We start from the raw sequence: 144,179 nt of genomic DNA, 5'->3' as shown, positions 1-144,179 counted from the left end.
ACCTGCTGACGTTTGGGGAGGTTTGGGCACCTCCCCAAACCTCCCCAAACGTCGGCAGGTCTCCGGATCTCCGTGCCTTGCCTGCCTGCTTCTTTCCGCTGCGGAACGAAGCAGCCTGCCTGCTTCTTTCCGCTGCGGAACGAAGCAGCCTGAACGAAGCAGGCTGCTTCTTTCCACTGCGGAAAGAAGCAGCCTTCTTTTCGCAGCGGAAAGAAGCAGCCTGCCTGCTTCTTTCCGCTGCGGAACAAAGCAGCCTGAACGAAGCAGGCTGCTTCTTTCCACTGCGGAACGAAGCAGCCTTCTTTCCGCAGCGGAAAGAAGCAGCCTGCCTGCTTCTTTCCGCTGCGGAACGAAGCAGCCTGAACGAAGCAGGCTGCTTCTTTCCGCTGCGGAAAGAAGCAGCCTTTTTTCCGCAGCAGAAAGAAGCAGCCTGCCTGCTTCTTTCCGCTGCGGAACGAAGCAGCCTGCCTGCTTCTTTCCGCTGCGGAACGAAGCAGCCTGAACAAAGCAGGCTGCTTCTTTCCACTGCGGAAAGAAGCAGCCTTCTTTCCGCAGCGGAAAGAAGCAGCCTGCCTGCTTCTTTCCGCTGCGGAACGAAGCAGCCTGAACGAAGCAGGCTGCTTCTTTCCGCTGCGGAACGAAGCAGCCTGCCTGCTTCTTTCCGCTGCGGAACGAAGCAGCTGGCGGCGGAGGCTTGCAGAACGGCGGATCGGCTTATACTCAAGTCACCAACTTTTTCCAGTTTTTGGGGGTGAAATTGGGGGTCTCGGCTTATACTCGAGTCGGCTTATACTCAAGTATATACGGTAATTTAATTGTTAGCAGTCTTCTTTGGGGTAGTGTGTGTTTGGGATCCAGAAAACTGCAGATATGTGCACATGCCTGTATTTGACTTAAATTATATTTATGTATAATTGGAGCCTTGGTGGAGCAGTGGGCTAATGCCTCCTTAAGTAACACAAGCTGCCTGCAGTTAGTGCAGGTTCGCATCCCACCAGGCTCAAGGTTGACTCAGCCTTCCATCCTTCTGAGGTAGGTAAAATGAGGACCCAGATTGTTGGGGGCAATTAAGCTGACTTTGTAATAATGCCGCTTGGGGTGTGTGAAAGCCCTAATAAGCAGGCATATACATAGAATGAAGGCTACTGCTAAGCTTGTAAGCCGCCCTGAGTCTTTGGAGAAGGGCGGGATATAAATGGAATTAAAATAAATAAATAAATAAATAAATAAATAAAAATGTGCATGCCTGTATTAAAGGACTTGAAGTGGTTGGCAGTCCATTGGAAGAGAGAAAAGTCTCAGAAGCTTGTCTCAATCTTTTAATATGCATACCTAGTTATCTCTTTACTTATCAATAACCTCTGCACTTTAATAACAAAATGATAAACTTGGACTTTGTTTCGCAGATTATTTTAAATTGCTTATTTTAGCTGAATGCAACATTGGCCTGTTAAACTTATCTTATGTGTCAGCAGTCCAATGTTGACTGTTTTTGAACTATGATTATTCTCTGACATAGACCTATTTTAGAGATAATGGGGCGAATCTAGAGTTCTCATGAATAGAGTCTTCAAAGGAGGATATTTTTTTTTCCTCTGCAGTCCTTTGGAAATGGCCTGCTGGGGGTTGGGGCCCTCCAAAACATAGTGAGAGATGGTTCATGTCAAGTGTTCATTAGTGAAAATAATTTTTCCTTTTTCAACTTTTCTCTGGAAGGTTTTGTTGGCTCTGAACCCATTCCCCCCAGAAAGTCTCCTCCTTATCAATAGTACCATAGTAGAAAGATATCAAATAATGAATATATAAAGCATAATTTATTATAAAAAATGAAATAACAGAAAAACAAATTTAAACAAGTTTACATTATCTATGATTACGCTAATTATGTGAAATAACATTAAAGGGATGGAAAGGAAACAAGGCATCAAAAACTATGTCATTCACATAATTCCTAAAAGTTTGGTAAAATTGCTCAAAATTTCCTTCCTTGTCCTTTGTTGGAAAAAAAAGTTTATAAATAACACATGCTGTAATGTTCCTGTTGGAAATCAGGTGTAGGTGTGTTGTTTTTTTCTTTAGACGTTTTAAATGATCGTTGTAGCTATTTATCATGGACAAAAATCCGCAACTTTGAGGTCTTAATAGATTCCAAACACTAAGTAGAGCCAAGAAGCATATACATATCTCTATCATGCAGTAGATAGCTGGCTTGGGCTAGCAGTTAGAGCACCAGGCTAGATACTGGGACACTGGGAATTGTAGTACCACATTAGGCATAAAGCCACTTGGATGATCTTGGGCCAGTCACCTTGTCTCGGCCCCAGGAAGAAAGCAAGGGCAAACCATTTCTGAAAATCTTGCCAAGAAAACTTCAGGGGCTTAACCAGCCTGTTGCCAGGAGTCAAAAACAGATTCAAAGCACACAGATCATACAATAAGCAGTCTAAAGTCAGGTTAATACTCTAGATTGCAGGCCATAAGGAGGCCTTATGAGATAATGTTCCAACGTAATGCTTCTTGGTCGTGTTCTGTACATCTTGAAAAGATGGGATGGAATAATGAATGTGGAGCGAATTTCCTGTGATCCTTTGACCTGGTTGATGCTGTTCAGTTACAAGCAATGTTACCAAGTTCTGAGCATTGTTTTAAGGCCAACATCACAATAGCTGGAAAACAAGTTGCCTTTTAATTTACATACATTTACCCAAGGAATTTATTTTGTGTGCATGCATTTGTGAAATCTTTAATGTGCCTAACATTCACTTGGCTGTGGGGTAGGTAATGATGAAGTGAAGCGAGGGATTTTACTCATGCTGTTCGGTGGAGTTCCTAAGACAACGGCAGAGGGTACTTCACTGCGTGGCGACATCAATGTTTGCATCGTTGGTGATCCAAGTACTGCCAAAAGTCAGTTTTTAAAGTAAGTTTTTCCAACACTGTGGCGGGGTTAGCTGCGCAATCTGCACGGCTTACGCATCTCTGCATACATGTGAAGTAATTTTTAGATAAAGTTGAAAAAAAATATTTAGGAAAAAATCATGGATTGCTAACTTTTTTAAACAACTACTGTAATTGCAACCTTTTGCGCTAAATACTTGTATCAAACTAGAGCAGACATGTCAAACACAAGGCCCGGGGGCCAGATCCGGCCCGCGAAGTGGTTTCATGCAGCCCGCAAAGCCATCCTGGAAACAGTGAGGGAACGGACCCCATAGGCACCCTTTATGCAAATGAGGTAGAGCTGGCCATGCCCATCCAGTAGGCCATACGCACTCTAGCCACGCCCACCCAGTAGGCCACGCCCACCCAGGCCATACCCACCTGGCCCCCTGAGGGCAACTGCAATGCTGATGCGGCCCTCAATTAAATTGAGTTTGACACCCCTGAACTAGAGGAAAAAATATAAGGAAAACAATAATTTTGGGAACTGCAGGCTTAAGTTTTGCTATTTTAGGTGTAAAAATCACAATTCTGAGGGGGAAAAAACCCATTTTCTTAAGAAACGCAAAGCATCCTATTTTCTTTCAGACTGCATTCCAAGGGATTATCTGGTGGTTTTTCAGAAATAAATTTTCCAATACATGAAATGGTTTCTGTTGTTCTAGAATGCTCTGGCCCCAAAATATTTTGGGAACAGCGAATTTTGTTTATCCCTAATTTTATCAGTCATTTGAATTCAGATGCAGCCAAGTTAATTCTTTTCTTAATGTATCACAATTCCTCTATCTCTTGCATAATGGAGTACAATTGTTCCAACATTCTTTCACACATGAATGAAAAGATATAATGAAATCTTCTTGCAAATGTTTGTGTATCTGATTGACCCAAATATGATTTACTTTGCTGTTTTATAGGAAACATGTGCCTGAGTAGAATTAGTACAATTGTGCAAAGTTTTGAAGGGATGATTAAACTCAAAAATAAAATTTCATCAGGGAGTTGCCTCACCTAATGCAGTGAAATTCAGTTAATACTCACAACCAGGACTCTATAGAGATTGCCATCATTAAGTGATGCATTTATGCTTTACAACCTCATCACTTAGTAATGGAAAATCTGGTCCTAATTGCTGTTGTAAGTTGGATACCTTGAATTGCTTCAGAAAAACAGACATGGCTGGCTCGTACAAGTTGCACATAAGTATTGTATTTTAAGTCATGCAAGCTTCAAAGTGATACTTCTGATCTGAATCCAAAGCAGCAGGCAAATCTATCAAAGGTTATTATTCTTTGCTGCTGGCAAGTGTTTATTGAGACTCTAGTCCAGGGGTAGGCAACCTTGGCTCTTTTATGACTCATGGACTTAAACTCCCAGAATTCCTGAGTCAGCATGGCTGGTTGAGGAATTCTGGGTATTGAAGTCCACAAGTCATAAAAGAGCCAAGGTTGCCTACCCCTGCTCTAGTCCAATGCCTTCTTGTTATGACACCATAGCAGTGGTGGCGCGGTGGTTAAAATGCAATAGTGCAGACATACTCAGCCCACAGTCTGGAGTTCGATCCTGGCTGGTTCACCATTTATTCAGCCTTCCATCCTTCCAAGATCAGTAAAATGAGGCCTCGGGTTGTTGTAAAGCACTATGGGATAGTATTTAAGTCTAAATGCTGTTGCTGTTGCTCTATTTTGTAAAGTTGCTGATCATTAAGTCACCAATTTGTGATCCAACAGGCATGTGGAAGAATTCAGCCCCCGAGCTGTCTACACCAGTGGAAAGGCCTCGAGTGCTGCTGGCTTAACTGCTGCTGTGGTCAAAGATGAAGAGTCCTATGAATTCGTTATTGAAGCCGGAGCACTAATGTTGGCAGATAATGTATGTTATCCAAATTATGATACCTTCCACTTAAAAAAAAAAAAAGGATTACCATTCATTTTATTTATCTCAGTAATGGAAGAGGGAATTGACAAGCTTCCTGTTGCATTCTTCCCAGGGAGTATGTTGTATTGATGAATTTGACAAAATGGATCTGAGAGACCAAGTTGCCATTCACGAAGCAATGGAGCAGCAAACTATATCCATTACCAAAGCTGGAGTTAAGGTAAACATTCACTGCTGGAATTACTAGTTGTTATTATTAGTCTTTAGGATTAGTATAGATTATTTGCCAGGCTTCTGTAGTTGGATTTGCTCCAGTCATTTCTTTTCAGAATGTTATTCTGTGACTAAATTGTTTAAAGTGGTTATGCTCTAGAAAAGAATCAGTCTTTACATAACTATAAGCCATCCAAAGTCACTTGGAATCGGGCTACATTTAATTTTTTATTATTATTATTATTAAATTTGTATGTTGCTCCAGTGCCAGGTAAAAAACATGTAAAAAATGCAAGAAGCAGGAAAATGAATATACAGTAGCAAAGATGACACACAAAATAATTAAAGGAGAAAAGCCAGATCTTCCAGCCTCTTTGAAACAATAGGATTTGGGCGATCCAAATTTCAAGAATCTGGAACCTCATTCCAGATTCCAGGAGCTGCTACAGAAAAATCATGTTTATGGAGTCCCAATAGATACTCTTCTTTAATTCAAGGAATCTGGAACACACCCTGCCAGATCAAATTGGTCTAGTGCAGACATGTCAAACACAAGGCCCGGGGGCTGGATCCGGCCCACGAAGTGGTTTCATGTGGCCCGCAAAGCCATCCTGGAAACAGTGAGGGAACAGCCCCCACTGCCTTGGCCCTGGCCCAGAGACCCTCAAATCTGTCCCACTCCTGCCCAGGCCCCCATAGGCACCCTTGATGCGAACGATGTGGAGCTGGCCATGCCCACCCAGTAGGCCATACGCACTCTAGCCACGCCCACCCAGTAGGCCACGCCCACCCTGGCCATACCCACCTGGCCCCTTGAGGGCAACCGCAATGCTGATGTGGCCCTCAATGAAATTGAGTTTGACACCCCTGATATTTTGGGACATAAGTGATCTTATGTCTTGGTGGAGCCTTGGTGGAGCAGTGGGCTAATGCCTCCGTAAGTAACATCAGCTGCCTGCAATTAGTGCAGGTTCGCATCCCACCAGGCTCAAGGTTGACTCAGCCTTCCATCCTTTCGAGGTAGGTAAAATGAGGACCCAGATTGTTGGGGGCAATTAAGCTGACTTTGTAATAATGCCGCTTGGGGGTGTGTGAAAGCCCTAATAAACAGGCATATACATAGAATGAAGGCTACTGCTAAGCTTGTAAGCCGCCCTGAGTCTTTGGAGAAGGGCGGGATATAAATGGAATTTTTTAAAAAAAATCTCTTAGGTAACCAGATTCTAGCCAATATTTCCCATATATTAAAATTTATGTTATGGAAGAAGTAATTTTGGGGGACAAGAGTCATCTTTGGGTAGATACGGAACTGTTCATTTCAAGCATAAAACTTCATTTAACATCCTGTTTTCAATGCAAAATGAGGAGTTTGGTGCTCCAAATTACTTAGAAAAGCAATCTGCTCCAAGATGGTTAGGCAACAGATCTACCTTAATTGCTCTGAACTAAAAACAACTTGTTTTCTTTAGGCTGCAGTCTTTGTTTCAGGCAGATATGCATAGTCTGGATGGAGCTAGCTATGTAGGTTTAACTGGGACAAGGTTGAAGGCTTAAACAGAAGCCTCTACAACCTATCAACAAAATTCATCAAAAAAAGTCTGCTTGACCCAGTAATATTGTCTTTGAAGATAGATAAGAGAGGAAAAGAAAGTAATTTGTTGTTCTTGCTTTTTAATATTCGTTCCCAGTTAGATCAGCTTTATGAAATAACTGTGTGCATATTAGCTATTTTTTCAGGAATTATTTTTGGAAGAGGGGGGGTTACATCTTTTTATTTACTTTGTTTGTTTTTAACAGGCCACTTTAAATGCCAGGACATCAATTTTGGCAGCAGCAAATCCAGTCGGTGGATGTTATGATAGAGCCAAGTCTTTGAAGCAGAATATAAACTTATCAGCCCCTCTCATGTCTAGATTTGATCTCTTCTTTATTCTTGTGGATGAATGCAATGAGGTAAAGCAGAATTTGCAAGTTCGTGTAAATCCTGGTAGATTAAATTACGTGCAACCCATAAAATACAGCTCTGTGTCTTTTGAATCCATCCTTTCATATTTTAGCTGGGTAAGGGGGATTTTGTACTTATTAATTGCATTATATTTTAACATTCTGAGCATATTGGTAGCTCTTAAGGATGTGCAGATTTTACCAAGTTAGAAAGTAGTATGTTATTTAATATACCTGGGAGTAAGAATAATCTTGTCAGAGTGATACTTGGTTAAATGCTGATCGTGGGACATATGGAATGGCTTAGATCCATCAGAAGCCAAGTTGAGGACGTTTTTAACCTTTTACCTAGGTTAGTACACGGAAGTGATCAGTGAAACTTCTCTCTTCATTACATTCATCTTTCTTTTCTCCCTTTAAAAACCACTTGAAGAGTCTTCCTGGAAAATGAATGAAATGACCCAAAGGGATGTTAATACCAGTGATAAGGATATTCTGCAGGAATAGGAAAAATAAAATGTTTGTGAAACTGATGATTGTAGAGTTAGTGTTATGTAAACGTTATTAAAGATACAGCTTGGTCATGATATTGATCAATATTTATTTTGAGAGCCACTTTGATTTAGCAGTTAGAAAGCTGGCTTTTCACACACTCTCCATCCAGCCCTCCTCATACAAATATTGTTGGGATATTAAGAGGCAGAAGAATTATGTGTTCCACCATGAATGTTGCAAAGCAGAAGCAGAGTATAAACCTAATATAATCACATAATCATTTTAAAACAGAATGTCACAAAATCCAAATGAACTAACTCATTGTCTGAATAAAGATGTTATGCAGTCATGTCACAGATGATCCCCTTTTAGAGTTTCTGTTAAAATTATTTAGCAGAGTAAGATGAACAGTATTTCTATTGGCAGATCTGGACATATCAAAGTTTTTTTCTATTATATTGCTCCTTATATCTTTAGTAATGGTGCCTAATGTTTCCCTAGGTTACAGATTATGCTATTGCAAGGCGCATTGTGGATCTTCATTCTAGGATAGATGAATCAATTGATCGTATGTATACGCTTGATGACATACGAAGATACCTTCTCTTTGCCAGGCAATTTAAACCAAAGGTAATGAGAATCTTCAAACCTCCTCATCATTTAAAAATAGTATATTTTTAATATGGGCTCTTTAGCACTTCCTTCCAATTTGCTGAAATGACTCCTTGTATTTCTCTAAAGGTTAGGGCTTCTATTGCTTGATCCATGATGTCATTTTGCAATAATTTTACATGGAAATTCTACTGAATTCCACTGCAGCAGAGTGGACTATTATTTTTATCATTTTCATCACTTCTGATAGATCTCCAAAGAGTCAGAGGATTTTATTGTCGAGCAGTATAAGCGCTTACGCCAACGGGATGGCTCTGGTGTCACAAAATCATCATGGAGAATCACAGTACGACAACTGGAAAGCATGATACGACTGTCGGAAGCCATGGCACGGATGCATTGCAGTGATGAGGTAGCTACATTCAATGGAGTGTACAGGGGAGTAGAGATCATTCCTTGCTTTGTTTAGGACTATTTGTTTGTCCCTGTGTGTGGCATATACCAGGGGTCCCCAACTCCCTATCTGTGGCCCGTTAGAAACCGAGCCGCAGAAGAGGTGGGTAAGCACACACGCGCGAAGCTGCATTTGTGAAAGCAATATGCACATGTGAAACCATTCCCTCTCACCCTCCATTGCCGCCATCTCCACCAGTCCGCGGAGACAGAAAGCTTGGGGATCAATGGCATATACCATGTTTACCCATAAGGCAGTTGCTGAAAAATTTTATGATTAGTTAAGATACCCTTGAGTTAAACTCCGTTGAGTATCTGGATATATCTGTGCAGATTTTTTGGTAGTAGAACGGAGGTGCTTTGCCACCTGCATTCTTTGGATGTGTTTTTCAACTCTGCAATCTGATCTACAGCCATGGATTTCCACCATGTTTTCCTATCAGTAAGCACCTCCATTCTGCTACCAGTGTCAACTGACCATTTCCTGCTTTTATTTGGATCCCAAACTAGATGCTGCCCCTTGTTTAAACCCCAAATGTTCACCAGCTAATCATACGATCTACCTAATATTTACATAGGTATCGCAGGATTGAAAGAACGCAAGTTGAAAAATCTAAAGTTTTCAGTTTTAAATGGCCTGGTGCTTTCTTATCTATTTCTAATTTTGGTAAGAATAAAGCACAGGATAAGTATTCAAAAAGGACAATTTAAACAACAATCTGCACGTTTGTGTTCATGCATACTCTTAATTAGGTTAGCTAGAAAGCTAACAGCTGCTTTTATTCAATATGCTAACCATGGTTAACTTTATCTTGAGTTTGCTTTGTGTGGATTAGCATATGCAACTTGATGTGTTCAGTTAGTTTGTTATATTGTGCAAACTCAGAAAATGGATTCATTCAGTAATTGGATTCTGAATTTAGTAATCCTGAATTCTGGACTTAAAACCACTTTTAGTGACATAGTTACAATAGCACTGGAAAACGTGATTTACAATCGGTCCTCACACGCACAGTGTCTCCATGGTCACACCATCAGGTGGTTGTCAACCAGCATGTATTTTTACAACATGTGCAGTGAGGTCACCATTTGTGACCTTCCCAGCCAACTTCCAACAAGAAAAGCCAATGGAGGAAGTAGTATTTGCTTAATGGCCAAATGATTTACTTAACAACTGTGGCAAAAAGGTCGTAAAATTAAGCAGACTCACATAACCACCTTGCCTAGCAATCTAAATTCTGGTTCCAGTTGTGGTCATGTCAAGGCCTACCTGTAAGGGGATGTGTATACCAAGGAAGTCTTTAATACTGTATATACTCTTGAATAATTTCATAATTCAAGCCTGTGCAGTGCTGTACCAACTTCATTAAAAGTACCATATTGAGTAGTTTTATGTGCCTCCCTTCGAGTATATATAGAAAACTTTGGCTTTGGCAGTAAATCTAGTGTAATTTATTCCTTCTGTTCCTTGCCAAAAAGAGGGAATAATCAGTCCCAGAGAAGGAAGATGCATGTCTCTTCTACTGTTGTTTGATTCCAGTTCCCAGCAGCCTTGGCCAGTCCAGCTAATAGGGGACACTGCTGGAAGCTGTCCATCAACCCCTGGTTAGCCACAGACTCCCATCTGCGGTAGCAGTTGTGTTCTTCCATGCTTTAGGTGTAAAACTTGTGCAGAAATGTTACGTGATAGTACAGTACATGAAGCAGAATCCTTTCATCTGAATCTCCCTGAATGCTCTTACAAGGTTCATCCAAAACATGTGAAGGAAGCTTTCAGATTACTGAACAAGTCAATCATCCGAGTTGAAACTCCAGATATCAATCTAGACCAAGATGAAGAACAATCCGTTGAAGAGCCTGAGGACCAGGATGGAGTTGCCGGTGAGTGATTGCCAGATACGTCTTAGCCAGGGTGCTTCTCAGTTTCAAGTGAGGAGATACACACACACACACCAAGAAAAAAAGGCAAAAGGAGAAAAGCCACCCAAGTGTTGCTTCTTAGGGTCTGCTTGTGTCCAATCCAGTTTGAGTGATGTTGGGCCTCTTTAAGTCAATCTTGCTTAATTATTGCTACTTGTTAAGTTTAATAACACCTTGGCAATAAGCATGCTTAGTACCACTTTAACTAACTTTAAGTTAGTTAATTTAGGAAGGGTTTTATTTTCAAAAAGCTTTTAGTTGAATACACACTTCATTCAGCTTTTTTTCCATGTTTCTTCATTATTTCATAACACCAGTTGTGAAATGCCAAGAGAGATTTATTGCAGAGCTTTGTATGAGCTTTACTCATTTACCTCATTGAGCGTTGGGCTAATTTCTGAGAAAACTGTCCCAAAAACAAAAAGGAAGCTAGCTAACTTAATTTTTAGTTTAGAGATAGGACAATGTCTCCAAACCTGTATGGTTGCAGAAAGGAGTGAGTGAATATTTCTGTTGGAAGGTCTCCAACCTTTTTGGTTTGGCGGCCCAGAAAGGGAGGCAGGCACCATTAACGTGCGCATGCATGTGAACAAAGGAGCCGTGAGTGCACACACAAATGGGCCGCGCATGCGCACATGCAAACGGGGCCACGCGAGCTCAAGTGCTGCAAATGGGGCGGTGCTAGCGCAAGTGTGAGGGGTGAATGCATGTACACAAGTGCGTGCACTGGCCATCCCTTCACATGGCCCGTTAGTGGGCCGTGGCCCACAGGTTGAGGACTCCTGCATTACATGAAAGAAAACAATGCTCCAACAATGTTTTCCAACAGCTCTGGTAAAGATGCCTTTTTGTGCCCAAGGGGCAAAAAAATACATTTATTGAATACAAAAAAGTACAATACAATGTTGAAGAGACTGAAGCGCACACAAAATAAATGGAGTCATATCACCTATGTGAAATCATTGGGGAAGGAGAGGTCTTTATTTATTTATTTAGCTATTTAGGATTTCCACCACAGATTTCATCTTTTTCCCATCTCAGAAAAGAAACTGCCATCAATTTTCAACAGTCATGGTTAGGAGGGATTCCAAGATCACAAAAAAAGGCCCATAAGCCACATGGTTACAACTTACGGGGTAAATTATCCTGAAGGACAAAAGATTCTTCTGATCTCGGAGGGTGTAACTCATATTACTTTGCTAGAGTCCTGCCCTTTGAAGCAGGCAAGGTAAAGGAAGAGGAATAGCAAGGATTTTAGGAATGTGCTTCATTGTGATAGGGTATAATAACAGTATCTTGGAAAACCTGTCAGAGTTTCATTCATATCTTAATGAAATAAAACCAGGGTTAGTTTAAGTTTCTTTCTCATCCTTTCTTCTTTCCCAGAACTGAATAGTTTTTTTTTCATTATTATTTTTTATAACTGTTCGTTTTACAGCTCATTCATCCCTCCTGCATTCCCAGGACCAGGTTTACATCCTTCTATAGCCAGCTTCCCAAAGGGGTTTGGGAGGATTGAACCAGAACAAGTTTGGAATCCTCAACTTCTCAAGATCAGTTTCCCAAACAAATACCATAGGCCCGTGGTGGCGAACCTATGGCACGCGTGCCACAGGGGACACACAGAGCCCTCTCTGGGCATGCGCACCATTGCCCCAATCTTAGGCCTTCAGCTGGGTTTTATAAAACCTTTTTGCTTTAGGCCTCCAACGCCATGTGCCAAAAAAAAAAAGTTTCGATCAATTTCAACTTCTCGTGGGAAAAAAAAGATCTCGCAAAGTTGGAATTGATTGACTGAACTTTTTAGTCCCACCCCGCCTGCCGTTACCCCTGCAGCCACACCCACCCGGCACCTGATGATACATAAGTGGGTTTTGGGTTGCAGTTTGGGCATTTGATCTCTAAAAGGTTTGCCATCACTGCTATAGGCATTGTTCCTTCCTATTGCAAGGAATGAGAAGAGAGGAGCTTTGGAGAAAGTGGCTTGACAAATAGACAGTCATTATGTTTGTTAGTGTTTATTTTGAATGAATAAAGCAGGAAACACATTAATTCAATTTATTTCTTGATAAAGTTTCACTGTGGTTTATCAGTTCCAGCCTAATGCATAAAAAATGTTTATGCTTTCAAGGAGATGAAGACAACGTACTTACTAATGGCTTAATAAATGGTACCAGTGACCCTGCAGATGATTCAAATAAAGATGTGGCACCAAAAGCTTCTCTGAGACTTAGTTTTCTTGAATATCGAAGAATCTCTAACCTCATTGTAATGCATCTAAGGAGATCTGAAGAAGGTAAGGACAGATAACCCTCAGGGGAAGCAAGGATCCCCCATTTCTAAGATCTGTCCCTCATTGGACAAATGATGTTAGAACATTATTTAAGAGACTTCACCTCTACATCCTACGTCTGGGTGCCTACGATATTTCAAACAACCCCGTTGCTACTAAGGTAGAGGAAAAGGAATTGAATTCTACATGAATAGCATTCAAAATGCAGATGACTTAAAAGTTCCAGATCGTTATACAAAAGCTTTATTTCCAATGCACTTTTTCTGAGTGTTCTGTCTTATGATTTATGATGAATGTTTTTTATGATTGTAATCATGATTTATCACATTGCTTGTATGTACACTGAGAGCTTATGCACTGGAGACAAATTCCTTATGTGTCCAATCACACTTGGCCAATAAAGAATTCTATTCTATTCTAGTCCTAGTCCTTAGTCTGTCCTGTCCTATTCCATTTCTGTTCTGTTCTGTTCTGTTCTTTTGTGATATGTATCTGTTTGGTCATAGCTGAGAGGTCATAGCTGAGAGTTCTGACAAAACGTGATCCACTGGAGAAGGAAATGGCAACCCACTCCAGTATCTTTGCCATGAAAACCCTATGGACAGTACCAAAAGGCAAAACGATATGATGCTGGAAGATGAGCCCCTCAGGTCGGAAGGCGTCCAATATGCTACTGGGGAAGAGCAGAGGGCTAGTACTAGTAGCGCCAGAAAGAATGAAGCGACTGGGCCAAAGCCGAAAGGACGCTCAACTGTGGATGTGTCTGGTGGTGAAAGGAAAGTCCGATGCTGTAAAGATTTTTTCTCCATAGGAACCTGGAATGTAAGATCCATGAATCAAGGCAAGCTGGACGTGGTCAAACAAGAGATGACAAGACTGAACATCGACATCTTAGGTATCAGCGAACTAAAATGGACAGGAATGGGTGAATTTAATTCAGATGACCATCAGGTATACTACTGCGGACAAGAATCCCTCAGAAGAAATGGAGTAGCCTTCATAGTCAATAAAAGAGTAGGAAAAGCAATACTGGGATACAATCCTCAAAATGACAGAATGATCTCAGTTCGAATCCAAGGCAAACCATTCAATATCACAGTAGTCCAAGTCTATGCCCCAACCACCAGTGCTGAAGAGGATGAAATTGACCAGTTCTATGAAGCCCTACAGCACCTTATAGAACTAACACCAAAAAATGATGTCCTTATCATCATGGGGGATTGGAATGCTAAAGTAGGAAGCCAAAAGATAACTGGAATAACAGGCAAGTTTGGCCTTGGAGTACAAAATGAAGCAGGGCACAGGCTGATAGAATTTTGTCAAGAGAATACGATGGTCATAGCAAACACTCTTTTCCAACAACCCAAGAGACGGCTCTACACATGGACATCACCAGACGGTCAACACAGAAATCAGATTGACTATATGCTCTGCAGCCAAAGATGGAGAAGCTCTATACAGTCGGTAAAAACAAGACCAGGAGCTGACTGTGGCTCAGACCATGAGCTTCTCCTTGCAAAGTTTAGGCTTAAACTGAAGAAAGTAGGGAAAAGCACTAGGCCACTCAGGTATGAATTAAATCATATCCCTATTGAATATACAGTAGAGGTGACAAATAGATTTAAGGAATTAGATCTGATAGACAGAGTGCCTGAAGAACTATGGACAGAGGTTCGCGACATTGTACAACAGGTAGCAACCAAAACCATCCCAAAGAAAAAGAAATGCAAGAAAGCAAAATGGCTGTCTGAGGAAGCTTTGCAAATAGCTGAGGAAAGGAGGAAAGCGAAAGGCAAGGGAGAAAAACATAGATATGCCCAATTGAATGCAGAATTCCAGAGAATAGCTAGAAGAGATAAGAATGCCTTCTTAAATGAACAGTGCAAAGAAATAGAAGAAAACAATAGAATAGGGAGGACCAGAGATCTTTTCAAGAAAATTGGAGAGATGAAGGGAACATTCCATGCAAAAATGGGCATGATAAAGGACCAAAATGGCAGGGACCTAACAGAGGCAGAAGAGATTAAGAAGAGGTGGCAAAATTACACAGAAGAACTATACAAGAATGAGCTTAACGTCCCTGATAATCACAATGAGGTGGTCACTGACCTCGAGCCAGACATCCTAGAATGTGAAGTGAAGTGGGCCTTAGAAAAGCTGAGCAACAACAAAGCTAGTGGAGGTGACAGTATTCCAGCTGAGCTATTCAAAATCTTAAAAGACAGTGCAGTAAAAGTGCTACACTCAATTTGCCAGCAAATTTGGAAAACTCAGCAGTGGCCACAGGATTGGAAAAGATCAGTTTACATTCCAATTCCAAAGAAAGGCAGTGCCAAAGAATGTTCAAACTATCGCACCATTGCACTCATTTCTCATGCTAGTAAAGTCATGCTTAAAATCCTACAAGCTAGACTTCAGCAGTATGTGGATCGAGAACTACCAGAAGTACAGGCAGGATTTCGAAGAGGCAGAGGAACTAGAGATCAAATTGCCAACATACGCTGGATCATGGAGAAAGCTAGGGAGTTCCAGAAAAACATCTACTTCTGCTTCATTGACTATGCTAAAGCCTTTGATTGTGTGGATCATAACAAACTGTGGCAAGTTCTTAAAGAGATGGGAGTACCAGACCATCTTATTTGTCTCTTGAGAAACCTATATGCGGGTCAAGAAGCAACAGTGAGAACTGGACACGGAGCCACTGATTGGTTCAAAATTGGGAAAGGAGTCCGGCAAGGCTGTATACTGTCGCCCTGCCTATTTAACTTATATGCAGAGCACATCATGAGAAAGGCAGGGCTAGATGAATCAATAGTTGGAATTAAGATTGCTGGAAGAAATATCAACAACCTAAGATACGCAGATGATACCACTCTAATGGCAGAAAGTGAAGAAGAACTAAAGAGCCTCTTGTTGCGGGTGAAAAAGGAGAGTGCAAAAGTTGGGTTGAAACTTAACATTAAGAAAACCAAGATCATGGCATCTGGCCCTCTCAATTCCTGGCGAATAGATGGGGAAGAAATGGAGGTAGTGACAGATTTTGTTTTCCTGGGCTCCAAGATCACTGCAGATGGGGACTGTAGCCAAGAAATTAAAAGACGCTTGCTCCTGGGAAGGAAAGCCATGGCAAATCTAGACAGCACACTAAAAAGCAGAGACATCACCCTGTCGACAAAAGTGCGTATAGTCAAGGCTATGGTCTTCCCAGTTGCAATGTATGGCAGTGAAAGTTGGACCATAAGAAAGGCTGAGCACCAAAGAATTGAGGCCTTTGAACTCTGGTGCTGGAGAAGACTCCTGCGAGTCCCTTGGACTGCAAGGCGATCAAACCGGTCAGTCCTAGAGGAGATCAATCCTGACTGCTCTTTAGAAGGCCAGATCTTGAAGCTAAAACTCAAATACTTTGGCCACCTAATGAGAAAGAAGGACTCACTGGAGAAGAGCCTAATGCTGGGAAAGATCGAGGGCAATAGAAGAAGGGGACGACAGAGAATGAGGTGGCTGGATGGAGTCACTGAAGCAGTAGGCGTGAGCTTAAATGGACTCCAGAAGATGGTGGAAGACAGGAAGGCCTGGAGGAACGTTGTCCATAGGGTCGCGATGAGTCGGACACGACTTCGCAGCTAACAACAACAATCTGTTTGGTTCCTGTGCAGGCAGAAACCTTGTACAAAATGCTGCGGTCTTCATGTCATCTATAAACTTGCTTAACCAGGGAGGGGCACCAATTTTTATCAGACCTTACAAGGATATAAAGATAATTGAGATACGAATATAAAGTATGCTAAAATTATATAAACTGTCAAATGTATTATTAACAAATGTTTATAAAATTATTTTCTCCTGATTGCAGAAAACGATGATGCCGCCTTAAAAAAGAGTGAGCTTATCAACTGGTATTTAAAGGAAATTGAATCTGAAATAGATTCTGAAGAAGAACTCATCAATAAAAAGAAAGTAATAGAAAGAGTGATTCATCGTCTTACCCACTATGTACGTATACATATACTCGAAGGCCCAGGGCTGCATTTGAACACAAATGTTAAGCAGAGCTCCTTATATACAGTCTGATAACAATTATGGGTAGCCCTCAATTTGAAACTGTTTAAGGACCATTCAAAGTTATAACGGCATTGAAAAAAGCGATTTATGACCAGTCCTTGCGCTTATGACTCTGACAACATCCCCATGGTCATGTGATCAAAATTAGGGTGCATAGCTACCAGCATGTATCTTATGACATTGCAGCATCCTGAGGTCCTGTGTTTCACCATTTGCAACCTTCCCAGCTGGCTTCCTACAAGCAGTCAATGGGGAAGCTGGATTTGCTTAGCAACTGTGTGATTCATTTAACAACTGCAGTGGTTCACCGTGCTGGTCTATGACCAAATAAAGATTTGATGATGAAGATGATGCAATGGTTCACTTAACAGTGGCAGAAAAGGTCGTAAAATAGGGCGTGACTCACTTAACAATTGTCTTACTCAGCAACAGAAATTTTGGACCCAGTTGTGACTGTTAAGTAAAGAACTACCTGTAATAACCAATAAACTTCCTCACATTTATTGGTTATTACAGGTAGTCCTTGACTTATAGTCACAATTGGGACCAAAATTTCTGGTGCTAAGCAAGGCAATTGTTAAGTGAGTTTGTATTTAAAAATGTAAAGAACCATGTAAAGAGTTAACAGGATCAAATTTGTGAGTTCTGGTCTAAAGCAGAGGTCACCAACCTTCTCTGTTGGCGGACTGGAGGAAAAGGGATGGGGGAGCATTTTACATGCGCATGCACGGGGCCACGATCATGCGCACGATGCAAACGGGGCAGGGCTAACACCCATGTGATACTAGCCCTGCCCCCTTCTTGCACGGTGTCTTGCCCTGTGTCCACACCCTGTGGTGCAGTGGTATCTGTTTTTGCACCTTGCGGCACAGCGGCCACCCGTTTTTGTGCCCCGAGGTGCAGTGGTGTCCCATTTTCACACCCCAAGGTTTTTGCACCCTGTGGCACTAGCATGAGTGTGTGGGGGTGTGCAGTAGCCAGTCTGTCCCACAGCTTGGTGGTCAGCAGGACATGGCCCACTACCGGGCCCCAGCCCACAGGTTGGGGACTCCTGGTCTAAAGGTTGATGTTTACTCCTAGATAGACATTAGAATTCTGTGCATACTTAGAAAATGGAAAGTCTTTAATTTCTGAACAGAAATATATAAAAATGCAACGTTACCCTTTCTGTTAGAATGTATGCAAATTACACCTTTCTCTTTCTGACTTAAAACTGCAACATTGTAAAAAAGGATGTATTTGTCATAATACAGTAAGCAAGTAAGATAGCAAAATATTTGCTGCTTGGAAATCCGTCTAAGTGAAACTGATTGCACTTAATCTATGATTGCGCTTCAGATCTTTTATAAACATAATCTGACCAAAAATTCTCTGTTTCAGGATCACATTCTAATTGAACTCACGCATTCAGGATTAAAAGATTCCGTGGATGAACAGACTTTTGACGAAGACCCCTATCTTGTAGTTAATCCTAACTACTTGCTAGAAGATTAGAGACTGAGCAAGCAATGCTACGAAATCCATTGCATACCAGTGAGATAATAGCTCATTAGCTGATACGCATCAATTGTAGATAGCTGACTAATCCGAGATTTATCTTGGAACTCGCTTACCTTGCCTTTTTAAATAATCTTTTATGGAGATAAAAGGAGGAGTTATATAACCGGGTAAAGGAAGCTATTTTTTTTTTAAGTTGCCATCTGCTTCTTCTGTATTTTACGTTTTAAAAAATCTTATGCAGTAGTTCAGTTGTACAATCTTACTCTGTAAATCTCTTCTTATTTGTGTCCAATAAATTAAAAAAAAGTTCACTATATATGTCTTCAGTTTCAAAATGAATTGTTTATGCATGAAACGGAAAATACGTACCTTCGTACTTGGAATAACATTTTCAGGTTGGAATTGCTAAGATAAAACATTGTTTCTTATGTTTGGGGAGACAAACTTCTCAGAGCATGTGTGTTGTTCGTCCAATCTCAGAATGCTGAAAAAGGGCCCTCTAACTAAGTTCAGGGGTTTCATGGTCAAAGCCTTATATTCATTTTTTATTTTATTTATTCAATTTTTATAGACCTTTGCACATCCCTGCATGTTGATCTTGCTGGATCATTGGTCTTAAACATCAATTTAAAATTGAATTTCACAGTTGCGATGCTCCAATATTATTACAACAATTTAGGAATAGGCTAATTTTGTTATTTAGCCTTGATCAAATGGAAAGAAATTCACACAGAGACACACTAAGATGTAAATGGAATCCATTTTTTTTTAAAAAAGGTACATGTTCCTGATAATCCAGGTTGGCCCATGCTACATGGTTAGTTTTGGTTCTCACACATGGCACAATTTTTTTCTCCAGAAAATCGTAAGGTGGTGGGGTTTGTTTTTTGTCAAAGGGGATTTTTAGTGTTGAAAATACCATGTGGGAAAAGTTATAGTTTTGTGTGTGTTTTAGAATCCAGATGAGATAAACAGATGTTGAAGAATCCTCTGTATTGATTCTTAGCCCTCTCCTGACTGGAGATTCTCAGTCATCCAGGTCAGTTATCCCAAAGGTGCTTTTTCACGAGGCAACTGGACTTGTTTTTGTTTTGTGTGTGTGTGTTTTTTGACAACCACTTCATAAATGCATGGCACAACATAGGAGAAAAAACCCATCAGGACAAGCAATCCATCTGCATTTAAAAGACAAAGGCCACTCTTTCAAAGACAGCAAAGTCCACATTTTGGACAGAGACTGCTGGTTTGAAAGGGGTCAAAGAGGCCATCTATGTAGAAGTTGGAACAGCCCTCTCAACAGAAGGGGAGGGATACAGCATCATCTATCTCCAGTCTACAACACAGTCCTTTCAGCAGTTCCAAGAAGGCTCCACACCCATTTGCACTACTCAGGTGACCCTGAGGACACAGCTAAGCCTCCAGGTGGCCTCAATGACTCTAAAATGCAAATGACCAGCTGTTTGCAAGGAGTATAAATCCTTCCATTTCCTCACCATCCAGTCAGAGCTGAAGAAGTTTCTTGGATGAGAAGTGAAAGGTCTTCAAAGAAAAAAACAGTCCAGTTACCTAGTGAAAAAGCACCTTTGGGATAGTCGTCTTCTGATTCTTTGAAGCACAATTTGGATAAAATACTTAGGGATGCTACTACGAATGTACCAAGTATCCCACAAAAGTTACACTGCATTGTTGGCTTTATCTTTGCAACATCTGCCTTGACTCCATTCAGATAGATGGCTGGTGACCTGTGGACTTGCAGTACATTAATAAGTCATAAGTTCTGCAAACTAAGCTGCATTCTTAATGCTTGCTTCCTATCTTTAATAAAAGATATTCAGAGAATTAAACGTTTCATGGTGTTACTGTAGTACACCACAGGCACCTTTGTATCTTAGCAGTTATAAAAGTTAAATGTTAAATTTTATTATCTCTGATCTAATATAAAGGCGGCATGAGTCCTTGTGCTATAGCATCAAAAGACATGGAGCTAGTTTATAAAATATGTTTAGTTTTTCTCTTTCCTTTTTCTTGCTCTGGAGAAGCCTGGAAATTCGGCCATGGTCAAGGGCATATTTATATAGCAGGGCCTCTTTCTGTTGAGTTAATGAATACATTAAATTTCCAAAGATGTATGGGAGAATCTACCTTTCATTCTGTAGTAGAGGCTCAGCTAGATTGTCTTTGCCATCAACAGTCACTCACTTCTTTGTCATTGCATTTTGCCAAACTCCGTGCAAATGGTGTGACGCATTTTAAGGTGGCCTTGCCATGGTCTCGTATCCTGCCAGAAATGAAGGCCCAAAAGCCCAACAAGACAAATGTGGAATGCTACCGACAACTTCTCATAACTCTCAGATCTGCGGATCTTAAACCAATTTTGATTCTGCATCAACATGGTTTACCGAAATCTTTAGGCACCCAGCCTGGATTTACCACTTTTGTCAATCTTTTTGCTGAATATGCAGACTTTTCATTTAGGACTTTTGGTGAATTAGTGGACACCTGGATCACTTTCAGCCATTTGCCTGAAGTTATCAAAGAATTGTCTCCTGAGGATCCGAAAGTCTTTCCTCTACAAATACTGGTTTCAGCACATCAAAAAGCTTATAAAATCTACCGTGAAAAACATTCATTTGAAGGTAAAGGAATGAATGAATGAATATGAGTGAATGAATTGCAATTTTAGACAACATGAATTTTAGAGATTGGAGCATATAGAATAAGAGTGCAGTGCTCTCGTAAGTTAATAGCACATATTCTAGGAAGTATCACAGGATGATGTCTTTGAAGACTAGCAGAGTAAAAAGTAAAGGGTGAGCATTTCAAAGAGAATCCTATCAATCTCAGCTCAGTTGAATCCCTGCCTTATCTGCATTCTTATTCCCACAACAGACCACATTTTATTTTGCCTAGCATTTGTCTTTAGTGAAACTGACCACTCTTCTTGATGTATTCTTCCTGCCTGCTTTAGATTTCTGGGAGATAATTTATATCGTGATATTGGCATGAATGCAAGATTTTTCATTTGCAAATAGGGGTGGGGGAAATGAATTGAGTTAGGGAACATGGAAAATTGCCTTGGCTACCGGTTGCTCTCCGGGTGAGGTTCAAGGTGTTAGTGATGACTTACAAAGCCCTTCATGGCATGGGTCCGGATTACCTACGGCAACACCTGCGGCCGGCGTCAACTTCCCTCTGTGCAGTGCGCTCCCACAGAGAGGGCCTCCTCAGGGTGCCGCTGATCAAAGAATGCCGATTTGTGACCCCCAGGGGGAGGGCGTTCTCTGTGGGCGCGCCAGACCTCTGGAACCGCTTACCGGTTGAGCTCCGGATGGCCCCCGACCTTCGCTCCTTCCGGCGCGATCTCAAAACTTTCTTTTTCGAACAAGCTGGCCTGGTCTGACGGGATGGGGTTGGGTTTTTATAAATAGTTTTAATTTTAATATGTATTAATTTTATGGGCATAATGTTTAATGGCTTTTTAATTTTTGTATTCTATTTTTTATTGTGTATTGCCCTGTTCACCGCCCTGAGTCCTTCGGGAGAAGGGCGGTATACAAATTAAATTATTAAATTATTAAATTAAATCATTATTCCTTCCATTAACTCAATTATATTAAAGTTTTAACATGTATTTTATATGGAGGGGAGGGGGCCATAACTCCAACTGGAGTAAACAGCAGTTCCCTTACTCCCAAATGCAGAAAGTCAAGGAAATGCTCATTTGGATTGCCAAAATGGGGGGGAACCTATCCTCAGAAATTTTGTCTGTGTGTGTGTGTGTGTGTGTGTGTGTTCCTATGGCCTAGAGATTAAAACAACTGCCTAACATGCAAAGCAGCCCAGGTTTGAATCTCAGAAGGGTGTGGCTGATTGATGAGAGCAAAGAAGCTTGAAATAGCTATATCAATCTCCCTTTAATTCTTTGTCAGCAATCCAAATTTACACACACACACACACACACACACACACACACCACCTAGTGGCCATCTAGTCAATCAGGTGTGAAGCTTTGGTTCCTTTGCCAGCTCCCTCATTTTTCTTTCTCCTTTGCTCTTTTACCAAGTCAATTTTGCTATGTGAAAATGTAAGCCTTCCATTCGATGAGATTGCTGGCCCAGGTTTCTCACCACTGTACACGGTTGTGGGTGAAATCTCCTTCCATTTTACCCAAGCTAGTGCCTCCAAAATAATTCGTTCCTCCTTTGCTATTTAACGTCTTGTCTTTCTTAAATATAAGCTGTTTTCTCCCATCATTATCTCAAGTCTATCAAAGCCACATGGGTATTCCCATTTCCTATCCCACTCCCTACGCACCACGGGCACAGACGCAAGCACACATCCTGCTAGTTTTTGAATAATTCACTAGTTCTGTAATCATTCATTCATCCATTCATTCATCCTCTAGTGCTGCCCAATCCTCAAGACTATCTGAAGACTCCCAACTGCTTAAATACTGGTTCTTTCCATATATTTTTCTCCTTGGATTCTGATAACTGTATTTTTTTTCCTAATTTTCAGGTGGAAAAGTATCCATTTCCTTGGACTTTAGTGATAATCAGCTGGTTCTTCCAAAATCATTCATATCTTCAGTTTGGGTAATGTGTTTAATTTTCTTGGAATCAGATTATCTCTAACCTATAGCTGGGGGGGGGGAAAAGAATTCTAACTTACAAAACATATGACACAGAATTGGCGAAAGCAAACACCACCCATTAGCAGTTCTTGTAGCCTGTTTGAGATTGTCCAACATCTGCCAAGCTGAAGACCCTGTTGAAAAAGAATATGGCACAACACATTTTGTTCTGTACCTGTTGTCTTTATGGAATTCACAGCAATTAGTTACAATGGCCAGTAGCCTAAAGGTAAAGGTAAAAGTAAAGGTTCCGCCGCACATGCATGCTAGTCGTTTCCGACTCTAGGGGCCGGTGCTCATCTCCGTTTGAAAGCTGAAGAGCCAGCGCTTGTCCAAGGACATCTCCGTGGTCATGTGGCCGGCATGACTAGACGCCAAAGGCGCACGGAACACTGTTACCTTCCCACCGTAGTGGTCCCTATTTTTCTACTTGCATTTTTACGTGCTTTTGAACTGCTAGGTTGGCAGAAGCTGGGACGAGTAACAGGCACTCACTCTGTTACGTGGCACTCGGGATTCGACCCGCCAAGCTGCCAACCTTCTGATCGACAAGCTCAGTAGCCAGTAGCCTACCTAATCTCAAAAGGCAATATGACACATTTATAGAAATAATCCCATTAGTTATAATGACACTATGGGAATTCCAACCTTTGAAGTCTGGCCTTTGGGGAACAGAAGAGGACTTTTCCAAAAAATCAGGTTAGCTGAGCAATCTTCCTAAATCTGCAAGTATGCTATTTTAGAAAGCAAGATGCTGGATTAGATGAATCCAACAAGACTTTAATATTCTCAGAATATTCAGAATATCTTCAGAACTGATCTTTCAATTTTTTTTCTAACTGTTGTCTCCCATGTAAGAAAACGTGGAAATTATCAATAAGTCATCTAACTGAATGCATGTGACTTTTTTTGCCTTTAGGGGGAACTGCAACTGTTCACTGTCTTCACAGCTGAAAATTATATCCCAAGGCCTATATCTAGATTCAGCATAGCCACACCATAGTGCAACTACAGTGTACCTTCATAGCAAAGATACCTCCCCCCCTTCAAATGGAACTTGACTGCTGGGGGTATAATATTTATGTCCATGTACTTCTCTCACTTGTTCTGTGATGTCTTCTCTACTTCCTACTGGGAAATGTTTGTGTTCTTGTCACTAAATATTAAATATTATTAAATAATAAAGCTTCTGCTGTTTTTAAAAAAATGGCAAGTCTTCAAGTTAATAAATAAAATAAAGTTAATATCCTATGCTTTAGAAGAAAATGAATCAGTTTGCTACTGTACTTTGCATGCATACATAATTTTTTTATATATTTTAATCAAGATTTGCAAATGGTGATTTCTCTGCTTTTACAGTATTTTTTTCACCTTTACATTTGGTGAATGTAAAGTGGGAATAGATCTTTTAAATTTTGTGTTTTATGTAATTTTAGGGATAATGGTTTTGTGTTTTTCCCCCTTAGATTTGCATTAGCATGCAAGAGTAGATAATGCATCTTTAAAATCTGAAAATCAGGCATCACCACACTAAAATAATTCTGCTTCATAATTTATACTTTTTGTACAATGCTGTCATTTGCCTTCAGACCAGCCATCAAGCATAAATGGGTATTTTAAAAATAAACCTAGTTCCAAAGTATAATATAAAAGGAGCATTGAGGCGGGAATGTGTGGATCAACAGTCAACAGCATCAGAATCTATGTGTGTCAAACACATCACGCATGTAGTCATGCCTCCCATTTTGATCCTGTGGGCGCCTCCCTTGGCTGATACCCCTGATTATCCTGATGAATGTTCTTCCAGAGGTATAGCTGCAGAAATGATTGCAGATATTGATGGCCTCTTCATAACAAGGTTCTGTTTCATTTTAGGCCTCCATAGATTTTCTGTCTCTCAGCTTATGGTACAACTGTAAGATGGAAGCAAATATTGGAAAGTTGCTAAGTGAAATCAAGGTAATTCAGATCAACTGCACGAATTTACTTTGTGGTATTTTGCGAACCATCTCTTGAATGGCCTCGGTGATATCAATGGAAACTTTTTGCATGCCTCTGAATCAGCTTTCCTCAATTTAGCACTTTTCAGATGTGTTGAACTATCAACCTCTCTCCTAAGGCAGGGCTTTTCAACCTTTTCACCCACTGTACAAATTTTAGGATATGGAAACATCTGAGTACCACCAGTCACCTAGCAAGGTGTCAAAAATTTGATGACCAAAAAAAAAAAAGGAAAAAAGTGATAAAATACAGGGAGTCCTCTACTTACAACAGTTCGGTTAGTGACTGCTTGAAGTTACAATGGCACTGAAAATAGTGCCTCCCAAGCCACAGCTGAGCAAGACACCTGCCTGCCCACTCGGCGGCGCTCTTCCTCCTGTCCGAGGTTTTTATTGTTGTGAGGGGGGGAGTTTGGTTTTTATTCCCCCCCCCCCATCTGCTGGGTGGTTGCAGCAGGTTTTGGTCACTTCACATGACCCTGGGACACTGACTGTCATAAATATGAATCAGTTGCCAAGCATCTGAATGTAAATCACAAGACCCTGGAGATGCTGCAACATTCCAGCTGATTGGTGCTTCTTCTGGGCTCAGCAGAAGTGCCAAGATCAGCGCCGAGCTCCAGCTGGAGCCTGGCGCTGATCCTGGCGCTTCCACTGAGCCCTGACAGTCCTGCAGCTCCAGCCATCTCTCGCTCAGGCTTGTGTGGTGTTGCCACCAGTTCAGCTCATTCCCCTCCCCCGTTACCACTTTTTTAGGATGGTCACGTACCACCTGCCAGATGCCAATGTACCACAGGTGGGTACCCGTACCACTGGTTGAAAAGCCCTGTCCTAAGGTTCTATAAGCAAACACATCTGGGTGTGATACGTTGCCTGTCTGGGGAAACCCTAACTAAGTTCCCCTGAATAAATGTGAGTGCAATTTGGTGCTAAGCTGGCTGTTCATCTCCAAAGCAGATACACTATAATTAATTGTACACAATGTTCACTCAGAAACAAGCCAAGAAATTTGCCTGAATCTTGCACACCCGTCAGTGTATTTATTTGCAAATAAGATCTATGTTTATTGGGTCTGCTCAATTGAATAGAAAACTGTAGCCTTCATCTAAGTAGGTAATAAATCCAGTATGTATATTCTGATATTCTAGCCTCCAAATCTTTCCTTTTGATCAATATTCATTTCAGTTTAGACTCCCTTTTTTAAGCATGCATGAGAATGAGTGTTTAATATTGCCCTTGGTCTAAATTAAGGGCCATTCTAATGTGCTGTCTGAGGATTTTGATCAAACATAGCAGGAAAACTCAGGGTGAGGAAGGATGCTGATGGAGAGTTTTATTCATACATCATTAATCACCATCATTTACCAAATCTTTCTACATCTCTCAGGAGAAGCAATGTTGCTTTTTTTTACAGGGACTAATTCTCCCTCACATAAGATTTGATCGATCGATTGATTGATTGTCAAGTCATTCAATTCCTAGCAACCACACAGATTTTCTCCAGGATGAACTTGACTCTCACTCAAGGCTAACACAGGTCGTAACTTAATATGTTTTGGTTTCAGCATCTCATACATGATAAGGAGGTTCTACTCTTCACTCTACACTTCTCTGAATGTTCTTCTGTTCGAGAAAACCTACCTACAACAATGGCTTCCATTTTCACTGGTATGTTTCTTGTGTGGAAAAGACAAGCGGTGCTTTTGTGTGGCTTAGCTGCATGTGGATTGGGCAGCAAGGAAAATACAGCAGTTTTCCTCCTGCTCTACTGTAAATGGGAATGCTATTTATTTCAGTTGGAAGGGGGAAATTAAATGGATGCTTGTGGTTGAAAGCAATAACATCCTATTAGAGGATAACCTTTTTTAAGAGCTGCAAATTAAGCAATTTCTCTTGAGTGTGATGGAGGATATTGCACATAGCAGAATTTTTAGACCTCGCTTGCTAAAGAGCTGATGTGCTTAAGAAGGACCAGTAGCCAAACTAAAAGTTCTTACTTATTCTCGCTTATCTATTTATTGCATTGATTCTGTTCTCTGTTTACCAACCATATATGAAGCCGAAGCACAGGTGAAAGGCTATGATGTGAATTCCTTCTTAGAGAACTTAGTCATTCCAAAAGCAAGGTATGAAATATTAAATTTTATCCTTATGTGTGATTAAATAAAGTGCATGTTTTTTCCAGCAGTCTTTGTATGCCTCTTATAATAAATAGTGCAGTAAATCAAAAACCATATTTCGTATTATCTTGAGAAATCCCGTGCTTGACAGAAGCTGTGTTTGTGACTTTAGGAGTGCTATATAAGTGGACATTGTAGTTTTAGCCCAACTGTTCTAAATTTTAAATGTTTTGGAAGAGCAATCTGGCAGTTCAAGAGATGGCAAACGCCACGTTGCCTAAATGTGTTACAGCTATTCTTAACTTCATACAAAATATTGTGAGGATAGTCTGGCTGCTTTATAAATGAGGAACCCTGGGATTCTGTCAGGAATTGGGAAGGGGATAACCCTACTCTTAAAGCCATAGCTCTTTCCCCAAAGTTTTGACTACAGCCCTCTACTTTCCTCCTAAAGTACCCCTGGGTTATCAGATCATGAGAAGTCAGTCTTACCACTCATTGCTGTGTATTGTTTGACTATCTGATAACCGTCTGTCTGCTAAACACTATCCGCTCTCAGAACCCTTGTGAGCTGTTGTTCGTACTGCTCTCATAAAATGGCTTCCCTATATTAACCAGATCAAGAAAAGAGATTGCTGACATTTTCCCCAGTTCTGAAATAGCTACTTTCGTCAAGAGCATGTTGGTGGTGTATATGCTCTCCTTCCCAATCTGGTGTACTGTATGCAACATGGACATTGTTACTTTCCAGATGGGCTGTATCAACTCTCTGGAAGCCCTGGAGCTGAAGATCAAAGTCTTTGGAGGTCTTCAGATTCAGATTCAGATGTGGGTTTCATTTTATTATGTGTCTGTGTCTGTGCGTTTGTTTATCTGTGCACATACATACACGTACATGTGCACTTGAACGCATTCCCATGTGGAGACAAAATATAAGCCAATACGGTTTGAATTTTATAATATAAACATCTCTCTTACCAATCAAGAGGTATTTTATTGGGCCAGCAGACTTTCTACATGTTAGTCTGATTTATAGAGAGACTAGTCATTCAGACTAGTCATCTGAATGACCAACATGCATCATACTGTGGGGGACAAATTCCACCCCTTGCATACATGGGTGTGATGTCATGATGCATGTACAAAAGGGCAGAGTTTGCACTGAGGTATCACAGCAACAATTCAACATTTCCTTTGGATTTCTTTATTTCTGGTATGTTTTATGAAAGTCTATATACTAAAGATTGTTCTTGTCCTAAACCAGGGGTAGGTAACCTTGGCTCTTTTATGACTCATGGACTTCAACTCCCAGAATTCCTGAGTCCATGAGTCATAAAAGAGCTGAGGTTGCCTACCCCTGTCCTAAACCCTGGATGATTCTCACAACAATTTCACCACAATTTTGCATAACATAATCTATATTTTGAAATTACTTTCCCAAACTTGAATGATTTGAATGAATTCATTTGAATGAGTCATTATAAAAACGCAGTTATTGATATAGCCGTGTTTCTTTTAAAGCCCCCACAAGGATCCAGCTATTCCATCCAAGCAGAAGGAAGACTCCACACGTGCTGTGACTCCGCTTTCAAACTATCAAAAGATCTGGGAAAAATTTGCTAACCAAACTGAGCTGGAAAGAGACTCTTTTTTGACAGATACTTTTCCTAGTGGTTTCCTCTGGGGTACCTCAACAGCCTCCTTTCAGGTTGAAGGGGCCTGGGCAGAAGACGGGAAAGGAGAGAGCATCTGGGATCGATCTGGATATCAAGGCCAAATCCATAAGAATCAAACAGCCAATGTAGCTTCTGATAGTTACCGCAAGGTGGAATATGATGTTTATCTGCTTAGAGGCCTTTATCCCAAGATCTACAAATTTTCTATATCGTGGCCTAGGATTTTTGCCAATGGAGACAGCAGCAACCTGAACCCTCAAGGAGTGAGTTACTACAACAAGCTCATTGACAGTTTGCTGGATTCTGGCATTGAACCTATGGTGACCTTGTTCCACTGGGACCTTCCTCAAGTGCTGCAGGACTTTGGCGGCTGGCAGAATGAAAGCATCATTGATGCTTTTGCAAACTACGCAGCTTTCTGCTTTGCCACTTTTGGAGATCGCGTCAAACTCTGGATTACCTTCCATGAACCCTGGGTCGTTAGCTATGCTGGCTATGGTACAGGACAGCATCCTCCAGGAATCGTCAGTCCAGGCAAAGCATCCTATCAGGTATGAGAAGCAATAATACTTGCTCTAACTTAAAGGTTGAAGATGAACATGAGGTCGATGTTAATTGCTACTTAATCTGAGGCTTGAATTAATTTACATCACCTATTTAAAAATTTGAAGAACAAGAAATCCAAGTCTTGAAGATGAAGATCAAACCGCTAGGCATTTAAGAAAGAATTGGGCAACCAGTGGGTTGCACATGGTGCCAATTTCCCCTTCATGGTCCCCAAACACCCTCAGAACCTTCCAAATGTATCTGGAATGGAAAGAGCCAAACTCTTAAACGCCGTTTGGTCTATTTTAACCCATCTGCTTGCTATGGAGGGTCCTCTATCTGTGCTGAAGCCCTAAAAAAAATGGGCTGAGAAAATCTTTAGATTCTCCTCCTCAGAATATGGTTAGTGAAAGCTAAATCATGAGCCTCAGTAGATGAACAATAAGAACCCGCTGATATAATATCACCTGGATTGACATTTTTTCGTATCCCTTCTTGCCAGAGACACTAGCACCTGAATTTGTAACTTCTAATAAAATACTCAGCGGAGTAATGTCTACTGAATTTATTGTGTGTTTTCTTTTCCAACAGGTGGCTCACATCATCCTCAAGGCACATGCTCGAACTTGGCATGTTTACAACATGCAGTATCGTCCCCAACAGCAAGGGAAGGTTGGCATAGTGTTGAACTCTGACTGGGCTGAACCCCGAAGTCCTGGATCTCCCCAGGATTTGAAAGCAGCCGAGCGCTACTTGCAATTTATGTTGGGTTGGTTTGCTCACCCAATATTTATTAATGGTGATTATCCAGAGATCCTGAAATCCCAGATCGAGGAGATAAATAAGCAGTGCTCTGCCAACATTGCCAACCTCCCCACCTTCACCAATGAGGAGAAGAAGATGGTGCAAGGAACAGCTGACTTCTTTGGCCTTTCTCATTATACTTCTAGGCTTGTTGGTCCTTTGGATAACCAAACCTGTACTTCAGATTATGAGACTATTGGAGGCTTTTCCCGAGATGTGGATCCTTCTTGGCCAACGACAGCTGCACCTTGGCTGTATGTTGTGCCCTGGGGGTTAAGGAGATTGCTGCAATTTGTGTCTGAAGAATATACAAAGACCAATATCCCCATTTACATCGCGGCAAACGGTGCACCTATTGATGATGGAGCCGATTTGATTAATGATACTGCCAGGGTGGATTACTATCGTCTCTATATCAATGAGGCCTTAAAAGGTACAGAAGGTTTTCACATTGAACGCCCGGGAACTTGGTGAATATTTGGCTCTTTCACCAGATGCTAGTTGTTAGCGTCCCGCATATTGCTTATCTGATTAGGTAAGATTTGCACGTCTTCTTGAGTAACCCAAAGATCAGAGAAGACATGCAGTCCCTACAGCTTCAAAGATCATTCTGCTGAAACCCGTTGGCAATGTAACCGTTTTAGGTGGCATGATTTTTTTCCCTCTTCTTAATAAATGCATTAAATGTCTGCTAGGTTTAACCCACCTATTCTGTCTTAATCAATTTCACATACCCTCAAAAGAGATATAAAAATTATCGAATGTTACTTCATATCTCCCATGCTTTCAGGAGCCAAAGCATTAAAACATATACAGAGTATGGTTCCAGTTACAAAGGCTTTTCCTATAAAACTTCCAAGGGGTATTACTTCACTTTTTAGAGCAGGGGTCCCCAACCCCTGGTCTGTGGACCAGTACCGGTCCACAGCATGCCAGCAACCAGTCTGCACAAACAAGCAAAGCCCCATGCAGGCAGCATACAAAACCACTCCCCCTCTGGTCTGTGGAAAAACCTCTCTCCATGGAACCGGTCCCTGGTGCCCAAAAGGTTGAGGACCTCTGTTCTAGAATGACTTGTTTTCAATCACTGCTCTGGCCTTCTTCAAGAGAATGCCTCATTTCCTCCAACTGAAAGCATCAAGGCTGGGCACCTTACTTGATTTTTACACTTTGGTGGAAATGCCTTCTGCTCAGAACATTGTTCCAGGCTAGTGAAATAACCAGTGTGATCAAGTTCTAAACCCATTGTCCTAAAATGGAGAGCTACTTCACTTGCTAGAGCTGTCCCAGAGAGAAGCATTCCTTCAAAGCTTCATTTTGGCCTGTTATTTATCCTGTTTGCCTTCTCTACTGTTTGCCTTCTAATACCAAACCATGAAAGATGGGTGGAACTGGTGCTTCAGGTAGCACGAAGGATTGTCAGCCATCACTGGGAAAGCCAATCAATTGATACAATAAAAGGCCATTTCTCATGCATAGTCTTATGGGTGACAGAAGGGTCAGTGATGTTTGATGGGTAATGCTGGCCCCTTGCAATGAAATCCTTGATAAGAGAAGAATCTCTGTCATCTGGTCACTACCACATTAATGGATATTTATGCATCCAGGTGAATCAGAGACTGTCGATGTAACTATCAAAAGGCTTTATTGATCATGAAGCTTTTTAAAATGTTAGTTCACTTGTCCAGCTGTGAGTTATATATGATACAATCAATTATAATGTTTTTAGCTTTGCTTGTTGAATTAAGAGGTTTACTACCATATCACCTTTTTATGTCTTGTATATCAAAGATATACAACAAAAGGGGTTGGCTGCAGTTCCCCAAAGTCTTGTGCACAATCCCAGAACTTTTCCAAAACCTGATACCGAAGTATAATTTTTAACAGAGGAGTAATTGCATTTCAAAACTAAATAAAATTGAATATAGTTTTGGTTCTGAAGGGAAAGGAGTGGCAGAACCTGGGAGCAGAGTTAAAAGAGGGATCAGTCTAAAATCCCTATGTAGCCACAAGTGAACTAAGACCAACCCTCCTTGAATTCCATGGACCTTATGTAACTCCAAGCAGGTGCTGTTATTTGAAAAGATTTCTGTGCATAGGCTGTTTAGCAATAAATCAGTTGAATTGGACCTTCGTATGTGGACCTGATCTTCCATGACTGATAGGTTCTGATCCTACTGAGAGTATGGCCTGTACATATTCACATCACTTTGTACAGTGTAGATGAAAGCAGAATAAATTTGTAGTTATTCTGTGTATTTTACAGGACTGAATGAAAATCTAAATAAATTCTTTGTTCTTTGCTCAACAGCTGTAAAGGAAGATGCTGTGGATGTTCGGGCATATATTGCCCGATCACTGATTGATGGCTTCGAAGGCATGTCAGGTTATAGTCAAAGATTTGGCCTCCATAATGTGAATTTTGAAGATGCCAATAGACAAAGGACACCAAGAAAATCTGCACATTTCTTCTCTTCTGTGATTGAAAATAATGGATTTCCCAATGCAAGCATGATAAAACCTATCCAGCCATTCAGAAAGGATTTTTCCATGTTCTCAAGGTTGCCTAATTTGCCAGCCTCTGAAGTCCCATCAAAAGCAAAGATAGTTTGGGAAAAGTTTTCTGGTCAGACTAATTTTGAAAGAGACATGTATTTTTATGACACTTTCCCAAAAGATTTTCTGTGGGGTGTTTCCACTTCTGCCTATCAGATTGAAGGAGGCTGGAATGCAGATGGAAAAGGTCCTAGCATATGGGATAACTTTACTCATACGTCAGGAAAAATTAAGAACAATAACACTGGAGATGTAGCTTGTGACAGCTACAATAAAGTAGATGAAGATCTTTATTTATTGAGAGCTTTAAAGGTGAACAGTTACCACTTCTCCTTCTCGTGGTCTCGAATTTTTCCAGATGGCAGAATCCAGTCTATAAATAGTCATGGTGTTGATTATTACAACCGATTGATTAATGGTTTACTGGCTGCAAATATTACACCAATGGTCACTTTATACCATTGGGATCTGCCTCAAGCTCTTCAAGATATTGGTGGGTGGGAAAACGCTGATCTGATTGAACTGTTTAATAGTTATACTGACTTCTGTTTTCAGACTTTTGGAGATAGGGTTAAGTTCTGGATTACTTTCAATGAACCTGTCACAATTTCATGGTCTGGCTATGACACAGGAGTCCATCCTCCAAATGTAGAAGACAGTCCAGGTGATGCCCTCTATAAGGTTGGTCATACAATATTGAAGGCTCATGCCACGGTATATCATACATATGACCAGAAGTATAGGAAAAGCCAGAAAGGTGTAATTTCCATAAGTCTCAACATTGACTGGGTGGAACCGAAGGCACGGAAAAATTCCCTCAATGTAAAAGCAGCGGATCGTTTCCTCCAGTTCACTGCAGGATGGTTTGCACATCCAATTTTTAAAAATGGCGATTATCCAAATGCCATGAAATGGACAGTGGGAAATAGGACTGACTTACAGAAACTGCCAATCTCCCGGCTTCCGGTTCTCACTGAAGAAGAGAAACAGTTTATCCGGGGTACAGCAGATGTCTTCTGCTTAAATTATTATACTGCCAGCTTTATAGAGCACAAAACCACCAAGTTGAAAGCATCTTCTTATGAAACTGACCAAGAAAGAGTCCTGAAGAGAGATCTTTCGTGGCCAGGCACAGCCCTGGCCAATACACCAGCTGTGCCGTGGGGGCTTCGGAGGCTCCTCAACTGGATCAAGGAGGAATATGGCAATCTACCTATTTACATTACCAAAAATGGAATTGGAATAAAAGCTAAGTCAGATGTGGATGATACCAAAAGGATATTTTATTATAAAACCTACATCGATGAAGCTTTGAAAGGTAATGAAAATAATAATTTATTAAATGTATATGCTGTCCAACTTCCAAGGACTCTTGATGAAGCTTAATAATAGCAATTTAATATCTGCTTGCATGATGGATATATATTTTGGGTTCAGTGGTTATTGGACGTCCTTGGAAAATTTAGACTTATCATGGGCATTTTGACCATCTGGTTGACAAGATGGAACATCTAAGTTCTAGGAGGGAATCTTGAGCACTAATTGCACTAATTCAGCTCAACTTTGCCCTTTTCCGAGGAATGAACAGAAGCCCAGAGGCATTCTTGTAAATAATCTAGAGACTGCTTTGCTTTGCTTTAGGCTAAGTATTGATTTAATTTTGTTTTATTAGAAAAACCTAAAGAAAAAAAGAGTAGAGTTAAATTTGACCCATTGCTTATAGTCATCTTATTACTCAACTAAATTAATCCAAGCTTTAAATAATGTTGAAAGGGAGCAAAGCAGATAAGGCTCAATGGAATTTACCACTGAAAAAATATCCTTAGTATTGCACTGTTAGATAAAAAATATAAATTAATAATGACTACATTTAAAGTTAATGAAATCAAGCATGCAAACCTAAGCTTACATTCCTGACAGTAAATGCTGTTCAGAATAAAATTATGCAGGATTGTACCAGTCATCATTTTTAAATGCACTAAGTCTTAATTAACTTTTCAGTTACTTTTACATCTGAAAAATCATTGTTTTCTGGGATGACCACTAAGTTTTAGTAATGATTTCTTAGAGGAAATTTCTCATGTATTCTATGAGATTTTGCCTCCTGCAAATGCGGTTGTTTCTTCAGAGTTCAAAGGGATTTCCTCCCAGAGAAAAATATGTAGGATTGTAGCCTGGTTCAATAAAAGTTCTGGCCTCCAGTTCTGAGCTTTGTAGGTCCAGCATGTCTGAAGCACCAAGTTCAGAACTGCTGCATTTGTGTGTGCTGAAATTTGTATTCTTAAGGTCATGGGTCTTGAAATCTGGGAGTAAATCCCTTGAAATTGCAGGTAAATGTACATAAGACTGTGGGGTGAAGGACAATTTATTTCTAGCTATTCCCAAGAGCACTACGTACTCTTACACATAAGTCAACAGGAGTGAAGCATCAACTCCTTTTCTCGTTTCCTAAGTTTATTTTCTTTTTTAACATTATAGTAAACATATCCAATACGAAATCAGTCTTTTGATTTTCTATATTTTTTTAGCCTACAAACTGGATGGAGTAAATCTTCGTGGGTTTTTTGCTTGGTCACTTATGGATAATTTTGAATGGCTACAAGGTTACGAGCCAAGATTTGGCCTACACCAGGTTGACTTTGAAGATCCACACAGGCCTAGAACCCCAAAGGAGTCTGCTATATATTATTCAGAAATCATACGTAACAACGGATTCCCGCTGTCAAAAGAAGATGAGTTCCTTTATGGAGAATTTCCCAAGAATTTCTATTGGAGTGTGGCCACGGCAGCATATCAGGTTAAAAGAAAAAACATGCCTTGATATAGAACTTTATTAAGAACATTGTGAAATTTGTTGGGAGATTTGTTAGATCTGGCCCGAATAGCCACTGACTAGATAGCTAGAATGCCTGTATGTAGTAGTGGTAGTGGAAAATTAGGGGATTCACCAACCAGACTACCATGGAGAAGGCTTGGAGTGGGAGAAGCATGGGAGATTACAGCCTGGGGTTGGAAGGGTGAAGAGGAACTGGAGTGTACGGCAAAGGAAAGACTGGCGGAAGGCAATATAGTCAGTGGTGGGATTCAGCCAGTTCGCACCAGTTTGGCAGAACCGGTAGCTAATTTTTTGTTGCCCAGGCCCAGAAGGACTTCCGGAAGCGGCATCCACACAGAGAAACAGTTGTTCACATATTTGAATCCCACCACTGGATATAGTCACTTTCAAGACTTACTTGAATTTTTGGATGCCAGATTGCTGGGAGACTTGGGCTCAGGCTGCTATTACTAAATGTCAAATCTTGTTATAATAAAATCGTAATCCTCTGCTATGTGGAAAGGAAGTGCAAACAGACTTGTACATACAACTGTAGCCCAATTTGGAGATATTCCTGTTTCAGAAGCTATAAATCTAAGGAAGGGCCAGAATAGAGCAATGTTGGCTATGATCAGATGCTCCACTTTGGTAGCGGTAGTGCTTGTTTACCACCTAACATGCTGACCAGCAGTGTCCTTATCTGAGCTGCTGGATTTGATAACTTGACAGAGATTGGATTCCCCATCTGGTCATGCGGGGGAATTTCAGTATCGACTCATTCTTGAGAGTGGGACTGGTTGAGAAATTCATGGACTACGTGGCAGAAAGCAGTTTCTCCCAGACGGTAATTGGTCTAACTCATGCACGTGACCTGATGCTGGTTCTAGAATGGCTCGATAATTCTTTTTTCTAAATTAGCATTTATCTTGATGATGGTGAATTACCACTTTAATGATAATTCAAATCCCATACTAAAGAAACATGCTTATTAGACCAAATGAAGCTTATAAGATTAACAGGAATTCTTCTTTTGACAAATTTACTCAAACACCAGAAAAAAAGTGGGAGGAAGGGAGACATGCAAGATTGCCAGTTCTTAAACTCTCTCTTTTTTTTTACACTTATAGTCAGGGCTTTTTTTGTTATAGAACCCTCAGAACGGAGTTCTGGCACCTTTTTTGGATGGAATCTTGTAGGGTAGGCAAGGTGGGTTGTATGACATGTGTGAGTTCCGGCACCTTTTTCTTTTACAAAAAAAGCACTGCTTAGAGTCAATATAATCGTACCGCTAATTTTGTACTTAGCGGTGAGTCATTGAAGTGAGAACCAGCATGATCTTCTAAGTATTAGTCTAGGTGTTGTGTAGTGGGTTCTGGAGAGTAGGAAGGACGCCAGGCCGATAAGTACAGCATAACAGCTCTTTATTAGGTGGAAGTGACCGTACTGGGGAATAGGGGCTACCTGCACTCTTTATATACCTGGCCAGTACACAGCCAACCAATCGGATTGAACCTCTGTTTCCCGCCAAAACTGCTTCCCGCCAGAACAGTTACAGTTCAGCGCCTCCTGGTGGTGACTCTTATACAAGTGCTTTAGGTGTTCCTAAAAAGCCTAATACATAACACTAGGGTTGGCCAAAGCTGGGTTCAAATTCCTAGTCAACCCTAAAGAGTCTCTGTCTTTCTCATTCTCTCCATCTAAATTTACACTCTTTTGATGAGGATCAAATTGGATGCAAATGTATGATTATTGCCTTGCAAGGAAGATATAATCAACCTAAGATAAATAACTTCCCTTTCTTTAAAGATTGAAGGAGCTTGGAGAGAAGATGGAAAAGGCCTCAGTGTTTGGGACCAGTTTGCTCACACGCCTTTGAAAATTGACAGCGATGATAATGGAGATGTAGCTTGTGACAGCTACCACAAAATAGAGGCAGATGTGGCTGCTCTGAAAGATATCAAGGTGACCCATTATCGTTTTTCAATCTCCTGGCCTCGCATTCTCCCAGATGGGACCACCAAGCACATCAATGAAGCTGGCCTGAAATACTATGAAAGACTTGTGGATGCACTGCTTGCAGCAAATATCCAACCTCAGGTAAAAACAGCACGAGATTCCTTACCATCTGCAGCATATATTTGGAAGGGGGGGAATATAAGATGGTATCTTTCAGGTTGATAATTTGTTATATGCAGGTAGTTCTTGACTTACACCACAATTGGGACCAGACTCTCAATTGCTAAGGAAGGGGGCTATTAAGTAAATTGTGCCCAATTTTATGACCTTTTTTTGGCCACGGTTGTCACTGAACCACTGCAGTTGTAAGATGAATCACATGGTCATTAAATGAATCTGGCTTCCCCCATTGACTTTGGTTGTTGGAAGCCAGCTGGGAAGGTCAAAAGTGGTGATCACATGATTGTAGGATGCTGGAATCATTGTAAATATATGCCAATTACCAAGCACCCAATTTAGATCATGTGACCATGGAGATGCTGCCAACAATTGTAAGTGGGAGGACCAGTTGTAGGTCATTTTTTCAGTGTTATTATAACATCAGTGAAGGACTATCTATGGTCAAGGTTGGGTATGCAATAGTCAGAAGAACTAGGTAGTGTCCACTGATTTCCAATACTCCAAAAAATTAAAATAGACAAAATCTCACAAGAACATACTGTTCTGTTCCAGCCTACGACCAGCCCTGTTTGAATGTCAGGGACAACCCCTTTTTATAGTCAACAGGCTGGAAAAACCCAACCAAATTTATTTACAAAGAAATCAAAAATTCAAACAAGAGTTAAATCAAAAGTTGAAACTAGTTAAAAATGAACGACAGACCAGGACACTAGCAGAAGATCTTCAAACGGCTGCCTTCAGCAACCAGCACCTCCCACACCTTCCCGTTTTATCAGCAGTCCCAAGGCGTGGCTTCTCATTGCCTTCTCCTCCTCTCACCGAGTTGCCTCATTGCCTTTCTCTGTTCTACTCTGCTGGATTGCCTCCTGCTCATAGCCTCCCTGAATAGATCCAGCTGTGAATCATCTATGTCCAATACCTCGTGCTCACACGGCTGAGTCTGTTGAGGAACATGACAAGAGGGGCCAGGCTGAGAGTCCTGCAGTGCATCAGAGCCTCCCTCCGACACCAAAGGCTCTCCAAACCCCTCCTCCTCCTCCTCTTCAGAATCATCAGACTCAGCTGCCAGTATCACAGGCTGACGCTGAATCACAGCACATACATGTTTGTAAGATTTGCACTAATGTTTCTTTATTTCCACCCAAATATGTGCTAAGAAGCCAAATACAGTATAATGGCATGCACAATGTCTCTTAATTGATAGTACAAAGGTTTCAGCCTGGAAGCATTTCACATTTGTTGACTCAAGCGTTATATATTTGTACCCCATGACTTGGCTGTGGTTTTGTAGAACAGTTTAATAAACCATTTCTCCCAAAGTAATAAATTTACCGCTTGCCATTGCACAGATAACTGGCTAATTGAACAAAAATGATAGACTTCTGTAAATGCATGTCTTAAACTCTAGATAACCCTGTACCACTGGGATCTCCCTCAGGCCCTCCAAAACATTGGAGGGTGGGAAAATGACACTATCGTTCAGAAGTTTAAAGACTATGCAAACCTCATTTTTCAAAGATTGGGAGACAAGGTGAAATTTTGGATAACTTTAAATGAGCCTTATGTCATTGCCAACCTTGGTCATGGTTATGGAGTGTCTGCACCAGGTAAGACCTTTCGCCAATTCTTCTTGTTTATGGGAGGAATACTTTAGGAAATGAGAGGATATTGTTAAGATCTCCATTGACCCAGGAGTGGGTAGTTTTGCAGTTGACAGAGAACCTAAAATTCCAGGTTTAGTCTAATGCAGGGGTAGGCAACCTCAGCTCTTTTATGACTCGTGGACTTCAACTCCCAGAATTCCTGAGTCAGCATAGTTGAAGTCCACGAGTCATAAAAGAGCCGAGGTTTCCTACCCCTGGTCTAATGTAAAGATAGGGAACCTTTAAAGCCTTTCAAGTGTTGCTGGATTATACATTTTGTCCACTTCAATCATCAGGATCAATTGTGAGGGATTCACGGATTCCTTACCCTTAACCCAGTATTCCTGACTCTTCTGAGTAGAGTATTAGGAACAGGAGTGATTAGAGGAAGAAATTAATGGAGCTAAGAGCTTTGAAAAAACTGAGTAGCAAATCTGTTCTTAGATGAACAAGTTCTGAATTGTCTCTTGGGTTTGTTAATCAATCTTGTTAGAATGTCTGAGAAAGTCACAGAAAACATTATCCAATAGATTTCTACAGAAAGAGCAAAGTCTGCAAGAGATCATTATAAGCCACATATAAGCCTTTCCTTGGCCTTGTTATCTTAGGCCAGGTGTATGGCTATGCTGCCAAGCCTATTCAGATTTTCCTAGTTCTTCCTCTTAAGCCAATGGGCCATGATCAACTTCAACTGCATGTATTTTGGAAGTCTGCTGTTCTTTAAGCAACACAAGCTATTCTCAGCAACTTCTATTGGAGCATAGGGAAGGATGACTTTAGGAGTTTAAGGCAAACATGGAAATGAGTTGCGGGAAAACTTCAGCTTAGAGTTTTTAGTTAACCATGGGGGTGGGGGGGGTGGGGATTCACATCGGCCAGAAACTGATGTACGTGTCAGAAATAAAACATGATATAATATGTATAATATTTAATTGTGATTCAATTCATTTATATTTTTGAACAAGGGGATTATTTCTTTAGAATCACCTTTAAATGTTATGATCTTTATCTCAGTGCTACAATAATCAAAGCAATAAAATGGACATCTGTCACCACTTTAGTCTAATATACTGAAAGAAGGGGTGGAGAAATGCAGGTTTTAAGAGGATATCTCCTTTGAGAAATGCAAATAGATTAAAAGCTATGATTAAAATATAGCTATTGGTACTCCTGTAGCTGCAGGGTATCCCATTCCCATGTCACTATTTTCTCAGGCATATCTGGAAGACCAGGCCACGCTCCTTACATTGTGGGGCACAATTTGATCAAGGCACATGCAGAAGTGTGGCACCTCTACAATGGGACCTACCGTCCCAGACAAAAAGGATTGATCTCACTGTCCATCAGTATTGAGTGGGCTGAACCAAAGAACCCTCACAAGCAGGAGGATTATGAGGCTGCTGAGAGATACATTCAGGTAATATGGTATCTGTAACAATGAGACACTCCCCCCCTCGCCCCAGTCTTGGACCCTCAGTTGTGGCTGGACCCCAGATTCCATCTGGTTTGATCACAAATTATATTAGCTAAGGAGGAGATGAGATACAAGCTATCGGTAATCAGGACACGATGTTGAGAAGGTCCACCATTTCATAAATTAAATAATGTTATAAACCAGGGGGGGTCCAATCTTGGCAACTTTAAGACTTGTGGACTTCAACTCCCAGAATTCCCCAGCCAGGTCTTAAAGTTGCCAAGTTGGACGCCCCTGATGTAAACTCTATCATGCAATCCCAGTCAGGCCTATAGTAGTAATCTGCTTGGTTTTAAAGCCAAAAAGGAGGTGTTCTTCTAGTTAAACAAAATCAACAGAAAAAAAATAGTGTGGGTATTCAGTAGGTCTTAGTATCTAATCTGCGCTTGGATTATGAAATGTACTTGGATTGTGAACCTTTGAGTCACAGTATAATGACTCAATGGGCATCTGGAAAGAGATGGTTTGAGGAGCTGTTCTTTTGCAAATACGTTGGCTAATGTGTGTGTCACCCTTGATTTCTTGTGATGTCCTGCCACAGTTTTTTGCTGGTTGGTTTGCTCATCCCATTTTCAAAACCGGTGATTATAGCGATCTGATGAAAAAGAGGATACAAGAAAGAAGCACTGGCAAATCACGGTAAGTGATTCAGAATTCACAGCCTATTTTTCAGCTGAAGAAGTTCTCAGGGTAGCCTATAAAAAAAAATCAAATAAGCCATCACTCTCCACTGCCTTACCTCATAAAAGGAAAAGGAATGGGAGAGGGAAGGAAAAGGAAATCCAAGTGTCAGCTGTTAAAAATGAAAGTCATTCTTACGATGACCAATCGTATCAACTACAGTATGGGAATGGGTGGGCCGAAGAGCTTTCTGAATGTTTCTGAATGGCGGTGAGGAGTCTCCTTGGAACAACCAAGCTGGCTTCGTCAACCAACTATCACAGTATCCTCTTTTCTGGTGACCTCTAAAAGCTACAATGGACAAGAGAGTGGGAGAAAGATGCTGGGAGTGGGGGGTAAGGTGGGATGAGGTGAAATGAAATGATGTGAGGAGATGATTCTTGCTAGCAGAAACAGTAAACATTCATCTCAAAGGTGCTTTTTCAAAAGGCAGCTGGACTATGGGTTTTTTTTTCCCCTTAAGGAAAAAAAAAAGAAATAAGAAAAAAATGTCATAGTCCAGTTGCCTTTTGAAAAAGTACCTTTGAGACAACCATGACCTGGATCAGGGGTCCCCCAACTCATACCAGGCTGCGGCATGCTAGAAAATGAGCCATGCAAACAAGTGAAGCCCCATCCGTGGGATGCAGGCGGTACGTGAAATCGGGACCCTTCCGGTCTGTAGAAAAACCTCTCTCCACTGAACCGGTCCCTGGTGCCCAAAAGGTTGGGGGCCGCTGACCTGGATGACTGAGAATCTCCTTAGATACTAAATGCTCATGAAATTTATGAAGCCACAGTACTTCAAGAGAAAGGTAGTATTGCTGCCGCTTCATTTCTACTACGGCAGGGGTTTTTATCATGGACCTTTTATGACTTGTGGACTTCAACTCCCAGAATTCCTCAGCCAGGCATGCTGGCTGAGGAATTCTGGGAGTTGAAGTCCACAAGTCATAAAAAGCCCAAGTTTGAAGATCCCTGTAGTACAGCAAAACCAGCAGTAAACCAACTCAGTTCCTGGTTCTGTTCATGAAACTGGGCATGTTCAGACCAGATTCTGAATTACCTAAGAACATCCTCTGTGGAAATGCTCTTGATATAAGATCAGTTTTCAGTGCCCTCCTTTTAACCCTTTTGAGACCACAAAGTGCCTACATCAGAATTTATGCTACATTATAAATCACAGAGTCCAGCTGATATAGTAATATATAACCTTGTCAGTCCTTTGTAATAAATGTATCATGTAAAAACCTATTTTTCTATTTCCATGTATGTTTGTGTTATATGTGATGCAGGCTCCCTGAATTTACTGAAAGTGAAAAGCAAAGAATTAAAGGCACATATGACTATTTTGGCTTGAATCATTATACCACAATCCTGGCATCCAATTTAAATCTTTCTCCTCTTATGCCATCCTACGATGGTGATAGGTAAGCTGCAAGCATGATTTTCTATTGCATTAAATTATTCACCGTCTAAGTAATCCTAATAAAAACGAAATACAAAGCCATTCTTGAGGATGAAATTACTGGATTTTATTATTGCACAGTAACATTTACCATTATGTTATTTGATAAAATGAGAATCTTCCCATGTTTTGAGAGCCCTGGTGGCACAATGGTTAGATGCAGTATTGCAGGCAAATTCTGCCCACAGCCAGGAGTTTGATCCTGATGGAAGCTCAAGATTGATTCAGCCTTGCATTCTTCCAAGGTCGGTAAAATGAGGACCCAGATTGTGGGTGGCAATATGCTGGCATTGTAAACTGCCTAGAGAGTCCTGTGAAGCACTATAGGGTGGTATACAAGCCTAAATGCTATACTATTGCTATTTTGAAGCAACTTATGCATCACGTGTTACAGGCACAAAGCTAATATGCTAGTCCCTGTTGCAGAAAAAGCTAACTTTTCCATAAGACTATGTAGATGGCTGGTTCTCAAGGAGCTGGAAACTGTTACGTATTGATCTTTGGTACACACATGTATTGTTTGTCTAGTATAAAATAAATTTTGTGGATACCTCTAATACTACCAGCATGTCTGTAAATGGGTATCATTTCTATCAAATAGGTCCCTAAATGAAATCCTAGTGCATGAGTGGCCCAACTCCTTATAGTTACAGTTGTCTGCGTCCTCACTTTAGCACTATGCACCTCACTGCCTAAGTGATCAATACACAGTTCCTGTTACTTGGGAAATCACTGGAATGTTAACTTTAAAAAGAAGTGCAAATACATAAAAGTTCTTAACACTGTAAATTCAAACTAAGCATACTAGTGAAACATCTGGATTTACGCTTTGAACTGTTAGCAATTCTAAACTTTTCTTATTACAGGGACACCAGTATTTTTGCAGATCACAGTGAATGCCAAAATCTCTTAAGATTTTATGAGAATGTCAAAATCTCATGACATCTCATAAGATTTTGGCCAATTATTTTTTTGTTACTTTCATTTTTACTTGGTGCTGCTCCGTGGACCATTTATAGTATCCTTACAGACCACCAGTAATCATTGGAGCATAAAATTAAAAGCCAGTGTTTTGAAACTATGGACTATTTCAACAATAATTCTTGAAAAACCTAGTCTTATATATAACGCTAAGTTGTAAATCATTTTAGAAGCCATAAAGTCTGGGTTCAAAACCAAACAACTTGTTTATCTCCACATGGTTTATCTCATAGCGATAAACAACTTCTACATACTATTCAAAAAAGACAATCAAAAAGCCAAAAAAGAAATAAAAAGACTAAAACACTTCCTCCCTAGCAATCAAAAACCAGATGAGCAGAGATTAACACCAAGATTAACATTAGATGAACAATGAAGAAGGAAACAATACCCCAGTCAAGGAATTAACCAACTCAGCCAAACAAGCTAACAGTAAATAGCCCAATCAAGGAATCACCAAGACCCCTTCCGCCAACACTGACAGAGCAAGCCACTTGCATATAAAAAGAGAGTAAACCCATGCCCTTCTAGCACTGATGATGTTACCTAGGTGGGTAATGAGATGTCTACAAGAAAGCAACCAAGCACAGATAGCACCAAAGAGCCCATATATTTATGTTTGCTTTGACAGAGGTGTTGCTTCCATAGTAGACCACAGCTGGCTGGGTTCCGGCTCCTTTTGGTTGAAAGTGACTCCATTTGGCTTCAGAAGGCTCTTAAAATGGATCAAAGAAGAATACAATAATCCACCTATTTATGTGACTGAGAACGGAGTTTCTGAACGTATAGATGAAAGCTTGAATGATACCTGGCGCATACATTATTTAAAGAGCTACATCGATGAAGCATTAAAAGGTATGTGGTATTCCTTCCACAAGCAGTCTCCAAATCCAATTAATCGTTCTTCCTTATCTCTATTTTCCCTGAAAGAGTGAACATTTAACTAATTTTCCAATGAATGTGCGTAATGGAGAAAGAACCTTTGCTGGCATGGAGATGGGTTTTGAGTACAAAAGTGAAAAATTACATTCTAAACCCTGTGAATGACTACGGGGAATGATATGGTGCAGAATTTCCACACTGCTTTTGAAAATTTCATCCCTATTGCAGATTTAGTTATTCTGCTAATTGTTTAGCATCGGAACAAGCTAGCTTAGTAATTGCTATTTATTATTTTTTAAATGCTGTATGAGTGTGTTAAATGCTGCGTATGGTGTGTAGAGAAAAAAAAACAACTGCAAATTTTTTTAGCAAGAACAAGTTAGCATTTGTAACGTTAACAATATTAACAATAACAATTTAAAATATATTACGTAAGAAGGCTAAGATTACTTTATCAGGACTACTATAATGGAGATTTTTTCCTGGAAAGGGAGCTAATTGAAACTAGTTGATCATTTGAAGTTATTTCCAGCTTGATTGCTTTGTTTTACTAAAGGAAGGAAGAGGCTAATGATCAACTACCTGTTCTGTACCAGCCTGCTACCGGCCCTGCAGAAAAGGCAACCCCTTTACAAACGGCAAGAGGCTGGAATTACGCCTGCCAAATTTATTACTACAAAAACAAACAAGACATGAACCAAGAAACAGGAGCTTTGAAACACTATCCGAGCGGTTGCCTTCAGCAAACCAGCCCTCCCCACACATTCCCCTTATATAGAGTTCAGGGTGTGGCTTCTCTCTGCCTCCTTCCGAGAAGCCCCATTGCCTTCCTCTGTTTACTCCTAATTGACTGCCTCCTGCGTCGGGCGTCCTTGAACAGGGCCAGCTGTGGGTCATCTTCATCCACACTGTCAGGCTCACACAGCTGGGTCTCCGTGGTGACCAAGTGGGAGGGGCCTGGCTGAGGGCTATCATCAGCAAGATCTTCAACCCCCTCAGCAAGGTCTTCAACACCCCCCTCCTCCTCTGAGTCGTCCGACCCAACTGCCGAACCCACAGGCTGACCCTGAATCACAACACTACCTCTAATATATAATCAATCTCTCCCTGATGAAAACATGAAAACAGCAAAATAGTAACCATCTATTCACTGCCTATATTCAGCTATCCTTACTGGAAATATTGGAAGTATTGAGAGGCGCTTTGGTTAAGGTGCGGGCCAAGAAACCAGGAGACTGTGAGTTCTAGTCTCATTTTAGGAATGAGAACCAACTGATTGACTTTGGGCCAGTCATTCTCTCAGCTTAACTCACCTCACAGGGTTGTTGTTATGGGGAAAACAGGCGGGGAAAGGCATGTTCACATGTGTGTGTGTGTGTGTTTATAGTAATAAAAAGGGCACAGTGTTTAACTTATACTGGGTTATCTTTTAAGAGCTATTTTTTCAACACACTTTGCATTAAGCTGACTCCCTCTGTATAACTGGCTTTAGGTTTTTCTTCTGTGCTCACTCCCTCAAGCTGAAGTTTTGAAAGCAGACCAGATGCTTAGAGAGGCTGCAACCCAAATTATTCAGGAGTCTGCATTGTGTATGAGTTTGTAATTAAACCTGTATAAAACCACACTGTAAAAATCTTTCCCCATCCCTGTTTTATATATAACAGGAGTTGTATTTGATGGTGTTGATCTCCGAGGTTATACAGTTTGGACTTTGATGGACAATTTTGAATGGGCAGTGGGCTTCTCTGAAAAATTTGGCCTGTATTACACCAACTACACAGACCCCAATCTAACTAGAATTCCAAAAGAGTCTTCAAAATATTACTCGTCTATTATTCGCTGTAACGGCTTCCCAGATCCAGCTAATGGACCTCATTTGTGTCTTGAACCACAGCCTGGAGGTAGGTATATTAGAAGCAGAAAAGGACTAGCTTTAAAAGGTATGCTAAGATAATTTTAAAAATATTACTATTTTTTAACTATAATAATTGTACCACTCTGGACAGTTCTATATGGCAGGGGGGAAAAATGAGAGATTGAGATTCCCAGGAGGAATGGTCAGCTAGTATTGATAGGAAATACTGTCATATCTGATGCTAAAAGAACAACTTAATGGATATCCCTCTAACAATGCCAAAGCAAATTAGTCCACATCTATTTGTCTTTGATTCTGGAGCATCCGCAAGAGGAATACTCAAGAGAATAGCCTCAGGGATTGAAGCTAGAATACAGGAATTTTCATTTTTACAACTATGAATCAAACCCAATAGGTCTTGTTCCTTATACATGCCACTGACAATAATGATCTTCTCTATTTGAGGTTGGTTTGAGGTCTGTTTTAAAATTATTAGGGCAATTTTTTATCAGCTTATTTGGATGTATCAGTTTACAAATCTTATGATTACCTTTGTAGGTACTACTAAACCACCAGCTACAGATGTTACTCGGCCAACAGTTACTACTAGTAGTCTGCCACTTACAAGCCCAACAGGACTGGAAGATATCAAGAAAGTGCCATTTTTGGGACTGGACTTGACTTCATCTGAGGCTGAAATAGCTCTTTACGTTCTATTTGTCTTATGCTTGCTGGCTATACTAGGATTCGCTGGTTCCCTCTGTGCATGTAAAAAGGCCAAAAATATTTTGAAAAGAACAACATTTTAACAATCAGGAATATGTTTTGCTTTATCATCTGAAGACTCTGAACCATGCATTTTTGAAGTGCTCTATTCATCTATGAACTTTAAAGTACATTATTGTAACAACATGCATCAATTAGCAATATCATTTTTTGCACCCAAGATAAAATCGCTTAAGAATTACACAATTTTGGGATATTGTTTTGCTGTGACTATGAAGTTAAAACTAGCACTCTCAATGGAATGGAAAACATACATATGCACCTATGTGTGTGAGCAGCATAAAGCACATAGACATGGCAGGTTGTTTTTCAGGATTTCAAGTTAACTCCAAATCTCATATTACAAATGTTGGAGCGTCAGTATTTAAGTGCATTTCAGAAAAAGAGGGCCATTTGTTCAGAATTTTTTTCATAACAAATGAATGAAAACAGGTCCTTGTATGCAAATGTAATAAAGAATATTACAGAAAAATAGTTAAGAATGACTTCAGTACATTTGCCAAGTTTCGGAATTACTTCTGAAAATCAAATAATCATACTAAGTACCAGTTGGAGACCTTTTGGCTTTCCTGTTCATTTACTGTGACACTAACGCAACTTTAATTCCACAGAAATTATAGCTTCAAGTTAACACATTCACAATGTCAGTATTTGCTGTGATGAAGACATAGCCAGATAGGTGGTTAGTGAACTTTGCTTATACTTCAATGTGAAAGGGAAAGGGGCAGAATTGTATTGTTTTTCTGTGAAATCTGTCCACTCATAAATCAGCCTCAATCCAATCAATGAAAAGTCCCTTCACTGCCCCCCAAAAAACATACCTGGAGCAATTGTAGTCAAAGACTATATAAAACTAAGAGTTTTAGAGCTAATGGCTAGTGTTAATCCAGTCTTTGCCTATGACAGCTCTGCATTTTCAGCGAAGGCATAAAAAGCACCTTTTCTGTGCTACGGGTAGTTTGCCTGCTATAGCCAATTCCGCAGTTTCCATGCCTTTTCTCTCAATTGTTCTACTGCACTACACTGCATGAAATAAATATATAACGTGACTCTCAGGTATTTTAGCACAAATTATTAATAGCTAGGGTTGACTAAAAGAATCATTAATTACTTTTCAAGCAGCTGCACAATTTATTGGGACACATGAGTTGGACTGAAACTGCAAGCATGTCTCTTTAAAGCGATAATGTCAAGCATTTAAGGACTTTAAAATCTCTTCTGAACACCAGTGGATCACATCAAGTCAAATAAGAGGCAAAAAAGAAGGGAAAAGCGGGACGTCTATTTTTGTATGTTAACCCCCCTCCCTGTCTTTCTGTGAGAGTCGAAAGCAATGGAGAGTGGGGCACATCTTACTTTTTATTTGTAAAAAGACTGTGAACTAGATTGAACTGTTAATCTGAATGTGTTTTTCATTTTTCTGTTGTACTCTACATTGCCCTTTGATTTTTTTTCAAAGGTCTTGTCGAGGCAAGAAACATTAAAAATTAATCTGACTCTTCCTGTATTTCTGTTGCTACGTACAAATAAATAGTTGAACCAGAGCCAATGTGATATAATTAGCATTCACCACAGCAGCCATGTTGAATCACCAGACCCTGTCCCCAACTAGGATATGTTTCCTTTCCAAATCCCATTTATCCAAGTCAGGAAGACAAGTCGTCACGGGGATCATTCCATGGCTCTCTTTATAAGAAGTACGACACGTCAAAAGAATGATCATGTGATGCACCAAGGACTTGGGGGGAAAAACTTTATTGAATGCTGTGAGATAAAAACTAGGAATATTGGACTGTTGTTACAGAAGCGTTACAGGAAAAAAAAAACCCTTATCCAATTTATTAGGATTACACTCTTCTAGGCTGAGTGACTTGTTTGGTATTTGGAGATGCGTACTTGCTCAAAGATTTATATAGGTAAAAAGTGTCTTTAGAGGACTGCATAAGTAGTAAATATAAAATTCTAAACGCTGATGGGACATGGAGGATTTTTGTATTCTTTGTTTTTGGCAGTAGTTACATTTGCAGAATCCAGCTGCAGAAGTGGGTTAGCATTTATTCCACGTGCTAAGATGAGGAAAAAGGTATGATCCAGGCAGAATACCCATCCAAGCCCACTTATGCAGCAGAATGTTTTAACTGAAGCTAAATCAAATAGGGGAAAAAATCAGTGATTTCTATGTACAGTTTACTCAAACTACATTTGTTGGGTTGAATTTCCATTCCAAGTATTATTGTCATCCTCTCCATCATCCTGAGTTCTCAGTCGGTAGATCTTGCCTTCTTTCTTAAATTCTTCATTCCGTTTTTCCAATACTCGTTTCCTAACTGCTTGTCTGAAGAAGAAAGAAATAGAGACTGAGTACAAATTCCAATAGTGGCAGAATTCATATCAGTATTAACTCTTGATCTAATTTTTGTCTTTTTCATTCCAAATTTAAGGAAGTGTTTATGAGAGCCAGAAGACTTAACTTGTTCATAAAGCATGGATTCACGTCACAATGTATAGACAATGCCCGACATAGGACCATTTGTTCAGCGACCATTCAAAATTATAATGCTGAAAAATATGTACTTACAACCCAAGCCCCAAGTCATGGCTGTTGCAGCGTCCCTTAAAGTCATGTGATCAACATTTGGGTGCTTGGAGTCCCACCTACACTTGTGACTGCGGGGGGTAGTGCAACTCCTCCCCACCCATCACCCCCCATCTATGATTTTTTTGACTGCCCTGCCCAGTGGCACACAGCAGCAGGACTGGGGCTGAAGTAGAAGAGCCGAGCCACACTTCTTCCCACTGCCTCATGTTCCACAGGTCCTGCTCTGCCAACTTTTGTTGTTTGATTCTCAGTTAATGACAACAACCAGGATGCAGGGATTGCAGTTGCCTAAGTGATGCTGCCATGTAAATCTTGCCTTATGACCGCTTCGCTTAGTTCTGGAAATTCCGGTTCCAATTTGTGGTCATAAATTGAGGACTAATATGGTGGATTGCTGACTTACTTTCAAGGCACAAATGAACAGCTAGAATATGGAAATTACAAGCACCTATTTACAAATGGCACTGTTATCATCAGAGACCATTTCCTGAGAATGGCTTAACTTCACTAGTGAAGATGCAACAAACTAGGACATCACAATGCCAACTGTTTCAGGCCATCCCATGAAATCAGACAGCATAGACATACTTCAGGGCTTTACATGAAACAACTAGATAACCCATAATCTCTTGAATCAGAGATATTTCTTTACCAGATTCTTCAATGCCTTTATCAATGGCAGAGCTAACATACTGCCTACACTAGAAAGTTTGGGATACATTCAGAGATGTATCTCCCTTGAAAATAGCCCAAGTTGAACTGTACAGTACAAACATCAGCACAGGAAATGTTTTATGACATTTTATATTATGTCATACAACATTTTATAAAATTTACCATATTTCAATTCCATGGAAGTCATGGGTCCAGGATTTTGGATGCATTCTGCAAGTTAGCCCAATTTAGTTACCTTAGTTCAGAAATTGCCAAATGAAGCACAGTTTTGCCTAGTTACTGGCTACAGGAATGAGATTTTTAATACTATGTAAAACACTGCCACCTAGTGGGCTCCAGGGGATATGATTTATTTTGTTGAAGTGCATGCTCTTTCCAACATCATATGCCTGAAATTCAGATGCCCCCCCCCCCTAACCCTATTGGGTTAAGATAAAGTTTCCTCTTTCCAGTCAACTATGAATCTAGGGGGCAGCGCTCATCTCTGTTTCTTAACTGAGGCAGCCAGCATTGTCTCAAGATGCTTCCGTGGTCATGTGGCCAACATGAATATATGCCGAGGTACATGGAAAACTGTTACCTTTCCACGGAAGTGGTACCTATTTATCTACTTGCATTTATAAGGTTTTGAACTGCTAAGTGGGCAGGAGTTGGGGAATGTAATGGGAGCTCGCTCCATTGCACAGTGCTCAGGTCTTAAACCTGGATTGTCAACATTCCAGTTGACAAGTTCAGCGTCTTTAGCCGCTGAGCCATGGCGGCTCCCTTGGCCTTCCCTAAGGCCTTAAAAACAGGCCTTTTTCACTCAAGCATTGTATTTCCCAGCTTGAATTGGCTTTCTGAAAATGCCTGTGGCTTGGCCTGATTGAAAACTAAAAACAAAACCAAAAAAACCCCCATAAAAACACAATGCATTGATTTCTGTTCTTTATTTTTAATCCTATGCGGACTGCCCAGAACCAGAGTTTGTGAGATGGGCAGCCCAGATCAATTAAATAAATAAATAAATAAATACTGGTTTGTTTGTTTTTTTAGTCCCCTGCTATATTTACAGTTGGATTTTACAGTTCATGGAAAAAAACTAAACTAAACTTAAGAATAACATGAAGAGTCAAAAGTAACTTCTACATGAAGGGACTTTAAAGCCTGTCTACCTTCACTCTTGTTTGTTCTTAAACTCTTCATAACTGGGAGATGATTTTTTTTTTGGGGGGGGGGAGAGAATCACTAGCAGCAACACACTGCTTCTTTTTCTACTTCATGAGTGGATCAGATTCTTTCCCTAATTTTACATCCTCGGGCTCCAAGTCCATTTCCAAGGACTGCCCTACTGATTAGAAAATATTTGGAGTTTGTGCAGAAGAGAGGAATCAATACTCTATTCTTGTCAGTTTCTTCAACTGAGAAAAATCTTGAAAACTTGATGGGTTTAGTACAGGGGTAGGCAACCTTGGCTCTTTTATGACTCATGGACTTCAACTCCCAGAATTCCTGAGCCAGCACAGCTGGCTCAGGAATTCTGGGAGTTGAAGTCCACGAGTCATAAAAGAGCCAAGGTTGCCTACCCGTGGTTTAGTAGGAAGTGCTTGTACCTGTTTGGCTCTGCAGTGCTAGGTGCTGAAGGATTTGAGTGCTGCTGTTGATGTCTTGCAGGAGGTTGGGAGGAAGGAGGGCTGGTAAACAAGAAATTGCTAATAAATCGCCAAACAGCTATCAGCGGGTAAAGGATAGTGCCAAGGAACTTCCATAAATCTCCACTGGAAGACTGTATGACTGCTGTACCTGGTCTTCCTGCCTATTTATGGGGAAACAAGCAAATACCATTTAGAAATTATTATTTTTTCAAAAAAAGAAAATTCTCACTGTATGATGTACGCGTTTACTAAAAATGTAAATTTATATTTATTTGAGTCCTGCGTATTTTTGTTTCCCCTTTTTTACACACTTACAGGCAGCAATACTATCGAAGCACTTGGAGCAAGTCCCAGGTCCAATAATTTTTTCTCGTAATCGTCTTTGGTAAATTCTCTTCTGGGGAACATTGTTGCCAGGGAGAAGTTGCCATATGTGTTGCCAACAATCTGTAACAACAGAACAAGCCAAGTTAATTTCTATTCTTTAGAAACATGAGGAAATATAAAGGACATGCCATTTCCAAGACAAATAGATTTTCATCCCAAAACTGTTTTCATAAGGAACTGAAAAAATTCTTCACTGACAGTAAGAATATTTGGATGCTCACTTGCAGTGATCGCTCAACTTGTGTTAGTTTGGTTCTGTATTACTGATATGTGCGACAGTAGACAATGTGCCTTACTAATGTCCAATGATTTAAATAAATGATCCTTGAAGGCAGAAATTAAGTAGGAGTATTAAAAAGGTTGATGTGGTGGCTCAGTGGGTTAGGATGATGAGCTTGTCGATCAGAAGGTCGACAGTTTGGCGGGTCGAATCCCGAGTGCCACGTAACAGAGTGAGCGCCTGTTACTCGTCCCAGCTTCTGCCAACCTAGCAGTTCGAAAGCACATAAAAATGCAAGTAGAAAAATAGGGACCACTACGGTAGGAAGGTAACAGCATTCCGTGCGCCTTTGGCGTCTAGTCATGCTGGCCACATGACCACAGAGACGTCCTCAGACAAGCGCTGGCTCTTCGGCTTTGAAACGGAGATGAGCACCGGCCCCTAGAGTTGGAAACGACTAGCAGGCATGTGCGGGGGAACCTTTACCTTTATTAAAAAGGTTAATAGGTCCTGAATGTACTTTGAAAGGAATGTACGTTCTTTGATATGTTTACCCAGTTTTTATGTTAAGCAACAATGCTTTTCTTATTACAGAACAATCTTTTGAGAGAGAGAGAGAGAGAGAGAGAGAGAGAGAGAGAGAGAGCAATCGATGGGGTGAGTAGGTAGACAGGCTGTAATCACGTAAATATCATAAACACGGACTGGGATGCTTATGGGTTGCTCACTTCTATGTTTGTAGTATGTAATTCAATTTTTAAAACCCTCCTTATTAAACCTATTTCCTTAAAAAATTTTAAAGGCAATAATTTGGTTCAACAATAAAGCTCCCATTTAATTAACTTTTGGAAAAAGAAGAGATGCTTGTTCACCTGTGCAGCAAACCGGTGAGCTTCTTCCAAGGGGGCGTCTGAAGAGAAACTATTAGTGAAAGAAGATCCATCTGGAAGGCGAAATTGGATTCTTGCTATAGCACTAGGGAAGATATTTTACATTAAAAGTCCGGATTTTTAAACACTTCGTTTTACAAAGAACACCTTCCTAGCATTTAAATAATAGAAACACAGGTGGTTCTACAGAAAAAAGAGCTCATTACTTAATCAACTGTAGAAGAGTGGTAGAATCCGGGATGCAGTCAAAAGAGGAATCCACCTAGACTCACTTGTAGCTATGTAGCAACTCTAGGCTGACTCCTCTTTGGATTCCACCCCCAGGTTCTGCCATTCTTTCTCTTACAACAATGAAGAAAGAAATCTGTGAACTCAGAAGAAACAAATTTTCTGCCAAGAAGCTTTATAGCCCTAAAGTAGGAGAAGGAAAGGAGATAAGGACTGAAATGAGAACTGGGATGAGATTAGAATGACTGGCACTTGCATCCAAAAGTTATAGGTTCTTGAAAAATGCAAAGGGTGGTTTTGTGCAAGTTGAGAATATAGGGACTTGTAACAGGGCCTGAAAAATCTAATTACCTTTTTTCCTTTTGAGATGTTTCCTTCCTAGCTTCCATTTCAGCTTGCTTAGCCTGAAGAGCGGCAGCTTTGGCAGCTTCTGCCTCTTCTTTTGACCTTGCAAAACGAGCTGCTCTTTCAGCACGATCCTTCAGAAGACAAAAAAGTAGCCTATTACCATAACTTTTTAATACCAGCTGCAAACATCAAACATCATTGTGTTTTTGATGTACCATATTTTCTGGCGTATAAGACAACTTTTTAACCCATGAAAATCTTCTCAAAAGTTGGGGGGTCGTCTTATACGCCCAGTCGTCTTATACGCCGGAAAATAGTACATAAATCAATCGAGCGTCCCTGTTCTTGCAAAGCAACTTCAAGCCTCCTTAGTCCAGTCCCCCCTCCAACGTGACTCTCCCTTCCCTCCCAAGAGCCCCTAAGCCCCTTCCCCTTGCAAACGCCAGACCCCGGGAGCGGCAGGAAGCCCCTCCCCCAAGCAGCATCTGAGCATAAGCAGATTGCGCTCGGCCGTGCAGGCTGCCGAAAGGTGGGGACTCGGAGTTCCCCGGTTGTTTGCTGCTTCTGGCGTGCCGTTTGCAGAGTCTGGCCTGGAAGAACGCGTCGTGTAAACGCAGCTCTTGTGTTTATTCCAAAGGGTGGGTGGAAGGAAAAGCACCTTTTGGCTCCGGCGTGGCTGCAAGTCAGCAAGCCCAGGAAGGCACGCCCTCCCCTCTCACTGTGGAGGAAGCAGGGCAGGCTGGCATCGGGCAGGAGCCGGCAAGGCAGTCCTGCGCATGCATGCGCTCCCCGGCTGCTAAGGAGTCCGCGGGGAGCCGTGGGAGGCGCATCATGCCCTTCCCTCTTGAGGCGGCACCGGCGGAGCCGTCCGGCATCAGGCAGGAGCCGGCAGGGCAGTCCTGCACACGCGCGCACTCCCCGGCTGCTAAGGAGTCCTCGGGGAGCTGTGGCAGGCACCTCATGTCCTGCCCTCTCGAGGCGGCACCGGCGGAGCCGTCTGGTGTCGGGTGGGAACCGGCAGGGCTTTGCACCATCTGCATCAGATGGTCGGACACTTGGCAACTGGCATGTAAGTATTTTCCGGTGTATAAGACAAAAAATCTTGAAAATCTTCTCAAAAGTCGGGGGTCGTCTTATACGCCCAGTCGTCTTATACGCCGGAAAATACGGTAAAAGGAATTGTATTTGAGTTAGATCCAGATCAAACTATATTTGAATGTTGTTGTTAGCTGCGAAGTCGTGTCCAACCCATCGCAACCCTATGGACAACGTTCCTCCAGGCCTTCCTGTCCTCTACCATCTGCTGGAGTCCATTTAAGCTCACGCCTACTGCTTCAGTGACTCCATCCAGCCACCTCATTCTCTGTCGTCCCCTTCTTCTATTGCCCTCAATCTTTCCCAGCATTAGGCTCTTCTCCAGTGAGTCTTTCCTTCTCATTAGGTGGCCAAAGTATTTGAGTTTTAGTTTTAGGATCTGGCCTTCTAAAGAGCAGTCAGGGTTGATCTCCTCTAGGACTGACCGGTTTTATCGCCTTGCAGTCCAAGGGACTCGCAGGAGTCTTCTCCAGCACCATAGTTCAAAGGCCTCAATTCTTTGGCGCTCAGCCTTTCTTATGGTCCAGCTTTCACTGCCATACATTGCAACTGGGAAGATCATAGCCTTGACTATATGCACTTTTGTTGACAGGGTGATGTCTCTGCTTTTTAGTGTGCTGTCTAGATTTGCCACGGCTTTCCTCCCGAGGAGCAAGCGTCTTTTAATTTCTTGGCTACAGTCCCCATCTGTAGTGATCTTGGAGCCCAGGAAAATAAAATCTGTCACTATTTGGATAGATCCACTGAAATCAGTAATGAGCAAGTATATACTATTCTTAAATCAATTAAATATAACTGTACTCAAAGCACCCATGATCCATGTCAATCATCAAGGAACTACATTTAGGATCTACGGGCTGAAGTTTTCCTCGTTCAAGTAAACCACATGCTTGAATAATTACCATTGCAATTTGCTGCCTAATACGGTCCCTAGCAGCTTTCTCTTCAGCTTTTTCTCGGTTCCTTTCTTCCAACATTCGTTTTGTAAGTTCGTCTTCCTGTTTCCTTTTATATTCCAACATTTCTTTCCCAGTTTTTCTTCTTTCTATTTCTTTTTTTATTTCTTTCTGAATAAAAGAAACAAAAGTAGTACTTTAGTTACTTGACTTTACCTCACCATTCTATTTGTTTAATAACCAAGAGAGCAATAAAAATGCAAAATAGAAACAAATAGTGGAGTTAAAACAGCTAAAAATCTAATGTTTACATGAAAAAAATGCATTTCACAATCAAAAGCATGGTGGAAGTGATGTAACTAACCTCCAGGACACAGGGGAATTAGGAGACAAGCGCATCTCCCTAGGAAGCACATTCCATAGCCTTAGAGCTACACAAAAGACAATGTGACAAAGATGAGCCTCTGGTAGTGGAAGTGTCTTCAAAACAGCCTGTTTTACTAATCTGAGTATTTACTGATTTTGTATGGTGAGTAATGCTGCCTGCTTCTTGCTGGGAAATCCTTGTGAGGTCCATTCTGATTATTAGTCTGAGTGACTGGACAGTTTACAACAGTACAGGTCACCATTTGGACCTTTAAAGATTATTACCAATATTGTGAATAGTGGCTAGTAAGCCACAATAGGCAGTACTAATAGGCATTACAGATCTTTTAGTACAGGAATCTGCTTACATTTTGTAGTAATTAATTTAAATCTAAAAAGTTCTAGCCCAATGCTGGGCCACATTCATAGCAGGGTTATTTCCAACCAACAAGTCATTCTGTGTGCATGTCTTGTGCCAGGGGGCACTGTAAAAGATGGAGAGTTGTTTAAATAGTACATTAACAATAAATATCCTTGTTCTCTGGGAGAAACCCAATTTTTCCATGCGATCTTTAGTTCTAGCTAAACCAATGCACAGTCTGTTTAAACGTCTCCAAACCATCCATTCCTCCTCCGAACCTCCAGGCCACTTCTCAAGTGGTTCTATCCAATTATGAAGAGGTTGGCTTAGAAGTTTCCATCTTTTTAATTGTTTTTTTAAAGTGAAGTAACAATTTCCTTGGTGCAATCTAAAAAGCTCCTTCATTTTAATCTTTTTGTAGGGGGTACTTGGCCAAATAACGGGTCTGTGGGATCATACAACACCTTTCCATATTCCACATCTTGTGCCATACTCCTTCTACCGCCAGGCGGAGCTATTCCCATTAAGATACACAGTTTGTCAAGTAGAGTGGGGTACAGACATCCAGTAATAATTCAGCATGTACCATTAAGCAACCTATATGCACCTGTGTATAATCTGCAGCCCAGCCCCAAATGGGGCAGCCATACTCTCCTGCCGAGTAACACAATACAGGGGCAGCCATTCGTAGAATAATGGGATGGGCACTCCAAGTAGATTCAGCCAGTTTATTAGTGTAATTGCACAAGTTTGGGGGCATGTCCTAACAGGAAAGAAGGGAACCATTGCAAAACAATGCCCCCAAAGCTCAATACTGTCAAAGGGTCTGTGGGTTGAAAATATTGAAAACCACTGTAAGTCCCCAAAGAACTAGCAAAATTGCATTTCCCCTATTTATGCGACCCATGTCTAAGAGAAACAAGTGGCCTTAGTACCCTATTCTAAACTAATTCCAAATTAACACAAGTCCAAAAAATTGTTGCAAGCAACAATTTTTGAACCACCTTGCCTGGGAATGAAGTATCTAAATCTTGCCTAAAATTAGAAACCAGAAATGATACTCGGGTTAAGGGAGGGATTTTTCTTAAAAAAATATAAAATTATAACTATCTCCTTTCATATACTAGAATATAATTTGGTGCTCAAAGAGACATTTAAGTATCTTTCAGAATCAAGGGCCCAGTCCCAGCCTGGCTGAATTAATCATCAGCAAAGTCAAGGGTCAAATAAGCAATGTAGCAGGCCTCATTTCTCCACCTCTCCACACATTTCAGAGATATTAAAATAAATCTGTGTTCTGCCAACTAGAGCATTCCTAGAGGGAGGCTGGCAATGATAAAAATCAAATTATATTCTACCTGTTCTTCTTCTTTTTTCTTTTCTTCTCTTCTCTCTTCAAGTTTTTGTGTCACTCTGTATTTTGAAGGAAAATAATAAGCTCATACTGAAACTTAATTTCCAATTAATGAAATCTCATATCAAGGTCACATCCAAATTTCACAATTCACCAGTGATAACTATGCTACAATAACTTAATTCCATATGTTTAGGATGCAACATACTGACAAAAAATGTATATTTAGGAAATAATGTAAAAATTTCCAACAAATTTTGTTCCCATGAACAGAAGCAATTCCAAATGCTATCATATGCTATACGTATTTCTATTTTGTTTTCCAAGCTTTGTACATACATCCACCCTTGTTTTTCCTTATAAAATATATTTTCCAAAACTTGGCTTCCTTCTTAAGTATGACAATTCTGGAAAAAGCGTTGATACAAGTTTCTTTTTCTTTCTGATTTCATTATTATTTTTTTAAAAAAGTACAAATACAAAATGTCCTAATCAAAACTCTAAGACACACCAAACTTTCACTAAATACTTGCATTAAATAGTATTTTTTTAAAAAACGTACCTTTCTACTCTAGTAGCAAGATCATCCGTAGTCTGTTCTACCCGTCTGTCATCTTTCTCATTTGTCTGGACCAAATTTACTTCACCTTCTCATAAATGAGAAGTCCCATATTTAAAAAAAAGACAAAAATTGAGACTTTCGTTATAACAATTATGCAATTATATCTGTTAATATAATTGTATATATCAATCCTTTCTGGTAATAAAAATAACACAACACTTTTGTCTGATTGTGTTTTTTTAAAGAAATGTTTTATTGCATTATAAAATGTAGTAAAAGGAGGCATAGTTCTTTACTACCATTTGCAAACGAGGAAAGGTGTGAGGGACATACAGAAGGTTCGAAGGACACACAAAGCAATTAAAGGATACTAACACAAGGAGGCAGATCCAGTTATTACTAGGCTAAATATTAAACTTCATGGGATTGAACGGCAACATCTCAGAGGAAAAGTTATCTATAAAGAAAGAGCTAGTAATACTTACCATCTGGAGTTAAACGCAACCTTTCTAGCTCTGTTTCAGAAGTTTCAGCGGTTTGTGATTGAGAATCTTCTGGGTTGCTACATAAAGAGGAGGAACATGAAGCAGAACTTTCTAGCCCTTCGGTTTTTATTAAGTGCATCTAGGGAAGAAGGAAGTGTTGACATACATATGTGTTGCACTTATTTTATACTCCACTTATTACATTTAAAAATGTGCACTCGTTACATTTTAAAGAACAAAATAGAATTCTTTTTCGCCTAGTATGCACACACTATGTCAGGCTGTATTTCAAAAATTATTTCTAGTCTATGCAACATGATCTCTGCTAAATGTCTCAACTACAACTTCTATAATGCTTGCTATGAACTTGCTGCCTGGAGCTGACGGCAACTGATACCCAAAATAATGTGGAGGCACCAGATTGCCTCCCCATGGTCTACTGCATTTACTAGACCAGGTGGCATTTGTATCAACAGTTTCTTTTCTAGTAGGTTATCAGCCCACTTTTCCAAGAAAGACCTGGCCATGTAGACAATGGGGGATTATCTTAGGAAATCTGACCCTGGTTAAGTAACTAATTTCAGAAAGGCATATAGAAAAAAAATATGTTTCAATATCACCTCACTATGCATTCAAGAAGTACCGTATTTTTCGGACCATAAGACGCACCGGACCATAAGACGCACCCAGTTTTTAGAGCAGGAAAAGAAGAAAAAAAATTCTTTCTCCTCCTCTCTCTTTCTCTCCCTCCCTCTCCCATTGTCCCTTCCTTCCTTCCTTCCTTCCTTCCTTCCTTCCTTCCTTCCTTCCTTCCTTCCTTCCTTCCTTCCTTCCCTCTTTGTCCTTCCCTCTCTGCATTAGAGCAGTACCCGCGGAGGCGGCCCTGCAGCCCGGCTTTCTCTTGCAGAAAGCAAGCTGAAACGGAGTGAGGGAGATTGCCAGAAATGCGAATCGGCCGATCTCGCGCTCCTGCAATCTCCCTCGCTTGGTTTCAGCTTCCCTTGCTACAAGAGAAAGCAGGCTGAAATGAGGCAGATTGCAGCAGCGCGAGATCAGCCGATTTGCATTCCTGGCAATCTCCCTCACTCCGTTTCAGCCTTTCTCTTGTAGCAAGGGAAGCTGAAACCGAGCGAGGGAGAGTGCAGGAGCGTGTGATCGGCGTTTCTCAGCACGTGCCGATTCGTGCTCCTGGCAATCTCCCTTGCTTTCCACTTGCGGAGGTTGGGGCTGGCCATACAGATCACCTTTGGACCATAAGATGCACCCTCGTCCCCCCCCTTTTTGGGGAAAAAAGTGCGTCTTATGGTCCGAAAAATACGGTAACTGCAGGCAGTCCTTGTTTAACGACAATAATTGGGACCAGAATTTCTGTCACTGTGACATGGGCATAAAGCGCAACAATGCCACCTAACAGCAGTCCCTAGTTGCCCAAGTGAATAACCACAGGTCATTAAGTGAGAACCTCGTATGACCATGACTTCCAACTTCCTGCCGACTTCCCTATTGACCCTGCTGCAAATCACAATCGTGTAACACACAGCAATGCACCAGATCACGACTGTAGGCCCATGAACAGTGGTTGTTGACCAAGAGCCTTCTGTAACACTAAATGATAAGTAAATAAAAGATTATTTCTGACAACAAAAGCCAAGTGTGGAATAATTTATAGACAACACTGCTGCAACTAGCATGCATTGTGAGCAATATGTTAAAAATTAAGAGGATCTGAATTCTGTGTAAAGAATAAATTAATTCCACATGGCTTTTAAAGAGAAAAAAATCATTTACAGTGAAGTTTTCTTATTGTATAAAGGCTGAAATTATAATTAAATTTTAATCCTAACTATATACATAAAAACCCAAGGAGACAAACATACATAACACTCCTTCCTCCTATTTTTCCCACCGAGCGAGGGAGAGTGCAGGAGCGTGTGATCGGCGTTTCTCAGCACGTGCCGATTCGTGCTCCTGGCAATCTCCCTTGCTTTCCACTTGCGGAGGTTGGGGCTGGCCATACAGATCACCTTCGGACCATAAGATGCACCCTCGTCCCCCCCCCTTTTTGGGAAAAAAAGTGCGTCTTATGGTCCGAAAAATACGGTAACTGCAGGCAGTCCTTGTTTAACGACAATAATTGGGACCAGAATTTCTGTCACTGTGACATGGGCATAAAGCGCAACAATGCCACCTAACAGCAGTCCCTAGTTGCCCAAGTGAATAACCACAGGTCATTAAGTGAGAACCTCGTATGACCATGACTTCCAACTTCCTGCCGACTTCCCTATTGACCCTGCTGCAAATCACAATCGTGTAACACACAGCAATGCACCAGATCACGACTGTAGGCCCATGAACAGTGGTTGTTGACCAAGAGCCTTCTGTAACACTAAATGATAAGTAAATAAAAGATTATTTCTGACAACAAAAGCCAAGTGTGGAATAATTTATAGACAACACTGCTGCAACTAGCATGCATTGTGAGCAATATGTTAAAAATTAAGAGGATCTGAATTCTGTGTAAAGAATAAATTAATTCCACATGGCTTTTAAAGAGAAAAAAATCATTTACAGTGAAGTTTTCTTATTGTATAAAGGCTGAAATTATAATTAAATTTTAATCCTAACTATATACATAAAAACCCAAGGAGACAAACATACATAACACTCCTTCCTCCTATTTTTCCCACCGAGCGAGGGAGAGTGCAGGAGCGTGTGATCGGCGTTTCTCAGCACGTGCCGATTCGTGCTCCTGGCAATCTCCCTTGCTTTCCACTTGCGGAGGTTGGGGCTGGCCATACAGATCACCTTCGGACCATAAGATGCACCCTCGTCCCCCCCCCTTTTTGGGAAAAAAAGTGCGTCTTATGGTCCGAAAAATACGGTAACTGCAGGCAGTCCTTGTTTAACGACAATAATTGGGACCAGAATTTCTGTCACTGTGACATGGGCATAAAGCGCAACAATGCCACCTAACAGCAGTCCCTAGTTGCCCAAGTGAATAACCACAGGTCATTAAGTGAGAACCTCGTATGACCATGACTTCCAACTTCCTGCCGACTTCCCTATTGACCCTGCTGCAAATCACAATCGTGTAACACACAGCAATGCACCAGATCACGACTGTAGGCCCATGAACAGTGGTTGTTGACCAAGAGCCTTCTGTAACACTAAATGATAAGTAAATAAAAGATTATTTCTGACAACAAAAGCCAAGTGTGGAATAATTTATAGACAACACTGCTGCAACTAGCATGCATTGTGAGCAATATGTTAAAAATTAAGAGGATCTGAATTCTGTGTAAAGAATAAATTAATTCCACATGGCTTTTAAAGAGAAAAAAATCATTTACAGTGAAGTTTTCTTATTGTATAAAGGCTGAAATTATAATTAAATTTTAATCCTAATTATATACATAAAAACCCAAGGAGACAAACATACATAACACTCCTTCCTCCTATTTTTCCCACAACTGTGTGAGGTGGTCTGGGCTGAAAGTGTGTGACTGGCCTGAAATCACACAGATGGCTTTCATTCTTAATTCAAACTTAGAACATAGTTTCTTGGTTTATAGGCCAGCCCTTGAACCACTATATTAAATTGGCTATCCAACCCAATGTATATCAGAAAGTAACAATTTACTGCAATAAATATTTTATTCCTCTGACAAAAGTTCTCATGACTCACACTACCTTTCAAACTTTGAACACAATGAATTTGTTTAATTGAATGCAACTAGAAAATGAAGAGTTTGTGTGTATATATTTAGGTAGTTATATATACAGTTTGTATGGCCACGAATTCACAAAATGCAATTCTTGACAAATAATGTGGGATTAAAAACAAAATAAATAATAGGCATAAATGAACCATCATAGTACAATGTAAAACAGCCCAGAGGAAAAACTACGGCATATTCAAAATCCTGTATCAATTTTCCAGAGAGCTTCATCTGATGTCCTAACCCAGTCCTTGGAAGAAAAATTATGCTTAAAGCCTTATGAAGGGGCCAGGAACACCTGAATCGGGAGGTGGGGGGTGTAGGGAGGGCTGTTTCAAGGGGCAGGGTGGGTGCATCATTCTGCCATCTCAGTTCTGCCACAAGACATCTACAGGGGTGATTAATGCCACCTTAATAGTATACACTGATCTGAAACCCAACTGAAGAGTCCAGATAAACTGTTCAGGGCCACTCTGGAACTCTGAATATTTTTTCATCAAGCTTTCCTGGAAAGGGTGGCAGAAACAGGACAAAACCTGTCCAAAACTGAAGAGGGGCAGATCACTGCCTCCTTAAGAACTGGCAGAAACATACCATTCTTAAAAAATGTAATCATTACTGCCTGGATCCAACAACATCACTTGCAGAAAATAGGCTGCTTCCTAAGTGAAGCCCCAGGATCAGCGCAGGGTAGCCTGCTGATCCTGGGGCTTCACTTAGCAAGCAGCCTATTTTCCACAAGCAAGTGAGCCGGGCAGGAGACTGGAATCAGCTGAGCCGTGCTCAGAAACACTGATCCTGGGCTCCTGCCCAGCTCTCTTGCTTGCAGAAAACAGGCTGCTTGCTAAGTGAGCTGGGCAGGAGCCCGGGATCAGTGTTTCTGAGCACGGCTCAGATGATTCCGGACTCCTGCCCGGCTCTCTTGCTTGCAGAAAATAGGCTGCTTGCTAAGTGAGCTGGGCAGGAGCCCGGGATCAGCTGAGCCACGCTCAGAAGTCGTGCTCAGAAACACTGATCCTGGGCTCCTGCCCAGCAAGCAGCCTATTTTCTGCAAGCAAGTGAGCTGGGCAGGAACCATTCGCTTGCTAGCCCTTCCCCCCCAAACACACCCCTTGCTCACTCACCCTTCCTCGCTGTCCGCTCCGCTCGCTGTTCCTCTGAAAACAGTTCGGTCTGCCCCTTTTATACCTTTTCTTCTCTCCGCCCTCCTCCTTTTCTCCTCCGGGTGCACTGGAAGCTGCAATTAGCTTGTTGCCACAGATCCTGGGGATTCCAGCAAGCTGTACAGCTCCAGCTGATCTCCAGGTCTGTGCGGCTCTGTTTTGATTCATTCCCTCCCCACTATAATTAGGGCTCGTGTACCACCAGCCAGGGGCTCGCGTACCAGTGGTGGTACATGTACCACTGGTTGAAAAGCCCTGGCCTAATCCTCTTTATTGCTCTTCTCTGCACTTTTTCTAGAGTCTCAACATATTTTTTACATCGTGGTGACCAAGTGTGGCCTTACCAAAGCATTGTAAAGTGGTTTTAACACTTCATGTGATCTTGATTCTATCTCTCCGTTAATGCAGCCTAGCACTGTGTTGGCTTTTGGGGCAGCTGCAGCATACTGCTGGCTCATATTTTTTTTTTAATTCCATTTATATCCCGCCCTTCTCCGAAGACTCAGGGCGGCTTACAAGCTTAGCAGTAGCCTTCATTCTATTCTATTTAAGTGATTGTCCACTAGGACTCCGAGATCCCTCTCACAGTTGCTATTATTGAGCAAGGTACCCCCTGTACTACACCTGTGCATTTGGTTTTTCTTGCCTAAATTCACCATTGAATTTCATTTTGTTAGATAGCGCCCAAGGTTCAAGTCTATCAAGATCCTTCTGTATCTTAAAGCCTATCTTCTGGAGTATTGGCTATTCCTGCCAGCTTGGTGTCTGCAAATTTGCTGAGTTCCCCATCTATACCCAAATCATTGAATCTCTTTAGTGACAATAACTACTCCAGTATCCCTGCCCAAGGGTTGCAGTTAAAGCTTGAAACCAAGGTGGGCACATTTATAAAAGAGAAAGACTAACCAGGTTTCAAAAATACATACTAGACTACTATTAAGTCATGGATGGATAAGGCCTCATTTAAATGCCAACTTAATGTTCAATAGCAACAGCTGAAAGAGTGGACCACTAAAGTACTTTCCATCTTTTACAAGCTTGGCATATTTTTTTTAAAACAATCCTTTACTTTACTGGGGGAAAAATCACATCCAAAACTGTTTTACCTGCTTGACTTTATGAATTCTTGCAATCAGTTCTTCTGCAGGAACACTGCCAGCAATTACTTCAAGAGGTATTCCATTATCTCCTATAAAGAAACTAGATGGAATACACACTACTGGATCTATGCAATAACAGTAAAGGATAATATATTTTCATAAGAGTAAACTAGAAAAGCAAAGAAAATGAGTTTAAAAGAAATGAAATTACTGAAAGGAAATGGGCAATTTACATTCTGCATACAGCAGACCATGCAGGTTCTCCAAAATATCATTTTCTGCTGTCTCCTAAAACTAAATAGACTGTTCAAAGGAAAAGCTGGACTTGAACCTTACTGTTTTTAACACGTGCAATCATCCACATTTGATGACTGCATCATCAAAATTCTTTTTTAAAAAAAATACATTTTATTGATTTTTTAATATAACATCTTAATATTTGGAAAACGGCGTGTTGTCTGGGTTTATATTTACAAAGTAATCACTAATGGTTAATTTCTACATTCCAAAAATCCACATTATAACTTTGCTTGATTTTATCTTCTTCCAGTAATATTCTCTTTGCAATCTAATTTAATACAATTCTTATTAATTTGATAGGTAACAATTAAATATAAAGATTTTTCTAAAATTTCTACCAATAATAATCTCTTCAATATCATGCTTCTTTTCTATCTGGTCATCTTGGTTGCCTTGTCACAAATCCTGTTTACAATTCTTATTTAAATTTATTTTCCCTACACTGTTCAAAACATTTCCACTGGTTAAAATTTTCCCAGAATTAATTACATTAAAGTATTTAAATCTATTTTCATATCTTAAAAACTAAGTAAGAAAAAGACACAAAAGACATTGAAAAAGAAAATTCTCACACATGGTTTGTAATTAATTGCTAACTGTAACTTCTAATCCAGTAGCCCATTTCCAATCACAAATGAATGGGTATTTGAGGTGCTCAGAAGCAGGAGAAAAGGAAGTGGTACCAAAATGTCAGCTGCCTCTGTGCACTATAGTTCATTTTTATTAATATTAAAGATACTATAGCATTCTGTACTAATACATTTAAATCTTTTATAGATTTTTAAATTAGTGACTGTAGTGTTGATAGTGAAATCCCATGAGTTATAATGGGCAGTACTCAAATGTTTCAGTCAACTGAACCAACACCAGTTCATATAAAACTAGATCTAGAACTGTTGAGAGCAATAAACCATTCTGCAATCATTGGGATGCTGTTACATAATCAGCTTCCCACATGGTATATAACTGTCAGAATTCCTGTTTTCAGCAAACTATGGCTCTATGAACCCTAGTATGAAGCTAAAAAAAATATAAGAGAAAAATATCTGAGAGACTAAAAGGCTTTTATTGTGTTCCTTGACTGAAAACAATAAAGATGTATATTATGTATGCATACATGCATGCATATCCTGCCTTATAGTACTATCAACGTATATAATGTTAAAACCACATAGTGCTAAAAGCTCTACCTTGAGAATAAAAAACTTGAGGAAAGTAGATATAATGATAAATAGAGAAGCATATTAAGGCATCTCAATAAAACATGTATGCATTTTGTTAAAAGGTGTGGAACAGTACACTGTACAAACAATACAAATGGGCTTCAAAACATGATTTTAATGGAGTGATCTGATGGTTTCGCATAAATGAGAGGTCAGTTCCAAGGTTATATGATGGCAAGCGCAAAAATTATTTGAGGAAGCAGGAGATCTTAAAAATATAACAAAGAAATAAGAGATATACTAGACCATTAATTTGTTTTGTAATCATGTACTATGAATCTTTATGATTCTATGATGTTCGAAGGATACAGATTTGTGAGAACTGCAAACAGGCTTCACTGTGTAAGAGAAAGCATTTATTTGCTATTATAACCATGAATACAAAGACTGGCACAAAACAATTAGATATACCATATTATTATCCATATTACTGCATATTATTTTTGAGATTGCACTGAATTAGTTTCTTATTCTTTAAGATACTATACTGAAACTGAGAAATATAATGGTATACAAGTTACATAACATGGTTAATCTAAAGTTTTAATTTATTATCTATTATAAACATAAGTAAAGGCTTCTCTGCTGAAAGGGCTATATGATTTTTCACCCAGCTAAATGAGTTCTTTCATTTGATTCAGTGAGATGAGAGGTTAAGAATGGATCAGTTCATATTTTCCTGTGTTTGGTTTTTCCAGGTCCCAAAGTATGTTTGTCAAAGTTAGATTCGCACATCAGTTAATCTTACTGTGTTCTCCTTCTCTTTCTTCCATCTTATTGCCTTTCTCCATTGCTCATTTTATGCAAGTCATATCTTTGGCTGAAAAAATTAGATAAACCTACTTAAGACAAAAAAAGTAAACTATATTAGAGAGACAGTTTGATTAGTGATTAAGGCGATGGGATAGAAACCGAGAGAGACTGCGAGTTCCAGTCTTGGGTGACCTTGGGCTGATCAATTTCTCTCAGCCCTAGGAAGGAGGGAGAGAGGGAGGGTTAGGGTTACAAAGCATTATCCTAAAATTAGATAAAAGCGAGAAATATTTATCGTTTGAGCAAGAAACTATATTTTATATAACTAACTATTCCTGTGGAAGGAAGGGATGTTGAGCCATCATGAAAAGTGAATTGGCGTATGTATACCTATAAGCACACATACAGCTTAACGTTTCTCCATTCTAAATTGCCTTTAAAAGAGAAAAATATATTTAGATTCTAAATGTGAAGAAAAAGCTTAAGGACGCATTCCTCTAAACTGTGAGGCTGGGAGAAAAGTTCTACAGATGATCAGCCTTCATATAAGCATTAGGGATTTTAGAGTGAAAAGTATCAGCCAGATCTTATTTTGGCTGATGGCCAAACAATAGGAAAAATATGAAGTGAATTATGTAAACTATATTCTTAATATCTACTTGTACAAAATGTAATATTTCCTCCCTGTAAACTAACATTGTTTCCAAAATAGCTGATTAGAAAGTATTTGAAAATAAAACATTTATTGAGAAATAAATACAAAAGATATTGCCAAACCTTTGGGTATCAATTTTAATAGCCACAAAGTCATCTGTTGCTGCCTCAGACACTTTTGCATTCTCCCAGCTGGCAGCCATTTCTGTGGACTGTTCATCTTGCCCTATGAAAAACATTTAGTTTTAGAGATGTAATTATAGTGCAATTGCAAATTGCAACATACCCCACATGCAAAACAGAAATTATTACTTTAAAAACAGAAATGCTCATATAATTCCAAAGTTGGGTTTGATCAAAAAAAATCAGGGAACCTACAGATCAGGTTCTCATACATCAGTGTTAAGAAACCCAGGCTAGACATCTTACAAATGGGCAGCAGATACAACACCCAAACAGCTCCAGAATAACCAAATTAAGAGAAGCCTGGATAAAAAAAGGGAAAATAAGAATGAGCATGCTGATTCCATATTTCCATCTCAGTAATCATACTCTCAATTTTATGATGAACCTCTAAAGTAGGATCTCTTTGATCTATAGAGGTTCTTTATTGAATCAAAACACTTCCTCTTATTTTAATGCCAAAACATTAAACTCATCTCAGTGCTCAAATAAGATAGGTAAAGAATGAATCCATCTTAGAGATCAACCCTGACTGCTCTTTAGAAGGCCAGATCCTGAAGCTAAAACTCAAATACTTTGGCCACCTAATGAGAAGGAAGGACTCACTGGAGAAGAGCCTAATGCTGAGAAAGATTGAGGGCAAGAGAAGAAGGGGACGACAGAGAATGAGGTGGCTGGATGGAGTCACTGAAGCAGTAGGTGTGAACTTACATGGACTCCAGAAGATGGTAGAGGACAGGAAGGCCTGGAGGAACGTTGTCCATGGGGTCAGGATGGGTCGGACACGACTTCACAACTAACAACAGCAAAGAATGAATCTAGTCTGATTGTTTGAAAAGAATTACACATCCCACTCCTCTTTGACCACTGCCATGTTTGAAATCTGAACAAAGTAGTGATTTTATTTGGATAATATATTTATCACTTGTTTTACTATGAGATATATGGTAGAGGATATTCTTTATACTGGAGGAGAAAGACTTCTGGGGATTTCCAAGAGTATTGGAAGGAATGTCAACAGGCTTATTTGACTGCAGGAACTGAAGGACCTGAGAACAATAATTGTAAAAGGAGAGTGAAAAGGCTAGGCTTTCTATGAACATAAAGAAAATAAAGGTCATACCTACTGGAAAACTAGAGGATTTAGGATAAATGGTGAAATGTTAAAAATAGTTGACCGTTTCAGTTTTTTAGACTCTAGAAGATTATGGATATACAAGACATCATCATTATCATCATAAATAATAATCAAAAGATATTGGGGGGTGTACTATGTAAACTCATGAAAGACTCTGAGATTTCATCCAGAAAAACCTGAGGCGATCAATAGATAGATGTTGCACATCTATCTAATGAGAGAGAATTATTCCTTGAATTATGATGCTTGAAGAAACGGCTTCACATACCTTGTATTGTCAAGAGGACCAACTTAATACCAGAGGAAATCAAAGATAGGCTTGAATGTTCACTAGAGACAAAGATCATGAAATAAAGACTATTATACTTTGGCCACATTGTGAGGGCAGATCCAACTATGGTAAATACTTTAATATTGGGGAAGGCATAAAGAAAGAAAAAAAGCAAATAGATGGGGTGCTAGAGTGGTAAAATGTAGGGGTATAGGGATGCACTTGGTGTAATGCACAGCATAACCTGTGGATAGCTGTTATCCATCAAGTCACCAGGAATCAACCAATTGGAAGGAGTGTCACAGTTCTTACACTAAAAAGGAGGAACAATGAGGATATTTATTATAATTTCTTATTTTATTTTCAAATGAGATGGTAGGTATAGTTTTATCTCCTCCCATATAATCTGTTATTTTTCTTTTCTGCATCTAAAATATGTTCTAAACTTCAAAAGCTTTAGATCTGGAATAGCTTGAACTGACTGAGGCGAATGAAAACTGAGGTCCAAAAATGCAGAAGGCATTATTACTAATTTAATCTAAATATATTATTCTGGAATTATATTGTAATATGACTATAACAGCATGCCCTCAAAACAGAGAGCAGTAAGTTCCTGTGGCAGATTTTCAGGAAAAAATATTGAGATTAGATTTTATTGAGGTAAAAATTATATAGCAATTCTAGTTTACAAAGCTAGATCACATAAACAATATGCAGCATGTTCTGTTTAGCTAACCAGAACTGGAAAACCAAGATATATCATTTAATTCAATGGTTTAGCAATTAACTTTCCAGTTGACCTTGAGTTATATGCTAGGACTATGCCATTAGTTTACTGATTACAGTACAGGATAGAAATATAGAAAGGGAAAAAAGTCCATAGCACAATGAATTGTTGTTGCTATTTAATTTTTAAAAATAAAAATAGCGCCAAGAGGATGTTTTAATCTTGTCAACAGAATAACTAGCATCATTACTTAAATTAAAACATTTACCTTACTGATAGAAACAGGAAAATATGTGGGGGGAAGCCTAATGCTAGAATAGATACAAGGTGTATACAGAATTACTACCCTAGAGAAAACCAGACAGAAAAATAAAAAGCTCAAATGTATCATAGTCCCCTAGAGGATATTCCTATGTGATGTAACATGCAGAACGCATGCAGGAATCATATAATAGACAGCCAGATTAATGTCTATATTAAAATACATTGTTTTATATACTTAGAATCTCTCACTAGACCATAAATGGTTTCACTTTTGAATTAAAACAACTAGCTGTAGGCTGTAAACTGAACAGTGAAATAATCCAGTTAGTGAAAATACCTTTAAATTCTTTAATCTGTATTAACTATACCATAAGAGATATCAATATCAACCTTCAGTTTAATATTTAGAAATTGAATTCACATTCATTTCTAAATAGCTGAGGATCCAGTGACTAGGATAGTATTTTTCAGGTACATGTTTAAAACTGCTGCTTTAGCACACAATAATTCTACCATCTTGTCAGTGAAGAGAAATGAATAAACTCCAACAAGAGTAATGTAGCACAATTATTGTTTTCCTGGACCGATTCAGCCTGAAGCACAAAGCACATCTTTTTTAGTCTAAAGACCTTCTTCTTGGCTCCTTATCTTAACTTATCATAAGCAAATAAGAGGCCAAAGACTATCACACATTTTTAAGCTTCTTCATGAAGATTCCTGATATTCTTTTCAGTTATAGTGAAAGAATTTTCAAACGATATTAGAGAACTTGAGAAGCAAAGAAATTAGAAAGGAAAGCAGATATTTAATAAGACAGGAGGTGATTGTACAACTGATAGAGCAAGGTTGCTGGGTTTTTTTCTTTTAGTATAAGATGAAAGGAAGCAAAAGTAGCATTAAGACTATGGACCTGCCAAAAATGTGCTAGATTTGATGTAGCTTGGGGAATGTCAACCAGATCAATATGTCCTCGGATACATTCAGGATGGCCACTTCAGTTTAATCCACTGGATCAAAAGTGCTAGATTTATTATACTTGATAAACTGGCTAGTTAAACTTGAGACTGATTTTGAAAACAGTAGAAAATTCCATTCTTCTAATTCACTGCAGCCCAAGGGGTTGAAGGGCAAATGTAAAGAGAGAGTATGCAACACCACATTCCAGCTTTGGAAAGTGGCAAATTAGAGAAGGTAAGATTTTAAACCCAGGTGTGTCTGACACCTCCCCCCCTTCAAAATAATCAGATTTACTATAATGTGATGCACTGTCAATTTTTAATCTATTCAATGTCAGTGAAACATCAAAGGCATTTTGTTTGCAGCTTATGCTGACATTGAAGGCCCTTCTCACAGAAAGGTCAGAAAAATAGGGGAAAAAGATTCACACCAGCATTCAGCTCAAAAGTAAACAAACACACCAGGACTAAAGCTAAACCTCTGTGCCCGGTGACCAACCCAGATTGGATCCTGCAACGTTATCCTGGGACATGTACAGTTTATTCGCCTTCATTCATGAGTAAAAATAAATTTACTAGGAATAAGGGGATTAATAAAAGACACCAGATCTAGAATATTAGAAAGAAATGGAGAACAGAAGGAAACTCAAATGACAAGTCTAGAAGGCTCTCTGTGGAGGAAACCTGAAGAGAAAACATGCAGAGAAGAAGTCAGGCACAAATAGTTCTTTGGATGAAATTCCTGGGCTGAAAAAATAATCTGAAACTAATGCATGGCAGCGGTAGTAATTTCTACTTAGAGGTAGTCCTCAACTTACAACCACAAGTGAGTCCAAAATATCTGCTGCTCGGTATGATGACAATGGTAAGTGAATTTTGCCCTATTTTACAACCTTTCTTGCCACAGTTGTTAAGTGAACGACTGCAACTGTTAAAAGTTAGTAATACAGTTATTAAGTGAATCTGGCTTCCCCCATCGACTTTGCTTGTCAGGAGGTTGCAAGAGGCGATCACGTGACCCGGCAACCATCACACATACCAGTTGCCAAGAGTCCGAATTCTAGTCACATGACCCATGGGGGTAGGCAACCTCGGCTCTTTTATGACTCGTGGACTTCAACTCCCAGAATTCCTGAGTCAGCATAGCTGACTCAGGAATTCTGGGAGTTGAAGTCCACGAGTCATAAAAGAGCCGAGGTTGCCTACCCCTGCCCACGGGGATGCTACAACATTTCTAAGCGTCATAAAACGGCCCACAAGTCACTTTTCCAGTGCCCTTGTAACTTCAAACGATCACTAAACGAAAGGAGGCACGTTGAGGTCTACCCGTACCGTGTTTTTTTCCCCCCCTTACGTTTGTACATTAGAGAAATATATACGCAAAACCGCAACGCCGTTGCTTCGATCAGCACGTGTCACATTCGACAACCCCGGGGGATAATGCACCGCCTACGCCAGGGGTCTTCAAACTTGGCCCTTTTATGACTTGTGGACTTCAACTCCCAGAATTCCTCAGCCAGCATACGCTGGCTGAGGAATTCTGGGAGTTGAAGTCCACAAGTCATAAAAGGGCCAAGTTTGAAGACCCCTGGCCTACGCTCTCATCTTGCCTGATAACTCGAAAAGCGAACCAGAATTAAAGGAGGGGGGTTGTTGTTGGTGGTGGTGTTTTGTTTTTTTTTAAGCACCCAGATGAGACAACTCTGCTCACGGGCCGCAGGATAAGACTGGAAAGTTGAGGAAGAGTCCCCGAAGAAGGAAGAGCAGCGCAAACCCTTTGCCGAGTAATATTACTCGCCAAGGAAACGCCACGGGCACGGCTGTGCGGTTAACGGCGTCGAGGTTGACACGACGGAAGAGTTTGGACAGTTTACAGGCCGCTCCATCCGGAGGCGACCAGGTCGGCAGAGGCCGTGAGCAGCGCCGGAGGCAGCTCTTAAGCCTCCCTTCCTAAAGCCTTACGGCAGTGGTCTTCAAACTTGGCCCTTTTCTGACTGGTGGACTTCAACTCCCAGAATTCCTCACCCAAGTGTGCCTGGCTGAGGAATTCTGGGAGTTGAAGTCCACCAGTCAGAAAAGGGCCAAGTTTGAAGACCCCTGGCCTACGGTATTTCAAGGCAACCCTCTCCTCCGAGGCACAGGTCCCTGGCCACCCACCCACCCTGGCAGGGCTTTTCCATCCCTCAGAGAAGAGGCCCAGCGTCCCGTCGGGAGACCCAAGCGGCTCCGCGTCGGATTCCCAGGGGAACAAGAGCGCTGACGCGGCGCTAACCAACCGCGGACGGGCCCCGTACCTTGCACAAACACCACGAAGACGGCGCTGCGCTGCTTGGCGGTTGCAATGGCGGCCGGGATGGTGCCAGGGAACCACAGCATAATGGCGGCGGCGGCGGCGTCGACTCCGCACGCAGAAGACGAACGGAGGGGGAGGAGGGCAGAGAGAGAGAGAGAGAGAGAGAGAGAGAGAGAGAGAGAGACGGTGCGCGCACCCCTCGTCGCTCCGTCCCCTCGACCCTCCCGCAATCCGTTTGCCTCGTACGGGCGCACGCACGTCACAAACGTCACCCTCGCTCCGGAGGCGGCGACTCTCCGCTACTTCTTCCCGCCCTCCCTTTCCCTCAAGAGGCGGTCGGCGCCGAGGGCGCAGGCGCGCCTTTAAAGCGCTTGGGTGGAACGAATAGCAGGCGAACCAGGGGAACCCGAAGGAAGGTTCCCCTCGCGGAAAAGCCGCGCTCTGATTGGGCGCCGAGGAGCGTCCAGCTGAGGTTTAGAAGCAGCGAGTAAGGCGCGGAGGAGAGCCCGGGGATGCGAGGGTGCTGGGTTAGTCCGGGGTGTTGCGTGAATTAAAACAACAACAACAAAATTAAATTAAAAGGATGGTATTGGGCAAGCGTGTACAGACTTGCAGTTCTAGTATGTTCTACAACAGGGGTAGGCAACCTCGGCTCTTTTATGACTCGTGGACTTCAATTCCCAGAATTCCTGAGCCAGCCATGCTGAGGAGAAATGGAGAGGTTTCCATACTGAGCCATGCTGGCTCAGGAATTCTGGGAGTTGAAGTCTATGAATCATAAATGAGCCAAGGTTGCCTGCCCCTGAGTCCTAAAGCAGGGCTTTTCAACCAGTGGTATGGGTACCACCTGTAGTACATTGGCACCTGGCAGGTGGTACGTGACCATCCTAGAAAAGTGGTAGCGGGGGAGGAGAATGAGTTGAACCTGTGGCAGCACCGCACAAACCTGAGCGAGAGACGGCTGGAGCTGTAGGGCTGTCAGGGCTCAGCAGAAGTGCCAGGATCAGTGCTTCTATAAAGCCCTAAATGGCATGGGTCTGGGTTACTTACGGGAGCACCTACGGCCGGCATCAACTTCCCTTCGTCCAGTGCGCTCCCACAGAGAGAGCCTCCTTAGGGTGCCGTCGGTTAAAGCGTGTCGACCGGCGGCCCCCAGGGGGAGGGCGTTCTCTGTGGGCACGTCAGACCTTTGGAACCGTTTACCAGTGGAGCTCCGGATGGCTCCCAACCTTCGCTCCTTCCGACGTGACCTAAAAACATATTTATTTGAACAAGCCGGCCTGGTCTGATGGGTTTAGGGGTATTCTAATGTTATTGTATTAATGTATTGAATTGGGCTGTAATGTTTAATATTTTTTAATTTTTATATGTTATATTTTATTGTATTGCCCTGTACACTGCCCTGAGTCCTTCGGGAGAAGGGCGGTATAGAAATTAAATTAATATTATTATTATTATTATTATTATTATTATTATTATTATTATTATTATTATTATTATTATTATTATTCAGGGCTGTCAGGGCTCAGCAGAAGTGCTAGGCTCCAACTGGAGCTCGGCACTGATCCTGGTACTTCTGAGCCCAGAAGAAGCGCCGATCAGCTGGAGCGTTGCAGCATCTCCAGGGTCTTGTGATTTACATTCAGATGCTTGGCAACTGATTCATATTTATGATGGTCACAGTGTCCCAGGGTCCTGTGAAGTGACCAAAACCTGCTGCAACCACACAGCAGACAGGGGGTATAAAAACCAAACACCCCCCACCCCACCCCCGTTGCCAATCCTCAACAGAAATGCTCACAACAATGAAAACCTCGGACAGGAGGAAGAGCGCCGGCGGGCAGGCAGGTGTCTTGCTCGGCTGTGGCTTGGGAAGCACATTTTTCAGTGCCATTGTAACTTCAAACAGTCACTAAGCAAACTGTTGTAAGTTGAGGACTACGTGTACTTCATCACTTTTTTCCTTTTTTGGGGGTCATCAGGTTTTTGACACCTTGCTAGGCGACTGGTGGTACTCGGATGTTTCCATATTCTATAATGGGTGAAAAGATTGAAAAGCCCTGTCCTAGAGCCACACTGACCACTTTTTTTGGAAGAAAAAATTAGCAGATTTCACCGATACCTCGTTTCCCATGTATTCGGAATTGGAGTACCACAGAAAGTTATGCAATGTTGCACAATAGTGGTTGAGGCACCAAGGTTAAAACCAGACCAGTGAATTCTGGGCCAGCCTCGGGCATGAAAGCCAGCTGGGTGACTGGGTTAGTCAGCCCAGCTTACCTCACAAGGGTTGTTATTGTGGGGAAAATAAGAAGAATGGTACCAAAACTATAATTCTCTGGGGATTATGGAATGAGTCTTCCTGCATTTTAATATAAAGACCCCTTGAGCGGTCTCCAATCTGAATATTAACCAAGTCAGCTAGGTTTTCCTTTGTGCTTGCAAAGCTTAAAAGGATTTATTGCGGTGTTTCTGTTATCTCTGGTGGTGTGGTGTGTGTGCAATAGTTTATCAGAAGTGTACACAGGAGTGAAGTTAAATATTTTTATCCATTATTTTAACTTTCTAGCATTTCAGATGGTAGGAGAAGAGTTGGAGGTTAGCAATCATTAATGCTTCAAGAAAGTATGATGAAAGTTATGTATCTTTTGACAACACAAGTCTGTTTGCTCCTGGAGAAGCATGATTTCAGTTATTATCTGTCAGAAAAAGTGGTCACTGAAAGCACACAGCCAAACAAAAATAAAACATCATATGAAAACATGATAAAAACATTATTGCGGTTTACCCTTATTTTGCTATATAGATTAAATGTAAGTGGCACATTTATTTTTTGTTGAATCCTGACTCTAATTAAACTATTCATTTTATTTAGAGGATTGTCTAATTCCATCCCAGGATCACAGAGTTGCAGTATTTGAGTTCCTCTAAGTTAATATATTGTCAGTGTGTAAAGCACCCACTTTGATGAACTTTTATACATTGTTATGGTATGGACGCGGTGGCTCAGTGAGTTAGGATGCTGAGCTTGTCGATCAGAAGGTCGGCAGTTTGGCGGGTCGAATCCCGAGTGCCGCGTAGCAGAGTGAGCGCCTGTTACTCGTCCCAGCTTCTGCCAACCTAGAAGTTCGAAAGCACGTAAAAAAGCAAGTAGAAAAATAGGGACCACTCCGGTGGGAAGGTAACAGCGTTCCATGCGCCTTTGGCGTTTAGTCATGCCGGCCACATGACCACGGAGACGTCCTCGGACAAACGCTGGCTCTTTGGCTTTGAAACGGAGATGAGCACCGGCCCCTAGAGTTGGAAACGACTAGCAGGCATGTGCGGGGGAACCTTTACCTTTACCTATGGTATGGATGAGAGTTTATTAATTTATTACAGATTTTATGTATCGCCACACTCCAAAATAACTCAAGGCAGTTTACTTACATATAAAAGCTTAAGATCACAAGATCCTCCAAGTATAACATGAAACTATGAGACATGGTACCAGTCGAAGACAGAAATTTTGCAAAATTACAGATCAACAGGAGCAGCTAACCATAGCCCTTGCCAAAGAACAACCTACCAGAATCGGAAGGCCCTCTTCATTGCTATTTTTATGAGTGCCACCAAGTTTGGAGCCCCCCACCCCCACCCCAGTTCTTGCATTTTCACCTGCATTGAGTGAACAGGATGGACATTCTATTTGAAGGAGGTTGTCCTGGAGATATCTGGAACTATGCTGCATTAGACTTTTAAGTCAAAACCACCATTTTGAATTGTACCTGGAAAACTATTGTTATCTAATGCAGTACCTGTAAGTTGCTGTTCTATTTATACAGACTTTCACCTACTAACTAAATCAGACTGTTGCCATCTGTAACAATTGCAATTTTTGATTGATCTTCCAAGGCTGGCCCATGCAAAACAATGCAGTACAGGTAGTCCTCGACTTACGACCACAATTGAGCCCAAAACTTATGTTGCTAGGTGAAGCATTTGTTAAGTAAGTTTTGCCTCATTTTACGACTTTTCTTGCCACAGTTGTTAAGTGAATCTGGTTACTCCATTGACTTTGCTTGTCAGGTTGTAAAAGGTGACACCAGGACACTGTAACTGTCATAAATATGAGTCAGAAGCCAACCTTCTGAATTCTGATTATGTGACCAAGGGGCTGCTACAACGGTCGTAAGTGTGAAGCATGGTCATAAGTCACTTTTTTCAGGGCCATTATAACTTTGAAGGTCATTAATGAACTGTTAAGTCGAGGACTACCTGTACTTCTGCTTCAGAATTATTAGTTATAAATCACTGTAACCAAGATCATAAATATCCACTTTCCAGTATCTAAAAACTTGTTAGAATTGCATGACTATGACTTCTTTTTAATCTCTCATTTAATTTTTTTCCCAATCTAATTCCAAAGTGAGTTAACTCAGGGAAAGTTTTTGAAGCCTCTGGCATTTCTGAAAGTAAGTTTCCATTCAGCTGACAAACACCCAAATAGGTCAAGTGCTAAAACTTCAGAGTTTAAAAACTAAAGACTCTGTCATGCCAAATTAAGATAAAAGTGAGCTCATGGACCTTATTCACGGGGCATAGTCCAGGGGTAGGCAACCTTGGCTCGTGGACTTCAACTCCCAGAATTTCTGAGCCAGCTATGTGGAGTAACCCCCAATTTTAGGTTGGTTAGAACATCGTGCATATATCCTTTTAAGAAATAAAAACAATGTACAGGTAGACATTGACTTAAGACCACAATTGAGTCCAAAATTTCTGTTGTTAATTGAGACATTTGTTAAGTGAATTTTACCCCATTCTATGATCTTTTCTGCCTCAGTTGTTAAGTGAATCACTGCAGTTGATAAGTTAGTAACCCTGTTGTTAAGTTAATCTGGCTTCCCCATGGACTTTGTCAGGTCACAAAAGGTGATGACATGACTTTGGGACACAGCAGCGGTCATAAATATGAGCCAGTTGCTAGTCACCTGAATTTTGTTCACATTATCATGGGAATGCTAGAAAGGTCGTAACGATGCTGTTGTAACTTTGAACCGTCACTAAATGAACTGTTGAAGTCAAGGACTACCTGTAATTTACAGCTTTCTTATGCTATCCTTTTTTATTCCTGCAGAAATCTTCTATCACCGTAGGTGCTTCATGCTGAAATGTCTTCAATTATCTTTCTAAAAGCCACATACAAGGCTCAAAGGAAATGTACCTGTTTTCCATAGAAATAGGTTAGAATATAACTAAAGGATAGACTATAGATTAAGAGAATATTTAAGCATACATGTGATCTTGGCTAAAGTAAGGGCCTGACTTGCAAAGATTCTCTACGAGACTTCATAAGCCTTCTGTGAAATCCAGAGCAATACAAAATTTGCTTGATTCTTACTAGGTATAGCTAAGTAGAGAGAACACCTTAAGCCAAATCTATAAATGAATTAGCCATTGCAGTTTGTAAATAAGTTCATGCTGTGCAAGTCCTGCACAATGTAGTTTATTAAACAAGCTGTAGCACAATGTGATATGTATATGAAAGGTAAAGGTAAAGGTGCCCCCGCACATGCATACTAGTCATTTCCGACTCTAGGGGCCGGTGCTCATCTCCGTTTCAAAGCTGAAGAGCCAACGCTTGTCCGAGGATGTCTCCATGGTCATGTGGCCGGCATGACTAGACGCCAAAGGCGCACGGAACGCTGTTACCTTCCCACCGTAGTGGTCCCTATTTTTCTACTTGCATTTTTACGTGCTTTCAAACTGCTAGGTTGGCAGAAGCTGGGACGGGTAACAGGCACTCACTCTGTTACGCGGCACTCGGGATCTGACCCGCCAAACTGCCGACCTTCTGATCGACAAGCTCAGCGTCCTAACCCACTTATATATATATATATGTATGTATGTATATGTGTGTATATATATATATATATATATGTATATGTATATGTATATGTATGTATATAGTGTGATACATATCTTTGATGTGTGTTTGTGTTTATATACTGATATAATTTCAGGCAGGCCTTTGGATTGTACCAGAGTTCCCATGATGAACTACAGTGAACTACAGCTGAGTTTCTACTGTGTTTCCGTTATATCTACAACAATCCAATCAGTGTCTAAAATAACGCATTTTTATTAAACTCATCTGTAAGACTTCAATTTTTGTTTCTGAATAGACTGAAGTTCTCTTATGAGGACCTGTACGATACAGCTCAATAGTTAAAATACTAATAAATAATTAAAATCTTTCACATTTATAACCAAACTATCATTAGATACTTGACCCTTTACAGTGAGGCTCCAACTTGCAAGATACCAGTTTTGAACTAGTCTTTTTTGAAACAGCACTCCAGAAAACGTATATTTGTAAACATTTATTTTTTTTCCCAAACTTGCATCAGCACACATTGTACAGCCTTGCAAATTATACAGAAATTGAAAAAGGTGTCTCCTTTATATGTGCAATGAATCGTTTGATGTCCAGTGATCCTCTACAAATGATGAAAAAAAACATATCTAAACCACTTAAGAAGTTTCCAGCACTTATCAAATGTGATCACTCTCACAGTAAAAAAAAAGTAAGGAAATAAACATATTGATGGGAACACAATTAAAGTGCAAACTTTTTACCATTTGGAGAGTCACCTTTTTACCGTTAACTGAAAACTAATGGGTTCCAGTTAAAATCGTTGGTGGTGGTCATTTTTGTTCCTTTTTAATATTTATTCTGTTGGAATAGAAATAAGATGCTCAAAAGTAGAATTTATTGGCAGCTACCATTCACATTTCCTAAAGAAATCTAGAAAGGGAAGGTTTTCAGTAGTTACTGTAGGACTCTTGTTATCTTGGAGAGGAAAAAAAGGGAGGAAAAAAATCAGCTAATTTCTTTGCCTTTTGCATATTGGGCTAGAAAGAGTGTAATTCCCTTGAAGCTCTTCTCTCTCTCTTTCCCGATCCCAGTTCCCTGCTCTTAAACGGAGAGAAGCGTGCTGGCTTTATACAAAGGGATTACAAAATGCAGGTAAGAATATGGTTATTTCTTGTGAATAAAAGTTTGGTGTACAACAAAGCTTTGGATCTGGTACAAGAATTTGGAAATATAAAACAATAGTATTACAAAAGGGGATCTTTAATAGCATTCATTACAGAAGGCTGACTGTCCATTTTATCTTATCACAGCTGTGTTTTGTAAGTTGATGATTTTGCTTAATTTTTCCCCCTGCATCTTCTCCGGGATCACTGAGTTTAATTCTTAAAAGACTTTACTGGTGTCTGACATCCAAAGGGTTTTATGAAGACAATAACAAAAAAAAAACCATAAACATCAAGCCAATCAAGTAGAAGAGAGATAAGGACATGGAAGTAATAAAGGCTGAATGTTCAGTGCCGTAACCGTTACTGAGAACTAGCTCTTTCCAGGATGTGAAAGTCGTAATGTTTCTTGCTTGTTCTCAACCTAAACTTGTTCAGTGAGTTACTTTGTTTCTTCAACGCATTTTGGGCTGCAGACATGGTGGGAAACGTTGCCAGAACTGTATATGTGGATGCCAAGTCACTAAGTTTGGAGGGTTCCGTGTTTATGTTGCTATCTCCACTCCCACAGTAGCGATGGTGGTGTTGGTGTGGCTGATGCACCTGCACCAATGGAGGGTCTCGTAGCCATCGAATCTTGGCACCAACTTTAAGAAGTTCCACAAACAATTTTTCAGCTTCGACACGAGTTATTCCTTCTGGCAGTTCAGTAATTTCCAAAACTTTTCCTATAACTGAAGGAGAATACAGGATTTAAAATGACTGTTAGGAGATGTCGTATATTGGTCCTTTTACTAAAGAGTGGCCTAAGTACAAAACTCTGTGATTGCCTGGCAATAAAATATTGGATTTGTCCTCAACCTATCACTATTCCAATTTCAGGATTTGAAAAAGACAAATTAGGTTCTATACTCAAGGGATAGCCAAGGGATGGTTTAAAGAGTGATCGGTCTACAATACCTCAATTATAAAGGAAAGGGGAAAAAAAGATTTTACATACATGTTCCAGATGTGGCTGTAACATGCACAGTATTACTACATAAAGGTTATGTACAGGCCCCTGATGGATCCAGAGGGTTCCTGAGCGACACGGGATTTTCCAGCTATCTAGAAAGTGGTTCTGCAGGCATCTTGTTAGCCTTTGGATAATGGAGGTGACCCAGGCCCTGACAAGATGGCTCTTGAGTGGCCCTTATCCTTAGTTTACCAGCAAGTTTCAGAAAATGAAGTGGGTGAATGGATACCTGGATCAACTCTGATGCAAATAAGTGAGTATGAGCAGATACAAGTAGAGCTTAAAATCTGAGCTTATTCAAGGGGAGTACTTCTCATCCTTATTTCAGCTGCATAATGTCAGCCAGCTGTGCGATTTAGAGTAGCACAGACCTACAGATGACCAAGAGGATCCACCAAGTATGGAATATGATCATCTGGCCAATCATTTCACAGATGAAACAGCTTGTATTTGCTTTTTGTTGGAAGCTGGTTGGGTGGAACAGAGGGGTTGAGTCTCCAGGAAGTGGACTTGTGAATTTGATCCTTTTTTTTCTCCCTGCCAGATTTAAACAGCATTGGAAAGAACTGGGAGTTGGGTACAAGCTGAAATAAATGCCTCTTAGAGGGAGATTCCAGACGTCCGGTTTTGTGTCACAGTAAGATGGACACAGGAAGGAAGGGCTCTGCCTTCCGCGCCAGATTTTGCCCTGCTGGGGGCCCTGAAAAGAGCCTAAAGTAGCCCCGAACAGGTGATGAAGAAGGAGGGGTGCCTTGTTGATCACGGACAGTGGTCTTTCCATTTGATCCAAGGAAAGCCCTCTAAACCAGCGGGAAAGACTGGCCACATCTCTTTGGCCGGCCATTAGCTGCTGACAACCAGACAAAAGCTTCAATTAGCACATAGTAAAGAGTTTGGAACTGGGTGAGAATACTGATCCCTTCTTTACTATTTTACAACTGAATTTCCTGGGAAAGACTCCCAAAAAGCTAAAAACCTCCGGATATGAACGGAAGTGGCATTTTAATTTTTTTTATGGGGGACAGAAATACACAATACTGAAGTGAAAGATATACAAAGCTACAGTTTTGATAAATTTGAGAACTGAGATAATTGTTAAGATTTTGTTTTTGGGGAAAAAATCATTGAGGTGAAATATAAGAAATCAGTCCTTTGTTTTAAAAGTGGAAAATGGACTTTGGATGACATCTAGTGGTGGGTTTGAGTATAGCACTATAACTAGCCCCTTGGCTGCTTGGTGACTTTCAGCTGAAGGGATAACAGCTGGCAATAAAGGAAAATATTTGGCATATTTATCATCCTGACCTTCTTGGACTATAAATACCTACTGAGCTTGGACTTTTAATCTCAAGAGCTATTGGGAAAGAAAGAAAAGTTTGACTTTTGAATACGTCTGGCTGCAGAGAGGTTGTCTATTTTGAACACTTGGAACATTGTGGACTACAACCTTGCCTGACTGATAATTTTCAGGATACTTGAGACAAAGGATTACTATAAAATACTGCCATTAGGACTGGATTATAAAGGCTACATATAGACTAGAAAACTAGAGGAAACTTTGTTCCACTCTTACTGATACTGGTGACACTAGAGGATTTCTAGGAATGATGCCTTAAGAAAAAAAAATACCTTGCAGAAGGAAATATTCTCCATGCTACAGCTAATTCATCAAACAATTGTTTCACCCAAAAAGGACATAAAAAGAAACCATAATGGGACTAAAAACAACCTAGTTTATATAAATGACCAAATCGCCAAATTGAAGCTACAACTGGGAAGTTTCCAGATAACAACTACAAAGTATGAACAAATAAACCAGAAACCAGAGGATGAAGCAGAAGAAATGGACCTAGAGATGGAGAAGATAGGAGAAGGGAAATACGGGCTGCCATATACAAATAAAATACTGCAAGACCTACCTATAACAATGAAAATACAAAAGACCCCTTAGTCCTTTCTCCAAAATACAGTTGATGACAAGGAAGATTCTAGAAAATGGAACACAGAGCGGGAAGGGGAAATGTTTAGGGAATGTGGATGGGTGGAATTCCCCCACCAAAAATATTCTACCTAAATTGTCTTCCTCATGCCAAGCAGCTTCACAAAAATAGAAAGAAAATTTTTGGGCGATTTGATTGCCTTGGCCTGGAAAGCTACTTGGCAAAGAAAAAAAGAGAGTTAGATTTAAAAAAAAAGAGGATTTGATCTATCAGAGGGGGCTCTATCTGTTTAATATATCTGTTTGAATATGATTAAAAGAATGGATAACCCTTAGATATAACTAGATTTTTATAATGGAAAATACATTTTAAAATTAAAATAGAATTTTTTTCTGTTCTTCTTTTGATATGGGAAATTTGAAAATAAGAGAATTGGTATGAATAAATTTTTTTAGCTATATAAATGTAAATAATATTAAGAAAATCATAAGTGACAGATACTTTAAATACTGATGGGAAATCAAACTTTAATAAGAGCACAAAAAACAGGATATTGACATGAATTGATATTGTTATTTGTACAATATTAGTAAAATATGATGAAAATGTCTATATCAATAGTACCAAAAATTGTAATTGTCTAATGAGGGAGACCCCTTCATGGATTACTGCCTTGTCGTGGCGAAGGGGCTTGCGTAATTCAATGAAGCTATGAGCTATGCCGTGCAGGGCCACCCAAGATGGAAAGGTCATAGCAGAGAATTCTGACAAAACGTGATCCACTGGAGAAGGAAATGGCAAACCACTCCAGTATCTTTGCCATGAAAACCCTATGGACAGTACCAAAAGGCAAAACGATATGACGCTGGAAGATGAGCCCCTCAGGTCGGAAGGCGTCCAATATGCTACTGGGGAAGAGCAGAGGGCTAGTACTAGTAGCGCCAGAAAGAATGAAGCGACTGGGCCAAAGCCGAAAGGACGCTCAGCTGTGGATATGTCTGGTGGTGAAAGGAAAGTCCGATGCTGTAAAGATTTTTTCTCCATAGGAACCTGGAATGTAAGGTCCATGAATCAAGGAAAGCTGGACGTGGTCAAACAAGAGATGACAAGACTAAACATCGACATCTTAGGTATCAGCGAACTAAAATGGACAGGAATGGGTGAATTTAATTCAGATGACCATCAGGTATACTACTGTGGGCAAGAATCCCTCAGAAGAAATGGAGTAGCCTTCATAGTCAATAAAAAAGTAGGAAAAGCAATACTGGGATACAATCCTCAAAATGACAGAATGATCTCAGTTCGAATCCAAGGCAAACCATTCAATATCACAGTAGTCCAAGTCTATGCCCCAACCACCGGTGCTGAAGAGGATGAAATTAACCGGTTCTATGAAGCCCTACAGCACCTTATAGAACTAACACCCAAAAATGATGTCCTTATCATCATGGGGGATTGGAATGCTAAAGTAGGAAGCCAAAAGATAACCGGAATAACAGGCAAGTTTGGCCTTGGAGTACAAAATGAAGCAGGGCACAGGCTGATAGAATTTTGTCAAGAGAATACGATGGTCATAGCAAACACTCTTTTCCAACAACCCAAGAGACGGCTTTACACATGGACATCACCAGACGGTCAACACAGAAATCAGATTGACTATATGCTCTGCAGCCAAAGATGGAGAAGCTCTATACAGTCAGTAAAAACAAGACCAGGAGCTGACTGTGGCTCAGACCATGAGCTTCTTGTTGCAAAGTTTAGGCTTAAATTAAAGAAAGTAGGGAAAAGCGCTAGGCCAGTCAGGTATGAATTAAATCATATGCCTGTTGAATATACAGTAGAGGTGACAAATAGATTTAAGGAATTAGATCTGATAGACAGAGTGCCTGAAGAACTATGGACAGAGGTTCGCAACATTGTACAAGAGGTAGCAACCAAAACCATCCCAAAGAAAAAGAAATGCAAGAAAGCAAAATGGCTGTCTGAGGAAGCTTTGCAAATAGCTGAGGAAAGGAGGGAAGCGAAAGGCAAGAGAGAAAAAGAAAGATATGCCCAATTAAATGCAGAATTCCAAAGCATAGCTAGAAGAGATAAGAATGCCTTCTTAAATGAACAATGCAAAGAAATAGAAGAAAACAATAGAATAGGGAGGACCAGAGATCTTTTCAAGAAAATTAGAGAGATGAAAGGAACTTTTCATGCAAAAATGGGCATGATAAAGGACCGAAATGGCAGGGACCTAACAGAGGCAGAAGAGATTAAGAAGAGGTGGCAGAATTACACAGAAGAACTATACAAGAATGAGCTTAACATCCCTGACAATCACAATGAGGTAGTCACTGACCTCGAGCCAGACATCCTAGAATGTGAAGTGAAGTGGGCCTTAGAAAAGCTGAGCAACAACAAAGCTAGTGGAGGTGACAGTATTCCAGCTGAGCTATTCAAAATCTTAAAAGACGATGCAGTAAAAGTGCTACACTCAATTTGCCAACAAATTTGGAAAACTCAACAGTGGCCACAGGATTGGAAAAGATCAGTTTACATTCCAATTCCAAAGAAAGGCAGTGCCAAAGAATGTTCAAACTATCGCACCATTGCACTCATTTCTCATGCTAGTAAAGTTATGCTTAAAATTCTACAAGCTAGACTCCAGCAGTATGTGGATCGAGAACTACCAGAAGTACAGGCAGGATTTCGAAGAGGCAGAGGAACTAGAGATCAAATTGCTAACATACGCTGGATCATGGAGAAAGCTAGAGAGTTCCAGAAAAACATCTACTTCTGCTTCATTGACTATGCTAAAGCCTTTGATTGTGTGGATCATAACAAACTCTGGCAAGTCCTTAAAGAGATGGGCATACCAGACCATCTTATTTGTCTCTTGAGAAACCTATATGCGGGCCAAGAAGCAACAGTGAGAACTGGACACGGAACCACTGATTGGTTCAAAATTGGGAAAGGAGTCCGGCAAGGCTGTATACTGTCGCCTTGCCTATTTAATTTATATGCAGAGCACATCATGAGAAAGGCAGGGCTAGATGAATCAAAAGTTGGAATTAAGATTGCTGGAAGAAACATCAACAACCTAAGATATGCAGATGACACCACTCTAATGGCAGAAAGTGAAGAGGAACTAAAGAGCCTCTTGTTGCGAGTGAAGAAGGAGAGTGCAAAAGTTGGGTTGAAACTAAACATTAAGAAAACCAAGATCATGGCATCTGGCCCTCTCAATTCCTGGCAAATAGATGGGGAAGAAATGGAGGTAGTGACAGATTTTATTTTCCTGGGCTCCAAGATCACTGCAGATGGGGACTGTAGCCAAGAAATTAAAAGACGCTTGCTCCTGGGGAGGAAAGCCATGACAAATCTAGACAGCATACTAAAAAGCAGAGACATCACCCTGTCAACAAAAGTGCGTATAGTCAAGGCTATGGTCTTCCCAGTTGCAATGTATGGCAGTGAAAGCTGGACCATAAGAAAGGCTGAGCGCCAAAGAATTGAAGCCTTTGAACTATGGTGCTGGAGAAGACTCCTGCGAGTCCCTTGGACTGCAAGGCGATCAAACCGGTCAGTCCTAGAGGATATCAACCCTGACTGCTCTTTAGAAGGGCAGATTCTGAAGCTAAAACTCAAATACTTTGGCCATCTAATGAGAAGGAAGGACTCACTGGAGAAGAGCCTAATGCTGGGAAAGATTGAGGGCAATAGAAGAAGGGGACGACAGAGAATGAGGTGGCTGGATGGAGTCACTGAAGCAGTGGGTGTGAGCTTGAATGGACTCCGGAGGATGGTGGAGGAGAGGAAGGCCTGGAGGAACGTTGTCCATAGGGTCGCGATGGGTCGGACACGACTTCGCAACTAACAACAACAAATGAGGGAGAAATGAAAAAATATGGGAAGGAGGATCAAGGAGTTGTGCAGTACTGAATAGATTTATATTGAAGAAGTTAATGTTAAATATATAAACCCAGACATGTTGTTTACTAAGCTCTAAAGATTGTAATTTTAAAAAAAATAACAAAACTTATATAAAAAAGAGGGAGATTCAGTTCCCTTAAAAGAGGTCCATCCTCTCTTCAAAAAATCTGATCTGGATCCAACAATATTGGACAACCACTGCCTAATATTCAACCTCATCTTTGGAGGCAAATTGTGAAGAAGCTGGCAGTTCAGTAACTTCAATAAAGTGGCAACTGCAGAGGACTCTGGAAGAAGTGGATTATTTTATCTGAACTCCTGTCGGCCAAGCTGGGATATGCAATGAAGCCACCTTGGTCTTGCTTTCTAATGACATATAGAAAGGCATGGATGGTGAGAATGCAACTATCCTTTTCCTGCTATTCCTCTTGACAGCTTTTGATACTGTTGATTACAGCAGTCTTCTGGACCACCTGTAAGGGCTGGGAATGGGGGGCATTGTTCTATGAGGTTTCTACTGCTTTCCAAATAGACAGGTCCAGTCAATCATACAATGAGAGGTTGAGTCTGTGGGTGGCCTTATATGGAATGTCCCAGAGCAAAGTTCTCTCTGCCACTGTGTTCGACGTCTACATCACATTCCCTCGAAGACCATTTGGAAACTCCAACTGGTATAAAACACAGTGGCCTATTTATTATATTAAATTAATACTTGATTTTATAGGAGGTTTCAAAACCTGGTTATATATTTGAAGGGCCTTAAGCTCTGTTGCAGACTGTTCACACAGTACATAATAAGCAATTGAGCACACCAACTGATGCAGCAGAATTGCCCAAGAAAGACCATTGCAAGTCAGCGTGAAAAGGAAGGTATAGAGTGAGAAGCAGAAGCTGGTGAGAGAAGGGGATGACTCTCAAACACTATGAGAAAATATAGAAAGCATACCTAATCACTTAAGGTCAAACTTGCCCCCTCCTGTTCAGGGAGCGTAGACTGTCAAATCAACTAAATTCAATCAATCACACATCTGGGGATCATCATGCTTGTGCCAAATAAAATTTCAATTTCTTAATATTACCCTCATGATCCACCCTAACGTGCATGTCAATTCATTTTGGGCTGGCAGCATGCAGGTTAAGAACTACTAACATAATCTGTATTCATCTCCATTATTCCTACAGAGCAGCATAAAAAGAAAGGCATAATATACTTCAACAGTTGCAAAAGTTGCATCACAAAGTAATACCAGACAATGAGTTACATGCCTGGTTCTCCCGCACCAAGATCAGCTGAAACAGCCTTTTTAGCTGGTTTTCTTCCTCTATTTCCATGTCTGTTTCCTGGTTGACACTAAAATAGGAGTGGGGTGATGGATATGGGGGTTACAGAGAGAGAGAAAGAGAGAGAGAGAGGGAGAGAATTCAGATACATGTACACAAAAAATTGACCAGGAATGATATTTCTTCTACTTCCCACATACGTATTTTCCAACCACAAAAAATGAAGATGGCCACATGATCAATCTTAATGGAGCCATTTAAATAACATATTACAGCTTCTTGGAAAGACATCTAGCACACTGTAACTTGAATTCACGAAACAGTGCCATGCTTTTAACTGTTTCATATTTTAAGTGTTAACTATTTTAAGGACTTATGTTTTATTTGTTATTGTTACCTGCCTTCAAAGTCCTATTGACAGAAAGGTGGAAGATAAATAACAAATCATTTATTCATTGCAATGTAATTAGTAATTTCTGACTCAGGGAAGCAGCTATTTGACAGAGGGTTTTTTTAAGGCACATACATTCAGATTTACAAATAAGTGCTAATCTATGATTAATTAATTAATTTTATTTGTATACCGCCCTTCTCCCGAAGGACTCAGGGCGGTGAACAGGGCAATACATATTAAAAAACAGAATACAAAAATTAAAAAAGATTAAACAAGTGCCCAGAACTCTTAGATAGATTAAAACGCATTTAAAAGTAATAAAAACCCAACCCCCTCCCATCAGGCCAGGCCAGCTTGTTCAAAAAGATACGTCTTTAGATCGCGCCGGAAGGAGCGAAGGTCGGGTGCCATCCGAAGCTCAACCGGAAGATGGTTCCATAAATCCGGCGCGCCCACAGAGAATGCCCTCCCCCTGGGGGCCACCAGCACCCTGAGGAGACCCTCTCTGTGGGAGCATATTGGGCGGAGGGAAGTTGATGCCGGCTGCAGGTGCTCCCCAAGGTATTACGGACCCATGCCATGTAGGGCTTTGTAGGTCAATACCAGCACCTTGAACCTCACCCGGAAGACCTTGGTGATCTCTGAGCTTAGTTGTTTGCCTGCACGTTTCATTACCTAACTAGGTAACATAATCAATGTGGGTGATTGTAGGGATTGCTCTGTGTTTATATAGCAGGTAGTCCTTGACTTACGACCACAATTGAATTCAAAATTTCTGTTGTTAAGTGAGACTTTAAGTGAGTTTTGCCCCATTTTACGACCTTTCTTACCACAGTTATTAAGTGAATCATTGCAGTTGTTAAGTTAGTAACCCGGTTGTTAAATGAATCTGGCTTCTCCACTGACTGCTCGTCAGAGGTCGCAAAAAGCCATCATGTGACCCTGGGACACTGCAATTGTCATGAGTCAGTTGCCAAACATCTAGATTTTGATCATATGACCATGGGATGCTTCAAGAGTCGTAAATGTGAAAAACGGTCATAAGTCACTTTTTTCAGTACTGTTGTAACTTTGAACGGTCACCAAATGAACTGTTGTAATTTGAGGACTACATATAGTTACTTGCCCTACTAGTTTTGATGGCAGAATAGTTTCCTCTTTGGGTTTCCTGATTAGAGTATTGTTTTCCACCTGACCATTTGTCTAGTGTTGATCTCTGTTTATCTGAATGTTGGCAGCTGGAAAGGAGTAGTTCTGGTCTTTTTTTAATCATCTCTTCTGAATGGATTGTAAATGTGGTTTATCTCTGTGTGTGTTTTGATGGCTGATTTGTCCGACTGCCAAAATTCCAGGAATTCCCTAGTATTTGGGCATTTGGCTTGGCTTAAAATGCTAATAATCTACTGGCTGAAACTGCGGTTGTGTCTGTCCATGTGTTATGGGATTAAGAGTTTTCATCATGTTTTCTGACAGCTATTTTATGCTAGTGGTGTTGGAGAAGACTCTTGAGAGTCCCTTAGACTGCAAGGAGATCAAATCAGTCAATCCTAATGGAAATCAACCCTGACTGTTCTTTGGGAGGACCAATACTGAAGCTGGAGCTCACATATTTTGACCACCAAAGGAGAAGAGAGGACTCCTTGGAAAAGACCCTGAAGTTGGGGAAGACGGAAGGCAAAAGGAGAAGGGGACGGCAGATGATGAGATGGTTAGATAGTGTCACGGATGCAATGAACATGAATTTGGACTAACTCTAGGACACAGTGGAGGGCTGGAGGGCCTGGTATGCTATGGTCCATGGTATCACAAAAAGTCGGACATGACTTAGCGATTGAACAATGACAACATTTTGTTATATTCTGTTTGGTAGCCTTCTGTAAAGAAAGCCCTTTTTCGTACCTGTGGACCTGCTATGTGCCCATGTGGCAGAGAAGGATTGTACTGCAAAGGCTGGCCAAGTAGAGGATATCTGGCATCTCCTGAAGAAATACACAGAAACAAGGTAATTTAAAATTCAAATACCAATGCTATTTTATGTTAAGAACAGGTAACTGAAAAATTAAAGAGCATTTTGTATTCTTAAGATTTATTTTTAGTGAAATTTTGCAGAAATCTTTTATTCAGGGAACATTTCATCTTAAAACAAAACAAAACAAAACCCAACCCTGCATTGCAGCCCGGTGAGGTACTGCACATGATGAGGTAAAGGAGTTTAATTTGGTCTGGAATCACAGGGCAGAGTGGGCTAAGTAAAATAAAATATATAATTGTATAGTGATTACGTCGTAACACGTAGGCTACAAAGATGCCTTCATATGCAAAAAAAAAAAAAAAAAAAAAAAGACATGACCCAAAAGAATGTGATAGAGATGCAAAACCTTGTAATTGGGATTGCCAGCTCCAAATATTGTAAACTCTCTTTTAGGAAGTCAAAGTTAATCAAAGTTAGACGAGTATATTAATAAAGACCTGATCAAATGAGGTTGAGAAAAACCAAGCCAGGCAAGGGGAGAGACCTCAAGCAAAGAATGAGGCTCAAGTCCTTGGCGCACTTGCAAGAGGTCTGGAACTTATTCCCCTTAAGCTCCATAGACCCTCATCTATCTGTTCTCAGCCAAAGGCTGCTAGTCGGGGGAAATTCCTGTACAATGCGTAGGATATAATAAAGTGGCAAGCTTAAACCTTACAGGTGTCAGTCTGGTTACTTTTGCCTGACAATGAAGACTTCAAGAAAACTACAATAACCCACTGAAGTCTGCCCAATGATCAGTGAGGATGCAAAGAGCCCCAAAAGTGTGGAGGCAAAGGTTACACACACAGCCCGATTTCACCCTCGTGGTAAGACAATTAAAAATCTCTGTGACACAACATTATTATCCAAAATTCATAAATCCCACATTGCTAGCAAATAAATTGAAGCAAGCTGTGTGTCCTTACTTAGCGGTTGAACGGGAAAGCAAAACTTTTTTTTGAAAGAAACAAAATGCAACTTCCTAATTTTAAAAGCCATAATAATGCATAATTCAGTATTTAGGAAATGGGAATTCTTACCTTGTCCTGGAACGAAATGTCGTGAGAATGGGGGCACAAGAGGGAGAGGTGTTAAAGTGGGACGGATGTTCTTCATGTTTGAGAGCTGAGTTGGTGCCGGTGACTGGGCTGGAGATGTGGCAGGGCTACCTATTTGTGGACTATGTTGTAGCTGTTAATTTAATGAGAGCGAGAATACACAATTTTGTCAGAGCATGGGAAAAAACATGCCTTTAATACACTCAGCTATCTAATTTAAATACAAATGATTCTGTGATGTGTAACCCTGTTGAACTCTCACACTTAGCAATTTCTTGAAAGGCTGATTCTCCTTTCCTATAATTAAGAGGCATAACATCAACATAAGTGATGTGAACAGAAAAACACTCTATTTCTACACATTCTTGGATACCATGTAGAAGGATCCATACTCTAGACCTCTATTAATCTTCTAATCTCAGTCAATGTAACCTTCTGTTAATTTTCTTATAGTACTGGACTTTAGACTTTGATGACTTTCTTAATATATCTTGGGGTGTGGGATGGCATTTGAATTACGGAAAACTCAGCCCTTCCCAGATCCAAAACCAGAGCAAATTTCCTACTTGAATTTGAATTCCATCCATCCTTCAATATCTAAAAATCCAGTCTAGATAACAAACATTCAAACACCATTGTAAAAGGGATGTTTCCCTTCCTGAAAATATCTAGGTTTTCCAAACACAGGATAAGTTATACCTGTGGGCAACTCTCCAATGAACCAAACTCTGTTGATTTCTGCCCTCTTTGATGATCGCAATAATATTTATTCTGCTTCCACTGAGGAGGGGAATGGGGCCGAGGCTGAGGATTATTGGGAATATTGAGCTGCATCATTACCATTCCTCCACTGGGTGGTGGTGCTACTGCTACAAAACAAGATTGGAAAGAAAAGATGTTAGTATTTCTCCTTTGCCATTCTGAAAAATCTAAGCAAATCTATCTTTACGTTGATGTTATCAATCAAGGCCTTGCACAATGCTCTGTCAATGTCAGACTTGCAGTTAAGAGCTTTTTGATTCTAATTCCTGTGGTTCCATCTAACTGTGTTTGCCTGCAGACAAACAGTTTGCTTTAGAGTATTGGAGGTACTTTGAAGGAGAGTTGGGGGCAATGGGGTGGCAGGGTGAAAGCAGTTCTTGAATAAACAAGAGTTGGAAGGACCTTGGAAGTCTTCTAGAATCTAGTCTAACCCCCTGCTCCAGCAGGAGATCCCATACCAGTCCAGAAAAATGCTGTACTCATTTGCAGCTGATCTGGTGCACCTGATTCTAAGTTTAGGGATTTGAGGTAGTGATAAATGTAGGGGTATCCTTACTTTTTTCACATTCATAATTTGCGTTATTTAAATTTCCCAATGGACTACCAAATGTAAATAGTACAGTACATGATATTTATGTTCTTCCTCCCTTTATTAACTATATTGTTGAAATGAAGAACAAATATCTGTGTGATCAAAAAGTCAAACATTTCAAGGGTTATGTGTTTTCATATGACTAAATTTAATGACTGGTATATTTTAACTATCCGCTGTAGAAAACTTGCCCATTGTTTAGAGTCTATGATAATTGAATTCTTGCCCAATTTGAGTACTTTTTAAAAAATTGATGCTGTTATGAGTTAACAAACTTAAAAACAGAAGGCTTCCCAATTGGGAGAAGTGTTTGTGCTCTTGTGAATGGAAATAACACTAAATATAGCCCAATACTTTGTGCCTTCTGCTATGGGAGACTTGTAGGACTCCACTTTATCGTGACTTTGCTAATCAGAGGTGGAGGAAGACATGGCAACTTTTAACTGATTCCCTCCCCCCAACCCTGTTCCTGTTCTCTCTCTCTCTCTCTCTCTCTCTCTCTCTCTCTCTCTCTCTCTCACACACACACACACACACACACACACACACACACACTTAGAAAAATTGGTTTACAAAACTGAACAGCTCAAAAGATAGCTCAAAAGAATTACCACTGCTGGAACTCAAACACTTCTATCTGCTTATTTAATTAAATTAAAAGTTGATTTAAAAATCTGTTTTTGGGATTCTCATACAATATTTTTTTAAAAAGTGGCCAAGTTAATTACGCAAGAATTCAATTATTATAGAGTCCAAATGATGGGTAATTTTATTCAAGTTTTCTATAAAAACGGTAAAGGTTCCCACGCACATGCGTGCTAGTCGTTTCCGACTCTAGGGGCTGGTGCTCATCTCCGTCTCAAAGCCGAAGAGCCAGCGCTTGTCCGAGGACGTCTCTGTGGTCATGTGACCGGCATGACTAGATGCCAAAGGCGCACGGAATGCTGTTACCTTCCCACCGTAGCGGTCCCTATTTTTCTACTTGCATTTTTACGTGCTTTCGAACTGCTAGGTTGGCAGAAGCTGGGATGAGTATATCAAAATATACTAATTATTAAATATAGTCATACGAAAACATATACTCCTTTGAAATGTTTAACTTTTTATCCCACAGATATATGATCTTCATTTCATTAATATAATTAATGAAAGGGATAAATATAACAAATATCATGTACTGTACTATTTTTTTTCGTCCCTTGGGACTAAATGCAAATTATGCATACATACAGCTACATTTATCACTACCTCAAATCCCTAAACTTAGAATCAGGTGCACCAGATCAGCTATAAATGACTACAGCAGTTGTCTGGACTGGTATAGGATCTCCTGCTTGAGCAGGGGGTTGGACTAGAAGACCTCCAAGCTCCCTTCCAACTCTGTTATTTTATTGTTAGGGAGGATCTGGGAGAAATCTGTCTTTATTGAATCTTCAGATGTTTAGTTTGATTTGCTCTGTTTGTTGTTGAAGTGTGATATTATCACACCTAGATTGAAAGAGCTCTCTGAGGTCTTGAAGCTCTTGCTTTTGGATTGTCCTAAGTATTTAAGCTTTAGCTTCACAGTTAGTGCCTTCAGGCTGTAGTCAGGTTTTAGCTCATCTAATATTGAATCACCCGCTCTTGCTTTTTTCCGGATACTATCAGTGTCGTAGTAGATGGCCATTCCACCCACCTTTTGCTTTGGAAAAATGTTTTCAAGCTCTCTTCTCTCTGGCCCCTCCAAAAAACCTTTTATCCCAAAAGCTGTCTATGGTCCCCCGCTCCCTGACACTTGCAAAATGTTGTTGTTGTTTTTTTAGTATGCAGGAACAGATGTGAAACTTTTGTACCGTGTACTGTTTTAAGCGAACTTTAAGACAAGTCCATGCGTATAGTATTTAAAGCCAATAAACAGTCATTTCCTCATTTATCATTATCCTGTGTTTTATTTTGTATGCCTCAAAGTGATGTTACCAAATAATTTAACAACTAACCAGCTTGTATAATGTGAGATGTACGATGTAATGATGGGAATGACTCAGCACGGTCTGTGTCCCTTTAAGAGCCTTTGTATAAAAGGAAGGCTCTGCTACTGTGTTCTCTTCTCTTCAGTTTCCTGCTGTAATTGTGGTTTGTTGGATCCTGCTGTGTTAACACGTATATATGTATATTATTCCTGGTGTATGACATTGTAGATAGTGTAAGATAAACCACCATTTAATACAAACCACTGTTTACTGTGTTTACTCCTGGGTTATCTCAGCGCAGTAAGACTGTGCACACTTTGACAGATGTATATAATGTTCCCAATGTTACCCCAGGAACCAGTGAGATAGGCTGGACTGGGACAGAGCAACAAGCCTCCTTTCATACTTAAGGGAGGACTAGAATTCAGTTTCCCTGTTTCTGTTGCAGCACCTGAATCACTGCATCAAAATGACTCTCTTCCAATTCTTTGCCATAATGCACTGGTACAAAAATGATTTTTTTAAAAAAAAAATCTAATTAAGTGAAGAAGAATGGATTAATTTGTTAGTGTTCTATTTTCACACCTGCACACTGTTGTCCTTGGAGCTGTTGGGAATTACAAGGTGATGTTGTTCTAGGAAACTGTATCTGCTCTGACCCTGGAGGTTGAAGATATGTCACTGAAGAGCTGCAGCAGATTGTAAAGGGGGGGGGGAGGAAGAAAAAGAACAATAGAAGCATATTAAATTGCAAGATTCATTTCATCCATAATGCTTTAAATAGATGAAAGTTGCAAGCTTAATTGGGATTTACACAAAAAACAGACATCATGCACTCCAGAAATTAAAATTAATGGTTGTATTATTTCTCATGACTTTCTTTTCTTATAAAATAGTAAATGTCAATAATAGTTTGTCTACCTTAATTACCTTTTCGGTCTCTTAGGAAACAGATGAGCAAGTTTAATTTGCTTTCAACTGAAGGCTGAAAATATATTCTAAGTTATTTCCCTTTCCTAAATTAATGGGTATTTGATTATTTTATAATTAAACAGGTTGTAAAAAGAATAAATTATCTCTGCAATGTATCTTAATAAAGTTAATGTGAATGTAACATTGGACTTAATAGCTAGTTAACTAGACAGATAGACAGAATTACTATTTTTCTTTTTCTAACTTTTCTGTGCATTATTTAAAGAGTGACTTTTGTAAAGGTGACAAGGCTTTAAAGACTGATGTTAATTTAATGTATCACAGTGACTTGTTTAATAATAATAATAATAAAAATAAAAAATGTAAGACACACAAACATCAGAGTAATCCTAAACGTTGAAAAAAAACAATATAGAAATATCCTATAGGCAAGAATGATTATAATCCCACTGAAAGTTAGTTAGGATCACAACGATTTTAAACTGTTTTATTCTTCTCCTATCAAAACAACCAAGATGGGCCAAAGAGTTATGTAGGATAGCATTGTATATTTTTCCAGAAGATCCTTTGTAGTGTGCCTTCCTTTCCTTCCAAACTATGCTATATCAACTTGTTTTCATCACCTATTGCCATATCTCCAGCTGCACAGGACAACAGAACACCACTCCTTAAAATATTCTAATAAATCATGACATCTGAAATTTAAATTCATTTTAGATAAATTCATACATTCAGAATTTCCTTTTTTAATGGAAGATTTACTTCCATATCATTAAGGGAAGAGGACCTCAGAGTATCAGCAAGGTCAGGAAATAGACACCACAAGGACTACTAGAACTCTGTTATGGTAGGAGATACTTATAAAACATTGAAACACTGATGTTCTGAGATTCTACATCTGTCTTCCCCTGTTTTCTTGATGGAGCAGCAATCCTAGCTGTGAAAATTAAAATCTTCCACATGATGGCACAAAGGAAATGATAGAGTCAATAATAAAATTTGATTTTGTTGAAGATATTGAATAAACTGCACTTAATCACTAGGTCTATATTTCAGGGGTGTCAAACTCAATTTCATTGAGGGCCGCATCAGCATTGCGGTTGCCCTCAAGGGGCCGGGTGGGTGTGGCCTGGGTGGGCGTGGCCTACTGGGTGGGCGTGGCTAGAGTGTGTATGGCCTATTGGGTGGGCATGGCCAGCTCTACATCGTTTGCGTCAAGGGTGCCTATGGGGGCCTGGGCAGGAGTGGGACAGATCTGAGGGTCTCTGGGCCAGGGCCAAGGCAGTGGGGGCCGTTCCCTCACTGTTTCCAGGATGGCTTCGCGGGCCACATGAAACCACTTCGCGGGCCGGATCCGGCCCCCGGGCCTTGTGTTTGACATGTCTGATTTGCTATATGCTATACAAACCAAGCAAATTTTTTCTTCTTGCTATTTTCCTATAAGTTCAGGATCTGCTTTTTTTTCTGCTTTAAACAAGAGTTGATACATTGGTTGTGATAGGAACTAACTGGTCAGCTTGGGCAGTTTTCATATCTAAAGTAGGACTCACAGTCTCCTGGTTTCCAGCCTGATGCCTTAATCACTAGACCTTAACCACTAGAACTCTCTATTGCACAAACCAAGTGCATACAATTAGGAATTTCTCAGAATATATATAATTTGATGAATGAATGAATGTATGCATATATGAATGAATAAATAAATAATAAGGCCTTCTTTCTCACCACCCATTCCCAACTAATCCTGTTCTGCAAAGTTTCACTGGAAGAGAATACAGATTATGAGATTAAGAATACATCCATCAGTATTTTTAAAGTTAAACTAAACCACCAAAGTAAATTTCCCATATTTGTTTCATTATTAAAATTACTGAACATAATATATAAGTACAAAATATTTATATTAAGAAATAGGAATAAAGTCAATGCACTTTAAATATTTAAGCAGGAATTTGTACCATCTTTTAGGCTTGTAAGCATACAGCATGTTCTCAGCATTGTCATAAAATGTCTATAACATGGAGTATTATAGCTATCCACCAGAACACTAAATGCACTAACTAATGAGGATACATCCTACCATCCTTCATCACTCTTGTCTTTTTCCTGGGAGTTAAATGTAACTGTTAATACCATCCCACTGCCACAGTCCTTTTAAAATTTCTAATTATGCCTGTGGGTTTCACAGAGGTCAGAAGAATTCCTGGAAATTAAGATGATGCTTTGCAAATGTGTAGTTTCCTATTTATTTACATTATGAAACTGAAAAATAAAAACTACTCAGCATCTGGTGCCTTTTCCTAATTTGGGGAGCCGGGGGCAAGTAATATTGGAAAGCTGATGTATCGACTGCTCTGCATCAGAAAAAAAAATCTCTGGAAATAACTTTTTTTTTTAAAGATGGTAGAACTTTTTATTCACATTCCTAAAGAACAAAAATACCCAGGTCTCAATCACCTAGAACAGAAATAGGAGCCTTCTGCAGATTCCAGAAATCTGTTTATTTTAAGAACAAAGTACACCCTCACACATATTCATATAATGGGTTAAAAAAGTAACAACAGACCCAGAATTCTTCTCAACGCTTGCTTTAGAAATGAATTTCTGTCCATACATTGTTTGGCATTACATCTGAACTAGGTTGCCTATCTTAATGGCTCTTCTAAAAAAAATAAAAAATAAAATCAGAATCTTAGCCCAAGAACAAAGTCTGCCTTAAGAGGCATTCTTACTGAGATGGAAACAAGCCAGCCATCCCAGCTGAGACGCCATGTAATATAAATCTAGACAGATTTCTTGGTTTATTTAGCCATTCCACTAACATGGAAAATAAAGTGGAAGCAATTGGGAGCCAACACCAGGACGTTCTCTTGCTCATGGAAAATGGCTTGCAAATTAAGCTAATGCTTTAAAAAAAAAAACCTGGCACGATTCCCATATCCTGCACAGTAATTTTTTTTTATTCTCAAACCCTAGCTCTTTATTTGCACCATGTTCCATTTTCCCCTTCTATATAGCTTTACAAATTCCCAATGTAGTTTTCTCTGACGTTAGAGAAGCGCTATCTCACAGCAAGGAGTGACTCACTCCTATTCCCTGACATTAGCCGATTTAACTATTCTGTGATCCTTCTGTAGCACACGCGCACACACACACACACACAGACGCAACTTCTTCTTCTTTTTTTTTTTTGAAAGATCACTTCCACCTGCTTGGCAGTGCAGTTCACCACTTCATTTATCCTCAACAGTAGAAAGACCGAGGACATTACTTGAGATTATTTTGGGCATCCATTGAGAAATAGGGCAGAACCTCATGTATTATATATAAAGCAGAGCAGCAAGCCAAGGTCTTTGTACTGTGGAGAAGGTGAACTTTTAAAAATACATAAGTGCATGCATCCACTGAGGAGTGCGTTGGAAGCGGATAGCCATATAATACCAGAAGGAGTCCAAGAATTTTTTGAAATCAAATAGATGCATTTCAACCAATAGAAGAGGCTTAATGCCCTTTTTTCTGCTGATAATTTCTACAAAAATCTCAAAATGCTTTTGCTTCTTTGGGTTTCAGCTTCCACGCATGCCTCATTCAGGGGAGGAAAGAACAGATTCATAGCTTTCCATCCCAGAAGGGAAGGAAGAAGCACAATACAAATTGCTGGACATGGAGCAAATGTATTACATGAAGCATGAGAACTCAAATCAGACGCTGCAGTGTAAAATATGGAATTTAACCTCCAAGCATAAAAAGGAGGTTGCTCTATGATTAAACATTTGTATATGGAGAAAATGTTTCTGAAACTAAAAAACCACTCCATTCCATTCTGTCATTTCTGAAAATTAAGCAGGCACAATTAAAACTTCTGCTCATTTTCATACTCCCTAAAGATATCCTTTTAAAAGAAACATTGACATGAAACAATGGTTTAGCCTACTCAGACATTAAAAAAAGGATTAAATCATACCACATTATTCAAATTCAGCTTCAATGGGTTTGTAAGTTATTGATACTGTTTTTCATTGTGTATTGTGGCTTCTCTGACCACAATCTTTTAGTAAAAAGCAACCTCCCACTAAAATCTAATCTAAAATCTTAAATTACACTCACCTTAAATTATTCTGCTGTCCAGATGGAATGACGCTGTAATAAACAGGCATTCCTGATGTGGGGAGTCCTTGGTTTGACTGACTGGGAATAACCACTGGCTGCTGATATGTTTGTTGGGACAGTCCTTGGGAAACTGGAGCCATGGAGACCTAAGAATTAGAGTATGTCAGGATCACTAATAGTGAGCAGACACATATATAATGGCAGATTGTTCATACAAAAGAAGCATACAAGGCAACCAAAGAATACTGAAGCCTAGTATCCAAAAAGGTATGTAAGAATCTAACAGCTATGGCGACCCACTACAAATTGTACATGGATAGCCACAAAAGTGAACGTTCATCTGGATAGAATAATCTCTTTCAATTCAGAACTGGAAGAAAGGACAAAAAGGTTCTGAGAACAGTATTCGGCAAAGCTACTTATGTTTTAACACTATCACACGGCTTACTTGATAAGATGGCAGGGGAGGATATGGAACAAGTACTCCTTGAATCTGATTTCCAATGTTGTTGGGTTGGCCTCCAACTAGATTTTGGTTTTGTGACTGCTGGACACCAACTAAACCCTGGTAGTTTTGCTGCTGGTTAGGCATAACTTGGTAACCTGCAAGTATACAAATATTTAAGACAAGGATAGGGTAGCATGACAGGGTAACATGGAAAAAAATTATATACCCAAGTATTCTTTAAATATAATGACTACACCACTTTTCTATGGGATACTTCAAAAAATGTCACATAAAACAGCAGAGATAATTTATGACTCTGTAATATTTCTGTGATAATGACCAAAATCTTAGCTGTGGTTTGCTGTGAATGACTATCGACAAGCTTACATTCATAACCAGCTAATCTGCCTACCAGCCTGATGTAGATATATAACCAACTATTTCATGATAGAGAGATGCTATACATCACATAGCCAGTTATCTCTAGAAAACAGATCTTTTTAGCTAGGAACATTGTGTTACGGTTTATCTGTAGAATCCTGTTTTCTGAAGAAATAAATGGAATTCAACTCCATTTTATTAAAGTATTTTCCCCATGTAAGATAACTAGTGCCATCTTGGAGTTTGCCTGGAACATCTCTTCCTATATTTTCACTTCTTAGTCTACTCATTTGTACTGTCTTGTGGATTTTCTGTTAGATTGGTGACCCTGTAACTCTACCTTACCTTACCTTACCTTGCCTTACCTTAACTTACATTACTCTATCTATCTATCTATCTATCTATCTATCTATCTATCTATCTATCTATCTATCTATCTATCTATCTATCTATCTATCCATCCATCCATCTGGCATCTTAATATTTGAAGTTTTTAACTATAAATATTTTACTGTGATAACATACTGGTTAGAATGTGGTACTACAGGCTACTTCTGCTGACTGCCAGCCGTCAGTTCGATTCTCACTGGCTCAAGGTTGAATCAACCTTTCATCTTTCCGAGGTCAGTAAAATGAGAACCCAGATTGCTGGGAGCAATAGGCTGACTCTGTAAACCGCTTAAAGAGGGCTGTAAAGCACTGTGAAGCGGTATATAAGTCTAAATGCTAAAGTGCTACTTATATTTTAAAATAAAGTTTCATTTTGCTTCTCTCAGGTGAGATTATCTCTAGTGAGGACGGCCTGCACTCATTAATTATATCCCTATAAAGTACATGGACATGAGATCAAATTATAAATGTATATCTCTTAATGGCCAGAAAGGTAGCACTGGTTGTGATAGTCCTAACACAGGGGAAGGATGCCATGTGAAGATCTCTGAAAGACAGATTGTGGCAGCAACTGCTAAGCCATTAACACAAAACAGGTGGTCAAACCAGAGTGTAAAGGGCCGTCAAAACTTCCAACAAATAATAACCGCAACATTTTTCAGCTAAATACATTTGTATTTTATTTTCATAAAAACTAAACTTATATTTTATCATTTTATCATTGGGGCTTGTTAGTTTAATCTTTTTTAACATGTGTATTATTGTGCTTTATTGTTGTTAGCCACCCTGAGTCCTTCGGGAGATAGGGCGACATATAAGTCCCAAAAATAAATAAATAAATAAATTTGTTGAGCAGCAGTCAACATGCAACTTTATGTTCTAATTATGCCAGATAAATAGAAATATCTATCAACTTTAGCTTCATTAAAACATAATTTGTTAGTTCTGATTCATGGCACAATATAACAGTGCTTTGCATATGTACATTTGTCTGGCTACATATAAATCATTTTTCCAAGACTCAAAATAGCCCTAAACATACCAAGAGTATGAATATATTTTACAGAGTAGGCTTTCTTCTAATTGTTTATCAAAATGGTAGTGGGAAGCCTCTTCAGCAAACCTAAAAATCTCTAAATTCTCATTGATGTTATTTAAAAGGCAGCCATCGCATTATATAAACACAACACATTTCTTCAGGCAGAATTGAACAGATTTGATTTTCTGAATTATTTAACCAGTGTTTCTTGATCTTGGTAGGTTTCAGATAACTTAGTTGGCTGGGGAATTCTGGGAGTTGAAGTCCACACATCAGAAAATTGCCAAGGTCGACATACAACAACTTAAGAAGACCGAGAAGATGATCAAACGTAGGCACCTGTTTCATAGTGAGAATGAGTTCTTCATCCAAGTCAAAGAAAAAAAAATACAGCTACTAAGATGGAACACCATTGTTTTGTTATTCAGTGGAACAAGTTTTAGAAAAAAAGGCTTCACTTTTTGCACACAACTAGAAAATTATTCACAGGTTCCTTGTCAGACAATCAACCAACCTCTTACAGTTCATTTAAAGGAACAAAACGTAACTTATTATGAAGATTAAGCCGAGTATAGATTGGAAGCTACAAGACTCTTGTGAAGGGAAAGAGGATTCCTTCCCAATAGACAGCCTTCTCTGAATTTTCTGGCAGTCAATTAAGGTTTATTACAATCCTAATTTTTTTTGGTAGTAAAACAAACTTTATTGTCATTAGGTTAAGAGCTGTTAAGGGGAATGTTTCCCTTTAAAAAAAAATTCCACCACCACCATTTATTTTCATTTTGCCAAAAGGAATTAAGATGTTAATGGAAGACAGCAGAGCTGGTGTCTTAGTTTTCACTCTCATCACTAGAAATGTTCAACACAAGAATAATGCTTTAACGTTTTTTAATCAGCAACCTTTGATTCCTGAATAAGGGATTGACTTTTTTATAATTCCCTTTAGCCTTTTTTTATAATTCCTAATTCGTCTCTTATTAAATTATCTCTTCTTCCCTCCCTCCCTCCCTCCCTTCCATGTTTCTATGAATAAAAGGACATTTTTTATGTGAGAAGAATATTTGCTATAAACAAATGGAGATCAATTAATTTTTTAAATGTTCACTCCCACAGAATTTATTTGTTTGTTTGTTTATAAAATTTATTGCCTACCCATCCTATCACAAGGTAACTCTGGGCGGCTTACAATCATAGAAGATGAATATGCTATATATGCTAAAAACATAAATAAGTTAAAAAGCCAAACGCCATGCCAAGAGTCGGACACAACTGAAAATATAACATCATCATCCATGTTGTATCTTGTTTTACAAGCAACATTTTCATTTCCCAGTTTAGCCTGCAGCTGTGGCTCTTCCTGCTGGTCTCCTATTCCAGTTACTAAAGCCGGTCTGATCTTGCATTAGATTTTTAGAATCTGTAAAAAGTCATCCACTTCCTAAAAATCAGGATGTTCTTGTCCCTCTCTTTAAATATTTGGAAAAATATTTGGCAACCCAATAGACCCTGCAAAATAAAACATAAATTATTCTTGGGCACCAATTGCACATTAACATATAATTGGATGCATACCCTAAAGTTGCCGAAGCAATACTATTTCAACATTTCTGTTTCTCAGGGACTGCGGTGTAGCTGTGAAAGTTATTCTGAGTCTTCTGGCACTTTCGTACTGGTAAAAATCAATTTTCCATGCTGAGAGAAGGACTAAGACAATATAAATGGACTGCTAACATATTTCTGCCCTGGGTTCCAAAGCACCTTGCTATTTTTAGCTGCACTCTTCCTCCTCAGCGTACCAAATGGCAAGAAAGAAACACAGCATTCGGCAGGAAAAGAAAGAGCATCTGCTGAGACAGATGGTTATATTTTGCAGCCAGGCTATGAAAGAATGGTTCAAAACTGATGCTCAGAGATTACAAAGAATGAACAGTAGTTCTAGATCGTGAGTGTCCTTAAGTAAGGAAACGGCTTCCAGTATCCAAAACCCACATATTGTACATGTATCAGTTAGAAAGACGCACAGCCTCTGTTAAAGCATTAAAATTTCAAACCACGGCAGGATTCTAAAAAAACAAAAGAACGCAGGACAAATAAAACAGACCACATAAAGACAAAACACTTGTCTAAAATATTCCTGCCCTGGACATTACATTTCCTGATACTTTCTCGGAGTATCTGAGGGCGAAGGAAGAAGATCAGCCTATTTTTTTTTTAAAGGGGGGAACACAATCCTTGATAAGAAAGTCACAACCGAAGACAGATGCACCTGCAACCCCTTTACAAAGGAAGCCAGGAAGCAGCTGAAAAAGAGACCGGTTCACTGTGAGATATGTAACCCTCTCAGACAGTGTTACGGCCCCGAATCCAACAGCTCAAGATAAAACCGATCTATTCTACACGGGCTGTTTGTTGCAGAGACACACATAGAATTGTGCTCAGAATACAAGTGTTTTCATCACGGACTGGACTGATTATAATGCATTTTTCAATCTTGTGATGTAAAGTCTTGTTTATCCTTCTTATAGCAAATGTTCAATACCAACAGTTCAAATGTGATTTTTTTGATTTTTTTTCCCAATAGGCCCACATATTTCAATCAGCATCTTTTCCAACAGGTTTTGCATATTTTATACTCAGCATTGCCCTTCCCACTGCCCTGAAATCTAATGCTTAATCCAATTCAAACCAGATCTCCTTTGCTCAGTTTCCATCTATCTTAACTATGAATCCTCTGAATTCATAATTAAGATAGATGGAAATTGAGAAAACTGAGCACCCGTCTGAGGGAAATGGGTGGTTAAGAAATGTGAAAAATAAACAAACAAACAAACAAATAAATAATAAAAATAAAAATAAAAAAAATTCCCAAAGGTTCCTGATTTGTGCTTAAAGGCACAGGATAGAAGGATGAACTTTTCACCAAATTTTGTCGTTATTTCAGCATTTGCTTCTTGAAAAAAAAAACCTCATTCCAACCTTTTGGTTAAAACACTTCACCATAGCAAGCACAGATTAGTAAAATCTGCATGATTCATGTAACAGGAAATATAGAATATTGAATCAAGTGGTAAATATTTCAGTCCGATAACCCACTATATATTTGTGTTTCATCAAAAGCAATATCCAGGGCTGCATGAAAAGATGCATCAGAAACCACGCAGGAATTTTAATATCTACATAATGTATACATTCTTGTTAGCTACAAATACTTCATGACTGAGGGGGAAAGGGAGAAATATCTATAGAAAGAAATAAAAAAATAGAATACATGCTATGGATCCGAGTCTAGATCAAATCTGATTTGTTCAAATTAAACAAACAAAACCACCTGAGACTGCAAGACACTGTCACACCACAAAAAGCGCTAATCACTCTAAACATTAATGAAGATAGAATTCTCCAACAATACCAAACAAAAGCAAACAATGGGGATAATGAAATTATTTATGTCACTCATTGTTAATTAATAACTCCAAAAACTGCAACTGAATTAGCTCCCTTGATATTAGCGTCAGGGTTACTATTGAAATATATGTCGGATTTCAAAGGCGCAATTTTACTTTAGTTTTAATTTTATAATTTCATAAATGTATTAAAACCTCTTATCACCACTGAAATGCTCTATAAAGGGGTTTCTTTTAAAACACAGAAGCCAAATTATTTCAGATTCATTTCTGCTGAGAAAGCAAAGTTAATAAAATTTATTTTTATTGAAATTTATGCAGTGCTTTCCAGGTCTCAAGTCCAGATAATTGCTGCAATGATTTAACAGACTCAGCAAAGAGCAAAGGCCCCTTCTTCAATTTTAGTGTGAAGTCATAAAAGAACCAATTACTGTGTGTTTTCCAACAGTCATCCTGCTAGTTAACCATAATGAAAAACAAATGTCCATGTTGGTAAATGCAAGTAAAAGACTTGATCACCTCTGAAGAGATAAATCAAGGCAACCATTTCTTTTTGGACAATAGTTTTATACTTTAACCCATTATCGCTGAACAAAAGCATCTAAAATATATATTCTAATTTATCAGTCTAGGAAAAACATAGGAAGAGTTAATAATGTCTTCAGAAGAATATTTATAAAAGAAGGAAAGGCAAACTGATGCAGATGTTCTGGACTGTAACTGCTATCATCCAAGACAATAATAACGGAAGAACAGAAGCTACAGGTCAAACTGCAGTTGCCCAACCTCTTTAAAGCTTAGTTTCTGAGGCAAGGCAAAACATTTTGTTTCAGAAATGTTATACCAGAAAGCACAAGTTTCATGTGGATTTTAACAGATTTTTTTTCCAATTTATTATATATGGGGCTCGGTATAAGTGGTTCTTATACTTAATGCATACAAAAACTAAATCATCTGGCATACAAACCTTCTTAGCTATAAAAGTCAATCTGTAATGGCATTAATGATTCAAATAAAAGCAGGAAAATATACAGGAGAGGCAAGAAACAAAATTGATTTATACAGAAGACAAACTCCATCCATCAACCTCCCAACAAACAATAAAAAAATCCCGCCAAAAAGTACACCATGAAGAATGTAAGATATATCTCATTCATTCAAGATCCGGTAAAATTTGTTTATAAAACTGATGAAGAGAACAAATGCTAAATTATAGTGTTAGTTCTTTGATAAGAAAAAAAAATTATTTCACTCTGGCCTTTTGCTGGAAATTATTTACAAATAAGGGTGATCAAAGGATATTTTGATTTTTTTTTTGGTTTGATTTTCTAAGCAAATAATTATCCTTTCGAATTCTGCCTCATAGGATTTACTGAACGCAGACAATTTAAAATATGCATTCCTACCAGTAGGAAGAATTTTGGTCATATGGGTTTTTTTTCCCTCTATAAAATATTTTACGTTACTTCTTCCTGCCTTGCCTAGTCACCTGAAACAGTCAAAGGTACAAGAAGTAAGGGGAGAAAGCACCACAAACCTGTCTGTTGAGCAGGCTGTGGCAGTGGCTGGTTTTGCTGTGTGTTGTAATGAACTGAAGTAACTGGCCGATATTGTTGACTGGAGTGTGGATACTGGCCTGGAGCACAGTAACAGGCTGGCATCTGAAAAAAAATGTTGGGTTTAATGTATAAGAGACCCATGCATATGTTTCTAAATTAGATCTCTCCTATAGTGTTGGATGTAGGCAGATCAAAAGAACCACAAACACCTTGGAAAAGAATAAAACCAAGCTTAGCAAAAGGTACTGGAAGGATGTTCTTTAAATGCTAAAAAGAAAAAAAGCCACCTCCCCAAAATGTTAAAAGTGGCTTCATCTGCAATATAGCAGAAAATAATAAAGCATCACAATTTGTCAGGGAGACATTAAAAAAAAATATTATCAGCCACACAGAAAATTCTTAAATACATCTCATAAGTTCTAATAACCAGCTACTTCTTTCTCAGAAAAAAAAAATACTGCAAATACATAAAACTGACAGTGGATCTACCATGAAATCATTATTTAATTATTGTCACAAGCCTACAGTTCTTTTAAGAGTAGAATTCTGAGTACAGCTCAAGGCGTGTCAAGTTCTAATTTGTTACGTTTTAAATTTTTATAATTAAATGAATAAGCAATACATATTGACAATAAAGTCATAAAGCCTGTCTACAATAATTTATTCCGTGACGGTTTCTATAGATTTGTATACAATAAGGCAGCCCGTGCAACCAGTGCAAGGTACAGGAATCATATGATGTTGGTACTAAAATACATAACCTGGCTACTAATTACTACTGGGCACAGGTTAAGATGCCTGTCCTGGCCTTAGAACTCTTAAAGGGCTTACACCTGACTTTCTGCCAGGTAGCCTCTCACATTATAAACCTGGCTAGCTACTCAGATCACTAGGATATGTTCTTCTGAAGATGCCCACATTGCCAGACACTCAAGTGTTGGATACTTTGGAAAGAGTCTTCTCCTTTCAGGCTACAGATATGCTTGCTAAGAATTACTTACTTAATACTAAGTAATACTGGGGGGGGGAATGTAACAGGTGTTAATTTGGTTTTGATTTCAAGTGCATCCAATTATCCTTTATTTCATGTATTTTTTTTAAATCATTGTAAACTGAGTGTAGGAGTAAACGAAAAAACGAAACAAAAAACCCAAACCCTATTACGGGCTAGGAGTAAACCAAACTGCAGGAACACCAGCTTGACTGAATTCTACAAGCACGTAGTAGAAATATCTTGCTACCTGTGGCATTGGTTGCTGCATATATCCCTGTTGCTGAAGAACTTGCTGGTTAACAGGGTGGCTGGATCCACTGTAGTTAGGAGTAGGTTGGCCAGGTGGTGGCGGTGGCGGCGGTGGCGGGGCCGTTGCTATGATAAAACCAGATTGCTGTGGTGGTGGGAGGACTACTGTAGACTGGAACATGTTGGCATGAGGATCGGCAGCTTCTCCAGATGGCTGTCGGGAGAGACTCATATGGCTAAGTTGGGATCCTAGGTTGTCTTGCTGAAATAAGTAAAACAGTAACCAAAGGCATTCTTTAGATATAGAATGCAGAAGTTGTTTAACACCAAGGCAAAGCAAGGAATCACAGGGTTTAATTATGGAGAACTATTAAGCTATATTACCGAAAACTATCTTGGAAGTAAACACACAACCCTGCTGTTGAACACAGGAGAGAATTACAGAGCTAAGAATCTAAAAATAGTCATACTGCATCTAAGCAAAGACTTAAGATGGCAGTAGAGAATTGTTAGCCTGAAAGGTCAACCAGTGTCTTATTGGACAACTTTTAGCATGAGACAGAGTTTAGAACTCTTGCCTGCTCTATTTCCCAGTGACTGGTATGGGAAATCATAGCCCTGTAATGCTAACCTAACGCTTGTCTTGAATAGTAGACACTAATAGCTTTATCCCTAGGGATTTGTCTAAAGCGCCATTAAAATCAATTTATATGAAAAGCTGTGTTTGTCTATCTAGCTTCTGTTAAAATATCAAGAAAACAGCAAAAATGGCAACCAAGGATACTGATGTATGGAGAACCTACCTTGAGACATGGATTAGATGTCTATAAATCTGAGGAATGCAGCTAGGCTGCAAAACTCAAAAAAAACCCAAACAATTTCTGGCACTCATCAAACATTAAAGCCCTGACAGAAAGCTTTCACTGTCATGGAAAATGAGATACCTTAGAAGAGAAAGATATAGAAGGGAAAAGAAAGAAGGGCATTTATATGAAACAAATTTAAAGGTGTACTGAATACTGACAGGCTGCACAAGGGTAATATCAGCAAGCACATTTTTTATATCAGGGAACCAATTTTTTTTTTTTAAAAAATATCCTTTAGGCAAACTAGTAGGTAGACCAGCCTAATTCTTTCCGCTCTCTCTCTCTCTGTGCTCCTGCCAATAATGGGATTACCTTTTGAGGCTACAGCCAGTCAATATTTACATTTCACATGCACATTTCATATATTCGTCCAGCCTAGCAGAGAATCTGTCATGCAGAGAAAAGATGAGTAGAAGATAATATACCACAGTATATTGCTGGGTAGATGAGACTGGCAGGAGCGGGGGTGGATAAGTGACTGTGGAGAACTGAACAGGCTGTGAAGAAGGCTGAAGAGGTCGGATAGGCTGAAGGAGCAATAGTTGAACATACAGCGTTAACAACTGAGTAAGAGGAAATGAAAGTAGGAATATTTCTTTTGTGTAAAATAAAAGTTTTTAAAAACAAAACAAAACAAAAAAACCCAGAAGAGATCTTCAATATCAATTGTACAAATAGGTTTTAACGCAAGCCTCAGGTTATGGTGAATCAATCAATAAACACTGGTTCAGCTATCAGTGGGAGAAGATGACAACAATGGGCAAGCTTACAATAAACTAAACACATACAAATCAAACACCCAATGGCTTTAAGAAAATGTATCTTCCTTCACCAAGGCTTAAACCGTAAACCATAAAAAAATAAGCAACTATTTGTTTAATCAAGTATAGACCGAACATTCGTATTTGATCTTAGCACCTGTGAGAGGATGTGATTGGTTGCTGGCTGTTGCTGAGGTGGTATGGGAGGTGGCGGCGGCTGAGGAGGTCCAGGCACTTGGTTTCTAATTGGTTGTTGAGGCATTGGAGGATTATACACAACTGGAGTGCCATCAGGATTAATGAATGGCTGACCTACAGGATAATTGTAGTATAATAATAATAAAATAATAATAATAATAATAATAATAATAATAATAATAATAATAATAATAATAATAATAATGCAAAAGGCAGCTTGTTAGCAGAATATAAATTAGCTAGTATTTTATTATATTACAGATAATACATTATTAGAATATCCAGTCTACGTGTTATCTGGCTTGCTTATTTATTTATTTATTTGCAGCACAATTATATTATAAGCTGTCTTATTCACACATTGCTTCTTTTAGCAGTTGATTCTGCAGCATAATGTAGACAGAATAAGAAAGAAGAAAAAAGTGCAAGAAGAAAAGAGAAAAGGAAGAAAACAGTGCAAGAAAAAAAAAGCCAAATATAATACTTCGCAATTCTACTAGTGTGCAATTTTAAACATTGGATGCAAAAGAAATTAAAACAAAAATGCCACTGAAAACAGAGTTTATAATTTTATTTTATTTTTTTTCAAAACATCACTGCATATCTACTCCGGGGAGGAATAAAATGCATACATCTTCCAAAAGAAAAAGAGAAAAGAATATTGGGAAGCAGAGGGAAGGGCAAACGGTTCGTGGAAACACTACACATTTCTAAAACATTGTTGTCAAGTCAGTTATTCGAGACAGAGACACAAAAGGGAGAGAGAAAGACAGACAAACTGACACCCACAACTGGATACCAACCTGTTTGAGGGTTGATCAGAATACTTCCAGGTGGTATGCCTGCCGCTTCCAAGGGAAGCAAAAAGAAGCTACCGCTAGAAGACGCCACTTGCCCACTTATGCCACCATCAAAGGAAAGAGAACTACTAGTGCTGATAGTTGGATAGACGGCAGATGTGCCATGAGAAGGCTGGCTGAGAGCTGTGACTGGAAGAGGTTGCTGGGTGTGAGAAAGAGAACCCGTGGATGACCCTACACTACTAGAAGACTCTGAACCTAGGAAAGGAGTAATGAGAAATGGATTTTACCTAGAGACAGAGTAACAGCATTCACATTTAAATAGGCAGGTTGCTATCTAAAGTTATCCAAGTAACTCCCAGCCTGAACTACAACAGCCTACTTCCCCAAACCCCACTGCAACTTCTCCAGGTTAGATTCCCATCTACTCCAAATGCCACACAATGAGGGAGAACTAATGACCCACTGCATCAATTTTGCCTTGGAGCCATGCAAATGGCAATAAAGCAGGATGGCAACAGTCTTATTATTATCAATAATTACAACAAATATCTATTCAATGAAGTATCAGGTTGAGATGTTGGAGGCAACTGAAGTGTAAAGTAGCATTCAAAGGACCCATCTACAAAGCCCCATGCATACAAAGCTGATGAAAAGTTGGGTCTACAGAATTTTAACTTGTTAGTATTGTCAACTAATCTTAATGATTCCAGCCCTGGATTTAAATCTTACTGATTTAAATACATTAAGAATATGCACAGGTTTATTCCAAAATGGACTTATTTTAAATGTTTGTAGAAAACTAAAAATATGTTTCTCTGATGAAACAGCAAGTTTTTTTTTATTTACTGAGAAATACATTTGGATTGCCTTTTACTTTGTCTTCACATAACAAATAAAATGCCTTATTTTTTATTTTTTATTGATATTCAAATCAATAAAAAGCAAGTCTTATAACCTAAAGATTAAACATTAATAAATGGCTTCAAACCAAAATGAAAGTGATTAGTTTGCTATACTGGTTGTACTCACATTATAGCACAATTTTCTTTATATATTTTTTAAAAACCCTCCACTATCAAAGCTCTTCTTCATTAATATCAAATATATAGGTTCACAAGATATCCTTATCGTATCACTTGGGCTCACACACAAAAAAGAGAACCCTATTTTAAGAATAAGGATCTAGAAGAATCCTGCTACAAATTCCTTCAGGAGCAAATTTAGAGTAGTTATTTGCTCCCAGAAACTTAAACATTCTGAATGCTAGCCGTAAGTGAAGTCCAGCTAGTATTCTTATTGCCTTCTCCCAAAGCAATGGAGGGGGATGTTCATAATTCAGAAAAGAAGAAGAGAAGATTTTCTGCCAAGAGCCCAAAATTGCTGTGAAGCTGTTGAGCTGCTTTAAAACCCCAGCCGTATTTTACCAGTGTTTTTTCCCCCCTTATTTTCAATCATTATGAAAAAATGCCAAATTGAACCGATTGGGTTGTAAAATGAAGCAGAATTCTAAAAACTACAAATTCACACACTTCCTTGTTTTTTCCCCCTTTGTTCTGTATCCTTAATATAGTTCTTCCTTTAAGCTACCACAAATAGTCTCCCTATTTAAGCTGTGTTGTGCAGCTTGGAGGTGACTGAAATACTTTGAAACAGACTTTGAAAGTTGACTATAACAGTACATGTCAAAAAAGAAAGGATACAGACTTAACGCTCACGACACCTCATTATGTCCAAATTCAGGGTCAATTAGACCATTCTTAATCAATTTCTTGTCAATAATTATGGCCAAACATGAGCCTGAAAAAGCTAGGCAGTCAGGTAACAGCATTCTGTGTGCCTTTGGCATCTAGTCATGCCAGCCACATGACCACGGAGGTGTCCTCGGACAAGCGTTGGCTCTTTGGGTTTGAAACGGAGATGAGCACCGGCCCCTAGAGTTGAAAACGACTAGCATGCATGTGCAGGGGAACCTTTACCTTTTTAATCAATTTCTTGTCAATAATTAAGGCCAAACATGAGGCTGAAAAAGCTAGGCAGTCTTACAAGAGTCCGATAAAGATGTATTTGGCAATCTATATGCAAGTGAGGTCCCAAGTGGAAATTTATTGTCAAGTTTGGGGTGTTCCAAGTTCAGAAAATCAAAAGGAATGCTTAAAAATCCTACTAAAGAACATTTGATGAAATCAGGAGTTGAAATGAATTTTTTTGGGGTGGGGGGAAAAGATCAGTAATGTAATCCCAATTCTTGATATTTTAATGTTTTTAAAAAGGATGTCAGGTCATTTATACCAGGTTCTCCAAATTTGGCAACATTAAGACTTGTGGATTTCAACTCCCAGAATTTGCCAGTCAGCATGGGGAATTATGGAGTTGAAGTCCACAAGTCTTAAAGTTGCCAAGCCTGGACACCCCTGATTTTATACCATTACAAGAAAATGACTGATAACTTTTTATCCATCAAAAAGAGCCTAAAGGGACATTTTCCTAGGCAGAAAAGGTCAGGTTCTAGCTCTCATCTGGATCACCATCACTTTTGGTATCCATAAAAATATTCACTTGCTTGTATTAATATGACTGAAAATTTCATAATGCACACTTGTGCCAGTAAAATTAACCCTTAAAAATCATGCCTAATAACAAAACAATTTTACTTAGCAAACTTGATAAAAGCTCCAAAAGAGATTTGGAGTTCCGTCGAAGCTGATACAGCCTAAAAATGGACATAAGAAATAAGGATTTGCTTTTATTGAGTTAGTGTCTAGATTCATCTTCTCCAATAGTGCCTACTTAGGCTTCAGACATATTAACAATAGGCAAAGGATTGTACTGAATTTCGAAGTAATCCCTGATCAACCACGAAACATATGGAGCTACAAAAGGAAGGGCATAATTGCCTTACTTTACTCACAGGTATGGAGCTATAAATCTCCATAAATCGTATCTAAAATATAATGTAGAACTTATTGTTGTATGCATCTCCTGAAAGCATCCCTCCATTGCTATTCAGATCAAGGAATCTTTAGAGTATTTTAAGATAGCAGTGTCTATCTCAAAATCATTTTAGAAGACTAAACTTAGGAGAAGCTCTCAATGTTAATTCGTAAAGAAACTTCCTAAAACATACCTGAAACCCTCTTGCAATGTTATAGCTTGAGTCACTGTTGACAAAATTTTAATTCCCTGAAATGGCAAGCACGAGAGAAACACTGCATTTCCAGTCTCTACTACTACTTAACAGTTGTTTCAAGGTCTCATCCTGGTCTACTAGCCTACGAAGCTGGCTGGGTTAACAGTGGTCGAAATGCAGAAGATCGACAGCCTCCAATTAAGGCATGCAATTCATTAAAAGATGTTTTATTGATAAACAATTCAAAACATTGGTAGGATCAGGAATAGCCACAGTCCTTTCTGGTCTATTCAAAATGCTACCAAAGGTGTGTCTAACACTTAAGTGATTCAAACTCCAAAGAGGCACTTTCCAAAAACTGGGTGGGCAGGGGGTGCTTTTTGCAGGCTACCTAGCTATTCCCTAGACTTAAGTGTTTTCCAGTGGTACCTGTTTTGGATAGCCTGCCAGTGCTTTTGCTGCTTCCTGTGCTATCGCCTCTCGTCAGGACAGAAATCCCACTGAAGCTGCTGGCTTTGGTCACAGGGGGCTTCAAACTGCGAAGGGAGCTGTCCGAGTCCGTGCTGCTCCATGGACGGGGTTCCGAGTATTTTAGCTCATTGTCTGTACTGCTCTGGAGACTGTTTGCCGATCTCCCTGAAGCATCCTTGTTGATTCTGTAATCCACAAGGTTAGTTTTTAAAGATGGAAGACTCTTCGTCAAAGCATCAAAAAAAAAAAGAAAGAAAAGAAAAAAAAGAAATAGAAATACGTGCAGAATGCTTTGGGATTTTAAAAAAATAATTCATTCGGTACCTAAATATCTGTCGCCTTTGCTGGGTACTGTTGGCTTCATCCTCTTGAATTCTGTTGGCGTGTTCAATAAAATTGTAGCTTAGTACTTTCTCTCATTTGTATTTAGAAAAAAAAACAAAGCTTTTTTTTAAATAAATAAATAAAATAAATAAATACTGATTATGCTTACCTTTTGTCAATAATATAATTCTCTTGGGAACACAGTGACTGGGGAAGAAACAAATGTAGAATAAAAATCACCACCATTAAACGATTCTATCATCAATCCATGTTGAAATAAATGTATAAACACCTGGGTGGAAACAACAACTGGTAACCAGTTGCAAGCAATTATTAAAGAAAGATTACCAAATCCTTCAGCCAGGCCAATGTGATCATTCAGACAGGTTTTAAATATAACAAATGGGGAGCAAAGAAACAAAATGCAAATGCTAGTCAACAGAACGTGCAGGGTCTATAACAATTCACCAAGGCCATGGGACAACTCACTGCGGGACAAGAGTTACACTAATATCAAAGAAATGGTGGATCAGAATCTTTAAAGAAAGGATGTAAAAGGAGAGGCAGAATGAAATGTGAATGAGAAAAATTAAAATAATTATTTATTTTAAATCATTGAATTGTTAAAATTGTCCCAAGGCGAGTTTGCTGGTGGTGAGTTGCCCATAGCGAGTTGTCCCGGGACAAGTTGGCTGTGGGAAATTGGCTCCATTAGGTTGGCTGTGACAAGCTGTCTGCGAGTTGTCTTGCAACTCGCCACAGCCAATGCACCACAGCCAACTCATCAGGGGTGTGACTGTTCTCTGTTATAGAGAAACAGAGGAAAACCACAGCAGGATTTATTACTCTTCGTTTCACTATCTTTTATTTGCAACCTAGGAGAAAATGAAGCTGGACAAACAATTTTTGGATGTACTCTTAATTTTAAAGTTAATTTGAAACCTGTCAACCTACCATCTCTGAGCCTTGGCTACTGTTCTTAGAAAATGCAAAATTACCACAATATGAATGATTCAAACAAGTATATGACTATCACCTGCATAAACAGATGCCCAGACTTTACAACATCCATGACTAGACATAATTGTTATGAACAATCTCTCCATAAGAGCGGGAAGCATTTTAATTAAACAGTATCTCATAGGAGGAGATAAGTAGCAGTGATACTATATGTATACATGTATATCATCATCACTACCCCCAGCCTAGGGTCTGAGAACCAATCTGTTCCTCTATCCACTACTTTATAGATGTTCTCTTGATGCAATCATGAATGGGAATGCAGAGACAATTTTTCGAAATATTTTGAGCACTTTAATTATGCACTTTAACTTTATTGTTCTTACACATAGTCAAAGATACTGTGGACATTCCTTAATACCTACATCTTGTGCAAATATTCGTTCTCTAGCTCTCTGGTACTCTTCTTCTCGCTCTTCTATAGATTTGCTTCTTCTGTCATCTTTTAATCGTATTCGCATCTAAATTAAATAAGTTGTTAATTGCTGATTTACACTGTGCAATATAAGCATGCAGTGAAGACACAGTTATGTTCCATATTTACCTGATTATCATCTTTGTCTAGACTAGAATTCTCTCGTTTAAGGATGTACCGTTTTTGAAAATCTTCACTTTTTTCATCTTTTATATGTTCGCAAAACTTCTGGTCAGGTCTTTTGGAAAAAAAAGATTAAAATAAAATAAATAATTATAAATATGCAGGCAGTTTTTTGTGGTCCTTAGGTTTGAGGAAAATAAAACTGTAAGATACATGTGGACAACAGGCCATTTAGTGGTATAAAGGTTATCAGAATATCTTGTAGGCTTTACTTTTCTTTCACACATTGGAAATTGTTCTGAACCAGCCCTCTTCTGGCCTTGTAGTAAGGCAAACCCCTATTCAGAAAGAAGAGACTGGAGAGCGTCCAAGGCTAAAAGGCATCTGCCAAGATTTAATTACGCAGTTAACAAAAACACTAGAGCTTGTCTTCTCAAGCGGAAAAGTTGCTTTCAGCAACCAGCCCCTCCCCAAACACTCCTTTTATAGAGAGCTCAGGGCGTGGTCTCCCTGTGCCTCCTCCCGAGGAGTCCCACAGCCTTTCTTTGTTTGTTCCTGCTCAACTGCCTCCTGCGTCGGGCGTCCTTGAACAGGGCCAGCTGTGGGTCATCTTCCTCCGCACTCTCGGGCCAACGCAGCTGAGAAGAGGTCCCCGGCTGAGGGCTCTGCAAAGCCTCCAAACCATCATCAGCCGGTTCGTTTCCCTCCTCCCCCTCATCTGAGTCATTCGATACATCGGAGCCGGCTGTCGGACCCACAGGCTGGCCCTGAGTCACAACAGAAATCTATGCAGAGAATCTGATACCGACGTTGGAGCTGCTACATCTTGATCTGTCATTTTTCCGCTGAAGGAATTGTATGTGTGTTCCGATGCAAGGCACCGAGTTAATGTATCCAGCAGTTAGCGTATCCAGTTACTTCAAAGAAATATAAGGTTTAATGATATTTAATAAAAAGATGGGAGAATGGAAAAGGAATTCAAATTTTAGAATTTGTTTCATTTTAAGTCATTTTCCAAAATTGCCAGACTTTATAATATCACTAAATACAAAAGAATAAGCTGACATGATTGTTACATTTCCAACTATTTTCAGAAAATTATTAATTAATTATTAATTCACAAAAATAAATGTTTAATAATGAAGCATAAGGTGATAAATCTGGGCTAATTCAGTTTTCAATGCCTTAGTTTTGATATACTGCTTATTATCCCATTTTTTAAAAAAACCCTTTTTTCTGTGGATTCTTTAATTTTTGCCTATTACTGAAAGACACGGAGGCAGAGAAATGAATGTTTTAGGGGCAAAGAAAGATTTCAGAACAAACCTGTACACCCCTACGGTTGTAGAGTCCTACTTTTAATGAAATCACGAGATACTTTTAGCTTTTAAACATCCAACTTCCAGGGTACCAAGAAACTTTTGTAAATCTTTTTCAAGGTGTTAGAAATAATTATGATTGTGGTCCATAAAAACATACAAAGTTATATGTCCTCATAGACTTGTTACTTGAGAAATTTGCAAAAAAGCAGGATCAAGTTTCTTTTTAATTCCCGAATTGCATTATAAATGATGAAATAATTCTCAAACACTACCTAAGAATTATTGAATGCCAGAATGTAATTAGCAGGCACTTCGGAAAACCTTTAGACTGTCTTACCTCATTTTTTTCTTAAAGGTCCCTGAATTTACTGCCCTGCCATCACCACTCCACTCCACTGAGTCGTCCCAGTGTGCACTGGGTTGATGATGTCATTAACAGCACAGACCGGCACTGGAGCGGGGAATCTCCCTATGAGGAAAAGGTAAGTTGGGTTTTAGATTGCCAAGGTTTTCTAGCTAAATTCTTATTTTAAATCCCCTGAGATATAAAATAAGAACACTGAAAACCTTTAAATAATTTACATAGTCTATTGGTTCAAGGAAATGCCTGCTAATTATACTTGGGTCTTTCAGATTCTAGCTGAGATTGTCTTTGCCATGAAAGTATTCTAAATATAGCTTGTTCTCCAAAAACTTCATCAACAGCTGCTACAATGCTGTTCCCAAACCATCTCATGCAGAGGGTTTAACAAATGGATGCAGTTATCCTCTGCATCTGGTTACATTAAATTTTAAATAGAACTTTTGGTCCCCTAGTTTATTTCTCTAACTAAGCAGCGGGGGAAGGATGGGTTGGGTATTGAAATACGACACAATTAATGGAGTACTAAAATGGAATCACTCCAAGTAGTCAGTAATTACCAGATTCTGCTTTTCTGCAAAGTCCAATTTAGCTAATTAAAAAAAAGACAGAGGCAAAACTTCTTCCTCTACTGTGATAGCCAGTTCATATGCTGGAGGTTTGTGTTTTTTTTGTTTTTTTTCAAAGAAATGTGTCTTGTTCTAGAAGCAAATTACTGTAATTCAGAAATTTTTTTTTACACAATGAAAACAGGATATATTTTTAAGAGGTATAATGGATTGATTTTTTTTTCTTTCTCCAAATCCAAAAGAAAATTCTGTAATACAGAATTAAGGGTAATTTTTCATGCAGAGATGCTGTAATTATCCTGCTTTAGTCATAAACTCAAACATCCATTACTGATGGAATTCAACTCAATGACAAACGAACAAACAAAGTAAGTAAGTAAGTAAATAATATTAATAAAAGAACAGCAACTTACATTCTGGTACTGCTCGTTTTATTCACAATCACCGACTTCCCACTCTGGTCCACGTTGTGCTCCAGGCCGAAATAAGCAGCTACTCTGTGCAATAACATTCTATGGTACGAGGTCATTGGGGGGAATTTTTTCCGTGGGATTCTGAAAAGAAGCAAGTACTTTTTAGGCTGACGTAAGCCTCAGGTCATCTCCTATAATTATACGTCGTCCAATGACACTTACTCATTATTTCCAATGAAATCTAGGATTTCCTGTTCTAATTTCAGCAGCATCATTCTGTCCCTGGAAGGCAAAAAGTAACATTCGTTAGCCGGGGAGGGGGGGGGACAGTAAAGTAGGACATACTTTCAGAGCCTGTAAACATATTAAACAAGTACGTATATATTCTCCATAATAAAAGAATTATACCAAGTGTCTGCTGAGGAAAAGCCCAACAATATTAAGGATGCTTTTAATGATTGGACAGTACTTAGCACCTCCTTTGATTTCAAATAGCTTAGGTGGCTCACAGGAATAATCTGCACTGTTTTGTCTTGAGCAAGTTAAGATAAACTATCACTATTTTTTTCCCCTAAGGACTTTAATGACTGCTCAGTTCTGAATATTTTTGCCACTCTGGGCTAGTCGGACCAATTCACCAGAATGTTGTGGGGATAAAACAAGGTCCCCTTGATTAACCCCATTCTGTCAACTGTAACCCTATCTTGCATAAATGAGTGCTTATTAAACAAATGTACACAGAGATATTTCACTGAATCTTCTGACAATGAGTACTGTGGCTATGTTACTTGGTCGCCATTTTATATTTACATATTGCATATTTAATGAGATTTTTATTTTTTTATTTTGAGGGTTTATATTTTTAAAGTATGCCATGAGAATCACATTGTTTGGGTAGCCTTATATTTCTTAAGTAAGTATAGTTGAACAAAATGGACATAGGCTCAAATGATGTAGAGTTAGATATTAAGAGCATAAGCCCTTTAGCCTTATGAGAAGCAGTCCTTACCCTAATGTACCTAAATAAGAAATTAATTTATGGTATATATTGTATCACTCTTGATGTGTGTCTATGAAAGAGGGGGAGGGGAGAGAGAGAGAAACCTATCAGGAAAAATTAATGTAACTTATTTTCGGTTCAGATTAATTAAAGGTTAATTAAACCCTGGCATTAGAATAAGAAGTCTATGTATTGAGCTATGGTAACCCTGAAATCTGCAAAAAGTAAATTTTGACCACAAGAATGTTTATCGTTTTATGGCACACAAAAGCAATAGGGAAAAATTGTTTGGGAAGAGGGTTTTTTTTTAATGAGTAAAGGTGTAAAATAGGAGGCGGAAGGTATATTGTATTTGTTCCCATCTTCGAGTTATTTGTAAAAATAATAAAGGTGGGATACAAATCAATCAATCAAATCAAATCAAATCAAACTGTAGTAGCACTGATTGCAAAGCATGAATATCTGAATGGGTAAGGATAGTTGTGTGTGAGAAACAGAAAATTTGCTATAAACAGACGAAGTGTAATTTAGCAAATAAGGTGACTAGACTAGACTAGACTAGACTTCTAGACTAGACTTCTTTATTGGCCAAGTGTGATTAGACACACAAGGAATTTGTCTCCGGTGCATAAGCTCACAGTGTACATACAAACAGCAATTATTAGGTCATAGATCATAAATCATAGTTACAATGATTAATCATGTTACAAACAACAATTGATAAATCACAAGATAACAATAGGAGAAGATAGTAGGAAACTTAAAAAGATAAAAAGAAATGAGACAGTGCTGTGGGAATTAAGTGTTCAGCAGAATGATGGCATGGGGGTGGGGGGGAGAACTATCTTTGTGTCTGGTTGTTTTGGCATCCTGAGGGGAGAAGTTGTAATAGATCATATCCAGGATGTGAGGGGTCTGTAGATATTTTCTCAACCCTCTTTCTGGTTTGTGCAAAAAGTTTGCAGATCCTCAGTGGAAGGCAGGCTAGTTGCAATTGTTTTTTTTCTGCAGTCTTAACTATCCGTTGAAGTCTGTACCTGTCCTGTTTGGTTGCTGTGCAATTATTTTACAGGTAAATTATTTTAATTAGCAATTATTAAATCATTTAATGTGTGTGTTTGTCTTGGCCCTAGGTTTTTTGGCACATGGGTTCTGAATGATATGTATGCTATATGTGCATAAATAGGTGACACACACATCACATGCACCGATTTATTACATGGGGCAGATATGCTAGGATTGCTTTCAGCAACTCCAAGTTGACAAGATGGAGAAGGTGGGTTTTGTCTAAAACTTTTTTTTTTATTCTCTTCTCTTTCAGGAAGGTGGCCACTACTGAGTTAAATTCAAAGCAGTCTTCCTCTCAGGTAGCAATAGCAATAGCACTTAAAACTTATGTACCACTTCATATGGCTTTACAGCTGTCTCTAAGTGGTTTAGAATCAGTCTATTGCCCCCCCCCCAACAATCTGGGTCTTCATTTTACCAGCCTCAGAACGATGAAAGACTGAGTCAACCTTGAGACGATCAGAATCAAACTCCTAGCAGTGGAATGCAGTTAGTCTGCGATACTGCATTCTAGCCACTGCACCCCCACAGCTCATATAGGTAGCTGTATCATATAACTGCTTCAAAATGCCCAGAATTCCTTTCTAAATTCCATGGCAACAAAACATGGAAACAAATGACAGAAAAACTAGAGATTTACTTAAAAAAAGAAAAAAGGCAAATTGATTGGTTTCTGACTATACCAAGGAACTAAAAAAAAGCTATTAAATCAATCAAAATACCTCCAAAAGGAAAGCAAGGATTCTTGTCTATCTCACTAGCCAGAAACGAGGAATTGGCAAAGATAAAGGGTAGATTAGAAGTCAAGAGTCCAAGATATTTGGAAGTTGTCAGTATTCTCTCTTCCTGAACTCAAGTTGCATGGACACAGGATTCTAGTGAATTGCTTAAGTTCAGATATCTGCGCTGGTCCGCCCCCAGGTACGGTGCCTTATTTTGTGTGGTTGCTGTCTTATCTGAATGCAACATAGTGGTTTCTTCTGAGAGAAGCAAGGGATTGAATTCATAGCTTTAGTTTGTTCTGAATTCTACCTCTAGCTTCTTTTTGCAAGAAGTTATACTGCTGTCTTTGGATGAGTCATCAACCTATCATGTTACCATATCAACAAACCATAGGCAGGCAATGATTTGTAGCTGCACTGTTTCAAAGGAAAAAAATAATATGCTCCAGGCAAGTTTGCAGCCAACCACAACTGCTGCCTTTGAATGCAGTCATGGCAACTGATTTTACCTAATGTTATGGGGAGAAAAACCTAATATCATACACTTCTGTTTAAAGCTATTTCCCACAATCATCAACACAATATTGATCATAATTTCTGGTGCAAGCTGCATTTAATGTAAAATTGAATAAAAAGCTCCCAGACTCTTTCCTCACAACTATACAAGAAGCAAAGAATCAGCACCTACTCTTGTGACTTTGTTCTTGTTGTGCTAAACTATAATTTGGTGTGAATTCTAAATATGGTTACTGTAGCTCATGCATGCATAAAGTTAAACCTCAATTAAAAAGATTTCTGAAAGCATTCCTGCATTTAACAGTGCTTCCCTATGCACAACCAAGAGAGCTTTATGAATGCCTCAAAAGGTAGAATAAGAATATTAGAGGCTCCGTTAGTTTGAAAAACAATGTGCAGAACAATATGACTTCAAAGGTTTTTAATAAACTATCCAATAATAGAGCAAAATGTACATATAGACCAAAAGAAAACGAATAAGAAATTCTGTAAATAATATATACATTCATTTCAACATGAACAACATCATTGTCACTTGTTTACCTGGGATTGTTTTTCAATGTATTAACTAAAAACTCGTGCAGATCTATACCAGTTGAATCTGTATACTCTTGACTAGAATCTAAAAGAAAAATAAATCCACAGTTACAGAGAATGCGTTAATTCTTTCAATGAAACCAAGCCATTAATATTTTAAGACTCCCATTTACACAATAGCAGCTGGGATGACTAAGTCTGAAAGTTTAATGTCACCCTGGCTTGGATAGTTGATTGCTTCTTTATCAACAGAAAATGTGAGACGGGAGTGAGAGGTGGGAGAAAATCTCTCTTACTTTGCCTCCCTATCTTATAGATCTCTCAATAATCCTTCAGATGGTGAAGGACTGTAAAACAAGTGAGCAAGCCAGGAGAATGGGTCTATTGTTTTCATTATGTCAGGCCCATATTCTGGAATATTCATGTGTTTTGCATTTCAGAGTAGTGGGAAAGCGGTCTGTTGGTTTTCAACAATATTCCCAAAGTTGTTGGAGTATGACCTGTATGTTGTCCTGAGCCACAAGGTGCTCACCCCACTTGGGAAGGAAGTTTGAAGTAAAACATGAACACTAATCTACTTAATGAAAGAAAGAAAGAAAAAACCCCACTTAAGCCAACGTGTGAAATTCATTAATGTTGACATTTCTGTCTCCCAAAAGATCACATTTCAAAAACGTCTCATCTCACATCAGAAATCTTATATACATGCTATGCTAGTGTTCTGAGTTTGCACGTCTTTTTTTTTTAAATTGTAGCACACTCCAATTACTTTTGAGCATGAAATTCCCGGAGAAAACTAGGTCTAAGATAGCCTAACTGCTCAGCTAAATCAACTCTCTATCTGACATGAAGATAAGGGGATTATATACTTTCAGTACTAATTAGGCATCTCTGGGAGATTCTTCCAAGAATAAACTTACCAATATATAAAGAAGAGGTATTATGACAAATACTAGCAACCTGCAGGTTTTTTAAACCTACAGCCCAAATCATGTACCGGTAATTTAAGAAGAGGATAATGTATAGCAAACCTCTTGATAACATTTTCCTGGGTAATTTATCAGACTTCTCCTTTTCAGCTTCATCTTTCGAGGGTTTCTCTTCCTTTTCAAATAACTGTGTTAACTGGATCTGATTTTTTTCCTGTTGAAAAGTTGAAAAATTAACAATTTCCCCCCCCCAAGAAAGGTATCCTGTAAAGAAAATGGTGTCTGTTTTAAGTAGTCTACAGGCATAACATCAACGAAATCCCTGATTTTTGGTTGCAAACCAAAAGGCCAATCTGAAATAACTGATTTTGCAACTCCCTTAAGTTCATATGCCTGGGAAATGGGCAAATGATTCAAGAAACAATATTGCTATTATTTCCTATAACATTACCCCCAAGCTAAATTTTCAAAGAAAGCCAGCTTCCATGCAATATTTGAACAACAGCTTAATGGGAGGCAGGTGAACCTTAAGAACCACAATTGATGTTTTGAAGGTTCAGGCTCCCACACTTCTTTGCATTTAGCTGGGAGGAGATTGAGGTAAGATTAATTTTGTTTTATCATGTGTGAACAAGAAATAAACCACAATTATAAGCCAACTGAGAGCAGGTTTGCTGTAGTGGTTAAGGCATCAGGCTAAAAATCAGGTGTCCCAAAGCCAGCTGGGTGACCTTGGGCCAGTCACTCTTTCTCAGCCCTAGGAAGGAGGCAATGGCAAATCATTTCAGAAAAACCTTGCCAAGAAAACTGCAGGGACTAGACCAGGTAGTGACCATCAAAACTGACTCAAAGGCGTGCGCGCATGCGTGCACGCACACACACACATGATGATTAATTTGAACTAGGCATATCTAATCACTATCCAGAACTTGTTTTTAATCTTCATTCATAAACAATAAACCAGCTTTCATGAAAAGTAAATCAAAATCTAAATTCCCTGGCAAAGAAGATGTCTAGGAACCAGATGGTTTCCTTGGGTTTGGTCCATCTCCAGAGTGTATTCCAAAGCCAACACTAAACAACACTTAGTAATATGATGCAAATCACTTTGAAATATCCTTGGTATGTTGTTTAGGTTGCAGTATCTCAGAAAACAAAATCAACCTTAATAATTGAACTCAACAAGAAGTACAGTCCCATTGAGTTAAATTTGTGCACTGTTTTTTCTTCATATCTTATAAAACCTTGCTCAATGGGAATATGCTTCTTGTAAGACTGAACTGCAAGCCTCCACATGTAAGAAAAGTAATTTAAGCTTCAGAAGCAGTGAATTTTTTTTCCTTATCTAACAATTATTTTTGTATGTATGTTTGCTAGTTAACTTCTTCCAATTATCTGATGTTTTTATATTATATTTTATATTATTGTACAAGACAGAGTTTTTGCAAAAATCAGTCTCGTGCATAGCATTTAAGTTAAGCAAGTCGAGGAGTTGTATGGATGGCAAAGATCCACACTTTCTAGAATGGCAAATCATTCTGCATTGAGAAAATAAATACAATAACCAAGGTAACCTCCCTTTTTCCAATCCTGTAATCCCTTACTTCAGACCAGAGTGGGTACATGCTATAAAAATGAGGATTCGCTTACACAGATCTGTTCTTTAGCCTTTTTGTTGTTTTCAAATAGGTAAATGAAATAGAAGTAGTTAAGCAACTATTTAAGCAACATGCTACATCAGTTTCAAAATGTATTTCATTGCATGATTAAACATATTTTTATCTTGATTGGTTACATTCTTAACTTATAATATTTTTAATGGTTTTATTTATCCCAGAGCTTTGCAACCCCAGAGCCAACCTTGATTTTTGTGTCACCTGATATCTGTTTTAAGAAAAAGTGATTACAACCTACAAATGAAATGTTAATGCATATGTTAACAGAACAATAAAATAATGTCTTCAGTTTCCAGCTTCTTTTGATTAAGAGTCAGTGCTATCACCAGAGATAATGCATTCAAGTTGAGAGTTTTTTGAATCTTACACCCATACCTGAAATTGAATGAAACCAAAACCAACACTGAAGAGCATTTTTAAAGACTGATCATAATAAAATTACAAATAGATAATCGCCCGGCCGCCCTGTTTAGGGTGACTCGCTCCCTTCTTAATCAGGAGGTGAGGGAGGATCCCTTGCAGGGTCGTGCCGAGGAGTTTGGTCAACATCTGTCGGATAAAATCGCTCGGATTCGGACCGGTTTGGACTCCAGCTGGGCAGAGTCTGACGATCAGGACACGGGCGGTCTTGTCAATGTTATCTGGGAGGAGTTTGATTCTGTGACCCCTGATGAAGTGGACAGGATTATGGGGAGGTTGAGCTCCACCACATGTTTATTGGACCCGTGCCCTTCTTGGCTGGTTTATGCAGCTAGGGAGAGGACATGAGGCTGGTTCCAGGCAGTTATATCTGCTTCTTTGAGTGAGGGTAATTTCCCCACCGTCTTGAAGGAGGAGGTGGTGAGACCTCTCCTCAAGAAGCCTGCCTTGGACCCAGCTGTGTTGAACAACTTTCGTCCAGTCTCCAACCTTCGCTTTCTTGCGAAGGTTGTTGAGAGTGTGGTGGCGCATCAGCTCCCTCTGGTCCTGGATGAAGCGGATTATTTGGACCCGTACCAATCGGGTTTCAGGCCCGGGTACAGCACGGAGACGGCATTGGTCGCTCTGGTGAATGATCTCTGGAGGGCCCGGGATAGGGGATATTCCTCTGTCCTAGTCCTATTAGACCTCTTGGCGGCTTTCGATACCATCGACCATGGTATCCTGCTGCGGCGTCTCAGGGGATTGGGAGTGGGAGGCATGGTTCTTTGGTGGTTCTCCTCCTATCTCCTGGGACGTTCGCAGTCGGTGTTGGCAGGGGGGCAGAGGTCGACCCCTAGGTCTCTCGTTTGTGGAGTTCCTCAGGGGTCGGTCCTCTCGCCTCTCCTGTTCAACATCTACATGAAACCGCTGGGTGAGATCATTCATGGTTTTGGAGTTGGGTATCATCAATATGCCGATGATACCCAACTTTTCATTTCGACCCCAAACCACCCCAGTGATGCCCTCGCTGTGATGTCCCGTTGCCTGGAGGCGGTTCGGGTCTGGATGGGGAGGAACAGACTTCAGCTCAACCCTGACAAGACTGAGTGGCTGTACATTCCGGCATCCCGGGACATTCAAAATGTTCCATAGCTTTCTATGGGGGGTGAGTTTTTACCCCCCGTGGATAGGGCCCGCAACTTGGGAGTCCTCCTAGATTCACGGCTTACCTTAGAAGACCACATAGTAGCCGTGACTAGGGGGGCTTTCGCTCAGGTTCGCCTGGTGCGTCAGTTAAGGCCCTATCTGGACTGGGATGCCCTGTGTACGGTCACTCATGCGCTCGTGACCTCTCGTCTTGACTATTGCAATGCTCTCTACATGGGGCTTCCCTTGAAGACCACTCAGAGGCTCCAACTGGTACAGAATGCGGCCGCGAGAGTTGTCTTGGGAGTTTCCCGGTACTCCCATGTTACACCTTTGCTCCGCGAGCTGCATTGGTTACCAGTTGTCTTCCGGGTGAGGTTCAAGGTCTTGGTGATGGTTTTTAAGTCCTTACATGGCATGGGTCCGGAATACCTCGGGGACCACCTGCTGCTGGCGTCGACTCCCCTCCGCCCTGTGCATTCCCACAGAGAGGGCCTCCTCAGGGTGCCTCCGGTCAGAGAATGCCGGCTGGTGGCCCCCAGGGGGAGGGCCTTCTCTGTGGGCGCCCCGGCTTTGTGGAATCAACTGCCGGTTGAGCTCCGGATGGCACCAGATCTTTGCTCCTTCCGGCGCGGGTTAAAGACCCATTTATTCGAACAAGCTGGCCTGGCCTGATGGGGAGTCAGGGTTTTAATGTTTGTATATTTTGATTGTTTTAATTTGGGAAATAATTTAATCCTTTTTTTTAACTTTTGTACTTTTGTATTTTTATTCATATGCCCTGTTCACCGCCCTGAGTCCTTCGGGAGAAGGGCGGTATAAAAATTTAATAAACTTAAACTTAAATGTTATGATGCACAAGCTAGCTATAAAGCATTTGGGAAGGCAACAATTATATGTTTTAGAAATGATTTACCTCCCAGTCAAGTTTATGGAAGAAGTAATTCGCTCAGTCCATAAGCCAGGAATTCTCCATGAAAGCATCACACATTATTGTGTAACTAGCTCTACAAAATATTAATCTCTAAAAATATCTGTACAAATATTAATCAGCTAATAAAGAATAGGCTACAGCCATTCATTATTTAGTATTGATTTGATACCTAGTAAACATATTAAGAACCATACTTGATGTCTTGAATGTACAGGTGCCCATATTTTGTCCTCCTCCTTGTATTTAGCTGGGAGGAGATTTAGGTTACCGTAGTTTTGCTTTATTCAAATGATGGTTATCATGTGTGAACAAGAAATAAACCATGATTATAAGCCAGATGGGTGACTGAAGACAATACTATGCTTAAAGATTACATGAATAGTTTTGCTTTGTCACAACTTTCTACTTCACAGCCTTTTTTGTTCCTTTACAGAGTCAAATACCCAGCAAGTCAGAACTTTATACAAACTGCCATAAGTCCATCACACTAAGTGATTTTCCAAACTTTTGTAAAAAGACAATGGACAAATGTCTCAATTTTGACCAACCCCTCCCACTTAAATTTCTTCCATGTGATGTCAAAGCATTTCATTTTGTCCACATTTTCGTATCCAAATTGACATAGTTGCCTTTTTAATGATATACATCCTAAGATTTTGTGCTGTAGTATCAATTTAAAATTTGGAAACTAAAATGCAGAATGAGAAGAAATTGCACAGCCCATGTAAAGTTTCTTCTTGGCGTTTACACAAACATTAAGATTCATTGGGAATTTCATGATCTAAAATTTCTAGTCTATTGTATCACAGTTGTCAAAACATTTTTACAGTAAGGCATCATAGCTGCATACAAACAGCAAAACGATTCACTGTACTTGGTTCTCTAGAAGAGTAGCAACTGGAACTTTAAATGATCATCCAAACTTTTCATAATCTGGCTTCCTCTAGAAAAAATAAATACTAAATTTTACTGATCAGAATCTGAGTTTAATAAATATTCCAAGGTAGAGTACCTTATTTGTAAGGAAATAGCTGGAAAGCAAACCCTCGCTATCAAATCAGCAATTTTAGAACTTCTAATTGGCAAAAGGACAGACACCAGGATGTCATCAAGAATCTAAAGAGGACGCGTATGTCATTTAAATGTGGTCATAGATGCTAAAAGGACGAATGTCCAAGTCTGCTGTTTTCACAGAGGAAATCAATACACCTGTCTTTCAGTCCAAAGTGGTAAAAACTATATTGCAGGAGCTATCCTTCCTACTCATCTGCTTCCAGATGCAATTCAAGATGCTGATTATCACATGGCTTGAGGCCAGGCTATCTGAAAGACAGGCTCTCCCCTTATTGCATCTACTTGGCCCAACAGGACAGGAAGGCAGAGAATATTACAGGTGTCAATGATTATACATTTGAAGGGACCACATCATTTTTAAGAAGAAACATAATAAGACTAGAAGGAACTAGATAAATTTGCCTGAATGATCCTGGCAGTTGATAATAGCTAAAATGATCCAATTAAAAAAAGTTAAAAACCAATATAGAAACATATGAAACATCAGGAACCGTTTAGAAATCAAATAATTCTATACGACTGATTATCAGTTGCATCAAACATGGAACCTTCCCATGATGAAGACTAATTTCCAGAATTCTTAGCCAAGCTAGCCATTGCTGATCATTCTGGAACCTGAAATCCACCCTCAGCTGCAGGAGACCTGGTTCTGGAAGGGTGATATAAATGAATAGCATAGGAAATGGTAGTTCTATAAGTACTCTTGGTTTACTGGAAGTAGACATAAACTTAAGGATGACATTCAAAAATATAGGAGTATGCATTTTCTACGTAATTAGCCTGAAGCAATACCGATTAAAATAAATAAGGCACAACCGCATTCCAGTACAGCTACATTTCATTTTATGGCTAAGGAAAATAAAAACACTATCATTCAGGCTACTGGCTTGGATGGTATGTCACTCGATATTTAATCTTAAAATTATTTCTAGGCATATGAAAAATTAATCCTGGAAATCAAAATTATTATCCTGCCAAATAAAATGAGATTTCAAAAGTCCTATTATCCAGATGGCTTCTGAGACACATCTTGCTCAGTCAAAATTAACATCTCTTCAATAATCAGATGAATCTCAACAAAGTTAACCCAGTGTAATCTTTTTTATTATACCTCATTTAGTTAAAATAGTTTTCTAACATCTGTAATTATTTATCTGACACAGCACTTAAATACTAAAAATGCTGACCTGCTCTTTTAAATGAATCCTACATATTCTTCATAAACTTAATATTAAAATAAACAAATGCACATTATAAAAGCATACGACATCCAGTTTTCCATATTGCTCTGCCAACTATCACCATTTTAATTTAATACTGGATAGAAAAAATAAATTAATTCTGATAGTGAAGCTATTTGAATAAAAAGAATATACCGGTACCCAAGCCTTAACACTTTCAGGATTTGGAAGCCTGTGTTAAAACAATCAGTTTATAGTCAGTGGCTTAATACAACTGCAACAAAGGTCTATGATACAAATGTATTCGTTCAGATAACAGCCACAACCTTAACAGATTTATATGTAGGACTCTTCTTTAGATATCATGGAAACTACGCTTTGCTTTTTGTGAAATACTGTATAAGTTCCCAGTGTTATGCCATAATAGATAAGGGGTTCCCAATCATGGCAACTTTAAGACTTACGGACTTCAACAACCAAAGTTCACCAGCCAGCATAGGCAAGTTGCCAAGACTGGAAACCCCTGCCATAAATAAGATCATGGTTTAAAAATCACAATGCCTTGTCTATACAACATAGTAAATGAAAACTAAACAAATCTAAGCATGACGTGTGTACAAAGAAAGTTGGACTATAATTGATACTAGTGCCAAGGGAAGTTCTATTACAACATATGTGAAATTCAATCTGATTGATACCATTGCTTCAATTCTAAAGCTGCTGGACTGCGTAAGGCAGACATGTCAAACACAAGGCCCGGGGGCCGGATTCGGCCCGCGAAGTGGTTTCATGTGGCCCGCGAAGCCATCCTGGAAACAGTGAGGGAATGGCCGCCACTGCCTTGGTCCCGGCCCAGAGACCCTCCTTCTGCCAGAGACCCTCAGATCTGTCCCACTCCTGCCCAGGCCCCCATAGGCACCCTTGATGCGAACGATGTAGAGCTGGCCACGCCCACCCAGTAGGCCATACACACTCTAGCCATGCCCACCCAGTAGGCAACCTGGCCATACCCACGAGGCCCCCTGAGGGCAACCGCAATGCTCATGCGGCCCTCAATGAAATTGAGTTTGACACCCCTGGCGTAAGGCAATTGTTTTTTTAAAGTTGTAGTGCTATATTTTGATACCAATCCCAGACATAAATATTCCAAAGTGTATTATCTTTTAAACCACACAACTGAATGTAAAAATCCATCAGGAAGTCAAATGAGAAGACTTTTTTTCATTATCTTGGGATAGCACATGAATGCAGATGTGTACTCAGCTAAAATATTTTACAATTGTTAAGTAAAATATTTAAAGTTCAATCATCAGTTTGTTGACATTCATAGAGATTCACTAGCATGCTCCAAATAATACATCTTTTTTCATCTCACTCCCATCCTTCAAATCATTCCCAAACATTTTTATAGAACAAAAATGAAAGTAAAAGACCTCAGAACTATTTTATTTTTACCTGGATGTCCTGCGAAATTTCAGCTGTGGGAGGTGGAGGAGATTCTTCACACACAGCCAGGCTCCGAACTAGCTTTAATTTTGTACTTGACTAAAGAAAAGTATTTATAATTAAAAACTACAGTTCACAGATGTTTTACTTTAGTTATCTTGCGGTCAGCTATAAGACAAAATTGCTTATATAAGGATTCCCAACAACTTTCAACACACTGTAATTCATTATTTGGGAGCAAAAACACCCTAAAAAAGCAAATAAAATAAAACAAAAATAGAACTCTGATGCCAATTTAAGCTTTGAAGTCATCACAACATCAGCAAAAAGCAAACTACAGTTAATGAAAAAAAGAGGTAGAAGCAAAAAGCAGCACTATTTTCTCTGTCTAGCAACATCAAGCCACCAAAAATATAAAGGCCAAGCAAAAGCAAACAGTTAGGCAAATCATAAATCCAAAAAACAGAAAAATACACTTTGGTTGCCAACGAAAGAAAGAACAAAACTAATTTTCAATAAACAGCCAGGCTTCCATCAAGCATAAAGACTACCTTAGCATGCCAGCACAGCACACACGTCTACTATACCTTTGACCTTTTTCCTGTCTGTCCAAAAGACTGCACTGGCCGCTGAATGGTGAGCACAACAGAAGAGAATTTGCATTAAATTTCATGTACTGATTGTGTAAGGCATTTGGTGTGCACAGTAGAACGAAAGCAATTTCATGGTGACCATTAATTACAGGATGATCCATCCCACAAGGAAATGCAAGAGCATCCAAGACCTCGCTACTGAGATTGGACTTGCTAGAGGGTGTGTGTGTGTGTGTGTGTGTGTGTGTGTGTGTGTGTGTGTGTGTGTCTCACCAGGCCAAATCCTGGACAACAGTTCTGGCCGTTCACTGAAAAATTATTGGACTTCAGAAACTGTTATGGACTATGAGACTGAACACATTCCAGCCAGAGAGAAAAGGCTCCTGCTTTTCTACCTGTTCAGTTTTGACAGGTAAGGAGGCTGATACAATTATCTGAAATTAAAATTTTAAAATATTTGGTCATCTGTGCCAACCACCGTGGTAATGTCCAGTTTCTAAATGACAAGGCTGCTATTGAGCTGCGTCTTTTTTTTTAACCTTTTACATCTTTCTGGAAAATAGACCCTGTTTTTATCTCCTTCCATTCTATTATTCAGTGATACCTCCATCTTTAGGGAGTGTTATTATGCTTACAGGTGTTAAAACTAATCCATCCTTCGATAGGTTAAATTTACTGCTAAGGCTACTCCATTAGGCACAATTAGAGATTTAGAGCAGTTCTACCACAATGTGAAAAATGTCCTCAAGTGTCTTCCCTTTCGTGAACCATAAAATCCCCGTCCTCCATTCAATTATATCTTTTCCTACTCCTAAGGAAAGAGACTGAAACACTGTCTATGATATTTGTAAGCAATTTTAAGCGCTTATAATTGTTCCCTCTGTAACTCAGATTGCTGGCAAGGAAAGACATACAGAAACTTCATATATACGCTCTTGAATTCCACAGAAACAATGTGAAATAGCACTCTTCCTAGCAGTTGCTAAATAAAAATGTGGACACCCACGTACGTATTCAAGAGCGTTAGATCCACAGTGGGAAATGGTTTCAGTCACATTTCCACAGAACAAAAATTAGGCATGATTTTCTCCATCTGTGTATTCTAATGGATAATCTATAAATATCTGTTAATTCTCCTTCCATACTTATTGATCCGCTCACACATAAGAGTTAGTGATAATACTAAAGCAGGCTTGTTAATAAGAAATGCTAATCAAAACTCTAAGTAGCCAGCAAGCTTGCTGAGTAATCCTGGGTATTAACCTCTATTTTAGTTCACACAAAGATCATTGAAAGAATAACTAAGAAGTACAGAACATTTTTCCTGAGCGGGCATGCAATTTTGCAGTATACAATAAAGAGGAAAAAAAATACCAAATGCTTACCTAAGCATAACATTTATTTATTTATTTAAATTTAAATAACATATATGGTTACAGGGTTTTTTGTTTTTTTTTTAAATCAACACACACAAGCATGCAGGCAACGAGATCGAGGATATCTCAAGTCAGAATAATTAAAACCACAAAGAAATTGTTTGTGATTCTTATGCTAGATAAAAAGAATGGCTTCCTACTTGGGTGGACTATACTTATATTGTGCCACATCATTCAAATCTGCATTATGTAGGATGAAGATTGATGGTTTAATACTGGAGTCAGCAACAAATGTCCATAAATATTGGATATGCTTCTTGGCATCTCCCAAAGGCCCTGTCTCTAATAATTAAATTTTATTCTGTTTTAAAAATTGAACTGAAAACAGATGTGTAGCTTCTAGTTGCTCTATCATCCTTCTCTTCCTCTCATTTCAGATGACCCTGTCTTCCCAAAAACTAAGGAAGTAGAAGTAGCAGGAAGCCTGTTTTAATCCAATCACACCAGCTATAAAAACAAGCAAGCAAGCAGTTACTTGAGATGTGGGCAACAGGCCTGAGTAGGGCAGATGATAATGACCTAGGACAGGGGTCCCCAACCCCCAGTCCGTGGACCAGTACTGCTCCGTAGCATGCCAGCAAATGGTCCACACCATCCGTGGGATGCAGGCAGCACACAAAACCACATACTCTCCGGTCAGCGGAAAAACCTCTCTCCACGGAACCGGTCCCTGGCACCCAAAAGGTTGGGGACCTCTAACCTAACAACTCCATCTCACACTTTTAACAGTTGATTTGATCTAATGCATTGTTAGCAGGCTCTGCCTGACAACAGAAGCTGATGTTTTTAGTATGCTTATGATACACCTATGCCTGAAACTTAGCTGAAAACAAATCTATTTTTTTTATAGAAGACGTGAAAATCATTACTGGAAATCAAGCCAAATATGTTCTTGATCTATGGATATTGGAGCAAACAAAAGCCCCACTTTCTCTCTACACAGGAGAAAGTGAAGGATTTAATTTGGTGTGCACATCAGCAATCTGGTTTCTAACCTGGTCTCTATTTCACAACTGCTTTAATGTGCAGCTTTCCCTAACATTGGTTTGTTAAAATGTGGCTTAATGAATAAAACACAAATCCCTGGGCCCCCACAATTTACAGGACATAAACATAGTTTACAAACCACTATTTTAAATCACAGTCTTAATGTGGCCTAAACTGAATATATAAATCAGGGCAGTGATCTGCTACAAGGGTCAGGTTCTTACTAACTGAATCTGTCCCATTACAAGCAGATGAATTTAGCAGTCTAATACGGTGTTTCTCCGAACATAAGAGCAGGTCTTATATTAATTTTTGCTCCAAAAGACACATTAGGGAATATTTTCTAGTTAGGGTTTGTATTCGAGGAACTATGGTGCTAAATGCGTGGGTTTAGCTGACGATCTTAACTGGGGTTTATTTTTGGTGTGGGGTTTATATTATGAGCGTCCTCAAAAATCATGCTATGCCTTATTTTCCAGCTGGGTCTAATTTAAAGGGAAACACAGTAGTACTGGTTCCATTTTCAATACTCTTTGAGCATTCAAATGAGCAAAGGGATGTCATTTAGCCTGGAGTGACTACAAAAAGTCATTTACTCCCTGGGGTAGACCACATCAATTAGATAAAAAGCTGAAAATGCAAAAATGGTTATTTGATATCCTTTGCTTTAGAGAGGCACTGAAGAAGACAATAGGATCTTACTTCCACATCTACGCGAGTTAAAGAAAAAACATGTAAAAACATCGTTATTAAACTAGTAAATTCTGAAAAAAAAGAGAAAGATTCATTAGCTCAGGGAACCAAACTCCCTACAGGAATCCATGTAGGCATTCATATCGCACAAAAATGTCAACTTGGACATAAAAGGAAAAATTCTGCTGTTAACACCAGACATCGTTGATGTGAATTAGAAATTTAAAAAAAAACTTCATTAATAAGAGGCAAACGCATTTAGAAAGAATCTCCGTGCCCAGAAGTGGCAGATAGTGTTATGAGTTCAGTAGACTTTTAGGGTTATTTATAATTTATTATTTTTTGAATAAAAGCAAAGTTAGATTGCAGGCTGGGCTTTTGCTGGGCTTATTAGAACCCAACTTTTGCTGGGCTTATTAGAACCCATTCGACTCATAGAAATGAGGTTTTCATAAGTTTTCTAGACCCAATCTCATAGCTTCTTACTAAGACAAAGCCAATTTGAGGTCATCCTTGCTTTTATAAGGCAGTCTTTTTCCATCTTAGCTGTTTTCGGATATGCAGATTTCAGTGCCCAGAGTTCTCAGAAGTGTCCATCTGGATTTCGGAAGTCTTTACCAGGAAAAGTTCTCATCAAACCACCATCAAAGTAGCTATTAAGTCATGGGGTTGCCTCACCAAAATGATACAGTCCATCACTTGAACACAGCACTGCATATCTAGCTCACAATTACTGCAAGGATCAGAATCAAGGTTTCAAAATCAATCCTAAATCTTATTTTTACTCTATGTACTTGTTTCCTCGGAAAAGACAGTTTTTAGCCATCAAGGCAGAAAATAATGCAGCTCCAAAGATAATGGCTCAAAACAATAACCACTGTCAAAAAATAAATGGAATCACTGAAAATGTTATCTTGCCTGACGCCACAGCGCCCATCAGCTTTCACAAACCTAAGCAGTCCCTTTTGCCTATAGTTATGTTAAAAAACATTCAGCGTTGACATCATTGAAAGAGAAAAATAACTCTCTAAACAGTCTTATACATAATGTACCTGCCTCTATGCCCAAAGCAACTAACCAAGGGAACACATTACTCTAACTGTATAATTTATATAAGGAACAGATAGCATTTTGAAGGAGGAATTACATTTTTTCACTTTGCAAATAATTTTCTCTATCAAGTAGGGGCTTTTCTATCAACAGAAAACTGAAAAGCAAGAACAACTGCTTCTTTCAGAGCTCTTCATCTCCAGTGAAAATTACCTCTGAAATACGGGTTTCCCTAACAAGAACGCTGTATTATCACATGAGTTAAAAAGAGGATTGGGCAAAAGAAATATCCAAGTGCCACAGTAATAGAGGTGAAAGGACCAAACAAGTTAATAACCACTTTTCACACTACTTGCTAGCATTTGTTTCAGAATCACTAAGGCACTTTCGGGTTGTAAATATCAGGCGCTGATTTCACCACTGCCCACGGGACGCCCTTTCATGTCCCCAGCAGGAGCTAGAGCGAAAAACAGGAGTTCAACCCTGCCCCATGGCAGCACTCCATCTCAAACATGGGCTTGCTAAACCTCCATCCCAGCATCCTAACCACGCGAGCCACCATACTGCCACTTTTCACATTAGAAATGCTCCAGGCAAAGCGTAATTCTTTCTTTATGGCAGTGGTTTCAGTCGTTACAAGACAAATTTATACCTTAATGGTACTTATCGATAACTTATCGATGCTCCACAGTGCCACACTCCCAACACTGAAGCTTCTCAAATATAGGCAGTCTTCTCTGAATATTCTATTTATTTTATTTTATTTTATTTTGGAATGCTTGGGGAAATTGTGTTAAAGCCTGTGTTAAATGATTCATAAATAATTAAGCTATATTCAACTTATGCCAACTATTAGTACGACATAAGTACCTCTATTATTATCGCAAGTAAAAAAAAATAGAAATATTAAAAATCATGAAAAATTGGTAGATTTCAAAGTCACAATTTCTAAAGGAACATATCAACAGTGATCAAAGAAGACTGCCAATATTGATTTTATATTATTAAATAATAAGTTATCAGGTTACATTCTTACTATGTTAAAAGTCAGAAATACAGCATAATTCTATTTATTCAGAAGTTGTCTCACAGCTTTAGATGGGATTTTATTTTTAATAATTATCTTAGGCATGGCACATGTAGTAAGAAACTTTTTTTGAAAATGACCTGGTTATGTATCAATGTGAATCTAAAGCACCAGTAAAAACAGTTTAGGCAACAAATTAACTTCTGGAAATTCAGAAACAGAATAATATATTTATAAAATAGATTATGTACTATTGATAAAGGCATCAAAAATGATGTTGCCTTGGTGACCAAACATCTCTATTTTGTTCTCATGCCGAGATGCAGAGATAATAAAAGCTTCCGAAGCAGAAGCTTTGAACTTTTATTAAATTTTATAGGAAGAGAATAGGACAAAATTTGAATATAGCTGCACTAAAGCAACACTGGAAGTAACTTTAAACTCAGTAATAAATCAGAAACAAGAACTATACCACAGCACTCTCCAACCTTTGCGGCTTGGTGGCCCGGCTGGGAGGGGAGGGGGGAACCGGGCCACGCGAGCAACGGACCAGTGCACACACAAATGCAATTCAATTGTAAGTTGAGCTGCACATTGCATCAGCCGGCCACTTGTGCAAGTCGAGCTGTGTCCGGATCTGTGCAACCCGCCACTTGCATAAGTTGAGCTGCGCAAGTGTGCGTGCACCAGCCCATTCGCATGACCCAGTTGTGAATAGGCCATGGCCTGGGGGTTGGGGACCCTTGTTATACCAGATACACGAGTCTTGGTTTGCACCAGAGTTATTATCAAGGAAGGTTAACACACTATTATGGCTGATCACTAAGATCAGTAGTCCAATATAGCCAAACACTGGACTTCAACACAAGATAATATGGTAGTATGAAAATTTTTCTTTAGCTACAATTAATATTGTCCAAACATTTAGAGAAAAAATAGAGTGACCTAGTGAATATTTTGTAATATTATAGAGATTACCCATAGCACTTGCAACTAAGATCTATTTGCAAGCACACATTTTTAAATATCTCAGTGAACAATTTAGAGATTCACAAGAATGCTATATATATTTACCTAAGATAAAGCCCTATTGAACAAAGTGGGGACTATGTCTAAGCAGATATGCACTGCTATAGACTATATTTCAACTCTTCTTGGATTGACAGATTTACTCCATATATAGACAATATTGGCTTATCAATGGTAATTGGCTTTTTGGCTGGGGCAGCAACAAAACAGGAGAGTGTGGCATTCATCAACGTTCTTGTTTACACAGGACTGTTCAGAAAGAAAGTGAGGTTTCTTAACTGCACGGGAATACGGAGAAGATTACAAATCACAGGAGATAGTCCTAATCAATCTTACCTTCTATATGGTCTACCACAAAAGGAAGAAACCCCAATATTTTTCTAAAACCAATGTAAAATTCCAGAAAACTAAGGAGGTTAAGGGAAAAAAACAGAAGTTTGACTAAGCAAACATGTCAAAGTTGCATAATGAAACACTACTACCATAAAAGCAGAAAGTAAATGGGGCCACAATCAAGCAACCAAAATTGCTTTAGGGTTTTAGGAACAATTCTCTCTGGACTCTGTTTTCAACTTTGGATTACTCTCTTTTAAAGAAATGCTGAAACTAATGAAATTAAACTGCTTTTGTTAAGAATACCAACTACGAAGTAGAAAGCTTAACATTCAACTGAAATTAACCAAGCTGGTTTTTGGTTTTAAAAAGCATGTATTTCATATTTGAAGTGAACATTGATCAATTCAACATGTTTTGGACCTCTGATATTATATTAATATGATGACTCACCAATACAAAATATGTATTGCTACCAATACGCCCAGTTTGCCTTCTGAAAAATGTACACACATATTTTCAGACCTACTTAAAAAAATTAAAAACACAATAATAAGAAAAGGGTAGATTAAAGCAAAGGTGCAAACAAAATTACAGTTCGTGCATTTTAAGAACACCAACAAAACTGACTCAAGTATAATTAAGAGACACCATGTTTTATTTTATGTTATTTATATGTTAAGATTTTTATCCTGCTTTTTGTTCTGGAACACAAAGTGACATACATTGTTTTCCTTCCTTCCATTCAATATACACTAGGATGAAAAAAATAAGATGGGAGACATTTCTCTTACCTGTACATCATTTTTATTATCGGTACATTTTTCAATCTTTTCTGCTTGAATTTGCTCTTGACTTTCCGATCTTATGAACTGTTCCACTGCAGTATTGTCTTTTATTTCGGCTTCTGAACATTTCATTGTGTCACCTTCCTCCTTTACTCTAATCGTATCAGTCATCCTCATTAGAAAGGGTTATTTTAAAAATCTAAAGGAAATATGGAGCCTGGAAAAAGAGAAGAGAAAAGAAGAGAAAAAGGAAGAATAGGGGTAGCATCATTAGTATATTAGCCTATTTCAATAATATATGAAAAGATCAGGCTCAAAAGGCAATCTAAAAAGTTTTAGCCCCGAACTCAGGATTGTTCACTTTATTAACAATCACAGATAAAATATTTGCAAGAATCAAAAGTGACAAACCTAGGCAATATTAAACTTAACTAATATTTTAAAATTGACATTTTGAATTAGACTTAGAAAGTATCATTTCATTAAATACCTCCTATATATTATGTAGTTGGAAACAGAATTACATCCAGACTTGTACATCTGCATATGGAAGACCAGTATTTCTTCAGATATGCATATATGCTACTCAAACTAATTTTTACAGGTAGGTCTTTGACTTGCAACTGTTTAACGATCGTTTGAAGTTACAAGGGTCTCAGAATACACCCCATAAAGCACTTCTGCCCTTTGTAAAACATAGTGCTACCCCCGAGTAGTCACGTGATGCACCTCTGGGTGACTGACAACCTGTTCATATTTGCAACTGGCTGCTGTACAACCCCGCGATCATGTGATCACCATTTGCAATCATCTCTGTCTGCTTCACCAGAAAGTCAATAAGGCAGCCAACAGGGGAAGGTTGCAATCTACTGCTGCCTGCATCTGAGCTGAGATTCCCTCCCAGCAGGCAGCTCTTTGCTGGGAGGGAATCTCAGTTCTGCCTGGAGCTGTGATTCCATCGCCACTCACCAGGCAGCTCTTTGAGAACGAAAGGGCTGCCTACCAGGAAGGAATCTACGTAACTGAACGAAGGCTCTCAGCAAGACTATTCGCCAGAAAGAATGCCGTCCTGTCAAAGGACTAAATTTGGGTCACACTACCCCTATATAAGGGAAGCAGCGTGCTTCCCAAATCCATTGGCAACAACTCTCTGTTCACCTCACCATCGTGTTCCTCAACATCTTAGCTGCCTTTTTGTTTGTTTAAATCTTTTGCTATTAAGGATTCCGTTTGAAAATCTTTTAGAAAAGATAAAATACTTACCTATGCACCTGTGATTTCCTGGGATGGGATAGGACACTGGGATTGTGTTTGTTGAGCGAAGCAGTCACATGAGTGACTCACTTAGCAGCCATTTTGCTCAACAACTGAGATGCCAGTCATAATTGTGGTCATAAGAAGAGAATTACTTAATATTCAAGTCTTGTTAGAAGGCTTTAAAAGCTTTCCAAATCCTGATTTGAAGGAATATTTGTAGTTGAGTGTACCAACAAGTGTTAATGTTTCCATCTAATGCAGCAACCCCATACACTGTTAATTCTCTAATTCAGTAAGTAGAGTGTGATTTATGGATCTCTGGCACTTAACTATGGATTTTCCAATTAAAATAAATTAGCGGTGGTTATTTTTTGTTAAAAAATAGTTTTGAGGGAAAAATAGTGAAGATACAAATGTCTAAAGTACCAAATTTCAAAGCAAAGAGGAATCATCACTCTTCTCACGGACTTCCAAGGCAAAAATTATAAACTTTGGGATGTGGCTGTCCTGCTCAGTTGTAATATTTGGACCAAGTAGTGTCTCTCTTATAGTACAGTAATACCTTGACAAACACTACTACAAATTTCACAAAGATAAATCATTATTTATTTCTAAAATATCCAACTATTTGCTGATTATACATTTACATTTTTAAGCCCTGCAGGCTGCAGTTTTAAACATAATTACTAGAAAACAGAGTTCACAAATACACTGAAACCTTTAGGAAGATGGCTTCAGATCTGCATTGTATATAGCCTTCCTCCTTCTGTAATAGAAAGGCCACATAAGCAATTAAAGCTCAGTACTACTTGCCTGGTGTATCCTGTAGATCTGTGATTGTGGTCCCCCACGAAAATAAAATAAAATAATCCAAGGATCTTTTTCACAGTCGTCAACCAAGATGTCAGTTGTAATGATCCATCTGGAATCTGAAAAGTGTCCCATGTCCTTATTACTATTGGAAACCCCTGGGCTGTATTATACTGTTTGGCATCAGCAATACCATTCCTTTTAGACACCTAAAAAAAAGTTTCAAAACCAACAGTTGATTTTTTTTTGAAAAAATAAACACAATTTTAACTCTATTTAATTTTTTCCATACCTATTCAAGAATTCCCACTTAAAGTTGTTTGATTTTCACAACTCTTCTACAGCAGTCCTCAATATATAACTTGCAATTAATTATAAATATTATTACGGTAAGACTAGCAATATATTAATTGGGTTGGAAGGAGTTACTGAATTAAATTTCAAATGTTTTTCTTATAGCTGAGACTGTGATATAATCCAATGATAATGACATTCTTGAAAACTTTTCTGTAAAGATGTGTGCTATATATTTCAATTTAAATAAAGTACTTTCAGAAAGCACTGATAAATGCTACCGTCTTCATTCTTCACTTTCACACATTAAGTGTAAACCAAAAGGCTGAATTAGTAAGACATCAGGGGTTGAAGATGATTTGAGATTTTTTCTTTAAAAACAAAGGTAAAAAAGCAGCTCTAAGCTAAATGCAAATATTAGATTTCACTTCACCATCTGCATGGCTCAAATGGAACTGATCTATTGGATCTGAATATAAATGCTAATCATCATCCTGAAAAAACTAGTTCAAGACTTCCATAAGCATTTCAAGACCATGCTGGAAATGGGCCAAAATTCTAAACTTTTAAAAGAATACATGGAAAAAAACAAATCACAACAGTATAAAAAGAAAAGAAAAATGATTTAGTGGAAGGACCCTTTTCTTCTTATGATCCATGAAAAGATCATGTACTATCTCTTCCCCCTTTCAACAGTCATACCTATTAGAAATCATAAAACATAATTTATTTTGTGGGGATTAAGAAGAAAAATGAGAATAATCTCATTATATACCATCTATGTTACGAAAAATATGTATATATTTCTTTAACAGAAAATAATTCAACTATGCATGGTAAATTTT

At 39.4% G+C, this 144,179-nt stretch overlaps 4 protein-coding genes across 9 annotated transcripts in view; 2 read left to right on the top strand and 2 right to left on the bottom strand.

Moving 5' to 3' along the window:
• Window positions 1-18,621, top strand: part of MCM6 (minichromosome maintenance complex component 6) — a 29,245-nt gene extending 10,624 nt beyond the window's left edge. Inside the window, exons 8-17 of the mRNA XM_083379910.1 lie at window positions 2,779-2,920; window positions 4,668-4,809; window positions 4,928-5,035; window positions 6,826-6,981; window positions 7,969-8,097; window positions 8,330-8,491; window positions 10,278-10,413; window positions 12,584-12,748; window positions 16,599-16,738; window positions 18,188-18,621. Coding sequence (XP_083236036.1) covers window positions 2,779-2,920; window positions 4,668-4,809; window positions 4,928-5,035; window positions 6,826-6,981; window positions 7,969-8,097; window positions 8,330-8,491; window positions 10,278-10,413; window positions 12,584-12,748; window positions 16,599-16,738; window positions 18,188-18,301 — 1,394 coding nt within the window. The 3' untranslated portion in view covers window positions 18,302-18,621. The remainder of the gene's footprint in view (window positions 1-2,778; window positions 2,921-4,667; window positions 4,810-4,927; window positions 5,036-6,825; window positions 6,982-7,968; window positions 8,098-8,329; window positions 8,492-10,277; window positions 10,414-12,583; window positions 12,749-16,598; window positions 16,739-18,187) is intronic.
• Window positions 18,622-20,435: 1,814 nt separating this feature from the next.
• Window positions 20,436-47,365, top strand: LCT (lactase; the record flags this gene model as incomplete). Its single annotated transcript, XM_083367001.1, has 18 exons — window positions 20,436-20,943; window positions 22,826-22,902; window positions 24,816-24,899; window positions 26,506-26,608; window positions 27,000-27,066; window positions 27,679-27,888; window positions 28,582-29,287; window positions 29,874-30,519; window positions 32,398-33,960; window positions 35,171-35,439; window positions 37,264-37,554; window positions 39,002-39,200; window positions 40,451-40,653; window positions 41,252-41,349; window positions 42,666-42,800; window positions 44,451-44,674; window positions 46,366-46,606; window positions 47,170-47,365. The coding sequence occupies 18 exons, from the start codon at window positions 20,436-20,438 to the stop codon at window positions 47,363-47,365; spliced, it is 5,820 nt and encodes a 1,939-aa protein (XP_083223127.1).
• A 1,713-nt stretch (window positions 47,366-49,078) lies between these two features.
• On the bottom strand, window positions 49,079-74,458 carry UBXN4 (UBX domain protein 4). 2 transcript variants are annotated; one of them, XM_083348605.1, is made up of 13 exons: window positions 74,188-74,458; window positions 68,478-68,580; window positions 67,257-67,285; window positions 65,431-65,549; window positions 59,443-59,581; window positions 58,958-59,045; window positions 58,400-58,454; window positions 56,321-56,485; window positions 54,327-54,454; window positions 53,730-53,832; window positions 52,566-52,697; window positions 52,209-52,411; window positions 49,079-49,677 (listed from the first exon to the last, which is right to left on the bottom strand). In XM_083348605.1, the coding sequence occupies exons 1-13, from the start codon at window positions 74,267-74,269 to the stop codon at window positions 49,539-49,541; spliced, it is 1,485 nt and encodes a 494-aa protein (XP_083204731.1). In that variant the 5' UTR covers window positions 74,270-74,458; the 3' UTR covers window positions 49,079-49,538. The 2 variants fall into 2 exon arrangements, with proteins under 2 accessions (XP_083204731.1, XP_083204732.1); XM_083348606.1 differs by having other exon boundaries at window positions 58,958-59,042; window positions 74,188-74,457.
• Window positions 74,459-80,533: 6,075 nt separating this feature from the next.
• R3HDM1 (R3H domain containing 1) lies at window positions 80,534-143,223 on the bottom strand. 5 transcript variants are annotated; one of them, XM_083349496.1, is made up of 26 exons: window positions 143,044-143,223; window positions 140,980-141,190; window positions 133,625-133,666; window positions 133,047-133,136; window positions 125,281-125,392; window positions 124,256-124,334; window positions 120,629-120,688; window positions 120,407-120,547; window positions 117,748-117,856; window positions 117,569-117,664; window positions 116,353-116,390; window positions 116,184-116,234; window positions 115,818-116,044; window positions 112,262-112,516; window positions 111,418-111,572; window positions 110,925-111,026; window positions 109,632-109,895; window positions 108,369-108,492; window positions 101,618-101,772; window positions 101,167-101,315; window positions 96,712-96,815; window positions 93,523-93,692; window positions 92,806-92,956; window positions 91,654-91,733; window positions 89,346-89,430; window positions 80,534-81,940 (listed from the first exon to the last, which is right to left on the bottom strand). In XM_083349496.1, exons 2-26 carry the CDS (start codon window positions 141,148-141,150, stop codon window positions 81,570-81,572), a joined length of 3,381 nt encoding a protein of 1,126 aa, XP_083205622.1. In that variant the 5' UTR covers window positions 141,151-141,190; window positions 143,044-143,223; the 3' UTR covers window positions 80,534-81,569. The 5 variants fall into 5 exon arrangements, with proteins under 5 accessions (XP_083205622.1, XP_083205624.1, XP_083205625.1 ...); XM_083349498.1 differs by lacking the exon at window positions 112,262-112,516; XM_083349499.1 differs by lacking the exons at window positions 110,925-111,026; window positions 112,262-112,516.
• Between the last annotated feature and the right edge of the window lie 956 nt (window positions 143,224-144,179).

The sequence above is a fragment of the Vipera ursinii genome (genome assembly GCF_947247035.1).
Source record: "Vipera ursinii genome assembly, chromosome: 1".
Taxonomy (NCBI): domain Eukaryota; kingdom Metazoa; phylum Chordata; class Lepidosauria; order Squamata; family Viperidae; genus Vipera; species Vipera ursinii.
The sequence above is the reverse complement of the archived record's forward strand: the minus strand, read 5'-3'. Positions and strand labels throughout refer to the sequence as shown.

Coding starts and splice junctions, on each gene's coding strand:
- UBXN4 (XM_083348605.1), bottom strand. CDS start 74,269: ATGCTGTGGTTCCCTGGCACCATCCCGGCCGCCATTGCAACCGCCAAG. Junction 68,581..74,187: donor CTTCGTGGTGTTTGTGCAAG/GTACGGGGCCCG, acceptor TGTTTTTCATAG/GGCAAGATGAACAGTCCACA. Junction 56,486..58,399: donor AGAAAAAAGAAGAAGAACAG/GTAGAATATAAT, acceptor TCTTTTATTCAG/AAAGAAATAAAAAAAGAAAT.
- R3HDM1 (XM_083349496.1), bottom strand. CDS start 141,150: ATGAGGATGACTGATACGATTAGAGTAAAGGAGGAAGGTGACACAATG. Junction 124,335..125,280: donor CAGGAAAATGTTATCAAGAG/GTTTGCTATACA, acceptor TTTTTCTTTTAG/ATTCTAGTCAAGAGTATACA. Junction 116,391..117,568: donor AACGAATATTTGCACAAGAT/GTAGGTATTAAG, acceptor TTTCTTCCCCAG/TCACTGTGTTCCCAAGAGAA.